This window comes from Tiliqua scincoides, chromosome 2 (assembly GCF_035046505.1).
Source record: "Tiliqua scincoides isolate rTilSci1 chromosome 2, rTilSci1.hap2, whole genome shotgun sequence".
NCBI classification, from domain to species: Eukaryota; Metazoa; Chordata; class Lepidosauria; order Squamata; family Scincidae; genus Tiliqua; species Tiliqua scincoides.
Window position 1 is genome coordinate 209,722,835 of NC_089822.1, and position 101,873 is coordinate 209,824,707.

At 43.9% G+C, this 101,873-nt stretch overlaps 3 protein-coding genes across 3 annotated transcripts; all 3 read right to left on the minus strand.

Moving 5' to 3' along the window:
- Positions 1 to 1,259: 1,259 nt before the first annotated feature.
- On the minus strand, positions 1,260 to 42,101 carry LOC136638931 (inter-alpha-trypsin inhibitor heavy chain H3-like). The gene is made up of 23 exons (XM_066612960.1): positions 41,965 to 42,101; positions 39,815 to 39,916; positions 35,800 to 35,820; positions 30,298 to 30,464; positions 28,898 to 29,002; positions 27,467 to 27,629; positions 25,934 to 26,044; positions 24,248 to 24,373; positions 22,489 to 22,605; positions 19,908 to 20,076; positions 19,076 to 19,201; positions 17,319 to 17,500; positions 16,412 to 16,597; positions 15,735 to 15,874; positions 13,752 to 13,935; positions 13,417 to 13,489; positions 10,335 to 10,358; positions 7,145 to 7,195; positions 6,819 to 6,932; positions 5,106 to 5,310; positions 3,666 to 3,838; positions 1,951 to 2,062; positions 1,260 to 1,856 (listed from the first exon to the last, which is right to left on the minus strand). Exons 2-23 carry the CDS (start codon positions 39,905 to 39,907, stop codon positions 1,727 to 1,729), a joined length of 2,772 nt encoding a protein of 923 aa, XP_066469057.1. The 5' UTR covers positions 39,908 to 39,916; positions 41,965 to 42,101; the 3' UTR covers positions 1,260 to 1,726.
- A 10,767-nt stretch (positions 42,102 to 52,868) lies between these two features.
- On the minus strand, positions 52,869 to 82,120 carry LOC136638933 (inter-alpha-trypsin inhibitor heavy chain H4-like). The gene is made up of 19 exons (XM_066612961.1): positions 82,073 to 82,120; positions 81,578 to 81,738; positions 81,013 to 81,117; positions 79,110 to 79,272; positions 78,904 to 79,014; positions 78,674 to 78,802; positions 77,860 to 77,976; positions 76,146 to 76,314; positions 73,622 to 73,747; positions 70,655 to 70,836; positions 70,326 to 70,508; positions 68,292 to 68,431; positions 65,758 to 65,903; positions 64,341 to 64,382; positions 57,670 to 57,783; positions 56,210 to 56,381; positions 54,522 to 54,673; positions 53,735 to 53,822; positions 52,869 to 53,034 (listed from the first exon to the last, which is right to left on the minus strand). The coding sequence occupies exons 1-19, from the start codon at positions 82,118 to 82,120 to the stop codon at positions 52,869 to 52,871; spliced, it is 2,514 nt and encodes an 837-aa protein (XP_066469058.1).
- Positions 82,121 to 91,711: 9,591 nt separating this feature from the next.
- Positions 91,712 to 96,958, minus strand: MUSTN1 (musculoskeletal, embryonic nuclear protein 1). The gene is made up of 3 exons (XM_066615153.1): positions 96,850 to 96,958; positions 93,727 to 93,847; positions 91,712 to 92,168 (listed from the first exon to the last, which is right to left on the minus strand). Exons 1-3 carry the CDS (start codon positions 96,856 to 96,858, stop codon positions 92,062 to 92,064), a joined length of 237 nt encoding a protein of 78 aa, XP_066471250.1. The 5' UTR covers positions 96,859 to 96,958; the 3' UTR covers positions 91,712 to 92,061.
- Between the last annotated feature and the right edge of the window lie 4,915 nt (positions 96,959 to 101,873).

Genomic DNA, 101,873 nt, shown 5'->3' on the forward strand with positions numbered 1-101,873 from the left:
AAGAGAGCCAGTTAAATTTTACTTTTGTTTATGAAGCAAACTTTTGTTACCTGAATACTCACATGACCTTTCAACATCTATAGCTGTAGTCCTTATTGACACAAACTCTATCTGCTCTGATTACACAGTCCTTGGGTTGCAAAGTTGCCTCACAACTGTCTTTTATGAACTGTATTCAGTTAGTGGCCTAAGTGGGTACATGAAGGGAGAGTGGAAGCTAACTACAGTATATATTTAGTGGTTATTTGAGATGCATGTATTGTATGCCCATTGATTGAATTAAAAGAATAAAAGTTGAGATAAATGTGAATATTACCTTCAGTCAGAATCAGAATTATGTTTTTGTTTTTGAAAACACAGTCATAATGAGAAGCTGTTTGCTGATAGCATAATGGCATCTGGAACTATCACATAACAAATCTCTTCAGACAATCCAACAGTATATGTAGTCTGTATGTGCAGTGAATTCAATTATCATTGTGCAATGCTGGAAAATTGCCCATTCTCTATTGTTCTCATTCAATGAAATCTGACAAATTTTTTAAAAACAGATTTGTGTTGAGATGCCCATAACATTAAGAGTTCCCTCTTCTGTCCACACTCTTTCTTTGCATGTTATATGTGAAAGACTCTGATACCAATCCACAAAATAAGCCGGGTTGGGGGGGGGGGAGATAGATAATGAAGTAGTCTAGAAGCTACATGGAATGGTATTTTGGGCTACTGCCCTGGGAAAGCTGAACCCACTGGGTGAAGGAAAAATAATAAAAGGGCATTAAAAGCAAATAAACTCAAAAGCTGTGTGGATTTCGCAAATCCAAGTTGCCATGTGCTACAAATGAACAACCAACTTCCTTGCTGAGAGCTACTGTTTACTTTTTCAATTCCCTTGCCAAGGATTTAGATCTCAAAACAATTAACTTGCCTAAGTTAACAGCTCATTGAGACACACACAGGTATATTTTTTAGTCTCATCAAGACTCAAACAGGTATATATACACACTCAAACAGTGTACATACACTTGCTGTGTTTAGTAGGTGTTCTGCTACATGTATAACAAACGAATTTGGAAACATTGCAAGTTCTTTTTGATATACAGTGATGCCTCGCAAGACGAATGCCTTGCGCAACGAAAAACTTCTCCTTTTATACCAAGCAAAATAAGAGCTCTCCATTGTATATATGGTATAAGAACAGAACGGTCTGTATGCCATAGTCTTAGTTCATTCTGCAAAACACAGACATATTCACTTGGAGCTTGTGAAATTGAAGTTTTAATGGCAACTGAGATGATCATACAAGATAGTCTGCTTTAAAACTTTTATAATAAAAGCTCTTCATGTTAATACACCTTTAAAATGGCATAGATCATGGTTTCCTTTATCCTACATTGAAAAAAAATATCAGATTTCACTTTTGAGAGAGATATTGGTCCCTAAATTATTGTTTGCTCATGTGATGAAATAGCCACCACAGTTTTGTTGCACGGGGGTTCTTCTATCTACTTCTGCTGTGATTTTGAATACATTTAGAAGCTTTTCACTCAAGGAGAAATGACAAAACCATGATCTGTCTTAAGTCAGAGAGAATCAGTGGTATGGTAAAGTAACCTCCTGCCATTCCAAATCATTCCTGTGATTTTAAAGTATCACAGCCAATGATAAGTGTTATCATTGAAGAATATGGTAGATGCTAAATATATCATCGGCTAAAGCAAGCTATGTGCTAAAACAAGCTAGCAACAATGTAGTCGGTGTGTGTTCCATCGATGAGACCTTCCCCATTGTTGTGAATAAACCAGCAAGGGACATTCTCACCTTTCTTTGCATTTTCTGTATAATCTTTTTGCCATCCCCTAGAAAGAAAAAAACAAATTGGTGAAGTTCACAGTAGCAGCTTGCTTCACACAGGAAAACAACACCTCCCAAAATATCTGAATTACTATTGACCTGGTTACGATCAGCTGGTTATTTTTTACAATCATGGTGGCATCTGGCTTCTCAGGATCCGATCCAGGATGGACTTCAAGTATGTCAAAGTCAATTGGGTGCAAAAACTGCCCTAAAAGTAGACAGGACAAAAGCAATGACAATACTGATCTTGGGTTTGCCCATCCCAGTATCTTTTTGTGAAAGAGCAATGCCTCAGCAGCGATTACCCTGCACATGCCTGATCTTGTCTGATCTCGGAAGCTAAGCAGGGTCAGGCCTGGTTAGTACTTGGATGGGAGACTGCTTGGGAATACTGGGTGCTGTGGGCTTATACCATAGTCTTTTGAGACTGAAGGTTGCCAACCAGCAGAATTAAAATGGTGGTTCCTTCCAGCACTTAACATAATGCTCTATCCACTGTTCCAGTGGCCCAGAGTGCTTCATGGAACCACCATCTTTTTCCCAACAGCACAGCACCCATGCTTTTCACAAAAGTGTTTCCCACTGTATATGGTATAAAAGCTGAGGGCTGGACGCATGCTGTAAGAATGCTGCAGGACACAGGCATATTCACTGGGAGACATGAAAGTAGCATTTTAATGGCAGTTGAAATGGTAATGCGCAATGGTCATGCTGCCCTGGGAAGCCCCTACTTGGCCTGTGTTGGGGGAACTAAAAGGAAAAAAGGGGGAGGGAACCTAAAGCTTGGGGCATACAATATTGTATGTCCTTGTTTCATTGGAGCAGTCTTAATGATAATACAATACTTCATTCAGCATATCTGGGTTTCCACCTTTTCCCCACTGGTTTTGCAAAGGTGTTGTTTCCTTCGCTACATCAGGGGCTCCTCCAGGGTGCTTACCCACAGGTCTTTTTGAACCTGGAGCTGGTGTATTTGTGATCAGGGATTGGACATGAGTAGTTATTTTTCAATGCGTATTGAGGTTTTTCAATGAAATAAGGCCACCTATATTGATGATCTCATGTTCAGTGGCAGACACCATTATACAGATGGGACATCCCTCATCCAAAGTGCTTGGGACCAGACATGTTTTGGATTTTAGATTTTTCCATATTTTGGAATACTTGCATACAGATAATGAGAGATCTTGGGGCTGGGGCCCATGTCTAAATACAAACTTCACTTATGTTTCATATACACATAGCTTGAAGGTAATTTTATATAATATTTTATGCATGAAACAAGATTTGTGCATGAAACACAGTTTGGAATTTTATTTCTTTAGGCAAAAAGTAAGGGGGAAAAAAAGAAGTCACGTTGATGCTCAAAAAATTTCCATATTTCAGAATATTCCATACTATGGAATTCTGGATAAGGGGTACTCAACCTGTACAGTTGTACAGCATACAAGCTGCTTTGCAAGGCATCATTTCTTATCTCTCTCTAAGATTTGCAAAAGAAAAAAGGAGCTTGCATTACAGTAGTTAAATTTAAAATGCCAGGAACACCATTATGTACATAGAAAAGAACCCATTTTATAAGCTTGTAACAGACAGACGGATCCTATTCATGACTTCTCCGAGTCAACTTTGCTCAATGGAACTTACTAAGAAGCAAATATCTGACTCTCCCACCCCTGCTATCTTACTGGCTACTCTCCTTCTGTGTTAGAAGCTTTGCAGACAAAGGGTGTTTTATGAAAAAGGCACTTGACAACTCAGGAAAACAATAATCCCTTTTATCTTCTATCTACCATTTCAGAAATCCATACCAAGTAAACCATGAGTATGCTCAGACAGCCCATGACTGTTCACTGTGTAGAATCCCAGAAAATTTGCGTGTTCTGAATTCTTCCTCCATGTTTGATGCAAAACCACCATAAATGTTGCTCCATCTTCCATTGAGACTTCCAAACTCTTTTTCCGGACAATTTTCATTGTGAAACTAGTTGGGGGGAAATAGACAGCACAAACAATTTAAAGTAATAGTTATCATTAGAAACACCATCACCATTGCTATAATTGATAAAAGTCAAGTGAAAAACTGTTTGGTGAAATGTTTTTTAAAATGTTCCTCTGTATTTTAGAAGTGTTGTGCATATTGTTGTCCTCCTCTAAACCTTTGACAGCAGGCGTCAGCCGCCCCCTCAATATCTTCCCCCTTATGAATTCAGCTGTGCAAGACTTCACTCATGAGCCTCTGACAGTATTAGTCATCCTCTGAGGACAGAGATTGAGGAAAGGAATGTTGGGGTCACCCAAATATACCCGTGTCCCTCTTTTATACAGGCCCTGGCCTACCAATTTGCAGCAGATTTTTCTCTTACGCAACCCAGAGACCTGGGTTCAACTCTGTCATGAAGCTCATAGGGTTAGTTTGAAACCGTCACTATCTCTCAGCTTAACGTACCTCACTGTGTTTTTGTGAACAAGAAATGAGGAGGGGAAATAAAACTAGAGAAGTTGAAAACATTCTGTTAGGGAGCTTGAAATATTGAATTCCCCTGTTTGAGTATTTGTGAGCAGAACCAAGGGGAGCACCAATGTGTCCCCAAAAGGCTGAATGAGTTGACCACTCACAAATGATCTTTTTCATTTGAATCTTGGAAAGCAATTGATGCTCATAAAAATTTGACCTGTACTGTTACCCTGCACATGCCAGATCTCGTCTGATCTCGGAAGCTAAGCAGGGTCAGGCCTGGTTAGTACTTGGATAGGCCTGGTTAGTACTTGGATGGGAGACCGCCTGGGAAATACTGGGTGCTGTAGGCTTATACCATAGTCTTTCGAGACTGAAGGTTGCCAACCAAGTGTGCACATTTGAGTGCTTGTTGGAGATTGAAAGAATGGTTCACAAAGGGTTTTTTGCAGACATTAGTTTGGAAAGTGTGCTGAAGCCCAACAGCTGCCTTGGGAATCATGTTATGAGAACATAAAAGGGTATCATCCTGTTATGTGAGAAAGACAGGATATAATTATTAATACAAATAATTAGTAGTATTCTAATTATGAATTTATTTCAGGAAGAACATCAGGATGCATATGCACCTTAGGGGGGGCAACCATTTATGTTGTCCTGAGTTTGTTGGAGGAAGCAAAGGATAACAATCTAATAAATGACATTTTGAATGAGTTGGATTTTTTTTTCTTTTGGTTCTTTGCTCAAGTGTAAATATTTTAAAATATGTGTTGATATTTATGATGGCTTTTACCCTGGATGTTGTAATGTGACTTTATCCAGCCAGGTGAATATCATCTGCTTTGTGCCATTGTGAAGAATGATCATTTCAGGAGTTATATCAAGTTTTAAATTCAGTTGTATATTTAAAATTCCAAGTCTTCCAATATAGGCATTATGTGGCCTTGCATCATTACTGCTCTTTGGATCTCCTATTAGCTTCCCGTTGACAGTAATACCTACAATAAAGAACATTGTCAAAACAAAACGTGTGCTGGTGTCATATTAAAGTTGAACTGTGCCTCTCCCCCCACCCCACCCCCACAAAAGAACACAATTGTCTTGTGAGAACGAAAAGGAGAAGAGGAAACCAGAAAGACATACCCCACCCCATTTTTACTTTTATGTTCTACTACAGGTGGGACCTTGGTACTTTGGAGGGATCCATTCTTGTTCTCCTCGTGGATACAGAAAACAACAGATAACAAAATCTGTGGTTTCAGCACTTTAAACCTTCTGAAGGTTACTGGAGCTGTGCTCGAGTTGCCTCTGGTGGACATTCTGAAGCCCGCAGTGGCCTCCACGAGCTTCAGAATGGTCCTCATTGGCAAAAAAAATGCCACTTCCGGTTTTGTTTGGGAAATGGGAAGTGACATTTTTATGCCTTTTAATGCATTCTGAGGCCCAGTGGGGCCAAGTCTGGCTCAACACAGGTCTAAGGGATTCATGGATATAAATCCATGAGCCAGATTCATGGATATAAAATCCATGGATACAGCCTCCACCTCTAATATGTAGGAAAATAATACTCTAAATCACCTTGAGCACCTCCCAACGGAGAAGAGAAAGGCAGAAGGAAGCAGTGAACAGGCCAATTGAGGCTAGTGGTGCCCATTAATGATGTCATTAATGATGATAGCAGAGTACTGGCCAGCCATGGAGATAGCCAGCATGATCAAGCAAGCTAGCAGATTGGAGTGATAAAATGGGGATGGATGAGGAAGGCACCAGTAGGAGGGATAAACAGAAGAGGGGATACCCAGAAAGAAAGAGAGAGAGAAAAACTGGACTTTGTTTTGTGGGATGAAATTCTGGAATTCTTATGATGCGAAGTTACCCCCATGGAAAGAGGTAGTGGTAAAGCTAATCTAAGAAGTTCAATATACGCCTGGCTACTTAAAAATGAAAAAGAAAAGTGGTGCAGCAGAAGACCAGTTGGTCAGAAGACCTGTGTGGCAATGTAGGGTTGAGAAGGAAGAGATCCTGCCCTTACCTGAGGGTATTTACATGGCAGCACTGAAGGCAGGGGAAGGGGCTGTGGTGCCACTGGGCAGCATATTGCAGGCTCTACTGCCAGAATGCTGCTAGCAGTGCTCAGCATGGGCCATAATATCAATGGCATACACCTTGCTAGGTTCTGCTAGCCAGTCACAATTGGGTGGTGCTTCAATTCGCCATCACTCTGCTCAAAAATGGCTTAAAGTTTTAAGATGAAAGATACAGCCAGATTTCATATGCCACAGTTAGCTCAAGAGTGCTTAAAGCAGGTGCCTTCATCTCTAGAAGAACAGGTTCCTTCATTACTTGCTTTTCCAGTTATAAATTGCTCTGCACTGGCTCCAAAGCGGCAAAAACAAGAGGAACGAAAATAGTCTGACAGCAACAATTGAACAAATCAAGCAAATAATTTTTTCCAGTCCACATTTACCTCTGATGTGTTCTGGGTTTTTCAGGAGAAAAATCTTACCTGTAGTTGGGTCTCTGATGAGATTTAACACTTTGCCTGGCTCTTCATAAATGTTAAAACAAAGAGCATCTTCTTTTTGGGGCACGGCTATAATGAAGTGAGGATCTCCATCAACTGCCAACAGAAGTTTACATTTAGATCATGTTAGAAAACATATATCGGAGGCTTGGGTTTGTGAGATCTGGATCAGACCCATGCCTCTGGCTTGTGATGGACGTTAGTCTGAAAACATAATGCTTACTATTGCATTTTAGAGCTAAATCTTTTGAACCATAGATTTCCTTCTCCTTTCCCCAATTATTCATAAACAAGTCAAAGCAACTCACCACTAGTATACATGTGGGATGTTGGTGTTACATGGTAAGAAGGTGGTGCTGCTGCAAATATATAGAAAGGATTTATTTTTTTTAAGTCAAGCTCAAGAAAAAATGAATGCCTACACATTTTATGAACACAATTAATGGTGAATTACCATCCTAAATTTAAATATGTGCTACATATTTTTGGTATTGGAACTAACATGGTTGGGTGGCTGGCTATGTAAACTCTTTTATGTAGGCCCTATGCAACTAGTAGCCTTTTTTATTTGTGGGATACTGCTGACTTCCTGAGGAAGCTACAGCCTAGATAGCTAGAGAATATTATCCAGGCAATCACTAACGTGGAGTCTACAGACCAATGCAAAAATGACCTACATTTACAAGTCATTATGAATATTGTTTCTGATGATATTACAGTACTTTTGGTCTTCAAGCTTTGCCACACTGTTCTCACCCTCAATTATGTCATATTCAACAACCAAGCACATCTTCAAGGGCTCATATACCATTTCAACCTCAAACATGATACAGAATGCCTTGTGAAGTCAGCCCCAGAAACTCCTAAGAGACTGAGGGCCAAATTCTATCCAATTTTGCAGTGCCGATGGTGCAGTGCCAATGGAGCGTGCACTGCATCCTATGGTGGGGAAACAGTCACAGAGCCCTCCTTGAAGTATGGGAACATTTGCCCCCTTACCTTTGGGCTGCATTGCTGTTGCATCGGTGCTGGAACATTGGATAGGATTGGGCCCTGAAATGTTATCCAATGAGTTTCTGAACTCTACCATTTTTATGTTATATTGGTACTCATTTATTCTCTTACCTATAGACTGATCTGGGACCATAAGAGCCCATTCCCTGACTGTAGTTCCTGACCATGAAGATGAGGATGGATACACATATTTCAACACTGCTTTTCAAGAGAAAAGTTTGCAATGCAATGTGCATAGCCAAAAGAATGAAAAGGTGATTGGATCCCTGTTGCAAAGGGGTTCACAACTGAAACTATTTTTTTTTTTTAAAAGACAAAAGTACACCAGCAAACACCAGGAAAAGACACTAGGATGGAATGAGTAGGGATATTGCTCTCCTCTTGCAAAAAATACCACTTTAAAAAGTGCAAATCTGTGGAGACAGGCAGCCCGATCTTATGCTGCTCTGGCGCCACACAGTACAGCTATGCTGAAATAGCCACTACTGTATCCTGCAGGACCAGGGCAGCTGCCGGAGAATTCCTCAAGGTAAGGCAGTGTTATTCACACTGTGCGGCGCGGCTCTTTAGGGAGGCGCCAGGAACTGAAAGGGGAGGCGCGGGATGACCTCTCGCAGCAATATAGCCACACCCCTGGGCAGAATACGAGCCCACCTTCTGCCCATGGTCTGTGCTTTTTTTTAAAGCAGAAGAAATGGGAGTTGCTCTGCTGCGAGAGTGGCTGCTGCCACCCCGCCCTCTTCTCCCTCCACGCTGAGGCTGCTGCCTTCTGTGTTCCCTGCATGTTGTTTGCAAAGCTCTTCGACTCCAACCCCCATCTGGCAAGTACCAAGCATGCTCAGCTTGCAGTCCTTAACCCTCGCTGATCCTTGTCTGGTTGGTTCCTACTTCCCAGCCTGGGATCACTTCTTATCAAAGTGAAGTCTCTCTTTTCAACCCCCTCCCTCTTCCACTCCCCCCTTTCGATCTCCAAACCTTCCCACTTTCCTCGCCCTCCCCAAATAAAATGCTTCCCATTTTACCAGTCCTCAGGACTCTTAAAGTTGCTTCCATGCAGTTGGCAAAAGGGGGGGGGGGGAAGCACACACTTTACTTGGCCAGGAGCAGAAAAAGGGTACTGTTTTTAAAGTGATTTAAAAATCTTGTTGTTTGACTGAAGAGGAAAGGCTGTATTTTTAAAGTGATGAATCTTGCTATGTGAAGGGAATACTTATCAGCCATTGATGAAGTGATTGCCAGCCCAATCCTATCCACACTTTCCTGGGAGTAAGCCCCATTGACTCTAATGGGACTTACTTCTGAGTAGACATGCATAGGCTTGAGCTGTGCATCTCCTGGTATAGGAGACAAATCAACTTCCTAACCAAACCCTTATCAGCTCTGATATATTTTCATGGTCTATTTTTGTTTTCCCCACCAGCTGCTGGAAAAAATTTAATTTCATTAAATTAATAAAGGGTTCAATTCTATCCAAGAAGAATGGGAGAAATGACTAGTTGGATTGGGGTCCACAGGGGTGTGTGTGTGTGTGTGTGTGTGTGTAATGTTGGTCAGACTGGTTGTTCACAAATTGATAAAACAATTCTATTGGTACGCTTACAAAGTTTTAAAAAATGAGTCCTCCTGGACCAGACAAAACCTGCCTACCACAGCATCTTGTCTCCAACAGTGATCAGCAGCTGATCATTTATAAAGTATGTATTTTGCTGTGTATTAGTAATATATTTTTAAGATCTGCATTTAATTAATGATATGATTAATATAATTAATATTAACATAGTTACTATATATTTAATATTATAATATTATATTTAATATATTTAATATAGTTAATATTTCTGGCCACTTCCTGTTTAATGATGTCACTTCCAGCCCTCAGGAACATGATGGGGAGTCATGGCCAACAGCCACCGGGGTCAAGGCAGCCACTGGCCGGAAAAGTTTGAGTACCACTGAGGTAAGGGAACATTGGATCCCTTACCCCATGCAGAATTCCTGTGACCCCAATGGCTCTACTTGGATCTGCACAAGCTCCTGAGGTCTGTGTTGGGAGATGCAGCTTGGAAGAGCGGATAGGATTTGACTGCAGACTCTGTCACCATCCCTGCACCCCTCCCAGACCCTATCTGCCCTCCAGCCCTCACTCCCTTCAGCCAGTTTTGCCTCCTTCCCCTCTTTTCCAGTGGCTGTTGTTGGTCTCTCTCTCTCTCTCTCTTTAGATTGTGAGCCCTGTGAGGCAGGAAACCATTTATTCATTAATTTTACTATGCAATCTACTTTGTGAACTATTCCTGTTGAAAAGTGGTGTACAAATATGCTTAATAATAATATTACAGTAAGTAATTATTTATATTTGATTTTTTACAATTATTATTGATTAGCATACATGAAAAGACACAGACAAATATTTTCACCTAGTCTGTTTTTAACAAACTAAATTAATATAGGTTCTCAAATGTTCAGAAATTCAGAATTGAAACTTACGTAGCCGAGAAGCAAAATGTGTTTCTGAAAATGGAGGAAATAAATCAAATTATTTCTGGTGAATATGAAAAACGGCTCTCTTAATGTTCCTGCTTTTGTCACTGTGTGCTCTTTGGGCTTCTCCCTCTGGTATCAAAATGTTTACAATCCTGCAACAGGGGATAAGCCCTCCGTATCCACTATTCAAAAGACTCTCCTAAGCTATGTAACATCTTTAAATAGCATCTCTTCTAGTTCTTCATCACAGGGCACTCCCACTGTGAATTGCTCAAGGAATACTTGTGTTAACAGAATGTGATTTTCTTTCCATCATCACAAAGCATCCAACACAAATGTCTGTCCAGCTCACATGGGCAGCTGCTGCATTTACATGTCTTGCTGCATGAAGTTTTTCGCCACTGGGAGTGATTTTCAGCAGCCTCCACTTGGAACCCGGTTGATATGCATGGGTTCACAGACACTTTGCCAACAGTCTGAGGCTAAGAGGCAAAGAAGGAAGGCCCATAGCCAGGGAGACAGACCAGGGACAGACTGCACTTGCTCCCGGTGTGGAAGGGATTGTCACTCCCGGATTGGCCTTTTCAGCCACACTAGACGCTGTGCCAGAACCACCTTTCAGAGCGCGATACCATAGTCTTTCGAGACTGAAGGTTGCCAATACAAACATACCAGCTAAAATGATCATTAAAATCCAGCTTACCTTCAGCTGTTTTCAATGATGGGTAAAAACATAGGAAAAGAAAACATAGAAATTTAGAAAAATCAATTCTGACATAAGGTCCTTTTTAAACAACAACAATGGAACATTCCCAACATGGTATCTTCTGATCGGCTCAACAGTTCAGGTACAAAACTTTAGGTAGTATTGTGAAATGATTATTTCTAAGGCTACATATGGGATAAAGAAAAGAAATGGTACCAGTTAAAATGACTTTCATTGTGAGACAAGATATCATACACATCAGATCTGCTACCTCAACTGGCATGGAACTATGCCAGGGTAATAAGATACAATGGAGTACAGAGCGCCTATACCTTTAACCACTGTTGAGAAGAGGACATTTTGGCAGGTGCAGCTCAACAAGGAAGGGTTTAAAAAGCCACACCTGCCAAAATCTTCTCTTCTATACAAATGGTTAAAGGTATAGGCACTTTGTCCTCCATTGTATCTGGTCACCCTGAACCACCCCCTGCTAGCACACCTCTCAGTATTTCCCCCCCTTTTTAAAAATTCATGCACATGCTAGCAAGCACACCTTGCCACTACTGCTACCTCCTCTCCCCACTGTCATTTTCAGGAAGCAGTCAGTCAGGAAGGAGAGAGGAGCACAGCAGAACAAACCCAGAGCCCTCGTTACTCCTCCTCACATGTATGTTTCCCCATCCATTTCCTCCTGCTGCTGTTTGATACCAGCTGGCCAGGTTCAATGAATCAGGCTGAGTGGAGCATGCTTGGCATGGAAGAGGACTCTGCTCCCAGTATGATCCAGGCAGTGGACAGACACAAAGTTAAGAAAGTGGAGGAGTGGGGAAGCTCCACTTCGTTGTCCTTATCTGCTTGGCCTTCATGCTGGGCAGGCAAGAAGGAACAGGAGCCACTGCTGGCCCTAACAAGAGGCAACTCAAGGTAGCTTTCATTAGTGGCATACAGCAGAGAAGGGCAAGCTGGTTGAAGATTCAGGTTACCCTTTGAGTCTTCTGCTGCCTCCCTCCAACCCACTGCAGGTGCAATATGCATTGATCTGCTTCCTGCTCACGGGCAGCCCAATCCAGAGCGCCCAGTCTTGGCGGCTCCGAGGAGGTCTCCCACCAAATCCTGCTACAGCAGGAGGCACCTCAGGAGAACGGGACGTTTGTCCCCTTCCCCTGAGTAAGGGAAGCAGCCCCGTAATGGGGCTACACTCTTTAGTGCCGACCAGAAGGTCGGCATGAAAGTAAAGACACTCGTGCAGGTGAGCAGCCCTGCACGAGCGCCCTGGATCCTGCGGAGCACAGCTCCGCGGATTCGCCTCTCTCCCTCCCCCAACACGCCTCCCACCCACTCCCTCCAACCTCCCCCCTCCCCAGAACGCCTCACCCACGCCCCTGTCCACGCCCCTGCCTCCCGTTCTGCAGTCCGGGAGACTGCCAAGAAGTGGAACCTGGGCCACCGCCTGGCTAGTGCTGGGCTAGCACTGGCGGGAGCCTGGCAGTGAGGCCCGCAAACGTGCCTTATGGCATGTTTGCACCCAACAACAGGATTGGGCACTAACAACCCAATCCTATCCACACTTTCCTGGAAGTAAGCCCCATTGACTCTAATGGGACTTACTTCTGAGTAGACCTGCATAGGATTGGGCTCTAGGTCTGCTTCCTTTTACTGTGCTCCTCATGTGGTTTTCCCAAACCTGGAAATCCTGGACTTCTGGGTCAGCGAAAACTATCTGAGGAGCACAATAATGAGCTTCCCCAGCACACCACAGTATAGGCAGCAGTGGCAGCGATTGGCAGCAACCCAAGCCACACCACCCTTGCTGGGAGCAATCAGGTTTCAACTGCTCAAGGAATCAAGGGATCAGAACAGGATTGCCCTGCTGCTGCTTCCTATAGCAACATGGCTCAATTGCTTGGGGGAGCAGCACTGGGGGAAACAGTGGGTTGCCACTGCCTCAGTTCTCCTCTTGCTTGCTTACAGCAAGCTTGCTTTCAGCAAGCAAGAAGTGGATTGGAGTGCCATTGAAACAGCTGGCTGAGAGGCAGGCTGGAAGGGGTGGCATGTAGATGCAGAGCGCAGAGCACCTCTCATTAGTTTGCCTCTTCCTCCAGTCCCTTTCTCAAAGCAGGCGCTTCAATCAGCCTCACTGTTGGGCCAGCCTTGGTGCAGATACAGTGCTTTCTTCATCCCACAATATCAGGTAGCTCTTAGTTACTCAACCAGAATGGATCTGTTTTATGTACATGTAGCTGTCCTGAGCAATAAAGGAAATCATGCCACACAATCACCAGCTGCTTAATAAAACTAAATCACCAAATGTCCTAAGTTCAGACATGTGTCACAGGGCCAACCTGTTCCAAGCAAGCTATGGAGACAGACCTTCCATACCTGCTGCCTGCATGATACTGCTAATTAGGTCTACACTCCATTCATGTGCCAGTGTCATTCTGACTTTTCTGTTCTGAATATTGGCAGAAATGGGATTATGGATCTTTTCCACTACCAGTTAACAGGCAGCAGACTAGGACAGAGGGAAGTTAAAACATATTTTCAAAGTGGTATACAGGTAACTGGAAAATAAAACTGGAAATAAAACTGGAAAAATCTTGCAATTTTATCTAAAACATATTTTAATAGTGAATGAAATATATACATGATGCACAGTATGTTTCAAACATTCACTTATGAATGCATCAGATAAACAGGGGATGAGATGAAATAACCATCCCCCTTGTAAAATATGTATCTTTACCTTCTAGAGGTTTGTCAGCAAGTGCCATCTTGTCTGCATTATCTTCTGGCTTTGTGACCACCATGGATGTCAAAGGAGTCACAAATTTATATTTAAGAGACATTTCCAGGGCTTGAGCAGTAAGGTTTGTTCTTTCATCTCCTTTGGCTACATTACTGAATGAAAGAATATCACCAAATAAATGACCAGCCACAAGATGTTTTTATAGGCGTTAGCACAGATGGTTAGGTTATAAAAAGATAAGACAAATGTAAAGGAGTATTATTTGCCATAATAGGTATTTGCTAGGAATGAAATTTCCACATTAAAAGTCAAATATAATCCTATCCACATCTCTACCCCATCACCAAATGCTGGAATCAAAAAGAAGGGAATGGTTCTGTCACCATTATGTCCTGATTGCAATTGCGGCACCAGAAAAGCAAAAGCAACGAGGGGCACAGAATGGGCACAGTATTCCACATGTTAGTGTATTTCATACTACCATTCACACCCTGAACATAAACCAAGGCACACCTGTGAGGAAATTCTCCCCTTTCCCCTACACACCCACCCACGCACGTGAAAAGTGTCTTTTCTTAAGGCGTCATAGGGACCTGAGAAATGGGGGGGGCACGACATCAGGAGCGTGTGTTTTTGTAAAGGCTGCTGGCCTCTCCTTTGGTGAGGACTATGCTGATTGTGAGCATTTAGGACTGAGGTATTCAATCTGTGCGTCCCGGCTCCCTAGGGAGGCGTGGCTAGCTGCCAGGACTGTAGCTGGGGGAGAGGTGGCCGTAGCTGCTCAGCTCAGTTCAGCTACATGTGCTGCCTCCTAACTTGCTGCTTTTCTGCGGCTGTGAACAAGGTGGGTGGGGCGTGTGAAACATGCTGGGGGAGGTGGGAGAGAAGGCTGGCTGGCTGGGCATTGGCAGAGGTGCTGCATCTCATCAGCACAAGGCGCCCTCCTGGCAGGCTTCAAACTGGGAGGGAAGAGTAAGCACAGGCAGTGCAGTGCTTTCCTCCGCTTGGGAAGGAGGGAGCCCAGTCTTCTCTTAGTGTCCAGATGCCCCAGCCTGCATCCCTCCATCTTGCCTGGGAGGAATAGGGGTGGCATCTGCATTTTGGGCTGTATGTGTGTGAGCAGCCCCCATCTACTTCAGGGGTGAGTTGTAATCTTGCTTGGTGTGGCTGCAATCCTATATACACTTTCCTGGGAGCAAGCCCCATTGACTAAAATGGGACTTACTTATGAGTAGACTTTCATAGGCTTGGGGTCTGTCAGCCCAATCTTGAGCTACCTGGCACTGCGGGACCCGGTGGCTCCACAAAGGGCTCCCGCTGGATCCAGAGCCTCCCGCGCTACCGCGGGAGGCTCCTCGGGAGAAGGGGATGTTTGTCCCCTTCCTCCGAGTAAGGGAAGCAGTCCTGCAATGGGACTACTCACTTTAGCGGCGACTATTTGGTCACAACTAAAGTGAAGGCGAATGTGTAGGGCAAGCAGCCCTGCCCAAGCACCCTGGAGCCTTAGAGAGTCTCCAGTACATTCGCCTACAACTGTACAATACTAAGGAAAATCAGTAATGGTGGGCAAACTGTCTTTCAGGAAATCTTTTAAAATCAGTTTTGATCTTCTTACTGAGGCACTTCTAATGAACTTCTGTGGTATGCCACAGTTCTACAGCATATAGATTGGAGACCACCGCTGTGGATTACTGAGGTCATTAGATATGAGATGGGTGTAGCGATTCGTCCTAATAAAATGTAAATTGTTAACTGATTAATTGGAGGAGCTAGATTAGGATTTCACATTAGTTGTATGGGGAAACACAAGGATCATTTCATGGTAATTTGCAAAATGTGAAAGCAGGAGTCCCATGGAAAAAATGGGACCCTTATTCAATTTAATATGGGATACTTCTCCACAGTTTTTCTAACCTTATTGTTCATTGCATTAGAATACATCATTTGTTACCGTTTTTCCAGTAGTTGTTGAATGGTAAGATAAACCCAGAGTCTCTCAATAAAATCACCAAATATGTAGTCCTCATCTATTAGAGCTGTAGCTGTTTCTTTCGCATCTCCTTGGTCAAAGAAAGTCAGGTCATCATCGGCCTGTTAGGAATTAGAAACTTCCCTTAATAAGTTTTGATTTAGACCTCGTACAATAGTTTATCAATACAGTGTTGCTGAAGTGAGAGAGTAGCAGGGCTTTAGGACTTGCAGCCCAATCCTGCTGCCTGTTCTCCTGGGTCTGCTGCAGAGCCAAAACGGCTGCCACAGCATCCTGTATGCTGGTGACTCCTTGGGGGAAGGGGACTTTCATCCCCTTCCCCTGGGTAAGGGAAGTAGTCCCGCAATGGGGCTACTCAATTCTGTGGCAACCCTTGGGCTGCCGTAGAATTAAGAGCCTCCATGTCAGGTTGCACAGCCTGACACGGAACTCAGGATCTGGTGGAGCTCAGCTCCACCAGTCTCACCTCCTTTATGCCCCACTCCCTCCCCCCCGGCACACCGCCTCCCCACCCTATGAAATGGGAACTTTGAAATGTCAAGTTGGTGAACATACCCAGTACAAGTCAATTACATTTGTTCTCAAACATTTCACTAAACAAAGTAAATGTACACAACAAGTAGAAGTTAGGTGCTTACCCCATGAGCTTTCACTTCTGCCATAATACTGTTGATGTCATTGTCTGTAAGACGTCCAGCCACAACAATTTCGGAACCATCATAATAGTGCTTAAAACTATTTTGAGTCAGTTCAGTGACAGCATTTTCAGGGTACTTTAACTCTATTTCTGTAAGTAAAGGATTGGCCACTTCATCATAAAAGCCCTAGAAAGGAAACCATCAGAACAAGTCTTCAATGCTTAAAACCAGTGACAACTCCAGGTTTCCATAGGCCCTGGAACATCATTGCGCCCTCTTTGCTCCCACCCCTTCCGCACTTCCCTTCTTCTAACCAGGGCCTCTGACAGGAATTTTATTAGGGGGTACAAAGTTTCTTTGGGGCCCCTTCCTAAAAAGGGGGGGGGCAATGGGAGCAGGCAGAACAGAGGGCAAAATAGGACAGGGGGAGGGTGCTGACAGCCAGAATAGTCTTTGGAGCCCAGGTCTATGAGGCTTCTTGATGCAGAGCCCAGGTCTATCTAACCATGTGGCTTTGGCAGCTAAATAAAGTAATATGGAAACCCAAACACACTCCCAAGTCCCTCTAAAATCTTGAAAATATAGAAAATCCACTGCAGAAAATTAGCATCATTGTGTTTTGGCTCACACTAGAATGGACCGAAATGAACTTCTGTAGCAGCTGCAGCCCAATTTTGGAAAACACCAAAATCCGTAGAAAAAAAATAAAACAGTTATCTCCCACCCCTACATATAATGCATCAGTCCTGCACCCAAGAGTGGGTCATAAAGTCAGTAAAATAGAGGAGTACTTATTCAGAAAAGAACACTACTTTGCATTTTACCACTACAAAATAAAAACAAATGCCATTAGAAGACTAAAATAAATGATACTTTGATCTCACTTAAATGTTAACATGTTTTTAACCTGCAGTTGTAGGGCTGCATCAGAATCTTCATAGATACGACGAGCCAATCCATTGTTCTCAGCTGCCATCTTTTCTAAAGAGCCATAGTCAAGATCATAGCCAAATCCAAGATTATATAAAGGGTATTTGCCTTGAATTGCATTTCTGACATTACTTAAAATTGTTTGAGTATCTCTTTCACCTACATGAAGAAACACAAGATAAGTTTTTAAAACTCTAAGTTTTTCTTGATGATCTCATTCAAAAACCCGACAAAAACAATAACTTTGAATTTTTTCCCAAAAATACCAGTAGTATTGGTTTGACCATCCATTCCCCAAGTGGTAGTGAATTCAGAACAGCCTGTACAGGATTCATTTCTATAAGCATTGGGGTAATGCAGATCTTAAACTAGATCTCCCAGCCAGAAGCATTCTGGGGCCTAATGGCACCCTGGGAGGTCCTAAGGGTGCCAAGGTTGGGGGGAGTGATGTGGAAACATCACACCCCTGTGTCACCATGTCACCTTGCGCCTGACACACACACATCCTGCTTCCAAAATGGCTCAATTTCAGAGCCGAGTGGGTGGGCCCAAGTTGCAGCACTTGCCACTTTAAGTGATGACCTCTGCCTCCTCCCCCCATGGCAAGCCTGGAAAACAGTTACCCACCCCAGTACACCATTAGCCCCCCCCGGACACCCCCTGCAGCCTGGCACCAGGGCCCACGGGTTCCCCCAGACATCTGCTTCATTCACCACTGATCCAGCAGCCAGTCTCTAGCACTCAACCTCTTGCACCATCCATATCCTGGCCCCATCATTAAGATGGAGAGATTAAATCTTCATGGACCAAAGGCTCCCACTGAGGTGCAATGCTGCGTTGAACACTGTCAGCTGACTCCAGCCGTACTGTGGTCAGTTGACCCCCTGGTCTCTATAAAACCCCTTACTCCGAGGCCAGTCTGGCAGTGTAAGCAATTTATCAGAGTAGCAAAAAAGACTTGCCTTGCTCTGCCTTACTTCATCCAGCATTACACAACCTTGTCTCACCCTGCCTCTGCTCCACTGAGTTGCTAGGCACAAAACTCCGCTCTGGCCCTGACTCTGCTTTCTTTCTCTGACTGCAAACAGGTGCCAACCTTGACAGCTCCAGCTGCCTCCATCCCAGTGTTTCTCAGTTGCCACATCTACCTAGCCAAGGTGTGAAAATTTCCTTGGGAAAGAGAGTGCAGAGTGGCCAATTAGGGAGGAGAGGAGTCAATCACACTCCATGTTTTTTTCAGATCAGAGTACCTAAGAGGTCAGCTAACCAGTTCGACAAACTGAGTGACTGACTACTGTTATAATACGTAATATCATTTTGAGTGTCTTACCATAAAAAGATGATTCATAAGTAATTTATTGTTATAAACTATAACAAGCGCTTAAATGAGTTTGTCCCAGACAAGCGTGTCAGAAGAACAAAAGGAGTATTGTTTGACTTACATTGATAACATTGCTGTGAAGCACACCAAATACCAGATGTCTTCTTAACAAGCGGTGATGTTTTAACAAATTATTCTTTGATTATTATTATTTAGCATATCTGGACTGCATCACAGACTACACCTTTGAACTTTGTTGGGATTCTTTTCCATTCTATTGAAGTCATCTTACTCCTCCCTCCACCAAAATATAAACTAGCATCTTCAAACCTTCCAGTAGCTTTGTGGAAAACTGTCATTTTCCTATAGCTTTCTTAAGACAGTGAAGGTTATTTTGCCTGCAGGAAACATACCTTTAGTGGGTCTGCCATCTGTTAACATGATAATTAAGGAAGCACTTCTATTGGGCAAAATTCCATTTTCTTGAGCTTCAGTCAGCATCTGAATTCCAGCCATTAAGCCACCATTAAGATTTGTCCCTAGAAGGTATAGAGGCAATAATTTCAAATAGAGTGTGAATTAGAAGGTTACAGTATTTTTAACCACGGACTTTGATTTCTGCTCCTAAAATTGGAATTGACATTTTATGTGAACAAAGAGATTCCATGCTAATATTTAAAATGCTAATATTAATATTTAATATTAAGAACATAAGAAGAGCCCTGCTGGATCAGGCCAAGGGCCTACCTAGTCCAACTTCCTGTAATTCACAGTGGTCCACCAGATGCCTCAGGGAGCACTCAAGACAACAAGATACAGGTATCCTGTTGCCACCCCCTTGCATCTGACATTCAGAGATAGGCCACCATTAAAACTCAGAGGCTGCATACAGTCATTATGGCAAGTAACTTGGGATGGACTTTTCCTCCACAAATCTGTCCAATCCTCTTTTAAAGATATCTAGGCTAGGTGCCATCACCACATCTTGTGGCAAGGAGTTCTATAGACTACTCAGCTGACTAAAAAAATATTTTATTTTGTCTGTTCTAACTCTTCTGCCAATCAATTTTAGTGGATATCCTCTGGGTTCTGGTGTAGTGCGAGAGGGTAAAGAACTTCCCTCTATCCACCCCATTCCTAATTTTATATGTCTCACAGCCCAATCCCATCCCCTTTCCCCACCAGTGCATCTAGTGTTGTGCTGCTGGAGAATTAAGCTGAATGCCATTTCCCTCTGAACCTTACATCCAGCTATAGCAATATTCCGAACATAACGTTTTGCTTCCTCCAGGTTCTCAGGAGTTGCTTTGATTAAGGTGTCCTTCCATTTGTGTACATCATTGCCAAACAGAACAAAATTCAAGTAGTCATCTTCCTTTATATCTTCTAATATTTTTAGCAGGGCATCCTTTGTCTAAAATAAAATAAATATAGGTTCAAATCATGGAAATCAGAGGACACCAATGAGGAAATGGATGCCTGAGGGCTGGTTTACACAGAGTATTCCCTACATGTAAGGAGCCTGGAGCTGGCCATGTGAATATCCCCAGTCACCTGTGGACAAAATCAGCATGAATCAGGCAACCCAGAGTTAACCAGGCAAATTTTTGTAACCATGGCAGCAGCACAATTCCCAGGTGCTATGATCATGGGATGAGAGGCTGTGCCTGCTTTAGTTAGGGTCAGACTGACTTTTCCTCATGTAAGCATATGTTTAGAGATGCTTTTAGAATTGTTTGAGCTTTTCCATACTCACATGTAGGGAAAAATTACTGTATGAACTTGCCTTAAAGTGGCTTATTCAGCCACGAAGCACTGCAGGTAACTTTGAAAAATGAATTTTAAAAAATTTGACAAGGGGAGGAAAGCTGGGTGTGACTAGCGATCCTGCACAACCCATGAGTAGATTTTTAGGTTATTACTTCTTACTATATAGATTTTATTGAGTTTTCCAGTTGTCATAATATTAATTCCACCTACAAATTGATGAAAAACAATATTTCCCACCTCCCACCTCCAAATTAACATGTCAAATGATCAATCCGCAAAATGATAGATATATACATACACTAATACACCCACACACCCCAAAAAACAAAATCAACCTTACATTGAGGAGTACCAGAATAGTTTCAGTTCTTAAGAATGGCTCTGCGTGGAAAGCTACTGGACTGAGGAGGGGAGCCCTGTGCTCATTTGGGCATGCAGTTCCCCATCAACCTATAAATGTACACATGGAAGCTTGCATCTGTGTGTGTTTACTGTTTAGCTATGAAAAAGAGCAACAAGGTACTTTCTCACAGGTCACTAAAGATCAAACCACACGTTACTTTAAACATGTAGTTTGAGCCTGTTGTGCATGTTTATTTAGACCCAAACAGCATATATAGGGTTGTGTAGGCAGGTGAACAGCAGCATAGGGGTGCCAGGCTGTAACTCTTCCCTCCCCTCCTCCACTTGTTCCAATCTGATTCATTTGCCGATCCTGATGGTTGTTCATTACTCTGGAAAACAGACTGACACCCTCTACTACCAATATAAGCAATCATGAGGGGCAGCAACATGGATTGCCCAATTTGTGTGCAATTCAGTTTTTTTTAAAAAGCGTGTTAGCCTTAAGTACATGCTTAATTTATGTTTTTATCTTGTTTTTTTTTTAATCATGCTTTTTAATTGTGTTTTTAATCAGTGTTGTAAGCTGCCTTGGGTCCCTTCGGGGAGAAAGGCGGGGCATAAATAAAGTAAATAATTAAATAAATAATTTATCATGTAGTTTGACATTTAAAATGCATTTAAGCCTCTCTTATACTACGTATTTATGTACATATTTATCAATGAAAGTATTACATTCAAATGATGGGAAATACAAAATCAGATTTAAATATAACATGTGAAAAACAGCCTCAGAAAAGAGAACAAACAGTATTAACCCAGTCTGACAAATTGTTGCCTGATAAATATTATCTGGAATGACCAGAGGAAAGAAAACAGATTGAACATATCTGTATTATTAACAGCCCAATCCTTTCCAAATTCCTGCCTGTGGGGCCAGTGCAGCCTCTTCTGTACCCAGGGTGGGAATATAGGCAGCCAGAGTTCTCCGTGAAGTAAGGGAACATTTGTTCCATTTGTTGAGCTCCAGGAGCCTCTATGGGTCTACTTGGAGCCCATACTGAAATTGCTGGCACAGAACCAACTGTTACCCTGCACATGCCCAATCTTGTCTGATCTTGGAAGCTAAGCAGGGCCAGGCCTGGTTAGTACTTGGATGGGAGACCGCCTAGGAATACCGGGTGCTGTAGGCTTATACCATAGTCTTTCGAGACTGAAGGTTGCCAACCAGAACCTAGTAGCCCCGTGTAGGGCTTTCAGCTAGAGTCAGGGGTTAGGATGCAGCGGAGGCCGCCCTGCTACCCCAGACCTGAACTGCCCTCCTCTCCACCCTCCCCTGCCCCAAAATACCCACCTCCTGCCCTGTTCTGCTCTCCCCCCCCCACCTGGTGTAGGATTACCCCGGTTGGTTAGCGCCACTCCAACCCCAGTAGAGGCCTGCCAGTGCAGGCCTCTCAGCTGGTGGCACTGGCCTTTGAGCTGTCAAACTGTGCCTTGTGGCTTGTTTGCAACATTGCCCATGCCTGTCCCACCAGCAGGCTTAGGGTTAGGCTGTAAAGTGTAGATCTAGGCTCTAAGCAACTACTTGATCCACAGAAGTATCCACCACTCTCTGCAGGCCATCCTGACTGAAAACCGCTCTGAGTGGAGAATTGTCCTCAATGCTGACTCAGCATTAACTGCACTTCAAGTTGACTTTAGAGTTTTTGGTTACCTGACTCAGTTTTCGTCCAGTCATCGAGATGCTGACATCTATTATAAAAACAATGTTCTTGGACAAATGTGTAATATTTTTTGGTGCAAAGAAGTGTACGAAGTATCCATTGACAATCTGAAAAATAAGCAGAAATATATGTCTGGAATTATATTATGATTGTATCCATGGTCAGATCAATTGGCATGACTCTGCTAATTGGGTACAGGGGCACTTTTTCAAGTGGTGCTCCCCTTATATTAGCAGGGGGAGGAGTAAGTGTCCCTCTTCACCCCAGCAGAGCATCTTTTCTAAGAGCAATTAGATGTTGTTCCTTCAGCAATTTTTTTTGGACTTGTAAACTCTTTTAGGACTGGGAACCATTTAGGGCACAATCCTAACCTCTTACGTCAGTGCTTTCCAGCACTGGCACAGCGGTGCCAATGGGACATGTGCTGCATCCTGCAGTTGGGTGTCACTCACAGAGGACTCCTCAAAGTAAGGGAATGTTTGTTCCCTTACTTCAGAGCTGCAGTGCCCTTATGTTTGTTAAGGTTATTTAGTGGGATGATTGGTGTAGGATCCCTGTTTTGTCCCAATGTGAGCAGATTGCAAGAAAAACAGCAAATACAGCAGAGTACTTTCAGCAGATGTATTGAGCAAGGGATAGCACAAGTAGAATAGTCAGTAAACAGTCCAAGAGTCAGCACGAAGAGCGGTCAGTCCAAGTATAACAAATCCAAATCGGTTTCCAACAATACACAGTCAAAGGTTCAGTCCATAAGTCAGTAATAACATATACATACAGTATCCAGCCTCCTCAGTCACTGGCAGCAGTTCCACAGTTATCTCCAACTCCCCTACTGCTGCACTGGAGGCTCCAGCAGACTAGCCTTATGTAGTCAGCTTAGCCAATCAGTGCTGGCTTGGTCACACCCAGGGCGTGTCAGTCCCAGGTGCCTGCTGATTCTGCCGACTCAGCAATCTACACCTGCTCCCTGAACCAACTTGTAAGCTGTGGTTCTGCTTCCCTCAGAACACAAAGCTAACAATGTTGGTGCTGTAAAGTGGGTTAGGATTGCACCCTAAGGTGATTACTGGGTGGGGGCACCTTCCTTATGAGGAAGTCAGTGACTAAGGGTACTGGAAAGCACTGACATAAGGGGTTAGATTGTGCCCTCAGTTAGTTGACCTTTTCTGTAAACCACTTTGTGAGCTTTTTGTTGAAAAGTGGTATATACATATTCTTCATCATGATCATCACAAATATTTTACTTTGCAAACACTAAGCTTTGTAAACATTAGAATTTACCTTACTGCCGAAATTCATCATAAATCTGATAAAATCACTGAGAACAACCAAGCAAAATTACATACAGATAAGCATCTAGAATTTGCCAGCTATAACTGTAGCTGACAAAAAGAAAAATTAAGTTTGGATCATTGATACTGCAGTCCCAGGAGATTGAAGATAAAGAACATGAGAAGATCACAAGATAGACCTGCCAGTAGAACTTGAGCATGTCTGGGAGAAGAAGGACAATAGTCACTGGAGCCCTTGGAGCAGTGCCTAGAAGTCTGAAGAAACACCTCAACATTCTTGGCCTTGAGCAAATTACACCAGCTTAGCTTCAGAAAACAACCTTGCTTGGAACAGCAAGAATCCTACAACCATATCTCTGATTCCCTGGATCTTTGCTAGATCCCAAATTGCAGAATATATTCAGCCCAGCAGAGACTGTGATGAACAAGAACAATAATTCAGGTCAGCAACATGTACCTGTATGTTTCCTGGGGATTCTCTGTTCACATCATACGTTATGACAAAATCTCCATTCATCGGAACTGCTGAACAATTTACACAGGCTTGTTGTTGCTCAATGGTGGGCTTGAAAGACACACTGCCCTGAAAGCACATAGCATCCATCACTCATCACTAGATTGTAACATAACAAATTGCAAGCAGGCCTCCATATCCATGGATCTGGTATTCACAGATCCAACTATCTGTGGATCCGGGGGACCCATTAGGTTTACCTTTTATTTTTGTAATCATGCTGCAAACGTGAGTGAATCTTGCTTTACTTTCTTGTTTAAACTGAAGAACAGAGCCTAAAGTTAACTAGCCTGAACACTAGAGGGCACTAACTGAATGTTAACAGGAAGTTCCTGCTTCCACAATGCTCAGTGTCCTTTCTGCAGTGTTCAGGCTCATTGCCAACAATTGCCTGTTCTTCAGTTTAAAAAAGAAAGTAAAGCAAGATTCATTCACATGACAGCAAAAATAAAAGGTAAACTTAATGGGCACATGGGGGGTACTATTTTTGTAGCATTCGTTGCCAGTATGGCGGGGAGTCCAGAACCACACTCCCATGGATATCAGGGCACGCCTGTGTTACCAAACACAGAACACTGAGGGTGCAGTCAGTTGAGATTATTGTGAAAACTGAGCAGGACACTGCAACATTTTCAGAAAGAACTGTTTCCCCTTTACATGCTGCGCAGCTCATCAGATTGGAATACACATTGGAAGTGCTATGTGGAAAACACATTAATGTGCAGTGTGGTTCCAGATTCTTGGGTGCAAAGAAAGCTGTGCTAGGCTGACACATCCTGTGGTTTTGTAAGTAGCAGAGGAAGAAGGCAATGAATCGTGGAAATAAGTTAAAAGAATGTGGCCCCAATCCTAACAAACCTTCCAGCACTGACATTAGCTGTGCCAATGGGGCATGTACTGCATCCTGCAGTTGGGTGGCAGTCATGCAGGATTCCTCAAGATAAGAAAATGCTTGTTCCCTTACCTTGGAGCTGCATTGCCCTTACCTCAGCGCTGGAAAGTTGGTTAGGATTGTGCCCTGTGTTGTATAATGTGTTCTGTTCCCATCAATGCCCAGTACATTTAGATCAATATGTGCTTTGGAACTGTCTCTGTGTATCATTATAAAAGAGAAATGGACAGCCCAACGCTATTCCAGACTGGCCTGTCAGCACAGCTATTTACAACAGCAGAAGAGACTTCTGCTGTTGTAAAATGGTTACCAAAGGAATGCACAGCACTCTGTTGGCAGCTGTTTTGGCAGTGCTGCTGCAAGAGGTGACAGCACTGCCAAGACATCGCTGGACCTGCCTGGATCTGCTGGAGCAGCTAAGGCAGCAGTGGGGGTGGGGAGGAGCAAAACGGGGCAGGGAGGCTGCAGTGATTGGCACCAGATCCTACTTTTTTGCAGCCTCACTGCCCCCTTCCTCTTCTCAGATTCATACAGGTTCAAGGATAACCATTCTGGACTGGGAGTCTTATTAAGAGGTAAGGGGATTTAAATTCCCATTTCCCTGTGAAGTCTCCCGATCCACCCCTGTCACAGGATACACTGTGTGCCTTTTCTGCGTGGCTGCACTAGCAGGGGGCAGGGATGATAGGTTTGGGTGGTAAGTCCCTCATTCTGTATAAAATTACTACCAGATATACCTTTTTTCCTGTGAACGACTTTTGTATGGCTGGCAACAAGTCATTGGTGATGAATGTTGCTTCTGCATCCAGAGAGCTGATACCCTGAGGCTCAAAGATGTTGGCCTGTATCTGAAATGTGAAATTGAAACATGGTGTCACTGACAAATGGCTGAACTAAAAGACAATCAGGCAAATGCATGTATATAAGTATGTATAAGATAGCAGCTCATAGAATGCAATAGATATAACTAGGGTGGGACGAGTGGGGCACGTGCTCTGGGCACAAAAATAACAAAGATGCCAAAATGTTAAAATATGAGGTGGGGTGGTTGTCTGCAACCCAGAGAATCAATTTCTGCTTCTTTTTACAATTGCTGCAATTTATATTGTATTTGATGATTTGCGATAGTTGCCCAAATTTGTATTCAAATGCGGCAGTTGGAGACCACACATGTAAAGCCCCACCCACCTCTTGAGACTGGGAGAAAGTGGTGGGTTTCAGCTTTTTCACTGAATTGAGAGTCTCTTGCAGGCATTGAACTGGCCAGATATATTGGAAATGCACTGCACACACACACTGGATATCACTGCAATAAATGCAATAATCTTTAAATGTCTTTAAGCTTTAAATGCAATAATTTTTAAATTTACATCTTTAAATAATCTTTAAAATAGTAAGCGACAACTATTGCTATAAAATCTGGAATACCAAATTTATTCTAAATACTGTAAGGTTTACAGTAAGCCTTACAATGTAAGCATTTCAATGACTAAATTCAAAAATGTGTGCCTCTTTAAATGAAAAGGAGATACAGTGTCATATTTTAAAGGTATTTTAATATTGCCAGTTACAGGAGTGGGAGGTGCCTTTGGTGCTAATTTCCCTTGTTATGGCACTGCAGAATGAACATTTCTAAAACTTTCTTAGAATCACAATGTTACTTTGCAGTTGGCCGCTTTACTTAGGGTTTAGCAATATGCAGCATCTCTCATTCATCTTCTTTCACACAGTTCTTTCAGCTTCTATCGGTTTTTAAACCTCCTCCAGGCAGGAGGTCTGGTCTAGAGGGTAGAGCCTCTGTTTGCCTGAAGATAACATCTGCAGGTCACCAGTTCGAGGCCACCGGCACCGTGAATGGCGAGACCTTGAAGCAGCTGACAAGCTGAGCCGAGTTATTCCAACTGCTCTTTGGTCTGAGCGAAAAGCATCTTGGCTGCCCTCCATGTGAGAGATGAAGGAGCTGCTTGTCAGCTTGCGTGGAAGGAAACTGGAGGCCAGAATGTGATACCAGATCAGAAAGATCCATCTGAAATGTTGTGGTTCTTGAAAGATAGAACCTTTCTTCAATTGTAAAAATCCCTACAGGGATTTAGAACAGCCTGCCCATGTAAACCGCCTTGAATAAAGTCTGAGGAGAAATTTGACGACCAAGAAAGGCGGTATATAAATACTTGTATTATTATTGTTATTATTATTATTATTCAAGTTATTTCTGAATTGCAGCAGATTTCTATTGTACTGAATGCAATTGAATATGCTTGGTACATTACCTCAAATTCTCTGACAAATTGCTTTGGGTTCACTTTTAAAAACAATTCATACTTTCCAAAATGTCGTTTCAGGAACTCCTCATAAATCAGTTCAAAAGTGACTTTGCTGGCTGCTGCAATGTTGACAGAAACGCTGAATTTTTCCGTTTTTCTCCCAGAGGCCCTTCAAATGTTGAACAAATGTTATTAAAAGATAGGAAAAGCACCACTGCAAATGTGCCATTGTTCCATACATGTCTTTATTGTTATTCTTAATGAATGTTTATTAACTGATAAATCATCCCTAATATCATAATTTTACCACAACTACGGCTGGTGAAATTTATCCTTCTGCAGAATGCTAGAATAGGCTTGCAGGCACTACCCAACATCCTCCTCCAGCTTCATCATACGTTTCAATATTTTGATCTGGCAGCCATATAATGTCAAGGGACCAAGACAGGGATGCTAAGGGAAGACATGTCAAGCTCAGGCTCAAGAAGAATTTAGAAGTTCAAAAAGGCTACCTTGGAAGAGATCTGAGGTAATCCAAGCCATGGTGTTTTTTGGAGAAGTTTGTAAGATTTCTCTCTGATCCCCATCAGCTCTCTGTTTCCCAGGAACCCTCCCTGACAACCATAACCTCAAACAGTGTCGGACCTGCCATTAAGTGAAAGGGGCAAATGCCATGGGCGTGGAGACTTACATGCCTCTAGAATCACATGGAAGCCTCACTGAGAACATAAGAACAGCCCCACTGGATCAGGCCATAGGCCCATCTAGTCCAGCTTCCTGTATCTCACAACAGCCCACCAAATGCCCCAGGGAGCACACCAGGTAATAAGAGACCTGCATTCTGGTGCCCTCCCTTGCATTGGCATTCTGACATAGCCCATTTTTAAAATCAGGAGGTTAATGATCAGGAGGTTAATGAGGCTCCTGAGGCGGTTGGAAACTGTGTTTCTGGTTTGCTAGAAGTACAATTTAAGAGTGTGGGGAAGCTTCCTGAGGTGTTGTGGAGCTGCACAAGGCTCCGTTTTGCTCCAGATGGGTGGGAGGGTGGATTTGCATATGGAGGGTGGCATCCCGCAGGGGGGCACCGTGAACCTTTGCCCTGGGGCAGTGGCGTAGCTTGGTCATTTGACACCCAGGGCCCATACATTTTTGTCACCCCATATGACACAATTATTTAATTATTAATTAATTGTTAATTAATTCATTATATTAATTATTAATTCATTCATTCACATTTTTATACCACCCTTCCTCTAAGCAGCTTAGGATGGTGTACAATTGCACAAAATCTCCCCAATTGCCTAAAAGCCAGCCCTGGATCCTTGTATTTATCTATAGATTTCGAACTCACCGTCAAAATAAAATAAGCTCTATACTTAGCCTCTATACTACTATGCATATTTCCTACATCAGAATAAGGAAGTGTTTCATGCTCACTTTACTAGACCTGCAGTTTGTCCTCTTGAAACTGCCTGCTGATATTGTTGTTGGGCGGCTTCTTTTTCTTTTATGACTCCAGGGTAGGCAACACCATCAATTATCCTGCAGAAGAAAAGATTAGTACTGTCCACTTAGCATAGCCAGTTGTCTTCATTAAGTAGTGTAGCCACATTGCTAGGCGGAGCCATAGCCAGTGCTAATGAGGCATGGTGAAGTGACAGCCTCAGGTTGCAGGCTGGCACCTCACCACTCTAGCACGTCCTCCCTGCCATTTGCCTTTTCAAAAGCCAGAATGCACAAGTAGGAGCAGCAACACTGCCACTAATGTCAAGTAAAAGAAGAAGGGAGAAAACACCAGTGGCAGCACTAGGGTTTGTGTCACCTGGTGAGGGAGGCCAGTGTGTTACCCCCATGATGGACCTCCTCCCATGCAGTAGGTGGGGGGTGGTGGGGGTGGTGATGCCCCATTGCCCTGCCCCTGTTGGTTTTTTGGCTATAACATTTGATCGAATAGAGACATTTCAATATGGTTTATTTCATTGCATTCTGCATGAAATTATGTATCAAATGATTTTAAACATTTTAACCAGTAGTGGTGATGATGTTCCAGTCCTGAATAGGAAGCAGAAGGAGAGACACTTTTGTTGCCATCCATATCTATTTTGGGCAAATCTATTTTTGTGGGAAGTTTGGGATATCAAGCATGATGTGAATGTGTGTTTGTGTGGAGAGGAGGGGCTTAGTTATGTGTCAAGGAATTTTCTTTTTGTTATATCTAGCACCCCCCCTCAAGTGTCCATTGTGCTATAAATTTGTGGTTAGTGGGTGCCCCCATGGGATTCCCTTTCATTAACAGAGGGTCCCACAACCAGGTTTGATGCTTACCCCCCAAATGGTCCAACTTTGGTTCCAGTTAGCCTTAATGACCAAAGCCACAACCCCAGCATACTAAGGACTCTACTAAGAGAAGGGCACTAAGATGTTACACCTCCTTTCAAGTCATTACTGGCCAGTCATCCTCTAATATAGTGGTTCCGAAACAGGTGGATTACAACCCACCAAGGGAGTTGGAAGAGGAAAAACAGAAAGAAACCAAAAAACTTCCAGTTTTCATCCCGAAACAGGAAGTGGGTTTTTTTTCTTTTGCTTTTACACCATTTTCAAATGTTTGGGAGGGCTGTCGGCCAGGGTGTCACAGGCTCCTCAGACCCTCTGGTGAGCCATAGCAACCTCCAGGTAATTGAAAAAAATTCTTTCCTGTTCAGTACAGTACAGTCATGGCAATTGCTTTGCTCCCCCACCCCCCACCCTGGTAGGTAGAACTTTGGGAACCACTGCTCTAATACTAGTACTCTGGCATCACTCACAACTCAGTTCAGAGACTAAACTCTACCCACATAGTAAAACTGGTGATGAAGGCAGTCTTGGGGAGCTCTATATCAAAGATGGCTTCCTTGGACACATTGGCACGATTGACAGCTCGACTGGTGATGACATTGCGGGAAAACCGAGAAGTAACTTTGCAGTCAATTTTCAGGCTGTAGATATCTATGCCATCAACATTCTGGAAAGAAAGTAACCAGAAACTAATCACTACTATTTGAGGGGATGGGGAAACCCTCCTTAATCTGTAAGGTTCGTATAAATTAAGCCTAATCACAGTATGAATAGGGTGACCAGATTTTCAAAACCAAAGAATCAGTGAGGTGGTACCTTCAGCCAGAAACAAGAGATTGGGTTTTGCCGAGCTGCCTTTCCAGCATGACTGACTGAGAATGTTGATTTGCAGTGCTCACATTACATGTCTTTCTGACCCTTTCCCAATGGGAAGACTCTTCTGTAAACTGCTTTGTGAACTTTTTGTTGAAAAGTGGTATATAAATACTGTTGTTAATAATAATAATAATAATAATAATAATAATAATAATAATAATAATAATAATAATAATAATAATAATATGTACACACACCTAAACATCTGTGTATGTGCGGGGGGGGGGGGTAAATGAGTAGCCAATAATTTCTGCCAAAGGAATGCTGGATGGATTAAAATAATCTAATCAATTCAAAATAGCAGCGCAAGAAAACAAAGTGGCTTCTCACATTCTCTTCCTTTCTCTCTCCCCTTCTTTGTTCATGCAGGGTTTCAAGGTGTACTGCCAGCCAAGTAAGGTGGAAAACCTTGCTAGACGAATGGACCAATAATCAAATTAAACATAAAGCAGCTTCCTTAGTTCAGTGGCTGAGCACCTGCTTTGCATACAGAATGTCCCAGGTTCAATCCTTGGTATCTCTGCAAATAGATCTGGGAAAGACACCCATCTGAAGCCCTGAAGAGCCACTGCCTGAGCTCAGGCAATTCCAAGCTAGATAGACCAAGCATCTGACTCAGTAGAAAGCCGCTTTCTCTGTTGCTATGCATCCACTCACTTCAATGGGGCCGTGTGCATAAGAACATAAGAAGAGCCCTGCTGGATCAGGCCAGAGGCCCATCTAGTCCAGCTTCCTGTATCTCACGGTGGCCCACCAAATGCCCCAGGTAGAACACAAGACAACAGACACAACCTGTGTCCTGGTGCCCTCCCCTGGATCTGGCAATCAGAGGCAGCCTGCCTCTAAAACCAAGAGCTTGCACATACCTACTATGACGTGTAACCCTTAACAGATTATCCTGTACATGTTTATTCAGAAGTAAGTCCCTATGTGTTCAGTGGAACTTACTCCCAGGAAAGCATGTATAGGACTGCAGCCTCAAAAGAGGAAGGTGCCCATCAGTTTTTCAAAAGAAATGGATTCTCAAAAGAGCATAAATCAGTGGTTCCCAAACTGTCAGTCGCAACCTGATTTTTGGTGGGTTGCCAATGGGTGATGGAAAGATCAGATAACTAAGGGCGCAGTCCTAACCCCTTATGTCAGAACTTTCCATTGCCATAGCAGTGCCAATGGGACATGTGCTGCATCCTGCAGTTGGGTGTCACTCACGGAGGCCTTCTCAAAATAAGGGAATGTTTGTTACCTCAGAGCTGCATTGCCCTTATGTCAGTGCTGGAAAGGGGTTAGGATTGTGCCCTAATTGTCTCAAGCCTTGAGGCTATTGAAAAATCAGATATTGTAGCTGCTGAAGTTCCTGCAAGAAGCTGAGCTCCTGCAGTTTGTAAGCATGTGTAAATATGCAGAGATAAAGTTTGAGGGTCTTTTTCTGGTTATTATTACAGTACTTAAATATAAATAAAATATTATTTCTTTCTAGATCTCCTTTTTTAGAAGTCTGGTAAACCTTGGTGAATCCCAATAGAGTGTCACTTTAAAAAGTGGGTCCTGGTGTTGGGAACCACTGGCATAGATGTTCTAATCAGTAGCAACTCCCATTTAGTTCACTGGGACTTACTCTCAGATAACAGCCTTTGGCCACAATCCTAGCCAAACTTTCCTGGGAGTAAGCCCTATTGACTATAATTGGGCTTACTTCTGAGTAGACATGCATAGGATTGGGCTCAATATAATCACAACTCCATTCAGGATGCAAAACAAATCCACAAATCCATCACAATATAATCACAAATCCATTCAGGATTTAAGATATTCAGTAAACAGCAGGGGGTATAGAGGAGAGGATGGTTTAAATGGGGATGACTCTTCACAGGACAGATTAGGACATTGCGAGAACACACACAGCTGAACCAAATGACCATTTTCCCTAATCTCCTCCAGCAGAGTTCAAGGTAGATTTTCCAATCACTAGTTATTGATTTAACACAATTTCTACATGTTCTTTGCCCTGTTCCTATTTTATTTGGCAAATGAAGAAAATATGCTGGGAAATATTTGTTTTCCCAACAATGGCTTGCGCTAGATCAACACTTGCATTCTCAATAACTTCTATATTTTGTTTTTACAATATTTAGGAAAGTACTTATGGATTCCCACTGATTGCAGATGAAAACAAATCCACTTTTTTTTTTCATGTGTGAAACATTCACCACATACAAAAACAACCTGAACTTTTCCTAGTTCTAGAATATTCCCTCTTTATCTTTCTTATCCTCAACAGACTTTTTTTTCTTATACTTTCTTTTCCTCTATCTTATCTTTCTTTACCCTCAACAGACTTTTTCAACTGTGAAATCTCAGATATGAAATGCCCTCCTCAGAGAAAGTAACCTTTGATGCCTTTTCAGTTCAAAGGAAATAATCCCCTTCCAACAGTTTTAACGAGCAGATATAAAGTTTTATTCCTGGTTTTAGTTGCTTTTACAGTCTTGACTGGTTGTTTTGCTTTTGTTTGGGGGGGGGGGGGGTTGGTGCTATGACTGTGGTTTCTACTTTTTTTTGCTGTTAACAGGGTTTTGTTGTATTTTTATTGTTTTGCACACCTCCAGTGGCAGACCTGCCATTAAGTGAAAGGGGCAAATGCCCTGGGCGTGGAGTCTCACATGCCGCTAGGACTGCGTGGAAACCTGACTGAGGCACCCGACGTGGTCGGAAACTGTGCTTCTGGTTTGCCAGAAACACAGTTTAAGAGTGCAGGAAAGCCTCAGGAGGCTTCCCCAATGTGTCCTGGAGTTGCACAAGGCTCCATTTCACTCTAGCTGAGTGTGGGGGGGGGTGGATTTGTATGTGGGGGGTGGCAGCATCCCATGGATGGCACCATTGCAGAACTTTGCCTTAGGGCGCATGGCTGGGGAGGTCCGCCACTGCACACTACCCTGTTGTCTTGTACCAGATGGTACCAGTGGCCTATAAAATAACTAAACAATATATCTATACAGGTCCAGCCTATTTATACATGGATTTTTTATATACAGATTTGACTCAACATGAATGGCCCCTGCAAATGAGAAGGAATGTGCTGATCCCTAGAGAACGGGGAAAATGCACCCCTTTAAAATCAGTTTAAAAATGAACAGTTCTTTAACAATAGCCTCCTTAATGAGAGAGAGAGGGCAGCTGGCTGACAGTCCATCAATCCTTCTCTCTCCAGCGGACCCCTCCCTTCCCCCTGAGCACATGAAAGAAAGGTGATAGCTTTGCATTGGTGAAAGGAGGGACTGAGTGAAGCACTTGGAGGATGACAGATTGATGGATTGTTTTCTTAATGACTCTTATCTTAGAGTCAAAAGGTCAGCAAAGCTGTTTTTAAATCACTGCAGCAAAGAAACTTTGTTTTTTAAATTGATTTGCTATAGTGCGTTTTTTGCCATCCATGTGAGTGCTTGGAACGGAACCTACGCAAATAATTAGTCTCAACCTGTATATATTTACTAAGACTGTCTGTTCCCAGAGGGTAGAGAGAAAGGATGCTACCTGGAAGAGGAATGATCTTGAGGCTTTTTAATCACAGATTCACACACTGACTTCCTATATTGTACAGAGGCACTGCTGTGGATATTCTTACATCGTATCATACACAGTTCTATTTGCATGCATATGAATTTCTCCATAGAATTAGTTAGGTAATGTGTTGGCTCACATGTAGGTGGTGGATATGTGACTCTTCAACCAACTGGAAGCCAGAGGTATTACATGTACCTCAGCTCAGTACCAAACAATAATTAATTGACAATTGTTAGTGGAACAGAATATAAATGCTGCTTCCTTATGTGAGCTGTGGATCTGTTGCAGGTGTGGGGAGCTCTGAATGCATCCTGGTACTCCCACAAGCTTGGAAAGGTCAGGATCTTAGCTGAAGTTCAGAACTGGGAAGTTCAGGTTCAGCTGAGGATGCAGAAATGGGTTTCCCAATAATATGGTTATAGGAAATCGGTTTCCATAATATGGCTATTCATATTAGATCACCTTGGATTTCTTAAATGCAGAATATTGACTTTCTGGCAGCCTCCAAGTAATGACTGGCCTGAGACTGAACAAGAGGGGATTAGCAAATGTGAATGACCCAAGAAGTTGTCTGAAGGGGCACTTTTGAAGTCAAAGTGACTTAGGGCCCAATCCTATCCAACACGCACCAGCTCACCATTGGTGCGCACTGTTGCAAATGTGCCGTAAAGCAGGTTTGGCGTGAGCCCACGCTGATCCGGTGCTGGATGCTGGCAACTGCCTGGTGCTCCTTGTGAGCCCCAGGTGGCAGAGTGGTGAGTGGGAGGGTGGGGGGAGATGTTCTGACGTGGGAGGAAGGTGTGGCAGGGAAGGGAGCAGGACGGGAGGGGGCGGGACTGGCAGAGTTGAGCTCTACCAGATCTGAAGTCTCGCATCAGGCCTCCCAGCCTGCCATGGGACTACTTTACTCTGCACTGGCTAAATAGCCGGCACAGAGTCAAATAGCCCCATTGCTGGGCTGCTTCCCTTACTCAGGGGAAGGGGACAAATGTCCCCTTCTCCCAAGGAGGTGGCAGGAGCTGCCCATGGCTGCCTGATGTCCATCGGATGCATCTGCAGTCATTTCGGTGCCACTGCAGCCTTGAGCACCAGGCAGCTCAGGATTGGGCTGTTATTCCCCTCTCTTGAGCAGTGAGAGAGATAATGTCAGCATATGCTGGTAGGTTCTGGACGAGGCAGAGAGAGTTGCGATTCCATCTTGGGGAAGCTGAAGAGTAGAAGCTGAGATAAAGAGCTGACAACAAGCAGCTGCAGACATTCCTAGAAAACAGGCGTAGCTTGATTGCTTGCAGATGTGTACTACTTACCTACCTCTATCCAAATGCTCAAACCTATGAATATGTGCAGAGAAACGTTGCAGGGGCACAGCACTGTCTGGGTTCTGGTTTCCTTTGGAGGAGAGAGTACTGGAGCCCTGCTGTGCCCCTTAAACTTTTCTCCCTTGGGGGGAATGAGGTGCAGGCAAATAACAATAATAAAGACAAATTTTGCTCTTGAGTTTACTGAACTGTGGGCTATACTTATGACTGAGGCAACAACTGAAGCTCATGAACGAGAATACTTACAACAGCTGCAACATCTCTTTTCTGTAATGAAAAGACAAAGAAAACACCTCATTATTGTAAGAATTTGGAAATTTGTTCATACTATTACATAAGAAGCATAAGAACAGCCCCACTGGATCAGGCCATAGGCCCATCTAGTCCAGCTTCCTGTATCTCACAGCAGCCCACCAAATGCCCCAGGGAGCACACCAGGTAACAAGAGACCTCATCCTGGTGCCCTCCCTTGCATCTGGCATTCTGACATAACCCATTTCTAAAATCAGGAGGTTGCACATACATATCATGGTTTGTAACCCATAATGGATATTTCTTCCAGAAACTTGTCCAATCCCCTTTTAAAGGCATCCAGGCCAGATGCCATCACCACATCCTGCGGCAAGGAGTTCCACAGACCGACCACACGCTGAGTAAAAGAAATATTTTCTTTTGTCTGTGCTATCCCTCCCAACACTCAATTTTAGTGGATGTCCCCTGGTTCTGGTGTTATGTGAGAGTGTAAAGAGCATCTCTCTATCCACTTTATCCTTCCCATGCATAATTTTGTATGTCTCAAACATGTCCCCGCTCAGGCGTCTCCTTTCTAGACTGAAGAGGCCCAAACGCCGTAGCCTTTCCTCATAAGGAACGTGCCCCAGCCCTGTAATCATCTTAGTTGCTCTCTTTTGCACCTTTTCCATTTCCACTATGTCCTTTTTGAGATATGGTGACCAGAACTGGACACAATACTCCAGGTGTGGCCTTACCATCGATTTGTACAACAGCATTATAATATTAGCTGTTTTGTTCTCAATACCTTTTCTAATGATCCCAAGCATAGAATTGGCCTTCTTTACTGCCGCCGCACATTGGGTCGACATTTTCATCGACCTGTCCACCACCACCCCAAGATCTCTCTCCTGATCTGTCACACACAGCTCAGAACCCATTAGCCTATATGTGAAGTTTCGATTTTTTGCCCCAAAGTGCATGACTTTACACTTACTTACATTATTGATTGATTATTGTACACTTGCTTACATTATTGATTATATACAAATTATATCTTGCTTAAAGTGTATACATTTAACTCAGTTATACCCAGCTTTTCCATCACAAGGAATTCCAAAATAAAACAATGTGTAATGTTGAATTGGCATCTAAAAATAGATTATTCCAGAATCAAGGTGCTACCACAGAGAAGTACCTATCCCTTGGTCTCTGAAGGGAGAGGCAACAAAATCAACATCCTCAGATGATGCCTTCAAAGAATAGGTAGTTTCATGCAGGGGTAGGTAGTCCTTCAGACGTTCTGGTCCCTGAGTGTATCTTGACTTCATTCCAGAAACCCAGTGAAACTACATGAGATGCTTAGCAAATGGCGGATAGAGTGAACAGAGGGATTTTTTTTCCCTCTCAGTTTGAGGCTAAGAGGCAAAGAAGGAAGGCCCATAGCCAGGGAGACAGACCAGAGACAGACTGCACTTGCTCCCAGTGTGGAAGGGATTGTCACTCCCGAATTGGCCTTTTCAGCCACACTAGACGCTTTTCCAGAACAATCTTTCAGAGCGCAATACCATAGTCTTTCGAGACTGAAGGTTGCCAACACATCAGAACCAGGGGACATTCACTAAAATTGAGTGTCAGGAGAGTTAGAACATACAAAAGAAAAATTTCTTTACCCTGTGTGTAATTTATCTGTGGAACACCTTGCCACAGGATGTAGTGATGGTATCTGGCCTAGATGTCTTTAAAAGGGGATTGGACATGTTGCAAGGTAATCCAAGATGTTGCAAGGTAATCCCAGATGTTGCAAGGTATTCCCAGGTTCCAAAGCAAACTCAGCAGGCAAAAGTGGTGATAATTCCCAGGCCTTTCCCACGTCTCCAAAGGAGACTGCAAGCATCAGAAGTGGGGAGAAGGGAAGCAAACCAACTCACTTTTATTACAATCTGAGTTCCCTCCTTGAAACACACACATTTCGCATTGGAGACAATTCATTGGTTGGTTACAAATCACTAGATGTCCAGATTAGGCGATGCCATACATACATTATATACAATTCACAGACCCCCAGCAGTCAGCAAATGGCACTGCACTTTCAATTTCGCTCAAAACCTGACCTCATCTCATAACCGTCTCCATGACTTACTTTGACCTTCTTTGTAGCCATTTGTAATGCAACTTACTTCGCCATTGACGTCACGGTGTGTGTGCTCATCTAAAAACTGCTGCGAAATTGTTTTCTCTGGGAACCTGACCTTTTGATGTTAACCCGGAAATGATCTTGGTGTGAACCGGAAAATAGCTTTGATATATTGTCTTAAACCCTTTATTGCTGTTAGATCACTAAAACCTACTTAGTCTAACGTTAGTTACATTTGTTTATGCACCAAACTGGTTCTGGTGTATAATACTGTTCCCAGCATGTGTGTGCAGCCTGCTGCTCTAAAAATATTGTATAGCTACCTGTATATGCCTATATATGCGATCTCTGAGCTTAAAGCCTTCAAACCGAAGTTTCAGCAGAGAACAAAGGGCTGCTGTCTTGCTTGCACAGTCTTATCAAGTGTTCTGTTATGGAAAGAACATTTGACTTTCCGCCAAGTCCAGCCAAACGTTTGAGTTTTAAAAAAACGAAACCATTTTAAAAACCGAAACCATTTTTTTACTCTAGTCTGACATACAAAGAGAGATGGACCAAAAGGATGCTGCCAAAGCATCAGGTAAGCATTCCTGTTAAACTATACATATAGCATACCTTCTAACAGACAGATTTCTGGAGGAAGTCCATCACGGGTTACAAACCATGACAGGTATGTGCAACCTGTTTTAGAAGTAGGCTGTCTCTGAATGCCAGATGCAAGGGAGTGGCATCAGGATGCAGGCCTCTTGTTGTCTTGTTTGCTCTCTGAGCCATCTGGTGGGCCACTGTGAGATACAGGAAGCTGGACTCGATAGGCCTTTGGTCTGATCCAGTGGGGCTCTTCTTATGAGGGGAAGCAGTCCTGAGAATTTTTGTTTATTCAAAGGAACTTCAGAAATCTACTGTATGGTATACAATGCTGAATGATTGATGGGAGGATTTTTTTAGTCAATTAAAAGTTCATGAGTCAATTAAATGCGGCAACTCTAAATACAAGCCATGCGGCATGGCTTACATCCCCATTGACCTGACACACTCATTGCTATGATCCTGTTCTGAATTATATAGGATGCTTATACCTCCAAAGGACACACTTGGCATCTAAGTGCGTCACTTAAGAGCAAGAGATAAAGCAGTCTCTGTAGAAGCATGCTTCAGTTTCAATTAAAATTTAAACCTAACTCTTTCATACTTTAATCCAAGTAAGTGCTTTGGAAAAAAATAAAAGACATGTTTAAAATAGCTCAGTGCTACTCAGAGGACTTAAAGTAGCATTTCAATGCCAGAATCTCTCTCTCTCTCTCTCTCTCTCTCTCTCTCTCTTTCTCTCTCTCTGTGTGTGTGTGTGTGTGTGTGTGTGTGTGTGTACCCAGGGTCAGTGGATCTGTGAGGTCTAATGAGAAAGTCACTTCAGGCATAGATTGGTGGGGGTTGCTCACTTCTCTCTGTTCTTTCACCTCCACTACTCCTCCCACTCCCTAAATTAGAAAAGGGCAAGACGGATAGAATGGAAGAGGGAGAGCGGTGGGCAAGAGCATTTTTTCCACCCATCTTCTGCTTCATTCCTTTCTCCCTTTTCCAATCCAGGGAACAGAGCCCGGTATGTCCAACTAAGGGAGCATTGGACACACACCACCTTAGGTACCAGGAGATCTTAGGTTGGTCCTACATGTACACACACTTTTACAAAAGTTGTATGGCAGCGGTTCCCAAACTTGTTCAATTGGTGGCTCCCTTGACCTACTGGGCCATTAGCCATGGCTTACCATAAGGACTGCAATCCTGTACATTTTATAGTGTGGTGGGTTTTTTGCAAGAATTCGGTGGCTCCCCAGGGACCCACAGCACAGTTTGGGAACCGCTGGTTGTATGGAGATTGCTTTAGCCACTTACCTTGAAGTTTCTGATATGATTTATTACAAAATCTGATGATCCAAGAGCAGGAATCAGTGTCAGTACAGCGTAAAGCAGCAGCTGGCTCCCCATGGTCAAAGCCTGAATAAGAGAACAGGGAGGTTTCCCCAGTCTTAAACCTATTTCTGCAAAATATTAACAAGTAACTGGACAACAAATATTTATGCAAGCCCTTTGTCAATAACTATTGCTTCTCCATCTGCTGACTTGGTTGTTAGATTAGAGATATTTCTGGAGTCTCTTTCAAATCCACAAGCACTGATCGTATCTTAACAGAAAACTGAAAAATTGTGGAAGAAAAGGTAGTATTTTGAAAGTTTCAGAGTCATGCGTGGAATGGAGTACAAGTTGAGTATCTGTTACTTGGACTGCTTCAGATGGGAAGGTGTCTGGATTATAGATTTGTCAGGATTTTGGAGTACAGGGGGCGGATCCCATAACCGTGGATTCAGTTATCCGTGGATTGGGTCAGGGGACCCCCATTGCATGCCCCTCCTGCATGCACCCCTCTGGCGGCAAGGGGAGCTTAACTGAGAAACCGGAAGTGACATTTTTAATGCCTTATAAGGCATTGGGAGGCCTGGAAAAATGCCTTATAGGACATTAAAAAGTCACTTCTGGTTTCTCCCTGAAACCTGAAGTTGCGCTATTTTGCCTGCTGAGCTCAGTCTGAGCTTGGCAGAGGCCAGGGACAGACATCCTTTGCCTCTCCTGAACTCAGAAGCCCCTTCAGAGGCAAGGGGAGCAGAGCTCTCTTGCCTCTGGAGAGGCAGCGGCCCCCAGGTCTGGGGAGACAGGCATTTGTTTGTATGCATATTTCAGCTATTCACAGGGGGTTCTGGAACGGAACCTTCACAGATAAGGGGTCACGCCTGTAATTGCATAAATATAGCTCTATATTTACAGCCCAATCCTAACAGTGGCACAGCAGCCGGGTGCAGCGGTGCCAAAACAGCTACTGCTGCTTCCAGCTGCACCACCATGGCCACTTGGGGTCTCCTTGGAGGAAGGGGACTCCCCCCCTTCCTGTCCTGTTCCCCTGGGGAAAGCCCCGAGCACCGCAGTGCTCCACTATTTTGCCAATGCAGACTTGAGAGCCTCTGTGTTGGGCTTTGCAGCCCAACACAGAGGATAGGATACAGCGGAGCAGGGTTCCACCGGCCCCCCCTCCTGTCCCAGTTCCTCCCCCCACCCCAGAATGCATCCACCCACACACCTTACCACTGCCTGGACTTCCTCCCTTGCTCTGGGCAGCTTCCATCTGGCGCTGGGCCAGCGTTGGTGCCCCAACCTTAAAGAATGCCTTAAAAGTTTACAACACCCAGTGCCAGTGGTACGCTCATACTTCTGGTGCTGAACAGTTCAGGATTGGGCTCTTATATAACACATACAAAAGGAATGGCCCCTTGAAATGATGCTGTGAAAACTCATGTGTTAGACCATGCTACTGACATGAAATATAAATGTTCAGCAAACATGCTAAAGTAGTTGTTCCAGTGGCGTCAGTGGCATCACTAGGAGGGTGCAGGGGGTGTAGGCCGCACTGGGTGATGTGCGGGGGGTGACGCGCACTGGGGGGATGACGCGCTAAAATCGTGGTGTTTAGGAGCAACCCATCATGCCACATACCATATACCATTGCAAGTAAATGCACGCTATAGCTCGGTTTAACTTTCCATAGGTCTCCATGTATTTTTTCTTTCCAGTTTTTGGGCCATAACACTTGACGGAAAGGAGATAGTTCATTCTGGTTTTTTGCATTGCATTCCGCTCAAAATTCCACATCCAATGGTATATGGATAGTTTTGATAGATTACAGCTATTCCAATGGGGTTTGTTGCACTGCATTCCTCATTAAATTACCTTTCCAATGATATATAACATAATGGCATTATTCATACATACCACTTTTTCACAATTTTGATCACTAGTACCAAGCTCAGCTTGTTGCCCCCCTAAAATTTGTTGCCTGGTGCAACCGCTCCCTCCTGCACCCTGTCAGCTATGCCACAGCCTGCTCCCCTCTCAGATCAGACCTGCCCTTCTCTCTACCTTGTCACCACCCCATTTCACCCACCCTCCCCCATTCTGCCCTCTCCCGCCCAGTTCTACAGCCTGCATGGCTTCACCTGCTCCGAATTTGGTTGTCTGCTGTAGCAGTGATTCTTTGGGAGCAACCAAAACCCAGGGGTCAGGTTGCTGGATTTAGGTACAAGAGCAGAAGCAAATGAATGGTCAGACAGAAAATCAAGAGACAACAGACAGATTGAGGGTTGAGAATGCAGAGAGAGACAAGCAAGCAAGCAAGCAAGCAAGCTAGCTAGCTGCTTGTACGAGCTATCTCACTGCCTTTTATTGAACATTGCAACATCAGTTACATTCCGTTCCTAGATAGTGTGCCAAATTAGAATCTCATACAGGGGCTTAGAACAATGGGTGCTTCTTCACAGAGAGCTGTATCAGCTATTGTCACACTTCGGCCTGAGAACTAGCACCCCTTCTGGTTTGCCGTAACAAGGGGGAGATTTGCCTGCAATTGCCATATCATCAAGGCTTTCTGTGTGCTTCTGCTTAAACAGCACTAAAACACCACAATTCCCCTTTTTTATTTATTTAAATTTGAGATAGCATTTGGCATTGTGGGGTTATAACACACAAATTTTGACACCATGCAAAAAGGACATTGGATAAGACAAAAAGACCTTCATGAATACATGCTAAAATTACAGTTGGGAGAAAAGGCAACACCTTTTTCTCTAAAAATGATTTGCTGTTAGCAGAATTATTAAAACAGGTGGTGGTTAGGTAACAACACATTTGCATAATTAAAAGAAACATTTTTATCATGGAGCCCATTCCCACGGGCATACAAGCTTTGTTAAATATTTTTGCACATGTTAAATTGCTGCCACTGACCACATAAAGAGTGTGCAGTGAAAGACATTGGGATTTCACCATGAATTACATTTACATTATAAGACATTGCATCATGAGCTATGCAAACATTGGGAAAGTTTAAAAACTTGTTTACATATTTTGCACTCCCTTAAGGGGGGTGCTAAATGACTATCTTTTAACACAATTATAAAAAGCAAAAACAAACATAAAAACAACAACATTGAACTTTTTATTAGGGGTTCTTGGTTCACTGGATGTCTTTAGGAAACTTTAGTGCCACGCATCTTCGTTTCTGTGAAAATAAACAGAATAGCAGAACTTTGCTGCTAAGTTATTAATGAAGCTGGTCTTTTCACTCTGGGTTCGGCAATTATCTGTAAAAGCACATGGGGGGTAAAAGCACATTATATTTGCATTTAGTGTTTTACTTAATAAGACAGGGGGGGCTTCTGAGCCTTGTAAAGTGTTGCTTAAATATGATCTCATATCCCTCGTTTTTTTAATTATTTAAATAGAAAAATTGTAAGATGCACTGTGTGTGTGTGTTGCAAGGTCTAAGATGTTATAAGAGATACGTTTAGGTTTGAAAACAAACTGAGCAGGCAGAAGTGGTGATCATTCTTAGGCCTTTAGTTGTCTAAACATCTCAAGGGATTATTTCTAAGCATTGAGAATGAATGTGAAAGTCAGAATTCAGTAAAAGGTTGTAACACAGCGTTTGAAGGGAACATTTCTAAACATTGAGAGAGTGTTAGAAGTGAGAGTGAGTGAAGTTACATCAACATTTTAAGGGATTCATGTCTAAGCATTGAGAATGTGTGTGAGATTCAGAAGTGAGAAGAAGAGAAAAGCTTGTATGTGTGTTATTACAATGTGGGGTTTTCTCTTTGAAACACATACATTTTTTACTGGAAACAATTCTGTTGTTCTATTTTACACATTACAATTCACATACAATTCACATACCCCCTGCAGTCAGCAAATGGCATTGCACTTTCAATTACAATGACCTCATGTTCTATAACCATTGTATGACTTACTTTGGCTTTTGAAATGCAACATAACTGTTGCTAAACTGCTATCTTTTGCACTCTCTGTAAGAACTTGATCTTTGAACTAGAAATAACTTTGTGTGAACTTTTCTGACATAATTAAACTACTACAGCTAATTTAAAATATTACTATCTGCTAGTCACTTGTATATGCACCAAAACTGGTTTGAAATGAAGAATAAGAATATAAAAAGAGCTGGTGTGAATACTGTTATGCATGCTTGTTGCTCTGAAGAATATTGGATAGCTATCTACTTGTATATGAAGTCTGAGCTTAAAACCATGCTGCTGAGCCTGTGTGTTAAAAGGAAAGACTAATTTTTAAAAGCACACAGGACAGGGAAGATTTTTTTTTTCCCTGTGGTCTGAAGACGCTTTCAAACCGAAGAGTTTCCTGTGGTTTGAGAACAAAGAAACATTCATTGTGTTTGCATCTTATTTATTGTGTTGAGAACACTGGGCACACAGCCAAGTTCAGCAATCCGTGTGACTTTTAGTTTTGTGTTTGCTTGGACATTTAACTTAACATACCTTCTAACATGTGGAAACCAAAAGAAGGCTTAAAGACAATGAAAACAGGCATATATATACAGGTAACAAAAGAGAGATCAATATGGAATTTTTGGCTAATTTTACAAAACAATTGTTTAACTAACATTTTATAAACTGATAAATAAAAAAACATGGTATTAGTATGGAATTAAGAAACATCTTATAAGAATAAAACAGAAAGGCCTTAAGGGCTTGATTAAAACTATGGGACTAGAGAAATTTTTTTTTGATGGAACAGAATGAGACCAGAAAATCATTTTCTGATGAAACAGAATGGGATCAAAAAATCTTTTTCCTGATGAATTTAAACTATGGGATCAGGAGAAATTTTTTGATGAAGCAGAATGGGATCAGAAAATCATTTTCTTGGTGAATTCAGGGAGGTCTTTTAAGGGCCTGATGAAAGCCTTGGGATCAGAAAAGGTTTCTGATGGAACAGGATAGAATCAGTCAAAGCTATGGGAACAGGGAGACTTTTTAAAAGCCTGAATAGCTTTGTTATTACCTTTACATAAACATCTTAGAAAAAAGAGGTGTAACTCTGACTATAAATAACAAAATAAGGTTTAGTTTGACTTTAAAGCTGTGATAACTGCTGCTGATGGACAAAATGGCTGGTGGTTGCTGTTCTGAAAGGTGTGTGGAATGAGAGACACTGAAAAGTTAGGGAACTACTACAAACTAAACTGAAAGGGAGGGGTGAGTTTAGCTTGTTGGTAGCAATTTGAGGATTAGAACTGGAGCTAAGGCATTTAATGCTCTATTGTACAATTTGCTCTTGTTATAAAGTGTGGTGTTGTTTTTTTGCTGACCTTCCCTTTGGTATGTAACTACTTTAGCGATGGGGATTGAGCATCTGACTGGTTTTAAAGAGATTTTTGCCTGTGTTACTTGGGCAAGTTTAAAATCTTAACTGTTTTTTATAATGGGTAGAGTGATTGTTAAGACTTGGCTTTGAAGTTTATTGCTTGCTCCCTACTTTTTCTAACAAGGGAAATGATGGCTTCTTAATAGAAGAACACATTCTTTGAGGGGTTAGATAAAAAATAAAGCTATTTAAGCATTTGGGGAAAAAATAGCTTGTGTTGCAGGATTTTGACCTTTCTTAAGGTGGTCAAACAGTGGCTTTAACAATTGTTACAAAAGTTGCTTTTAAATGTTGCAATTACACCTGGAGTTACAAAATTAACTGTTGGGGGACTTTTAATTCAGGTGTTGCAGGTACAACATGAAATAATAGCACTTTATATTCAATATTACAAATAAAGTGCTTGTGTTTGCACTTTTTTTGGTACTATATAAAAACTAAACTGTTATGAAATTTAAGGCAGGTCCTGTAGGAAAAAAGGATTTACTTGGGGACCTGCTATTAAAATCCATATGATAAATGGCTATAAGGCTTAATTTACACTTAGCTGACACGAAGTTGGGCTGTTTAACATGCTTTGGGCTGTTTAGCATGCTTTTGGAAAAAAACTTAGCTAATGATACTTCTGGCTTTCTTTTTAAGTGGTTGGAACATTACTGAGCTATACTGCATTCTGTGCAGGGGTTCTTAGGGACTTCCAACCATAGGAAACTAAATGATATGTATTTATACCTTTTTGTAATTCTCCAGCATCTATGCTAGTGATAAAGTTTTTAAGTGTAATCTGTACCTCTTTTGGCACAGAATGGGGGAGAGTTTTCTGTTTTTTGACTGTTTGCCTTCGTGCATTGTGGCCTTGTTTTACAGGGAGAACTATGGACAGCTTTAAAGACTCTTCTGCTATTAAGTTTTCTGATGCTATTGCATTTTGAGCCATGGTTTCTATATGGGATGGCTGCTTGTTTTAGCTGGGTTGGTGCAGAGGAGGAAAAAGAGAAATATAAGCTGATGTATAGTCTGGCGGAAGAGGGCTTGTAGCACTGTTTATTTCCTCTGACTGCGTTTGCAGCTCTACTTGTAGAGCGTAAGTTTGGATGGTAAATTAAGTCTATGACCTCTTGGGAGGAAACATGGTGCTGAACTTTGCTAAAGAGAAACAGTAAATTATTGCTTCGGTATTGATAAGCTTGTACCCATACTTATCAATGCTATACTCACCTGGATCCTGAATGAATGAGCTCTGTAACCTGTGCAAGGTGGGTAAGCTAGCTGCTATCGTGGCCCCTCTTTCAGGGTCAGATGAAACATGGCCCCTGTTTCAGGGTCATGTGAAGCAATGAATGGGAAGCAACCCGAAACAGGCTACTTGATATAGGAAAGAGTAAAGCAGCTTGTTTGCTATACTTGGTTGGCCCCACGTCTGGGTGCCTGGTATAGCTACAATAGCGTTGAGAAGCAACTTGATTTCAGAGTCAGGATGCTTGAAAGAACAGATGCAGTGAGAAGTTGGAGAGGCAGAATAAACCCAAATGTAGCAACGCAAGGCTGCCTGGGAGACACACAAGACTGTATCTTGTTGCCTGAGGAAGAGTGCTAAAGCAGAAGCACTCTGAGGGTTTGAAAGTTAAAACTGGAGCAACAGAAAGTCAAAGCAATGAATGGGAGGTAGCCAGAGGACAAGCAGCCTGCCTACTGTACCTAATTGTTGCAGAGGGTCCCTGTTCTGGGATTAGAAGTCCCTGTTCGAGGCGCCAGATGTAGCAGTGATTCTTTGGGAGCAACCAAAACCCAGGGGTCAGGTTGCTGGATTTAGGTACAAGAGCAGAAGCAAATGAATGGTCAGACAGAAAATCAAGAGACAGCAGACAGATTGAGGGTTGAGAATGCAGAGAGAGACAAGCAAGCAAGCTAGCTGCTTGTACGAGCTATCTCACTGCCTTTTATTGAACATTGCAACATCAGTTACATTCCGTTCCTAGATAGTGTGCCAAATTAGAATCTCATACAGGGGCTTAGAACAATGGGTGCTTCTTCACAGAGTGCTGTATCAGCTATTGTCACACTTCGGCCTGAGAACTAGCACCCCTTCTGGTTTGCCGTAACAAGGGGGAGATTTGCCTGCAATTGCCATATCATCAAGGCTTTCTGTGTGCTTCTGCTTAAACAGCACTAAAACACCACAGTCTGCCAGTGTGCAAGAGGCCACTCTGACCTCCCCACCAGTTGCCCAGCAGACCACACCAGCAGCAGTGGCTTTGTAACTGCCACAATGCAGCCTTCATCTGCACAACACATATTATGCCGGCATCTTATCCCTCTCCCACCACTGCTTCCCCCAATACTGGCATTCAAAACTGGCATATTGCTTCTAAACTTGGAGGTTGCGTATGGCTTTCATGAGTAGAGATGAGAGACTTGATGCCACTGAGAGACTTCTTCTCCATGATCTTGCCTAACTCCCTTTTAAAGCCATCTAAGCAAGTGGCTATCATCATACTTTGTAGTTGCACATTTCATACATTACTGGCACAATCCTATCCTGCACTGGAACAGGCAAACCAAGAGGCTTGTGCTGTATCCAGCATGGGATAGGGGCCCAAAGTGGCTCAGCCAGAGGTAAGGGGAAACTTTTCCCCTTACTCCTGGGTAAGGTACCCTAGCCCCTTTGGGTCGCCTCGGACTTGCACCACCTCTGGAGGTGGCACAAGTCTGAGGAGAGTGGAGTGGCTTGAAGCTGCTCCAAACTCTCCGGAAATGGGGGTTGGAATCCAGCATAACTGCCAGGTCCCAGCCCCATCTCCTGCTCCCCACATCCCTGCCCTCCACCTGCCCTCTTCCTGCCCCGGAACACCTCCCTCCTGCCTCCTCCCTGCCCACCCGAGTCTTATGTTGGCCGAGTTTGGCCAATGCAACACTCAGAGCATGTGTCGGCGCAGTGGTTAATTCCAGCCTCCACAGGTTGGTGCAGGGCCTCTGAGAGAATTTTATCAGGGGATACAAAGTTTTTCTTTGGCTGCTTTGCAAAGGGGGAGGGGTGAAACAGAGCAGAGGAGGGTGGTGATGGGTGAGCAGAATAGGGGCAGGGAGGGGAAAAACAGGGTGAGGGGAGGGTAGAGACAGCTGGAATAGTCTTTGGAGCCCAGATCTACCCACCTATGTGGCATCAGTGGCGTCCCCAGTATCCCCAGTCATGGTAGTGTCCCCAACATGTCTGAGTAGACAGGAAAATGTCAGATCACAGGAAATTTCTGGGCCCCCTCCTTTGGCTCCTGGGCCCCGTTTGGATCCTGGGCTCGGGTACAAATTACCCCCTTTACCCCCCTCTCCTACGCCCTGGGTTGGCGCACCTCCACAGACCAGTGTAAGGGATTGCGCCAGCCCAAGTGCCTTCTAGGATTACACTCTGTGAAGTACGTCTTTTGTCAGTTCTAAGTCTCTTTCCATTCAGTTTCATTGTCTGACCCAGGTTCTAGAGAGGGAAAGTGAAGAAAACCTCCACTAATGTTCTTTGTTTCTATCATGCATGATTTAATATAAGGCTCAACTCTGCCACCCTCTTTAGTCACCTTGTTTCTAAGCTCTAATTTTTGTAACTTTTCCTATAAGTGTGGTGCTCCAGGACCCTGAACATTTTGGATGCCCCCTTCTGCACTTTTTCCAGCTTCACAATATCCCGTTTTAGATGTGGTGACCTTTTCTGAGGTCATTATTAGGTGATTGTACTTTGATTTTAATTGCATCTATAGTGAATGGTACTTTCTGCTACTAAGCACATTAAAGGTTCAACTTTTTGTGAAATGGTGAGTGACAACAAGCACAACAGTAGATTTTAGACATTTATTAGTCATATCTCAAACTGTGACCTTAGGTATAATTGCACAATCCTATGCATGATTACTTAAAAGTAAATCCCACTGATTTTGGTGGAATTTAGGATCAAACTATGTATTACTTTAAGCACAGGTGCTTAACAAGTGAGCTCCATTTTTAATCTTAATAAAGTAGGCAAATCAGTAAGCTTGCATAGGACTGAAATCTAATTTTTGTTTCTCAATGTAGTCAAAATAATCCATCTAATTAAGCATTGAGAGAGAGAGAATGCACCCTAAATTTTTTTATGAAATTCAATTTAAGTACCAAGCACTACAATACAAAATTAAAGTATTAAAGTGAATGAAAAAATTTGACAGCTGGTAAGGAAATATACATTTTTACTGCTGGACAACTTTTCTCAGGGAGTGATAGCCACAGACCAACAGGAGATATTTCCAGGTGACTCTACCCTGTAGTCTCTCTTTCTGTCCCTAGAAAGAAAACAAAACAATCTCAGAAGCAAAATTTCTCATATTCCAGTCCATCCATTTATGCGTAAATCCATCAACAAGAGCTTCAGCTGCAATTCCCCAAGAACCAAATGAACATGGCTAGTCCATTCTTGATGTATGGAATAGTTTATGGAATGCACCTAGTGGACAGGCAGAGCTTTTGCTGAGAATGAAGTGACTGGGAATGTCCTTCCTGGCTCAGGGCTCCATGTACACACTGGAGTTGCACACTGGGGTACCAGAGAAATGTACGTGGCAGTTCTATTCCTATACTGAGCTTGAATTAATAATAGTACTGGTGATCAAGAAGCAAAAAGTTTTGAATCTTCTGAGCTTGTATGACAAGCATCCAGAAAAAAGAAACCATTAAGCCCTATTCCAGTGGTTCTCAAACTTTTAGCATTGGGGCCCATTTTTTAGAATAATCTGTTGGGACCCACCGGAAGTGATGTCTGACCAGAAGTGACATCATCAAGCAGGAACATTTTTAACAATCCTAGGCTGCAATCCTACCCGCATTTACCCAGAAGTAAGTCCCATTTTACTTTCATTGTTAAAACACAGTAGCCTGTTAAAATACAGGTCTGTAACATTTCCCCAAATGCAGACACATACCATAGTAGCATCAAGTCCAACATATTAAAAATAAAATATTGAAATGAATTGGACCCACTTGAAATTGACTCGTGACCCACCTAGTGCGGCCTGACTCATAGTTTGAGAAATACTGCCCTATTCATATGTGAGACCTCCACAGAAGACCAATGCCTGGAGAAAGCAAAGCAGGGTGCACTGGCTAGCCATGACCTGCTCTGTGCTATAGCCTCCGCTTCATGGTATGGGCCAGCTGGGGACAAGGCACTGACAGAGAGGCAAGTAAAACTTTTTGACTTACCTACACTGCTGGTGCCTTATCCCCAGTGGGTCTACTTAGATCTGTGCCAGCTCTTTGGCTGTTATAAATCCAAATGAACCAAGGAAGTGTGTCGAGCCCAGGCTGAGGGCATAAGGTATCAGTAGTGCCGCCACTGCCATTGATATCTGCCCCAGCTTGCCCTCAATATGTCCTCAGCTGGTCCTGATCCTCCCATGGTACACATGTTCTGAATCACCTGCTGCATGCGGGGGCTCTGGGAACCATGTGGCTAGGGCCACCAGCCCTTTGCGCTGACAGTCCCAGCCTGTGCATTCTTGTAGCAGTTGCCACACCAGCAGTCCAGACCTTGCAGTGACAGAGTGCAAGGTCCAGACACAACTGGGCTGTTACTTACCTTACAGATGGACATTGTAAGGACAATGCCTAGATAATACATGCAGAGCACTTTGTATGCTCAGAAAGTGCTATATCATTGTGAATTATTAGTATTTATATAATATTTTATTTGTTTAGTCATGGATAACCTCCAGTTCATGCTCAGAGATTGTAATGCAGGGAGGTGAGTCCACATCCTGAACCATGACCTGTGTTTTCTTCAGGCTGATTGTCAGTCCAAAATCTTGGCAGGCCTTGCTAAAACGATCCATGAGCTGCTGGAGATCTTTGGCAGAGTGGGTAGTGACAGCTGCATCGTCGGCAAAGAGGAAGTCACGCAGACATTTCAGCTGGACTTTGGATTTTGCTCTCAGTCTGGAGAGGTTGAAGAGCTTTCCGTCTGATCTGGTCCGGAGATAGATGCCTTCTGTTGCAGTTCCAAAGGCCTGCTTCAGCAGGACAGCGAAGAAAATCCCAAACAAGGTTGGTGCAAGAACACAGCCCTGCTTCACTCCGCTTCGGATGTCAAAAGGGTCTGATGTGGAGCCATCGAAGACAACAGTGCCCTTCATGTCCTTGTGGAAAGATCTGATGATGCTGAGGAGCCTGGGTGGACATCCAATCTTGGGGAGAATCTTGAAGAGGCCGTCTCTGCTGACCAGGTCGAAAGCCTTCGTGAGATCTATGAAGGCTATAAAGAGTGGCTGTCGTTGTTCCCTGCATTTCTCCTGCAGTTGTCTAAGGGAGAATACCATATCAGTGGTGGACCTGTTGGCTCGGAATCCACACTGCGATTCTGGATAGACGCTCTCTGCAAGTACCTGGAGCCTCTTTAGTACAACTCGGGCAAACAGCTTTCCTACAACGCTAAGGAGAGAGATGCCGCGGTAGTTGTTGCAGTCACCCCTGTCACCTTTGTTCTTGTACAGCGTGATGATGTTTGCATCCCTCATGTCTTGAGGTACTCCACCTTCTCTCCAGCAGAGACAGAGGATTTCATGCAGCTCAGTGACGATGATCTCTTTGCAGCATTTTAGGACTTCAGCAGGGATGCTGTCTTTTCCAGGTGCCTTGCCAAAGGCAAGGGAGTCCAGGGCCACGTGAAGTACCTTGTGTACCTTGTGTACCTTGTGTACCTTGGTTCAACGATCTCCGACACTCATTCTCTCGATACTGAGCTAAACAAGCGCATCGGTAAAGCAGCTACCACGTTTTCCAGACTCACAAAGAGAGTCTGGTCCAACAAGAAGCTGACGGAACATACCAAGATCCAGGTCTACAGAGCTTGCGTCCTGAGTACACTTCTGTACTGCAGCGAGTCATGGACTCTTCGCTCACAACAGGAGAGGAAACTGAGCGCTTTCCACATGCGCTGCCTCCGACGCATCCTCGGCATCACCTGGCAGGACAAAGTTCCAAACAACACAGTCCTGGAACATGCTGGAATCCCTAGCATGTATTCACTGCTGAAACAGAGACGCCTGCGTTGGCTTGGTCATGTCGTGAGAATGGATGATGGCCGGATCCCAAAGGATCTCCTCTATGGAGAACTCGTGCAAGGAAAGCGCCCTACAGGTAGACCACAGCTGCGATACAAGGACATCTGCAAGAGGGATCTGAAGGCCTTAGGGATGGACCTCAACAAGTGGGAAACCCTGGCCTCTGAGCGGCCCGCTTGGAGGCAGGCTGTGCAGCATGGCCTTTCCCAGTTTGAAGAGACACTTTGCCAACAGTCTGAGGCTAAGAGGCAAAAAAGGAAGGCCCATAGCCAGGGAGACAGACCAGGGACAGACTGCACTTGCTCCCAGTGTGGAAGGGATTGTCACTCCCGGATTGGCCTTTTCAGCCACACTAGACGCTGTGCCAGAACCACCTTTCAGAGCGCGATACCATAGTCTTTCGAGACTGAAGGTTGCCAATACAAATATTTGTTTATTATAAACAATACTTGGATTGTGAAATCTGAAAAAGTATGGGGGGAAAAAAGAGAAGGCAAACAGTTTCTTATATGAGGAGCCTTAACATGACATGGCCCTCTACTGATGAGGGGAATACTTTCCCCAGTCAGGATATCACCATCCATGAATTACAGATGACCATCGAGCCACTTGGAAAGTGTGAGGGAAGCCTTTACAACCTTGGAAAAGACTCCAACCTTCACAACAGGACACCCTTCACCACAATGTAGATCAATTTTGTAGTAATACAGATTACCAGTCATCGCACAGTAGAAGACTCTACCACATGATAAGCTGGTGAAGAGAGAAGGGAGTGAGTGAGCCAGTGGGTTCTGAAAGGCTCATTCACATAGCACCAAATCATGCTTGGTGTGTTCAACCAGCCCTGTGTGTGTGTGTTCAAGACCAACCTCACTGCACCCTAATTTCCACATCTTGCATTGATATACAGTCAATGGCAGACCTTCCCAGCCCCGTGTCCCAGGGCAAAGGTCTGAGATGGCACCCCCCATGCATGCAAATCCATCCCCCTCACTTACCTGGAGTGCATGGTGCCTCACAAAACTCCAGGATGGCTTTTAAACTGTGCTTCCATTAAATCGGAAGCACAGTTTCCGACCCCATTGGGAGCCTCGGAGAGGCTTCTGTGGGATCCTAAAGCTCGCACCAGGGGCATTTGCCCCATCAATCCTATGGGTGGTCAGCCACTGTACACAGTATTATAAAAATGGATTTACCATTGGTATATAATCAACACACTTGTGTTCAGATTTATTTAGCACATTTAAAGAAATAAGCATGCAAATTGTAGAAAAGAGGGGGCTTGGTCATGCACGTTCTCAATTCCTACGTAAACAATTTTTAAAGCATATGGTACGGAGTACATAGTATTAAGGAAAGGAAGACTTGATCTTTTTTAGCCTCTGAGAAAGAACACTAGGATTTTCAAGGCTAGACAATTTGCTTAAACAAAGTTCTCTCTGGTGCCTTTTACCTGATGGCGACATAGGTTTGTCCTTGGACGTTGATTAGTTTCTTACCACCACTCTTTCTTCCAAAATGTGTATCAAAAAAAAACTTGCCTGAGAGAGAGAGAAAATAATTACAAAGATAAATAATTACAAAGATATACTAAGAGTAGCCAAAGACAATTTCCTACCAGATATTCTTGGATACCCTTGATTGCAGTCTAATATTTATTTTGACATTAGTTTTATGTGCATTTTAAGGGGAATATTTATTGTTTAAGTGTGCACTTTGGCTCTAGTAGTTTGTCAGGTCATAAAAAATGAAATCTATCATCTGAATTACAGCTAAATCTGTTATGAATAATGAGAGTACAAAAAAGGGAATAAAGAAGGAGAGCTGTTGTAGTGCAGTGCTAAGGGGTTGAGTTGCAAATCAGGACTTCCCTGGTCCGAATTTAAGGTCCACTAGGAACTCACTAGGTGGCCTTAAGACAAGCTGCTCGCTCTCAACCTCAGCTGCAATATGCGGATAATAATACTTATCTACCCTATGGGGTTGTTTCAAAGAAAGCTTAGAGGACCTCAAGGTGAAAAAGCTTTATGAAACTACTGGAGAAGGCATTGTTGTTATCAGAGCAACCCAGAGTGCCCAAACATAGGGCAAGTACCAGGATGGCATGATGCTCAGGTCAGACTCAAGTCCTCTTGATCAAGTTTGAGGCTCTCAAGCTGGATTCAGATTCTCATTCTGGATTCTGAACACCATTTTTATAAGCTATTATGAAAAGCAGACACAGCTTAGACAATACATACCAAGAAGTCCAGTGACTTGGTCTGAAAAATGTTCACCGCCTATGAAATATAACCCAAGGAAGTGTTCATGAAGCTTGTCATAGGATATTTTCAGAGTGTTGCTTGCTCCTGACAGCAAAAGACTCTTGTCTTCTTCAATTTTAATCTCCAAGCTATAAAAATCACCATTGCAATATATTTATTTAGCACCTAAAATATCTAGGGCCTGTTATGAAAACATTAAGCAGGCCCTGCATGTATATATTAAAAGATGTGAAGGAAAGCAAGGTGATCAGAGAGGGGAGGAAATTGAAGGACCTGAGGAAAGAAGGTTTCTGCTTTTTCTAAATATATACAAGTACAGTATAGTGGTATTCTGCTGTAATTATTTCACACTACAGGCTGAGCCTCATTATTCACGTGGGTTCCGTTCCAAGCACTCACATGGATAGCAAAAAACACACTATAGCAAATCAATGTTAAAAACAAAGTTTCTTTGCTCCAGTGATTTAAAAACAGCCTTGCTGACCTTTGTGATGTAACATAAGAGTCATTAAGAAGAAAATCCATCAATCAGTCCTCCTCCAAGCACTTACAAAGGTGCTTCGCTCAGTCCCTCCCTTCACCAATGCAAAGTGATCACCTTTCTTTCACGTGCTCAGGGTGAAGGGAGGGGTCGCCTGGAGAGAGAAGGATTGATGGATTGTCAGCCAGCTGCCCCCCCCTCATTAAGGAGGCTATTGTTAAAGGACTGTTCAGCTTTTCAAACTGATTTTAAAAGGATGCATTTTTCCCCTTCTCTAGGGATCAGCACATTCCTTCTTATTTGCAGTGGCCATTCGTGTTGAGTCAATCAATCCGTGTATAACAAGGCTGGACCTGTATTACTTGAATTACAATTTGTTCTGCAGGTACAGTTTCAACAAAGCATTGAAATGCAACCCAGTTGTACCCATTTCCTTTGGTGTTCACATTTTTACATGTGGGCATATAGCTCAAATTACAGAAAGCTATCACTTGTGTATGCTAGCAAAATCCAAAGAGGATTAGAAAGAGAAAATTTATATTATTCAAAGTCCTAAATGAGGTGTTCAAAATATATTTGACAAGAGGGAGGAAACCGCAAGGAAGGGGGAGTAAGAACAAGGGGAAGGAGGACATCAGTTTCACTAGCTACCACTGCCCTGTCCTCAGTGTTGCCTCATCTCTGTCAGAGAGAGAGAGAGAGAGAGAGAGAGAGACTCACACTAGCAGGGAACACACACACATTTAGTGGCATAGCTAGAGGAGGCGCAAAGCACAAAGGGTCCAATCCTATACAGTGCCCCAGCTCACTGCCAGCAAGCACTGTTGTAAACGTGCCTTGAGGCACATTTGCGGGCCCTAATGCTAATGGAGCACTGGTGCTAGTCCAGAGCTGTGCTAGTGTTGGGCAAGCACCAGAGCTCCACTGCTTGGCGGTCACACAGACCACCAGGCATGGGGGGAGGCATGGGGGGAGGAATCATTCCAGGGTGGGTGGAGGGGGGGAGAGGAAAGGAGGAGGTGTGCTGTGGGGAGGGAGTGGGGCAGGAGGGAGGTGAGACCGGATCCTGAGCCTCCATTTTGGGCCTCTGGCCCAACACCTACCTACCTCTACAGAAGGAGTACACCTATTTTTGTACACCTACCACTATTTGTTAAAGAAAATACCAAAGAAAATTTTTTACCCCTGGATTGTGACAGCTGTAGTTGTTGTCCATGGGAACATGGTTGCGTTGCCCGTGTGATTCAGCACAATACCTTCCTTTGCAATCGTGATTTTCACATCAGGCTGCTGATAAGCTATTTCAAAATGCACGAACTGTCCGTTTTCTCCACGTTTGCCAGTTATTTGAATCCCTGAAAATGCATGAGGAATAGATATGACAGCAACACAAAGTTTACAGCAGAGTGACTGCCTTCTGAAAATTTTGAAAGACAAGATGCAAGAGTGTAAAAGATCTGTGAGAAAAGCATCTAAAATCAGATGTTGTGTGGCAAACCAGCCAAATGCATTCACACTGGCAAATTTTACCAAACGGAGACATGATGACAAAGAAAAAGACTACTGAAGAAACTCAAACTTCAAATTAAAAACAAAAACAAACAAAACACCAATATTTGATTCAGTCCATAGAAAGTTTCACAAAAATTTGTGGAGCAATAGTGCTGCACAGAAAGCATGTCCAGGGGATTACATTCACTTAATTTTCTACAGAAACAAGTTGAAAAGTGACGTGACATGGAGGTCGGGACGCCTGACCACCATTTATATTACAAGGCAGTGTTTCTCAAACTGTGGGTTGGAACCCACTTGATGGGTCATGGCCTGATTTCTGGTGGGTAGCCTCCAATGAAAACAAGGGTGATGTTAATTCATCAGTTAATGAATCAAGCCCTGAGGCTATTCAAAAACCCGATAGCTGCTAACTGCCCTGCAAACAGCTGAGCTCCTGCAGTTTGCAAGTTTGTGTAAATATAGGGAGATAAATGTTTGGGTGTCTTTTTTGCTGCTGTGTAATTTTTCCAGGTTCATCAATGACAGGTAGTGGGGGCAGGTGAAGGCTGGGTCACTTAACTAAGCCCCTCATGGCTTGAAGCTATTCATTAGGGTGCCTCATTATAAGAAATAGATCAAGCTTTTTTTGGAAATAAATACACAAAATATCACTTGTAAATAAATAAAAATGTTGTTTCTTTCCAGACCACCCTTTTTAAAAAAGTCTTGTAAAGCTAGGTGGGTTCTGATAGAGCAGGGGTGCTCACACTTTTTTGGCTCGAGAGCTACTTTGAAACCCAGCAAGGCCCGGAGATCTACCAGGGGGGAAGGAAGTGTCTGACAGACACCCCCTTTAATGTATGGAGCCCCTGCTGGAGTCTAGTCAGTTTCGTCAGTTTTGTTGCTGCATGCCTGAAGAGCAGCTAAAGTGTCAGTTTCAGTGTCGGTTTAGTGTCAGCTAAATATGTCAGTTTCGTCTAGTGACTAGACATATTAACAGTTTGGAGAGACAGGGCTCCGCGATCTACTCATTTTGCCTCGCGATCTACCGGTAGATCGCGATCCACCTATTGAGCACCCCTGTGATAGTGTCATTTTAAAAAGTGGGTCCCAGTGCTAAATGTTTTGAGAACCACTGTTAAGGCATACCTTTTGCTGGATCAGACAGCAGGTTTATGGGTGTTTGTGACTGTCCACTGACATGTAAGCAAATAAGATCATTTTCCCCAGGCAATGTGATGATGAAATGTGGGTAGTTAAGTGCTGTAGAAGTAACAAGAAGAAAATATGATTTTAAGTATATCCCCATAAACCTTTTCCCCATAATCACACCAGAACACCAAGTGAGGCTGTTCTATTAACAGTCTTATTTAAGTGGTATAATTCTAACATACTATAAATAAATAGATAAACAAATTCTATATATAATATATAAATATAAAGTATATACAAGTATATAAACAATATAAACAAATTCTGCTGAATTTGTAGAAAACTAGCCTGGTGCCAAATGATGTCAGATATTATTTCTGTTTTAGGTATTATTATTTGATAATAATATATAAATAATATATAAATAATTTGATATTATTTCTGTTCAGATATTTTCTTCCTTGTTCACCTATCAAATAATAATAATTGAAAGCCTACTAGACCTAAAGCCCCATCTTCAAAATAATATAAAGCAAAATCTTCACTGAAGTGACCTTCTTGCAATTTACAGATAGTCCCTAACTTAAGCCATTTCTGCCCACTGTTGCATATACACAACAGGGACCATATGTGTATACCTGTGGGCCAGGCAGAAATGGGTTAAGCATGTGTTCAGTGCTGACATGCCCTTTTTTGTAACCTAAGTAGCCAAATCACAGCCCAATCCTGAGCTGCCCGGGGCGCCAAGGCTCGGCAGCACTGAGAACGGCTGCTGCCAGATCCTGCGCACCCCGGGCTACCGTGGGAGGCACCTTGGGAGAAGGGGATTTTCATCCTCTTCTCCTGGGTAAGGTAAGCAGCCCCGCAATGGGGCTATTCACTTTACCATCGACCAAAAGGTAAAGGCGCTCATGTAGGGTGCTGAGCCCTCCACGAGCGCCTTGGATCCCACAGAGCAGAGCTCCATGGGACCCGCCTCCTGCCTTCCTGCTCCCTCCCCCAGCATGTCTCCCTCCCTGCCCCCCGGCACGCCTCCCTTCTGCCCTCTCTCCGCCCCCCGCCAGCCTCCCCCCTCCGTGGAACGTCTCCTCCCCACACCCCCTCCCTGCCCCACCTACCGTGCCGTGGTTCGGCGGTCCGGGAGACCGCCAAGCTGCGGAGGCTGGGTGCCTGCCGCGCACTAGCCCTGTGCTAGCCCAGCACCAGCCGGCGTTGGGCTAGCACGTGTGGGAGCCCGGCAGTGAGACTGGCAGACGTGCCTTACGGCATGTTTGCGACAGGATTGGGCTCTCAGATACTTCATGGATAAGAACTGCAGGGTGGGGTGTTTTAACCCTTGCCTTCCACAAGGTTCCTTGGCATAGAATAAATCAGACTTAGACAGCACCATATGTTAAGAGTTTTGTCATAAGCTTACAAGCAATCATGAAGTAGTCATGCCTTGGCCATTGATAAAAGAAAGCATAAATAACTTCTCCAAGCTTCATTTCCTTGATATATAAAGCAATATCTCAAATAGTGCACGAGATATTTTTCCCCAAAAGTAAAGCACTGGGTGAAACAGTGCTATTGGAGACACTGTTGCTCTAATAGGCAGGAAATTGGTGTTGATTGACCCAGAATGCATTGCTCCCATTGAATGACAATCAGAGGGAATGCTGTTACGGTGCTAAAGCAGGGGCGTCCAAACTTTTTGGCAGGAGGGCCACGTCATCTCACTAACACTGCGTCGGCGGCCAGGAAAAAAGAATTAATTTATGTTTAAAATTTGAATAAATTTACATAAATGAATATATTAGAGATGGAACTTATATGAATAAATGAAGCTATTGCAAACTATCTCGCGATAGCTCGAGGCCTATAAAAGACCTTGTGCAAAGCAAGGCTGGCCTTTCCTTTGCTGCCGCTGCTGCTTCACAGGTGTGAAAGAGCAAGCAGTGGAGGGAGCCCTCAGCTCGCAACTCATGGAGAGGTCAAACAGTTGGCCCTCACACTGAGAGCAGTCGCATTGGGTCAGCATGGGCTCCAGCCCACGTGGGCTCCCAGGAGGGCCAGAGGTTCATTGGAGACTGGGGGCTCCTGCGGGCCAGACTGGGGGACCCTGAGGACTGCAAATGGGCCCCAGGCCAGGGTTTGGGCACCCCTGTGCTGAAGGAAGGAGCATTATAGAAGCTATATGTGTGTTAGAAATGAAGCCTGGAGAATGCATACACACAGATAGCCTGAAAATGTGTTGTCATTTATCTCAACTTTCAGTGTCTAAAAGGAAATCTTTGTAGTTGAACAGCCCTTAACAATATGCCTCCTATGATTAGTCATGCTTTATTATTAATTTATGCACAGTTGTACAATTAAGGGCACAGTCCTAATCAACCACAATCCTAACCCACCAACCAGCATTGAGGTAAGGGAAGTGCAGCTATGAGGTAAGGCAACAAACATTCCCTTACCTTAAGGGAGAGTCTGTGACTGCCCCCCAATTGCAAGATGCGGCATATGCCCCATAGTACATGCTGTGTCAGAGCTGGAAAGTTGGTTAAGATTTGGGCCTTAGACATGTACATTTTAAAATGTGTTCCAATGGCATAGTGTACTTTACGGCAAAACGCAACCCACCTCTCTGCACAACCATGTACTCCCTGGTGATTGTTGATCTCCTACCTGAAATAAAGCATTATTGATTTTTACTCCAGGCAAAACATCAGCCACCTCATGGGGGTTCTCGGATCCACACCAGCTATATAGCTGGCACAAATCCAAGAAGTCCAGTATAATGTCAGGCAAGTTGAGAGAGGGGCTAGGATTTGGCAAAGGCCTGCTTTGCCAATCCTGTCCCCTCCCAAGCCCGATCCACCCCATTCCACCCTCACCCATCTAAAAACACTCCTCCCAGCCTCCCCATGCCCCCGTCCCCATGCCCCCGCACAACTCGGCGCAACCTTACCTATGATGGCTGGCGCAGGGTTTGGATGAGGCATTGCTGGGCTAGCATAGGCCTTCACGCCAGCCCAGATGGCTCCTGAGTAGCCACAAATGTGCCTTACAGCACATTGCAACATTCTGAGCTGATGTAAGGATGGCTGCACCAGCTCAACACAACGTTAGAATTGTGCTGTAAATGATTCCCCCCCCCCCCACGTAGATGAATATATTTACAATATTGGGTATATTGGATTAACTTAGAATAAGCTATATTTATTTGTAACATGTACATTAGAATAAGTCTAGTCTCCCTTTAAGTTAGAATTAGAATAAGTCTAGTCTACCTTTAAGTCTACCAGAATTAAGATTGTCCAGAGAAATATCAATAACCTCAGACAGGCAGATGCCAACTACCGCGGCATCTCTCTCCTTAGCGTTGTAGGAAAGCTGTTTGCCCGAGTTGTACTAAAGAGGCTCCAGGTACTTGCAGAGAGCGTCTATCCAGAATCGCAGTGTGGATTCCGAGCCAACAGGTCCACCACTGATATGGTATTCTCCCTTAGACAACTGCAGGAGAAATGCAGGGAACAACGACAGCCACTCTTTATAGCCTTCATAGATCTCACAAAGGCTTTCGACCTGGTCAGCAGAGACGGCCTCTTCAAGATTCTCCCCAAGATTGGATGTCCACCCAGGCTCCTCAGCATCATCAGATCTTTCCACAAGGACATGAAGGGCACTGTTGTCTTCGATGGCTCCACATCAGACCCTTTTGACATCCGAAGCGGAGTGAAGCAGGGCTGTGTTCTTGCACCAACCTTGTTTGGAATTTTCTTCGCTGTCCTGCTGAAGCAGGCCTTTGGAACTGCAACAGAAGGCATCTATCTCCGGACCAGATCAGACGGAAAGCTCTTCAACCTCTCCAGACTGAGAGCAAAATCCAAAGTCCAGCTGAAATGTCTGCGTGACTTCCTCTTTGCCGACGATGCAGCTGTCACTACCCACTCTGCCAAAGATCTCCAGCAGCTCATGGATCGTTTTAGCAAGGCCTGCCAAGATTTTGGACTGACAATCAGCCTGAAGAAAACACAGGTCATGGTTCAGGATGTGGACTCACCTCCCTGCATTACAATCTCTGAGCATGAACTGGAGGTTGTCCATGACTTTGTGTACCTTGGCTCAACGATCTCCGACACTCTTTCTCTCGATACCGAGCTAAACAAGCGCATCGGTAAAGCAGCTACCACGTTTTCCAGACTCACAAAGAGAGTCTGGTCCAACAAGAAGCTGACGGAACATACCAAGATCCAGGTCTACAGAGCTTGCGTCCTGAGTACACTTCTGTACTGCAGCGAGTCATGGACTCTTCGCTCACAACAGGAGAGGAAACTGAGCGCTTTCCACATGCGCTGCCTCCGACGCATCCTCGGCATCACCTGGCAGGACAAAGTTCCAAACAACACAGTCCTGGAACGTGCTGGAATCCCTAGCATGTATTCACTGCTGAAACAGAGACGCCTGCGTTGGCTTGGTCATGTCGTGAGAATGGATGATGGCCGGATCCCAAAGGATCTCCTCTATGGAGAACTCGTGCAAGGAAAGCGCCCTACAGGTAGACCACAGCTGCGATACAAGGACATCTGCAAGAGGGATCTGAAGGCCTTAGGGATGGACCTCAACAAGTGGGAAACCCTGGCCTCTGAGCGGCCCGCTTGGAGGCAGGCTGTGCAGCATGGCCTTTCCCAGTTTGAAGAGACACTTTGCCAACAGTCTGAGGCTAAGAGGCAAAGAAGGAAGGCCCATAGCCAGGGAGACAGACCAGGGACAGACTGCACTTGCTCCCGGTGTGGAAGGGATTGTCACTCCCGGATTGGCCTTTTCAGCCACACTAGACGCTGTGCCAGAACCACCTTTCAGAGCGCGATACCATAGTCTTTCGAGACTGAAGGTTGCCAATACAGATAGGCAGATGATACTACTCTAATGGGAGAAAATAAGGAGGATCTAGAGAACCTCTTGATGAGGGTAAAGGAGGAAAGTACAAAATGTGACTTGAAACTTAACATAAAAAAACTAAGATCATGGCATCCAGTCCCATCAATCCATGGCAAATGGAAAGGGAAGAAATGGAAGCCATGACAGAGTTTATCTGGCTCCAAGATCACTGCAGATGGAGATTGCAGCCAGGAAATTAAAAGACGCTTGCTTCTTGGGGGGAAAGTTATGGTAAGCCTAGACAACTTAATTAAAAGCTGAGACATCACCTTGTCAACAAAGGTCCGTATAGTCAAAGCTGTGGTTTTCCCAGTAATAATGTACATCTGTGGGAGCTGGACCATAAGGAGGGCCAAGCACCGAAAAATAGATGCTTTAGAATTATGGTGTTGGAGAAGACTTTTGAGAGTCCCCTGGACTGCAAGGAGATCAAATGAGTCAGTTCTACAAGAAATCAACCCTTACTGTTCATTGAAAGGACAGATACTGAAGCTGAAACATTTTGGTCACCTGATGAGAAGGAAGAACTCTTTAATAATAATAATAATAATAATAATAATAATAATAATAATAAACTTTATTTATATCCCGCCCTTCTCCTGCCCTAAAGGGACCCAGGGCGGCTTTAGAAAAGACCCTTATGCTGGGAAAAATTGAAGGCAAGGGGACGGCTGAGGATGAGATGGTTAGATAGTGTCATGGAGGCAATGAATATGATTTTGACCAACTCCGGAAGTTAGTGGTAGACAGGGGGGGTCTGGCGTGCTGTGGTCCATGGGGTCATGAAGAGTTGGACACGACTTAATGACCAAACAACAAAGTCTACTTTTATGTTACCACTGCCCCTAATTTTTACTACATTAAAAAAATCTAAACACACTGAACATGTGTATCATGCTTTCCGCGCTCGGAGAGCACTTCACATGTATTGTCTTGATATTGCCATGACAACCATTCTGCAGGGGAAGTAGTATTATTCCCACTGGAGGGGAACTGAGGCTGGGAATGGCTTCTCTAAGACTGTGTAGTGAAAATTCATGGCAAAGGTGAGATCTGAAACAGGGAAGTCCTGATCTGTGCCATTACGCTACCCCCTCCCCCGAATCTTCAAATAGTTGCGTTTTATAAGAAAACTACAATAAATTAAACCATTTTTCTTTTGGCTGTTATTCACACCTGCTATATAAATAAATGTTTCAAAACCAACCTTGCCAAGAACACATATGACTTCACCATCTCCTCCCTTTGCTGAAAATGCATCCTAATTTCAGATGGAGATTAGTTCAATGAAATACCACCTGCTTTCACTAGCCAATGCATAGTCTTACAATATAAGCTGTTAAAGGTGGTATCATAATACACTTGGAAATGCAGCAGATTGTCATGACACCATTCCACTTATGCAACAAAAATAAACTTCAAATAACTTCATTAAAGGGTTTCTTCTCATGTCACTTATTCCTACTTTCATAAGTATCATACTTCACCTGAAGGGGTGAGAGTGATATCTGATAAGCTAGTATCAGTTTTTCGCAAAAACATCATGTCAGGGTGGCTTGATTGTGGTGTGTATGCATGTCCTGGCAGTCCTGGCGGTCCTGGCGGTCCTGGCTGTACTACGAACCCTGTCCCAACTGGCAGATATGCTGATGTCCTACCTATGAGAAAATCTCACCGTTAGATCATTTTCCTTCCAGTATGATGTGTTAAGAAACAAGTGGCTCAAATATGAAATAGTTGAAGTAGCTTACTGTGCATAAGTAGATATGCTCGTCTCCTGACATTCTCATTATCTGGACAAGGAAAAAAAAACAGAATTAAGATCACACAGAATGAGCTGACCAATTTATCTCAGCACAATTGCATTTGGGGGAAATGAGAACTTTCTCTTTGCTGAGAATTTTGGGGAAATGTCTGTTGAAATCTGTGGCCAATTGTGTGAGAAATGAGGTCAAGGCTTGAGGCCCCAGCTTGATTGCACTATGGGATGTTCTCATATATCTTTTGCCTGATATTGGTTCAGAAGATTTTCAAAGGCCCTTGGTGTGTTAACATTGCAGCTACAAGCCATTCCCAGATTTTTTCACAAAAGATGATACAGCTTATGTTCATCAAAGGTGTTTCAAAGCGGCAAGACCTGTAGTGAATAGGACAGAAAGGATCTCAAACTGATCATTAATCTCGTTTCCATGATATTTATCAGTTCTGTTTTAAGGGGGTACAAGGAATGGTTTAGTTTATGCATTGCCCAAGCATGAGTGGGTGGGGGAAACAGGACACTTCACCAGGACCTGAAGAGTGGGGGGGGCCCCCCTCAGGGCCTAGGAGAGGGGGGTAAAGGGGGTAATTTGTACCTGGGCCCAGGGTCTAAAGGGGGCCCCAGGAACCAAAGGAAGGGGCCCAGAAATTTCCTGGGATCTGACATTTTCCTATCTACTCAGACTTGTTGTCCTTAAGGGATGCTGGGGACACTACTGATGCCACGTGGGTGGGTAGACCTGGGCTCCAAAGACTTTTCCAGCTGTCTCTACCTTCCCCTCACCCTGCTTTGCCCCTCCCTGCCCCTATTCTGCTCACCCATCACCATCTTCCCCTGCTCTGTTTCACACACACACCCCTTTGTAAAGGGACCCAAAAGAAACTTTGTACCCCCAGATAAAATTCCTCGGAGGCCCTGGGGGGCCTAGTTCAGGGGGCCTATTACCAAGTAGAAAAAAAATTAAGGTTAAATTGTAGATCATGTTTAAAGATACTTATAGAAAACTACTTCCCTGTATTAGGTACCTGTTGTCCAGATCTTGTGGGATTTGATGGAGCCAATCAGAAACAGGGTTAGAGAGCAGAAAAAGCAACATTGTGAACAGGAAGTTGCTAGTTCAGGCTCTTCTCTAGACTTTAGAGTAGACTTTCCTTGCCTAAAGTCCTCTAGTAATGATGGGTTTATTGTCACATTTAGTTTGGCCCTTGGTAACATTGTTTCCCTTCACCCAGTTATACAATGCATTTAACATGATCCTTCTTTCCTCGCTCGAGGAGGACTTACCTCTTTAACCCTGCACACCCACACTGTCCTCAGCCAGTTCTTCTAGTGAATGAGATTCAGAAGACAAGGGGAAAAGGCAACAATTTGTTACACATTTGACTCTGACACGTTTTGTGCTGACTTACCTGCCTCAGTAGGTTTGTTTGCCACATCCTGAGCATCAGGCTTGGTGACCACCATGGAAGTCAGTGGTGTAACAAAGTTGAACTTTAAGGAGAGAGCCAGAGCTTCGGCTTCCAGGTTTTTCTTCTGTTCCCCTTTAGCTAAAACACTAAAATAGAAAGGGAAAATCAGCCCTGTCTGCTTTCACACATGATCCAGAGAACCTAAATGTAGAGGACAGGTTCAGAACAGGAGGACAGGTCTTTGTGTATTTCATGGATATGGATAGTAAAACCTAATGAAAGCCAAAGAAAGACAGCAACAGCCAGAGTTGTTGGTAACCTTCAGTCTCTTCAGCGCTATGGTATCGCGCTCTGAAAGGTGGTTCTGGAACAGCGTCTAGTGTGGCTGAAAAGGCCGATTCGGGAGTGACAATCCCTTCCACACTGGGAGCAAGTGCAGTCTGTCCCTGGTCTGTCTCCCTGGCTATGGGCCTTCCTTCTTTGCCTCTTTGCCTCAGACTGTTGGCCAAGTGTCTCTTCAAACTGGGAAAGGCCATGCTGCACAGCCTGCCTCCAAGCGGGCCGCTCAGAAGCCAAGGTTTCCCATCTGTTGAGGTTCATCCCTAAGGCTTTCAGAACCCTCTTGCAGATATCCTTGGAGCGCAGCTGAGGTCTACCTGTGGGCGCTTTCCCTGCACAAGTTCTCCACAGAGGAGATCCTTTGGGATCCAACCATCGCCCATTCTCACGACATGACCAAGCCAATGCAGGCGTCTCTGTTTCAGCAGTGTATACACACTGGGGATTCCAGCTCGTTCCAGGACTGTGTTGTTTGGAACTTTGTCCTGCCAGGTGATACCAGCCAGAGTACATTAAGCCAGATAATAGCCAGAGTATCATTAAGAAAATGAATCTGATATGGATCCATTGTTGAGGAAGAGTGGAGGAAGGTCCTGCTCCCCCCCCCAGCCCAATGCCTGCCTTGCCACTTCAATTCGTTCTCTGATCCTCTTCTCATTTGCTAAGAACAAGCAGAAAGAGAGTCAAGGCAGCCGTGGACCATCACTTCCTCCAGTGCGCTCCTTTGAGCTTCTGGAAGTTTCCCTGATGCAGGCTCAGGTCACGTGAAGCTCTGTGAGCCTCAGGTGAGTGGGGGGGGCAGATTTCCATGTGGAGGGATGGCGGCAGCCTGAAGGAGGCGCCATCGCGGACCTCAGCTCCGGGACTAGGGAGGTCCACCACTGCCGGTGTGCACTTTTTATGTGCTCAAAAAAACCTTCCTGTCTGCCCTAAGCCTCTTACTGATGTTTGTTGTGTTGCATTTGGCCTCCCAATCTGGAAGTAACTGGAGATGGTGCCATCACCAGTTACTTCCGGTGGTACTCCCAATAGGTGGACCATGAAAAGTGATATGACAGGGAACAAACAGTGAGAAATGCTTTTCTAATCTTTACATCCTTTTCAAGGATGTCCAGAAAGGAAATGTGGTTAGCTCAATTCAGCTGTAACAGTGTAGATGCCAACTGCACAAGAACAATGCAAGAGCTTAAAAAAAGTGTACAACCGAAGCAGATGATCCTGGCTGAAAACTATACATCAGATATGCAGCATATTATCAAAGAATCAATTATCTAGAAGACATTCTTGAAAACATCTACCCATTTCACAGAAGGGAAGAAATAAGCACAAGAGTCTCTAAGTTCCAAATACAATCAGTGGATTTATGTCAGAGAACTCAAAATAAATGAGGGGAGGTCACTAAAGGAAGACATCAGACAGATGGTTGCTGGGAGAGGGGTGCAGAAGGTCTGAGGGCTCAGGCAACACAGTGAGCAGTCAACATGTGCAGCAGAGCTAGTCTGGGCAGCTAGGCTGGCAGCAGTTAGCATGTCTCCCTTTAGACTACACCCAAGGCAAGTAAGCACAAAATTTAAAAAATAATTGGAAAACCAGATGGGGTGCAGGAACATTAGATATTACCTCCAGCAGCCAGAAACAAAGAGGCCTGAAGCCCTGAAACTGGTCCATTGGCTGTACTAGCCTCTTTTCAGATGGCATGATAGAACACAAAGGAGAAGGCTACATTTTCCACCTGCAAAAATCTGCAAACCGGTGTTTTATTTTTGTAAGCTGCCTTGAGTGCAGAAGAAAGGTGGTTATAAATTCTGTGAATGAATGAGGGCGCCGTCCTGACCAACTTTCCAGCACTGGCCTAGTTGCAATGCAGCCTCAAGGTAAGGTAACAAACATTGCCTTACCTTGAGGAGGCCCCCTTGACTGCCTCCCCATTGCAGGATGCAGTGCACGCCCCATTAGCACAGCTATGTCAGTGCTGGAAAGTTGGTTAGGATTGAGCCCTGAATGAATGAATGAATGAATGAATGAATGAATGAATGAATAAGCAAGTTGATCATATGAGGATGTTTCAAACAAGAATGTCCCCCCATGTGCATTATGAGATAGTACTGGCCCCTAAAAGGCACACACCATGTGCCTTCTCTGCGAGAGCAAAAGGGAATGCTTCTTAAATTAACAACATCTTAACATTAGCTTACTCTTTTTCTAATAGTTGTTGAATGGTTAAGTAGGCCCACAATCTCTCAGTGAAATTTCCAAAAATGTACTGTTGATTCTGAAATATTTGTTCCTTTTCTGTTACATTTGCATATTCTTTAAGGACCAGAGCTTTCGAATGCTGAGGGCAGAAAAAATATGATTTATTCATTGTAATACAGTACTCAGTTTGATTAAAACTAACACATTTCAAAAAATAATTGATGGCAGCAATAGGAGTCTATTTCATGCCTTCAAGATAGGAGCAAATTGTTAAAGCATATACTCAAATGAAATTTTGATTAGATATAAACCATCAAGATAGATCCTTCTTAGTTGGTTGAATGGCATTTTCAATTAGTACATTCTGTTTCTGTTTGTAGCATGTTATTTTGTCTATGTATGTATCTATAAATTTGAAGCTGCAATCCTAAAACCACTTATCTAGGAGTTAGCGCCATTTAATACATGGAATATCCATTTAAGACATGGATATGATTGTGCTGTAAAAGTACTTTATTAAGGGCCCAATCCTAGCCGACATACTGCTGGCACTCCAGCCCCACCATTGGCAGTTGGTGTTGTAAAAGTGCCATAAAGCACTTCCCTGCCAACGGGATATACCCAGTGCTAGTGGAGAGGCCAGCGCCAGTTGGTACTGGGCCTCAGCGCTAGAGAAAAGTCAGTGGAACGCAAGGCTGTACACATCCCTGCTGGGCAGTGGGGAGGCTTTTCAGGGCAGGGGGAATGTGGGGAGGGGGTGTAACTGTGTGGAGGGAGGGCAGAATGGGGAAGGATTGGGCCCAGGAGGGGGTGGGAATGGCAGCAGAACCACTGCCAAATAGCCGCAGAGTCATGCATTGGCCACCTCAGTTCTGCGCCAGCTCAAGCGCTAGTGCAAATCAGAGTAGCCCTTTGGGGTTGCCTGGCCTTGACATGAGGTAAGGGAACCAAAGTTCCCTTACCCAAGGAGACCTCTGACGGCTTTCCTGGCCCCACAGAATACAGTGGCAGCCATTTCGGTGCTGCTGTACTGCTAGGTGCTGGGGAAAGATAGGATTGGGCTGTAAGTTGCTCCCGAGACTAGGGGAATCTGTGTTGCATCAGACTGAAAATCGTCCTCGATCAGCCTCAGCCTCAGCAGCCTCAGCAGCACATAATCCTGGAGACCGTGCTGCAGCCTTTCCGTTCCCCCGCCACTTAACGGGACAGAGGCAGAACTTCTTAGGCCGGGGCATCATGACTCCCCAGTTTGAGAACCTTTGCACAAAGTATTAAAACCAGTAATATAAGAATGTATCCAGATTAGAACCTTGTTTATTGGGTTTCATCTTTACTTTTTTTTATCTTTGAACCTGGAACCAAAAATTTTTGTATTTGGGGTAGATGAAGAGAGACATTGCAAAACAATTTGGCACTCACAGCCATTGTACACCACAACAGTTACTTGCTAATGATTTTTTTCCTTCCAAACTCTCATACTAAAAAACATTCTTTTAAGTCTGAAGCACAATAGAACATTTTTACAACTTATTCCAAAGCAGAGCGGTCCATTTAGATTAACAGCTCAATCCTAAATTTCCTGAGCAGCAGTGCCAAAGCAGCTACTGCCATATCCAGCAGGCACCGGGAAGCTGCTGAGAGTCTCCTTGGGGGAAGGGGACTTTAATCCCCTTCCCCTGGGGAAAGCCCAAAGCTTTTCAGCCTGACACAGAGTTCAGGATCCAGCAGAGTAGAGCTCCACCAGTCCCATCCCCCTCCCGGGAGTTCTTCCCCTGCCCCTCCCCCTGCCCCCAGAGGTGGCTACACCGCCTCCCAGCAGTCTCACTTACCCTCAGCAGCAGTACATCCTCCTCTGCCAGCGCTGGGCATGAGCCCAGCACCAACACTCCTTACTCCCTGGGTGCCATAAACATGCTTTACAGCAAGTTTATGTCACCCAGTGCTAGTGCTAGTGCTCAGTGCAGGTGCCAGGGAGCTGAGGATTCGGCCCTAAATCACTCTGTGGCTACAGTTTTCTTGTTTTCAGTACTTACTGTTTGAGCACTAATTTCTACAGGAAAAACATCAATTTCATTGCCAATCTTTCCAGCTACTACAATTTCAGATCCATCAAAGAGCAACTTGAAAGTATTCTGAGTGATCTCCAGAGCTGCACTATCTGGATACTTCATTTCAATCTCCTTCAGAATGGGAGTAGCTACCTCCTGATAAAAGTCCTTGAGGGAAACAGACAGAAAAGCATAAACATAGGAAGAAATATTCTGCCAATTGTATCTGAAGCTGGTAGGTATATCTACACACAGCTACAGATTGTCTAATGATATATATTTTTTGTTATTTTATATTACTATTGGACCCCTACCTGGAGCTGCAGGGCTGCATCTGAGTCCTCGTATATACGACGAGCAACTCCCCCATTGTCTAAGGCCATCTTCTCCAGGAATTTGTAGCTGACGTCAAATCCAAAGCCAAGACAATACAGGAAATATTTTCCTTGATTTGCCCCTTTTATGTTGCTTTGAATAGTACCAACTTCTGTAACACCTATCATAGAAAAATGCAAACATGTCCCAACTCTTGATTACAGTGGCTCAAGTTATTGGAACTTGGAGCTGATGACAATGTAAAATATGAACGTGATTACAAATGGCTAGGCCTGGCTAAGATAATTCATGTTACACAGATTTTAGAAACAAAGTCCTAATTGGGCAATTTATATTAGGGTGGCAGATTTTTAATTCAGAAGCTTTTCAGCACTGGAAATTTGGACAGGATTGGGCCCTCGCTCTCCTTAACTTCAAGCGGGTATGAAAAAAGTAAATAATTTCTACATCTCCAGTACAATTTGTGGTTCACAGAACCCTGGAAGTCAGCATTCCATCGCCCACAGATTAAGGGCCCAATCCTAAACTGGGGCAGTGCTGGCAGCTGCTGTGCTGCCCCAGCAATGGCTGTCGCAAATGTGCCGTCAGGCATGTCACTCCCCGTGGTAAGGCTGCTGCGCTGGAGGAGAGGCCCAGCACTGTCAGCTCTGGGCTTCAGTGGTGGGAATTTGTGTCACTGGAGTGGCCAGCAGTAAGTTTCTCCGTCGGCCAGTGGAGAAGCTTTTCTGGGTTGGGGGAAGGGGAAGGTTGGGGGGGGCAGAAATGGGTGGAGGGAGGGTGGGCTGAGGGGAGGATTGGTGCAGGAGGGGTTGGGGATGAGGACTGTGGCAGTGTCTGCCCTCAAATCCTATGTCCTCTCCCGCGTCTGAAAGGCAGACATGGGCCTCCTCAGTTCTGCGCTCACTAAATAACAGATGCAGATCCAAGGAAACCTAAGGGCTTGCACTGGGCTAGCTCCACCACTGGGCCCATGGTAAGGGCTTGCAAATGTGCCTTATAGCACACTTGCAATAGTGTGCGCTGGTGGTGAGCCGACACTGTTCAGGATCAGGCCGTAAATCATTATAGCTGTTTCTACATAGTTGTCTTTAGAAGCCGACATGACAGCAATTCAAAATACATATAACTGATGCCAGTATGTTTTGCAATGTATCCATGTTGTTCCTTTAATGCTGAGGTATTCAATCTGTGCATCCCGCTTCCCTAGTGAGGCGTGGCTAGCCTCCAGGGGCATCGCCAGGCATCTTGGGGAAAGAGGAGGCCGCAGCTGCTCTGCTCAGTTCAGCTGCACTGGCTTCCTCTTGACTTGCTGCTTTTCCGAGGCTGAGAACGAGGTGGGTGGGGCAGTGTGAAACATGGTGGGGGGAGGTGGGAGAGAAGGCTGGCGGGGGAGGCAGAGGTGCCGCATCTCATCATGGTGCTCTCTCCATGTGCAACCTCTCCCCAAGGACTACATTTCCCAGTGTGCCCCTCACCCTAGGCATCCTGGCATCGGTCAAGGCTGGAGGAGAGAAGAGTGCAGAGGGGCGTTCCTGGCAGGCTTCAAACTGGGAGAGAAGAGTAAGTACAGGCAGTGCAGCGCTTTCCTCTGCTCCTAGTGAGGGGGAGCCAAATGACCCAGCCTGCATCCCTCTGTCTTGCCTGGGGGTACAGGGGTGGCATCTGCATGCTGGGTGTATGTGTGTGAGCAGCCCCCATCTGCTTTGGGGTGAGTTATAATCTTGCTCTGTGTTGCTGCAATCCTTTCCACACTTTCCTGGGAGTAAGCCCCACTGACTCAAACAAGTCAATGTTGAATCAAGCTTGAATCAAAAGCCCTGATTGCTTAAAAAAAAGGATCTGTATAAATGGAAGAATAAAACCAAACCCAAATTCAAAGATGTGTTTGAACACAAAATTGTCTCCCGTGTGTTTTCTTCCTTTCAAATGCTACCTATTGGTGAGGAGGATCTGGACTTGAACCAACATGCTAGTAAAACAGGGGGATAACTCTCTGCACACCTGCCAGTCTTCCTCTGAAAATCCCTGCCCCTGAAGGGTCTATTTGCTTTGAATCAGCTTCGGATGATTTGCCAGCTGCAACCATGCCTGGGTGGCTCAGACCTGGCCACGGTGACCCATACCCTAGTGACATTCAGATTAGATTACTGCAACGCACTCTACGTGGGGCTGCCTCTGAAGATGGTCCGGAAACTGCAACTAGTGCAAGACGTGGCGGCCCTTGTGGTTGCTGGGGCTCATCGTTTCGACTCAGTCGGGCCGCTGCTTCGGCAGCTACACTGGCTGCCAGTTCGTTTCTGGACTGAATCCAAAGTGCTAGTTTTGACTTTTAAAGCCCTATATGGCTCGGGTCCAGGGTATTTGAGGGATCGCCTCCTTCCATATAAGCTGTCCTCTCAGGTCATCAGAGGGGGCCTTTCTGACTGTGCCGCCACTAGTGGAGGTGAGGGGGATGGCAGCAAGAAAGAGGGCCTTCTCGGTGGTGGCTCCCCATTTGTGGAACTCCCTCCCCCTGGAATTGAAAACAGCTCCCTCTTGAGAGTCCTTTCGGTGGGGGCTTAAGACCTTCTTATTTAGGGAGGTCTCTTATGCTGACACTAGGGGGCATGGCACTTTTTGAATGGATTTTAATTTGGGATCCAGGCTTTTATTGTCTTTTATTGTTTTTAATGTTTTTATATATGTATATTATGTTTTTAATATGTTTTTAATTGTGAGCCACCTTGAGTGTCCTCGTTGGATAGAAAGGCGGGATATAAATCTCTTAAATAAACGAACAAACAAATTTGCTTCCAAAGCGACCATTTGCTGCAGCACCATATTTGGGGCAAAGAGCTACTTCAGAACATTGAATTTTATAGGTTGATAAGTATGCATCAGGATGAAGACAGCATGCATTTAAAAAGAAAAGAGAATCCCAAGTTGCCTTGTTGTTGCTCACTTACCAACTGTGGGCTGACCATCAGTTAGCAAAATTATCATGGAAATGCTTTCCTCAGGCAACAGTTCAGCAGCAGTGGCCTCATCCAGTGTACCGATTGCCCTCAGAAGAGCACCATTGATATCTGTTCCTGTAATAAGGACATACTCATGAATTTGATGCTACATACCACAGCATTGGATTGTTCTACCAAAGATCTGCAGAGGAGATGATGACTTATGGATATTAAAAACAGTAAGAACTGTACAGTAATAATCTCTACCTCAGCATGGAATACACTCCACACCAATAAAGTGGTGAAAGAAAAGGCTTATAAATTAGCTAGAAGAGTAGAAATGTATGGAGAAAAGAACATGAGGAAAGTAAAGTGTGAGGAAAGGATGAAAGATATTAAGGAGAAACTCGCTTCAGTTCCCAGCCAATCCAGCAGGAGTGGGGAGACAGCCAAAAGCCTGGCTCTGTGGTGCATGGCAGTGATGACATTGCTGAGCACTGGCCAGCTAGAAGAGGGTGGTGAGCTGACGAAGCTTCCACTACCAGCACTTGGAGGGATGAGGGGCTGGACTCCTGGCACTAGACCATAAAAGGGGCTGGACAGAAGAGAAGAAGTGGGAGACAGAGAGGAAGGAGGCAAAGGAAAAATCTGGAGAAACGTGAAAGCCGGGAAAGCAACGAGGGAAAAGATGGGACAAATAGGGGGAAGGTGGAAAGGAAAGTGGAGCAGACAAGGAGCAGGAGACAGCAGTGCTAATGGAAAAGGAGGACATGCTAGCTGCCTAGGAGGGCTTATCCTGAGCCCTAGTAGGACAGCCCCTGAAGAGCAAGGAGCCACCTAGGCTGGAGGAAGCAAGCCAGGAGAAGGTTACAGGGAACTTGAGATGGATAATGCAGGCAAGAAGGAAGAGGAACTCATGCCCAAAGATCCTTCCCTGGAAGGAACCCTACTTGGTGACACAGCTGTGAGACAGCAACCAAGACTAGGGCAAGCAAGGGGCTGGGTTATTAGACCACTGCCCACATTGGGGGATTAAACTCTCCTCCTTGAATAGCAACAGGCCTGGGCTTTCCCCTATCCCCACAGACTCCAACCTGGAGTCTCCAACACTCCAGGTGGAGTGTCAAGCCTCTATTGAATTCAGGCATTTGGGAGGAGAAGAAAGCAATTAGTGGATTGAAGGGTAAAGGAACATGTCAGGGCACAACTGATCGCTGTTTTCTATTGTATTTATACCATCCTGCTGGGAGGTCAAAATTAAGAAAGAAGTCAAGCATTACTTCTTGTCTCCCCGCTTTCTCATCTCTGTGTCATTCAACAACCCCCTTGAGACCAAACCCCACCCCCAGGCAAAAAGGAAGAAACTTGCCATAATCCCAGAGCTAAAGAATCAGTTAACTTAATAGCAAAAATCTAACAAACAGGTATAAAGTAACCAATGAAAAGAATCTGACTGTACGTCTTCTCAAGAGGGAAAGTAAGTCGAGCAGTTGGAGGAAAAACTGGAATAAAGGTCTACAAATTAGACATCAGGTAACCAAACTAACAACCTTTTAAAATGACTCTGCAATGAGCATCCGAAACCCTACTAAAGCGCTCCAAAGCCTACATAGGGCACATTTATAACAAAAGTGTGAGATTGACTGCTTTACATTTTGTTTTCTTTTTAACAACACATGGGGGGAGTTTTGAAAATGCACTAAAACTACAGTGCGATGGTATAAAAAGACTTTGGGCACAATCCTATCCTGCGCTGGAACAGGCAGCGCAGGGGCCATAAGTGGCTCAGCCAGAGGCAAGGGGAAACATTTCCCCTTACCTCTGGGTAACGGCTGCTGGCCCCTAGGGAGCTCCTTGAACTTGCACCACCTCTTGAGGTGGCGCACGTCCGAGGAAAGCGGAGAGGCTTGAAGCTGCCCTGTTCTCCTTGGAAACGGGAGTTGGGATCCTGCCGGATAACTGCCAGATCCCAGCCCCACCTCCTGCTCCCCGCCTGCCCCAGAGCCACCCACTGCCTGCCTCACCCCGCCCAGGAACACCTCCCTCCTGCCTCCTCCCCGCCTACGTTTCCTCCTTGCATCGTCCCAGCCGGGCTGACGCGGCCCGCGCGGAGGCTTGCATCAGCCTCCACAGGCTAGCGCTTCTCTGAGCGCCAGCTCAGCTTCCTCCTGAGGAGGCACAATGTTTGCGACCCTCCTGGGCTGGCGCAAGGCACTTTGGCTCTTAGCCCCTGCCAGAGTATCTCTCCCAATCATGCCTCCTGTGCACTGTAGTAGTATAGCATTTTTAAAACTTTTTCCATTGAAAGCCAGTGATGCTTTTTTTCTAATTAAGATAGCAGGCAGGGACATGTGACTGGGACAGGAAATATATCCAGGACTAATTGCTAAAGTCTAACTACCCCCCACTAGGGTTTTATGGCATTTTATGAGCCACCTTCTCTACACACTGTTGAAAAGAAACAAAATTAAAAACAAGGGTCAGACTCACTTGTTTGTCATAATGCAGTTTGGCTGTTACCCAACACACATACCTCCTTGAGCACGAATGGTCCTAACATATTGTTTAGCCATTTCCACATTCTCCTCTGTGGCTTGTAACAGGGATGGCTTCCATGCAGCAACATCTGCACTGAAGACAACCAAGTTAAAATGGTCCTCAGGATTAAGGTCTTCCAAAATCTTTTGCAGAGCCTCTCGTGTCTGCAAAATGAGCAGAAGGAGCACATATTCAGGTTCAGAAGCTGAAGCCTAAAATTAGATTACACTTTTGCATTTGAGGAAAGCTTTACGAACATACATACATGAGTGATCCCAACTCCCATCCTTGCACTGTGTGTTCTGTCCTTAATTTCCCTGCCAGGCAAGAGCAGCATACTATTTCAAGAATTGAAATTTACATCAGAAATGATGTGGCTGTGTGCAGTTTCAGGGAAGAAGATAGTGTCTTATGTAGGATTTGAATGATGTATTGCTGTTCTACCATTCAACTAAATTTTCAGCCCAATCCTAACTAAGAGCCCAATCCTGAGCTCTGCACCCCAGCTTAGCGCCACCGCGCACCATCGCAAACATCCCATAAGGCATGTTTGAGGGGCTTAGCGCTGGCACAGCACTGGAGCTAGCCCAGCATAAGCATGCGCTGGACCAGAGCTGGTGGGAGGTTGGCGGTCGCCCAGACCACTGGGTGGCGGAGAGGTGAATGGGGGCATGGGTGGAGATGGGGAGGGGGTATTCCAGGGTGGGGGAGGCAGGGAGAGGGCAGGTGGAGGGCAGAGAGGAGGTCTGGTGGGGTGGAGGGGGCGGCACCAGCAGAGCTCTGCTCCACCTGATCCTGAGTCCCATGTCTGGCCACACAGCCCAACACGGAGCTCTCCGATTCTGCAGGAGCTCCAGAGCTGCCATAGAATCTAGTAGCCCCATTGCGGAACTACTTCCTTTACTTGGGGGAAGGGGACTAATGCCCCCATCTCCCAAGGAGGCGGCAACGGCTGCCTGGGGCATGCTGGATGCCACAGCAACTGTTTTCACTGCTGCAGGAGCCATGTGCTCTGGGCAGCTCAGGATTAGGCTGTAAGCCCTGTTGCAGATGCAGTCACACCAAGAGAACACATGCCATATCCTGTGGGGTGGGGGAATCCTGGAAGCCTCCTTGAACATAGGGAACTTCCTAGCACAGGTAGCAGTGACCACTATTACGCAACCACCACGCCTCGTCTTTTCTGGCAGCAACCCAGTTATATGCAATAGTGTGTTGAGACTTGCAGTGCCAAAAGGGCTGCTACACTACTGGCACATGAGTTCTGGCAGCACAGTGGCCTGAGAGAACTGGGCCCTTAATTAAGAGAAAGTACAGGAATGGGCAGTTTTATAAGACTGTCTCCAAATTGCTCCAAAGCTGTCATGTGTACATATCCTAGGAGGAAGTGGATTTCAATCAAAGAAGAGCAGAGAAAAGGCTACGCTACTTGAACGGAAAGAAATTCGAAGGAAATTAGAGTTCTAGAATAGAACTAGAATAGGGAACTAGAGTTCCTTATTCTCATGTCTTAAAGATGCAGAAGGCTGGTCTTAGCTGAGAGGCAGCATTTGTATTAGAAACCAAAATCACTGCAAGAGACACAGCAGTTCTCATGAGAACTTACTGCACAACTTTTAAATGAACAATGACGAGAGTGCATGCAGGAGTGTGTGCACACTACACAGAATGAATAAACTCCTGGAATTATCTATTTTGAAACAAATTACCTGGTCAATTTTCTTGCCACTCATAGATCCACTCTTATCTATCACAAAGATGATATTTTTGGGTAAGACTGCCATTTCACTGGGTGCAAAATAATGCACAAAATATCCATTAACAATCTGAAACAGCCACAAAAAAATTGGTAATTATGGGTTACAAATATGTACATATTGAATTACAACAGTATATAAAAACAAGTAACATGAACGGGATATATAAAGAAGGTAGTCTTCTCAATATCCAGAAAAATGGAATGTGTGTGCAGATTCCCACATGTCGATCAGCTGTAGTAAGTAGGAATCCTTTGATAAAAGCTTGCGTAATTGCTGGTTCTTTACCGACAGTGTATCTAAGGACCCCTACTTATTAGGCATCACAACTGGTTAATGTGTCTACAGATGATGATATAATTTACTTTAAAACGTACAACATGAATAAACACTCTCTTCTTCCAAACAGGGAATGCAATCCCTTTGCAGTCATCAATGGGGAAAATAAGCGTGATGATTTTATCAGTTCCCATAAATAGTGGGTAAGAGACTAACTGGCAATTATTTAACATTAGTTTTAGAGCAGCTTCTATCATTTGTAAGGAAGCTAGAAATTGAACTGGCATTTTGGAACACAGTTCCAGTATTTTTCAAATACACACCAATTTTCTTTCACTAGATGGTTTCTTTCTTCAGCATGTTGAGTTTATGGAGTGTTTCAAAATTAGTCTGAAATTCCATTAGAACCATTTGCAAGCGGTTCCTTCCCCAAGTTTTTCTTGAAATTACCAACATGATACCCAGCGCACTGAGCATCACCTTTTACCTGTATATCACCAGCTGAGGCACTCCTTTTAACATCATAACGTATGAGAAAGTCTCCATCTAGCAGAGTTTCTTCCAGTTCAGGATCTTTTCTTTGTTGACTTATGGTTGGTTTAAATGAAATGTGAGCCTGAAAATTAGGTGCAAAAACAGCAGTCAGTAGAGCTCACAAATGGAGGAAGGTGAAGGTGAAATGTCAAAGGCATCCGATTTTTGGTCCATGTTGCATACCTTGGTCTCATCCTGCTCCTTTATGAGGGCATTGTTCAGGTCATTGGTCATGAAGGTGCTGTCAGTTTCCAAGAGACTGATTCCTTGAGGCTCAAAGATGTGGGCATCAATCTGAAGAAAACAGATCCATTAAGATCAGCTTTCGGTTGTGGCACAATGCCAGTAGGTGGCTGCACTTATGGCAAAACCCGTGGAAGAGAAGTTACCTGGAAGTCATTCACAAGCTGCTTGGGCTTGACCTTAATCAGCACTTCATACTTTCCCAGCTTCCGCTTTAGTAACTCCTCATAGGTCAGCTCAAAGGTCACCTTTCCAGCTGCTGCAACGTTGACTGAAACCTGGAACTGTTCTAGTTTTCTGCCAGCCGATCTGGAAATTGGCAAAGTATCAGATGGGGCTTATTTATGCAACGTCTTAGAAACTCATCTTCAAGGCTGTATTGTATTGTATTGTATTGGCAACCTTCAGTCCTGAAAGACTATGGTATCGCGCTCTGAAAGGTGGTTCTGGCACAGCATCTAGTGTGGCTGAAAAGGCCAATCCGGGAGTGACAATCCCTTCCACACTGGGAGCAAGTGCAGTCTGTCCCTGGTCTGTCCCTGGCTATGGGCCTTCCTTCTTTGCCTCTTTGCCTCAGACTGTTGGCCAAATGTCTCTTCAAACTGGGAAAGGCCATGCTGCACAGCCTGCCTCCAAGCGGACCGCTCAAGTCTGTACAGTGGCAAATGCTACTAAAACAAATACATGGAAATCCAACTTTGTGCCTTTAACCAGGCACTGGCTTCCCCTGGGGGCTGGGGATAAGAATAGGCCCTCAGTTTGGCTGTACTTGTTGTAAGAGGCGATGGGACTCGTTAGCCTGGGAAGGCAGCTCATCTGAGAGAAGAAAAACTCTGATCCCAAACCTCCACTGCCTTGTGGCTACATCCAGTTATGGAAAAGGCTTCAGGAGTCAACCTCGAGGCAAAATCCGGAGCCGGAGTCCCTGAGGCAGTTCATGGCTGAACACAGTCACGTTCTGGCAACTCCTGCAACGCCGCTGGAACCAACCGTATTGGCCTCTGCCTTTCCATTGGACCATTTCAGCGACGTGTACCTACTTTACCCAGGCTTCGCGCACTGGAGAGAACACTCTGTTCCAGAACCACCATTCAGAGTGTGACACCATAGTCTTCCGAGACTGAAGGATGCCAACACAGGCTTATCTGATATCAAAAGATTGCCCAAAAGCTTTGGGGATATCTCCTCAGTCATCTACACATGCCTGATTAGTTTTTCAATTCATGTCACAGATTGTCTTTTCTAAGTTTGTTCATTAAATATCAAGACGTCAAAGAGTGGTGCAATTGTATCATTTTACACAATCATTCTTCAGGTTAGTAGTCATCTGCAGAAGATCTTTCAAACAGAGGATAAGAACCAGTTCAGAGAGACACTACTTTTAAGTACAAGTTTCCTTTAAGCAGGATTCCCAAGTACTTGAGAGAGAACTCTCAGAGTACTCACAGAACTCTATGCAGACCTTCAACTGAATGTTCTGAAGCTTTCTGACCTATGGTCACCATCAGGCCTATCCAGTCTCCTTGTAGTGGTGGGTCTGGGGTGGAGGAAAGGGGAGCAACAGCCCCGGGCATGGTTCTTGCTGCCATTGCTGCTTCTGCCTGGCACCCCAGCCTGCCCTGCCTGCCCATCGGAGTCGTTCCACAGGCAGGCAAAGGCTTTTTAGCAGCGTGTGAAAAGCCTTCTGAGACTACTCATGCAATCTTAAGCAATACTTCTGGTTTTGTCAGGAAACCAGAAGTATTGTTTAAAAGCGTATTGATTAAAACAGTGCAAGAAGCCTCAGAAAGCTTTGTGAGTCTTGCTGAGTGTCATGCAAGGCTCTGTGAACTCCTGGGAAGGGGGGGGCGGTGTGATGGACAGGGGTGTGGAATGTCATGGACCTGACCCCCAAAGTGCAATGGGGGCAGGTCTATTACTGTCTTCATGCTTAAGATGCTAAGAACCAGAGGATCTATAAGGACCAGAGGACCATGCCGAATAAAAGGGCTGGATGATGGCTCTTTCCATTTCCTTCTAGAATGTTCCAGAAAAGCTTATGTTGCTTACTTGACCAACCCAGCGCTTTGCCCACGTGAAACAGCAGCATCATACTGGTCTTGTGCAGCTTCCTTTTCCTTTATTATTCCAGGGTACGTCACTCCATCTATATTCCTTCAAAATAGATATACCTAACAGTTAAAGCAGATCTGGGAGGCAGATCTGTGAAATATAGAGAAAGGCAGAAGAAAACACAGTAAAATCTGGCTTGAAGGACAATTGTACAAATGGAAAGAAATCTGTCTTCTCCATTGTCCTAGCACCGCTTCATGGCCACACTTTACAAGTCACAACTGTGCCTTGGAAGACACTACAGTGAAAAAAAATTCAATATTATTAAACATAGTAAAATTTCTGCAAAATAGTTTTTTAATGCTTTATGGCAGACAGTGATATCTACTGTCATTCTCCGAGTTGAACTCTGCAACATGGTTACTTGAAGGACAGTTTCTGCAGTCATCTCCTCTCACAGGCTAGTAAATTCCCCTAGATGGCTCATTAGAAGGATATTTTGACCATCCTGCCCAGACCTGGAAACACACTGATGTGGGAAAGGGTGAGAAGACAGCCTTACATGAGGAACTGTGTGATGAACGCTGTCTTGGGCAACTCCACTTCAAAGAGGGCCTCCTTGGATTCATTGGCTCTGTTGGTAACTCTGCTGGTGATGACAGTGTGGGCAAAGCGTGATGTAACTTTGCAGTCCACATGCAGGCTGTAGATCTCAATGGCATTCTTGAAAGGAGGTGGGAAAAAGGACTTATGAATTTAGGTCCTCAGTTTTCTTAGTAGGCACTCAGAGAGTAGCTACAGCAAATCAGTCACAATCTACACCAAATATGAGACCTTAAAAAGTTATGACAATGCAACTTATTCTTTTAAGAGCATAAACAAATAAGCTCTTTAGATATTTGCTTGGAGATCAATAGGGTATTTTTGGAGACTATAACACTTGTCACTATAACAGCATTTTCGGTGTTGTACATGTTGCAAGACAGTTTCTGGCTGCAAGTCGCATTCAGGAAGTGACTATTCTGTGGGGGTGGTGTGATGGCCTCTGGCCTGTTACCAGTGACCCTGGACTATCTAGTTCTTGAATTTCTGCAGAAAAATTCATGCTTCGGGGGCAGGCTCCCACTATCTTAATGGATGTTTGTATAAGCTGCCCTGGTGGCCTCTGTGGGGGTGGAATAGATTTTTAAAAAACCTATGGTATTAAAACAGTACACAAGAGTAGGGACAGAGTCCTTTCAAAAAGTGTAAAATCTCACCATTCAGTTATTTGGTGGGGCACAGGAGCTTGCATGGGGCTGAATTCACTCTTCCAAAACATCTGACTGCCAGAATATTTGCTTTTTAGAAAAAGGTTCTATGCAGATTCTATGTATAAGCTACATATGCACACTACTGGATGAGAGCTTGACAAAGAATCTTTCTGCAATTGTGCCCATCCAACTGGGGGGGGGGGCTATATATGGAATCCTGCTTCACTGAGCATTTTGCCCCTACATGGATCAGGGCAAAGAATTTCTTAGATGTTACCCTCTATAAAAGGTAAATTTCCATTAGCCCCACCATTGTGGCATTTGTTGAGTGAAAAATAGTTACGGTCTTGAGGCATCTTTGGGGTTGAATCAGGGCTGGCTTTAAGCCAATTGGACCAATTGCACCCAATTGGGCTCCGTGGCTAAGGCCCCACCATGTTAGGGTAATTTATATTAAAATGTGCTTAGATCCATTTGGTCCATTAACTCATAAGAACATAAGAACAGCCCCACTGGATCAGGCCATAGGCCCATCTAGTCCAGCTTCCTGTATCTCACAGCAGCCCACCAAATGCCCCAGGGAGCACACCAGAAAACAAGAGACCTGCATCCTGGTGCCCTCCCTTGCATCTGGCATTCTGACATAACCCATTTCTAAAATCGGGAGGTTGTGCATACACATCATGGCTTGTAACCCATGATGGATTTTTCCTCCAGAAACTTGTCCAATCCCCTTTTAAAGACGTCCAAGCCAGTCGCCATCACCATATCCTGTGGCAAAGAGTTCCACAGACCAACCACACGCTGAGTAAAGAAATATTTTCTTTTGTCTGTTCTAACTCTCCCAACACTCAATTTTAGTGGATGTCCCCTGGTTCTGGTGTTGTACTAAAGTGTACATTTTGATTGCTTTCCATTCTACCATAGAGATATAATGTCTATAAAAATTTTTATTTATATCTCTAAGATTCTACAGACCTTGACTGTGAACCTGGGGCCCTGTAAAAAAAAAAGTTTCCAATTGGACCCCGCAGCTCCTAAGGCTGGCCCTGGGCGGACTACAGAATGAAAATGAAAATAGATAAAATGTCAGCAATGCACATGCAACCGGGCAAATCATGTTTTGCTCATGAATACATTATTTAAAATTTAGCATCAGTGCCCTTTGGCCAGTTTCTGCTGTGTCCTAATGGTACTTTTTGCTGACAAAACCCACTGGAGTTCCCATGGCTTAGCTTGGGAGTGGAGGTTGTCCTCATTCTCAGAAGGTCGTAGACTGACCGGAATGTCAACACAATAAAAACATTATATATAAATTATCTTTCTAAAATTATAACAAAGAATTTGATTTGGCATTCCTAATCAGAGAGTTCAGTCAAACAGCAACACATCTCCCTAAATGTCTCATTTCTTTAAGAATGGTCTCCTGTGATTATTGTAGCTCTGCACTGTGTCACTAACAATGTAATCCTATGCATGTTTCCCTAGACCTAAGGCCCACTGTTCTCAGTGGGGTTACTCTCAGGAAAGTGTGTATAGGAGTGAAGCTTCAGGCTGCAGCCTCAGGCAATCTGATACACACATACCTGGGAGTAAGTCCTACTGAACTCAATGGAGCTTAATTCTGAGTACATGTGCACTGTAAGTGTCCTGTTCATTTATAGCCTAACCTTAAGCCAGCTACTGCTGGCAGGATGGGCACGCGCACTGTTGCAAGTGTCTCATAAGGCATGTTGTGGCAGTGCAAAGGATTGTCATGCTGGTGGTAAGACCGGTGTCAGCCTGCTGCCCCCAGTTGGAGGCCTGTGCCCACTGGAAGAGGTAGGTGTGCCACTGACTGGACACTGGAGAGAGCAGAGGGAGGCATTATGGGGAAGGGGATGGCTGGGAGGGTGTGGATCAGGCCCAGGAGGGGTGGGAACAGTGGCCATGGTTACTACCGTATCCTATCCCCCTTTCCCAGGCATGGAAGCCTGACATGGAGTGGCTCAGCTTTGCACTAGTGATATTGCTGGTGCACATCCAAGTAGGATTTGTCCAAGTGGACAAATGTCCCCTTACCCTGAGAGACCTCCAGCAGCTGCAGTTCCCATACTGGATGTGGAGGCGGCTGCACTGGCACCACCGCGTCACAGAATGGAACCTTTGTTAGGATTCGGCTGTAAATGTCTAGATACTACAAAGACAAAAGTATTTCTACCATAACCTCATGAAGATGTAGCTATTAGAGAAAGAAAATACCTGAGGTACAGCAGCATGTGCGAATAATATCTGTGAAGAAAGAACCAGCCACACCGTGAAAAGTTGCCTTTCCATTTTGGAAATGGCAGAGCTACAGAGGAAGGATTAGTTTTATTGGAAAGAGATAATGAATAACTAGGATCTGGCTGAATTGTCCAATATTTACACACTGATGTGAGTCACAGTTATTCTCTTTTTGTCCTTCAGTCTCATTGGGCAAGCAAAGTTTCATGATGACTTCAAATCTTAACAAATATATACTTTTATTCAAACTCTTGCTAAATACCAACAAAAGGCCAGATTGATATCTTATAAACTTCCTGTGTTTCAAGAAAAAGTGAAATGTAACAAGTGAAAGTGTGTTCTTGTCATGTGAACATCTTTCAGTACTAAACCATGTGGAAAAAAAATTTGAGCATATTTGTTACTTGTTCAGAAAAATCTATATGATGTGTCAAATGTTTTGTTTTATTAATGAGAATGGGAACAGCAAATGTTCCACACAGAGACTTGCTTTTCGTACACGCTGTTCCCAAGGTCATAGCAAGGGCTACCGGCTGACACATACAGCTAATCAAATGTGTTCACACAGTACAAAGCCAAAGGGAAGATGTTCACACAGTGTGCTTCCCATTTCAGTTTAGCTATATACACTTCTCCAATCATGCTTTCTTTAAACATTCCTTTTTCTGAATTCTTATCACAACACAAATTGGAATGTAACAGTAGTAGAGCAAGGCATGGTTCAGTACCTGGTGGTCATGACAAGACACCAGATAGGATCACTTGAAGCCTTAAAATGAGCAGCATTGCTAAACAGAAGAATGAGCCAGAGGCCTACCTCTGCTAAATGGTTCAGAATTTCTCTCAGCTAGGAATACAGGCTGAAGTCTATGAGCCCAATCCTATCCAATTTTCCAGCACAATTTTCCGCAGCCCCAAGGCATGGAAACAAATGTTCCCCTTACCTTGCGGAAGCCTCTGTAACTACCCACCCACCACAGGATGCAGTGCACACCCCATTGGCATGGCTACACCAGGGATGGAAAGTTGGATAGGATTTGGTCCTACATCAGTACAGTCATCAAGACCTTTCTACAGTGCTGTTTCACTTTTCCAGGAGCATATCCACAGCACTACTGTTGTACTGAATTTATGTGACTGGTTGACCAGAAAGTGCCTCTCCAGCATATGTAAGCATTTTTCCAGAACACTCTTCTTTACAGTGATAGATATCAGATACAGCTCAGATATCTTGTGCAACAGCCTCACCTACTGTAACATCTGAAGAAATGATCACAAAGCACATTCATGCTATTATTTCACTCTGATACACTTTATTGGGCTTCCTAGATAAGATAACCCTTGCCCACAGATTAGAAAAAGTACAAAAGAGGGCAACCAAAATTATCAGAGGGCTGGAATACCTTCTAAATGAGGTAAGGCTACAGCGTTCAGGGTTTTTTAGCATGGAAAAAAATTATAGAATGTTAGAATTTGAAGGGACATTTTAATATGCTTCCTAATGAAAGCTCTTTTCAATTTTTTTTTGTTAATAGTGGCTGACTCTGGTTGGCACTAGGACACACACGGAAAATGAGGTTCACTATTCTCCCCCATGGCATTTTAAAGGTGCAAATTACCTACCTGATATGTCAATTTGCCTTTGAAGAGTCAACCTGAGAAAATTGCCTCTTCAAAGGCCAATCATCACTTCAGGAAATGGCAAAAAGGGGGAAACAGTGAACATCTCCCTCCCCAAGGACATAGGGAACAAGCACCCACTCGTAAGGCAGCCAGGGAAAGGGGTTGGAGATCCCATCTGCTGGTAAAGACAGGGAAAGGTTTATGTAGAAGCCAATAGCTCAGCGCTTCTCAAACTGTGGGTCAGGACCCACTAGGTGGGTCATGAACCAATTTCAAGTAGTTCCCTATTCATTTCAATGTGTATTTGATTGGGTAAGAGGCACTTTTTCAAGTGGGTGCTCCTTTTTTTAGCAGGGGGAGAGTAACTGGCCCACCTCACCCCAGCAGTGTCTGTTCTAGTGGCTGTCTGCTGGTATTCATTTGCATCTTTTTAGATTGTGAGGCCTTTTGGGACAGGGAGCCATTTAGTTATTTGATTTTTCTCTGTAAACCACTTTGTGAACTTTTAGTTGAAAAGCGGTATATAAATACTGTTGATTGATTGTGTTTTGTTTTTAATATATTAACCTTGATGCTACCATGGTATGTGACTGCATTTATGCAAATGTTATAGATCTGTACTTTTAACAGGCTACTGCTTTTAACAATAATAGTTCAAGGGGTTTACTCCCAGGTAAGCGTGGTTAGGATTGCAGCCTTTGGACTGTTTGGAGATTTTTTTTAAACAGATCAGCAACTGCTTGGGAGGTTTAGGAGGGTTCTTTATTTTAAACAAATTTCTAAACTTTTTGTACACTTAATTTACTTAGGGCACAATCCTAACTAGGTCTACTCAGAAGTAAGTCCTATTTTGTTCAACGGGGCTTACTCTCAGGAAAGTGCGGTTAGGATTGCAGCCTTTTATTCATATAGGGTGTTAAAAATTTTCCTGCATGATGATGTCACTTCCAGCCATGACATCACTTCCACGTCGATGACATCACTTTTGGTGGGTCCAGCAGATTGTCATTCTAAAAAGTGGGTCCTAGTGCTAAAAAGTTTGGAAATCATTGCAATAGCTTATTGCTTAATTTCAGCCTGTTTTGTCAAGTTGGCTGGCTAACATAATGCTTCTAGGCAGGGCACCTGAGAGCTAGCATTGGGCCAGGGGCAATATACCTGATTGTCCCCTCCCCATTTCTAAACTTACCTATAAACCAGAGGTTACTACATTTTTTACACAAGTTTTTAATTGACAGTTTTAGGATAGGCAGGGAGTGAGGTACCCAAATTTATTTTGTAATAAATTTAATTTGTACTGTATAGTTTGTTCTGTCATGGCCTGGGTCCTCGGGGATTTTGCGGCCTGCTTCCAGGATCCAGGTAGCAGATTTGTTGCTAGAGCTCCCTCTGCTGGCTATTTGTGGTAATTTCACAACATAGCAACCTCTCCATTAAACAGGCCAACACACATTTTGCCATCTTAAAAGTTAGACCTATTCCTGGGTATATTTGTGGCGCCGATTCAAAAAATGACATCAGTTTTGCCCGATCATATCTAGATTCAGAGATACAGCATAACCTTGTTAGTGAATGATTAACGTAGCTTCCTCATGAGGAAGCTGCTTGAACCATTCACTAATGAGGCTATGCTGTGCTTTATCTCCAAAACAAGACGTGATAGCGCAATACTGATGCCATTTTTGGTATCAGTACCCCAAATTCATATAAAACCACCATAAATTAAAAAGTTTTTCTGAGCCTCAAATTCACAGGCCTGTGTTATTAGTAGTTATTGATATGGGGTGAAATTACAGCTGATGGCCAGCGGATGGAGCTTCACTACCAATCCACCACCATTGGGAAGAGTTTGGAAGGGCAGAAGAATTTGAAATCTGCACATAAACATTCCTGATGCATAACTGTCCAGACTTTAGTCCTGCCTTCATTACCTGCAAAGCATCATCTTCAGCTCTTTTCACTCATGACCTGCAAATGGGTGCGAGTGCTTCTTATTGAGGTCCAGGGCGTGGGCCCTCCAGTGGCTGAAACTAACAACTCAATCCAAACTCCTTGTACCAAGTGGTGACAGCCTTGTGGGTCTACTTGGACATGTCCCAGCAATATTGCATAGACCTGTGAAGGTAGACCATTGGATTTGGCAGGTGCCCCTGCTGCTGAACTTGCTCCCTTCCTGTTCTCCATCTGCCCTCCTCATAAGAACGTAAGAACAGCCCCACTGGATCAGGCCATAGGCCCATCTAGTCCAGCTTCCTGTATCTCACAGTGGCCCACCAAACGCCCCAGGGAGCACACCAGATAACAAGAGACCTGCATCCTGGTGCCCTCCCTTGCATCTGGCATTCTGACATAACCCATTTCTAAAATCAGGAGGTTGCGCATACACATCATGGCTTGTACCCCGTAATGGATTTTTCCTCCAGAAACTTGTCCAATCCCCTTTTAAAGGCATCCAGGCCAGATGCCGTCACCACATCCTGCAGCAAAGAGTTCCACAGACCAACCACACGCTGAGTAAAGAAATATTTTCTTTTGTCTGTTCTAACTCTCCCAACACTCAATTTTAGTGGATGTCCCCTGGTTCTGGTGTTATGTGAGAGTGTAAAGAGCATCTCTCTATCCACTTTATCCTTCCCATGCATAATCTTGTATGTCTCAATCATGTCCCCCCTCAGGCATCTCCTTTCTAGACTGAAGAGGCCCAAATGCCGTAGCCTTTCCTGATAAGGAAGGTGCCCCAGCCCAGTAATCATCTTAGTTGCTCTCTTTTGCACCTTTCCCATTTCCACTATGTCTTTTTTGAGATGCTGCGACCAGAACTGGACGCAATACTCCAGGTGTGGCCTTACCATCGATTTGTACAACAGCATTATAATATTAGCCGTTTTGTTCTCAATACCTTTTCTAATAATCCCAAGCATAGAATTGGCCTTCTTTACTGCCGCTGCACATTGGGTCGACACTTTTATCGACCTGTCCACCACCACCCCAAGATCTCCTCCCTGCCCCGTCACCTGCAGTCCACATGCAGGCTGTAGATTTCAATAGCATTCTGGGAAAGAATAGACTGTATGAATTCACTGCCTCCCATTTAGGGAAAAAGACTTGTGCAGCGGTCAGTTGAAGGGTTTCTTCTATTAAAAATAGGCAGCAATCTCTTTCTGCCAGGCAACTGAAGCTCTAATTATTCTTTTAGAAACTCAAAAAGAATAAATTAAACATTTGGCTGGGGATCAAAAGAGATGTGCATGCTAATCCATCACTTCTGTAGTATTTCTCACTGAGTGAGACAGCTGTGATGTGTCTTTTGCAGTGCAAGAGTTTCTGACCATGCATGACATTCAGCAGGGTTAACATGTCATTACCCCCAATTTAACAGTAACCCTCAATCAGCCACTTTTCAATGCATGGGAAAAAATGGGTACTTTTGAACTAGACCTGCCAAATCTCTGAAAATGCTGATTGATCACCTAAGCAATAAATGTCCTGCCACTTGGCCAAATGTTAAAATGGTCAGTATGCAATAGAGAGAGCCATGTCTCCAAAGTGATACTGCAGGCAAACAGGATCACATGGGGCACCCTGAAGAGGCGATATGTCTGCAGATGCATTTAAATTAATATGCTGGCTGCTCTTCTGAAGCCCACAAGTGGATACACACGGCCTCTGTGTGCTTCAGAAGAGCCTCCAGAGGCAAGAGCAGCATGGCTCCCCTCACCTCCAGAGGCTCCAGGTTGGCCCGCACCATAGGTTTGGGGACCAGCAGATGAACAAATCCACAGGTACCAAACTTGCAGATAACATGGGTGGCCTGTAATTCCAAAAAACTTATTATTTATAAAGAAGATTTGTGGTTTGCTGCCAGCTGCAGGCGGTCCATTCTCCCCCCTCTCTGGTGGTCCATTGGAGACTGCTCACTCAGAGAGATGCTGGAAGTGATAAAAAGCAATTGCTTTTCCTGAGACCTCGTGGACCACCTCTCAAGGTCTCGCGGACCACCTGTGGTCTCCGGACCACACGTTGGGAACCAGTGGACTAGAAGATACTAAAACGGAGCCCACATAGCATTAGTAGACTCTATAGGTCCTTGCATCAACTGGTATGCCTATTGCTACGGCCACTGCTCCCATAGGGAAAGGGCGGTTTTGTAGAAGAGTACTATTTGACCATGGAAATCTATTAAAGAAAAAGAAAGAGTATAACTAAAGCTTTCCCTCCCCCCCCCCCAATGGGAAAAGAAACTGACATTAGGGACATTCAGAGACACTATTCAAGGGGCACATCAGAGGCTATTCAGCACCAATGCCCCACCCAGGCTGAATATGAAGACCATCAAATGGGCTGAACTTGCAGACGTGACTCTCAAACAGCATTGGAAAGGATCTTTACTGACTGAAACTTACTTCTGAGTAAGCAGTGGCTGAGTGCTTTAAAGACTCTGGACTGTCAGCTGAAAGGTTGGCAACCTAGGAGTTTGAGATCCTGGTGCTGTGGAACAAGGTGAGATCCCGTTACTTGCCTCAGCTCCTGCCAACCTAGCAGTTCGAAAGCATATAAATGCAAGTAGATAAATAGGTACCACTTTGGTATGAAGGTAACAGCATTCCGTGTGCTTTGGTGTTTAGTCATGCTGGTCACATGACCATGTAAGAAGTCTTCAGACAACACTGGCTTAAGAGACGGAGATGAGCACCGCCCCCTAGAGTCGGACACGACTGTGCAGGGGAAACCTTTACCTTTATAAACATTATAGGAGGATCTCAGCCAAGGGGAAGGGCTTCATGCTGGATAATACTATACTAAATGCCTTGTGAAATCATGGTTTTAATTCTGCATCTTTAATTTAATTTCATCTGTCCGCTCCGCAGGACAGATGAAAGCGCCTCAGGATGGAATGGAAGAGAGACTGAAATGGGGATGAAAGTTGGTAGCTTTCAAAATAGCCTTTAAATCAATCTTCAAGTTCAAAAGCCCATGTTGTCAGCTCTTCCAGTGACAGGTAGACAGAGAGCACTGCACAATGTGGTTACATATGTCTCCCACCTCCTCCATTTCCGGGGAGGCTTCCCTTTCACTTCCTGACAACTCCCAATTCCAGAAGAGAGCAAGGACTACAACTACCAAGGATTAGTGTGTTTCAGCCTGCTGTTTCCTACAGTGAAGATTCAGGCCACCCTTCATTTTGTGACAACCCCAGAATAACTATTCCTATGGAAATCCAAGCACAGTCAACCAAAGTCAGAAGGGGCTTTGGACACACTGCTGCCTGGGAATTTGCACTGGAATTGCCTCCTCTGCCTCAATGTTGTTTTTTCTTCTGGACAGAACACTGGAAATCTTGGCTTCTGGGGATTCAAGCTGTACAAAGGATGGCTCTGCTAACCAGAGTATGCTACTGAGAACACTATTTGGTGCCTGCCCTCCCTGAATAAATAGACTAATCTTCCTCCTGGGAGTCTCTTTGGGAAACGCACAAAAATTCCTTCAGTTATGCTTGTGACGACATCGTTCTATGAACAGCTGTTTTTTCTATGAGAAAACAAACACAACCAGAATCAAAACCACCATGTGCTTTATTGGTTTTACACATCAAAATCATAATCACTGGGGCGCAGACCTGGAACATAAATTTAAAAGCAAGAAGAATGTCAGCGTGTAACAAAATTGGTCATTACTGTACCAGCCTGCACTCGAATCCCCCACAGCACACAGCTAAGAAAAAAAACAAAAAACAGAACAAGCCACCACGTATAAAAAGAATTTGTATCTTCCCATGTAAGTTCTCTTGTTAATTAGTAGTTGAAATAATTAAGTTAACGGCACAGTAATAAGACTGGTGTATGTGAAAGCAAAATAAGGGGTGAAGTGCTCCATGAATATTCATCGCAGATCTTGAGCTTGGCAGTTAGCCAAAGACGCTCTTTGGAGTCTCTTCTTTAGGCTTATCGAAGACCGTTTCCCCTCCTGTGCGGTCTCGGCTGAATATGGAGGGTGCCGCAGTGCCAGATTGCTCTGGAAAAAGAACAGGAATCAATTAATACTTCAGCTAGAATGAGTCACTTGCAACAGCAGCTGTGGAAAAGGGAGACCCAACATAATCAAGACACCATCCCATTGAAATGCACACAACTCTCTTTTAAAGAGACTGTCTGGCACATGTCCAGGGGCTCTGTGTCCCCACAACTGTTGGAGATCATTTGCAAATGCATTTTTAAGAATACAGTATATGGATCTAAAGCAAGACACTTCCTCTCCATTTTGGAAAGCTCTAGCCCTGAGAAGATAGTTCTATTACTTTTACCAGATAGAACTTACGTAGATGATCTTTTTTTTTTGGGGGGGGGGGGGAGGAGGGTGGATGCATACTGAAAAGAGAGGGGTCACTGTTAGTTCTACTGCAGCTCTAGCCCAATCCTGCGACAGCAGAAACACAATACTAACCGGGGGAGTGGGAAATCTATTGTTAAGAATGGTGGGGGAGGGAGAATCAAAAGCATCCATGCTCATGTGAAACATACCATTAGAGAAAACTGCCCCTGAGACAGCAACGCAACATTACATGGGGGGAAACTTCGTAGGTTTCTGTTTTGTTACTATGTGCTGAATAGGGAAGGTTCTTAACCCTTTACCAAAATGGAATCAAACCTTGTAAAAGCTGCTTTTGCTTGAACAACAGAAGGGGAACGTGGGGAGAAGCAGCTGCTGTCGGAAGGAAAATGTTCCAAAAAAGCCTATGCTGGGATCTCTTTGTTGTCTCTGAAAAGGAGTTCGTGCATCTGTTTTGAGGGCGAGGGTGGCTAGTGCCGCTCTCCAACTGTTTGCAATGCAAGGCAAACCGTTACTGGAAAAGGGTCCTTTCCAACCATAGGCACTTGCACTGACAGTAGGAATTGAAGAGCAGTACAGGTCATAGACACCTTTCTGTACAAGGGATGCCACATTGAACAGGTTCTAAAATAGCCCTTTGTTTTTTTTAATGCCACTGTGTCTCTCCCATACATCTCATGGTACTATAGGGACCAATGAAAACATTTAAATGACTTTATTACCCAGTTTGTACATTCTCTGGGATATAAGGCTATACTGTGCACTTAAGGTGAGTTCAAACTCCTCCTAGTATAAGGCTTACATTTCTATCCTCCTTGCCATCTTATTGAGCAAAACTACTAATGGAATTCAACCAAACCTTGCTTGGAATAAGAATTTTTTTAAAAAAGATCCTGTGTGCTATAAGAATAGCTTTGGATAGTACTGCAGGTATCCAGAAAGCCTCAGAGCGTTAATAAGTAGCTGTTTTATTCTGTTATGTCTACCCCCTCAGCCCCCAACCCCACAGCCAGGTCAGGTGAGGCAACCAGCTAGCCAGCAAAGTTCAAGATAATGCTTGACTTTGCATTAGTATGAAAGAGATTTGCCTTTTATCACACAGCGTGGGTAACATGTGTTCTTCATACCTGCTTAATACGAGATGCCACAAACTGTTACTTAAATCACGCAGGCGCCAATTCTCATAGCGCTCTGGTAACATTCTTCTAAACCAGCGGATGTGTCCCCAAGCATATGTACATACCACACTGCTTCATGACTTGGTAGGTTTTGGATTTAATTTCTTGGTTGCCAGAGAGTTTTCCGCGAGCCCCTTTGAGGTCTTCCACTTTTACTGGAGGGCGCTTCTTTTTCACTGGAGCTGGCTAGAAAGAGAAATATTTGCACATACCCCTCTCTTAGATACAAACCATCTAACAGAAGAAATGCGGTTGGTATTCAGTCACAGTACAATAAGAACTTTCTGGTTATGACCAAAAATGTATTATCTATAGATCATGAACAAAAACTGCATAACCCAGTATTCCCAAACTTGGACTGGTGGCTCCCTTGATCTACTGTGCCATTGCTCCCTATTAGGGCTACAATCCTATACATTGTATAGGGCGACGAGTCTTTTGGGATGATTCCACTGCTCCCCTGGCTGGTTTCCGTGGCTCCCCGGGGAGCCACGGCTCACAGTTTGGGAATCACTGGACCCAACCAATCTTCTCCTTGCTTCTGGTAATGTTGTGATAACTATCCTCAGTGATCAAGAGTGCTTTAGTATAGCAGAAGCAAAAACACAAATCCTAGCACTGAGGACATATATCTACATTTCAGAAGAAGGGGAAAGTACTAAGAATATGAGCAGGCAGTTGCACATAATTTCCTACCGTGATATCATGCTTGAAGATCACCCAATGGGTATAGGTGCATATGGACTCAAGGGGCAAACAGGGGGAATGTAGTGGGCCTCTTCCCTTAAAGTTGAGCAGCCAAAATTGCTAAAAGAGTACTAGCCAAGACAGGTTTCTTTCAATGTTTCCAGAGCCTGAACAACTCCCAAGAGTTAATCATCTGTACAACAGGAAGTCTTGCTGGAAAAGTAATAGCAAGAAGAGGGCTTCTGACCACTTGCACCCCATTCTAATTTCTATCAACGTGTCAGCAATTCTATCCAATACTGAAATTGAGCCCAGCAATGTGCAACTGAATTCTTTATGCATATTCTTCATTTCTTTCTTCCTCTTGCTCCTTTCTTCCACTTGAAATTCAACCTCAGTTCAATTTCAATTTGAAATTTAATTTAAAAGGGTCTGTCTTTTTGCTTAAGTTATGTTCAGTGCTCTAAAGCACTATGCAGTTGTTATGGCCCATCCGAAACAGTTTGTCAATGCAAAACAATAAGTGCTCTTTGTCCAGTATAAGCTGGACAATTTGCTTTTGCCAAGACAAGAATAAAGCTGAAGTACTAAACAATGAGACTGCATTATACAGAATTAGACCTTTAGTCCAGATAGCCCGATGCTGTCTCTTCTTTTCAATCAGCAACACGCTACGGTCTCTCTCAGCCTTTGCTACTCAAGATCCATTAAATAGAGATGCTAGGGACTGAACAGGGCCCTTCTGCATGCACAGCACATGTTCTATCAGTGAGCTATGCACCCCATCATACCTACTTGGCTATATCAAGACCCCAAATCCCATATATACACTAAATGGCTCTCTCAAACTGTGGGTTGGGACCCACTATGTGGGTTGTGAGCCAATTTCAGGTGGGTCCCCATTCATTTCAATATTTTAGTTTTAATATATTAGATTTGATGCTACCCTAGTATGTGACTGCATTTGGGGAAATGTTACACATCTGTACCTTTAACAGGCTACTGTGTATATGCTTTTAACAATGATAGTAAATGGGAGTTACTCCTGGGTAAGTGTGAGTAGGATTGCAGCCCAGGATTGTTAAAAATTTTCTTGCTGGATGATGTCACTTCCAGTCATGACATCACTTCTGGTGGGTCCTAACAGATTCTCATTCTTAAAAATGGGCCCCAGCGCTAAAAGTTTGAGAATCACTGGCTTACATGATCATTTGAAAGCATACTGGGTTAAACACAGAAATGATTGCTTGTTTTGCAAGTTCAAGGGCAATCAGGGATAAATTAGTAGTGATGGCTGTTCTGCAAATTGAAAAAAGCATGGGAATAGCTTACTACCAGTTTACTGTGGGAACAAAAACATTTCAGAACTCTAGGGAACAAAACAACATAGCCAGCCAGAGACTATGGCAAATTAAAAGCTTGTTTTTTTCCAGAAACTGGCTCACATCAGCAGATTGATGTTCTGTTGATATACTTTGTAGCCAAAGAACTAGAAGTCACATCAGAGCTTGAATGCTGGCCTGGAAACAGCAGGTTTCATGCAACGGTGGAACCATCTATGCATTCATAATGCCATATTCAAGGACTCCCACATGGAAACTGTTCTCATGAGGCAAACTGCTGATGTTGAGCAAATCACTACGTAGACGAGGCAATTTTCTGCATATCAACCACCCCTGGACATTTGTGCGGGGACAGAGAATCTTCCTGATTGCATAGCAAGCTGCGACAGAGAAGTGGCTCACCACCTTTCAAGTCAAGTGATTTAAAGCTGACTCCAGAAAGTAGGGTCACTAGCAGATCCATGCCTAACTCCTCTCCCCCTGCTGCAGTGGAATTAGCTTGTAAAGCAGGCAAAATTCCCTGTAGAGAAAAGTTAGTTCAGCAGGTCTGCTGGCATCAGGACCAGGATACGATTCCTGCCAGGGCACAGCATTTCTTCCAATGTTGGTGGAGTGTCAAATTTAGTCCTAGGCAAGGTGTGAGCCAGAATTCACCCCCCTGCTTGCAGGCAAACACAATCCATCCCAAAATTCATCTGAAACTGTCATGGGAAAACAGAAACCAGACCCTGATGAGCTCCAATATTGCCTTCAGCTGAGATTTACTGTGAACAGAAATCAGAACAGAGCCGAATGCCTCTATTAGGGCCCTACAAGAAGCTTCTGCATTGCCTCTGTGTATAGCTTGCTCCAAACTTTACTTCTGTCCCAACTTCGGCACAATCCTTTCCAGTAGAAACTCATACTTTTTATATGCACCCCATATGGCAGCCACCCTGAAAAAAAGCAAGGGGGGGGAGGCAGAAGAAAGCTTTGCTACTTTTTTGCTGTCCCAAAAGCCTGTGTTTAGAATAATTGGCAGACAAGTCTTTTATAAAACCAATACAAGATAAATTTATCCAGTTAGCAACCACAGGCTATAAGACTACCAGAGCTGCATACTAAAAGAGGAGCAACACCATAAAGCAATATCCTTGTAAGTGGTAAAAAGGCTCATACCTGGGACATGTTACAGTACTCACACAAACGGAGCTAGTCACCTCCTTGGTCAATATCCAAACTCTGAGGTAGCCTGCTCACTCCACGCTTATATAGGCTCTTGTGGGAGGTCATTATACAGGGTCATCTTCCCAATGCAGTTCCTGGAGTGTTTTGGATTGACACAGCCTTGTTGTTGAGAGGTTTATTCTTAGCGGTGACCGAGGCGTGCAGCATTCACTGCCCTGTATGACAGGAGCTGGAAGAACCGCACGAGTGACAAGAGAAGACAGCTGGGCCAGCAGAACTATGTGGAAGTCTTGTCCCGTGGACTTGAACAAGTACTTGTTCCAAGGGAACCCTCTGAGGCTCTATTTATAGCTGTAAAAGGGCAATGCTTTGTTGCAGATGCTCCACTTTGGCTGTGACGCCTAGCAGACATATGTAGGAGTAGATCTCATTAAAATCAAACAACTTCGCAGCAGGTCCGGACATCATGAGGGAAATGTTGAATTGGGGAGCATTTGCAAAGGAGAATTCCTCACGGGGAGATGCTTAAGCCTTCTCCTACCTGGAAATTCTTCCCTGAAAGTGTCCCTCCCCCAAGACCATTTCAAATCAATTTTTTTCAAAGCAAATTCAAAACCAGAAGTATTGTATTCCCTGCTAAGGGAAATATGACTTCGGGAGCAGCATTTGTGCAAAGAATTGGTAGGAACAGGAGGAGGTTAAGCATGCCTGCCTACCAATCTCTCTCCATGTGCCCCCCCAACATTCCTCAGTTGTAGACTGTTTGCTGAGAAATTCGAGCCAAGCTCTCACTTCCAAGTAAGCCTAGTTAAGATCATCCTGTAAATATGCTTTAGGAAGGCTCCTGATGAAACATAAGACACCTTCTTGTTGGAGGAAATTAAAAATAGTTTCTTCTTTGGGGGAAAGCAGAGTAGCTTAAGCAGCAGAACCCCCCTTTGGGTATCACCCCAGGGAACCTCCCTCACCCGCTTGACTGCTAATCAATGAAAAAAAGACAAAGAGGCAATGGCTTGTTAAAGTTGCAAAAAAAGTTATTTACTTACAGTTCTATTGAGGGTATATTTACAGCATCTGATTAGGATCAGAGGTTCAGCTATTACTTAGAGATAGCAAGGCCCTAGAGCTGCCTTGTGCTCAAGATGGCCTGGGCATCAGAGCCCTGGTGTGCACATCTTAACAGGTTGGTGGTCAGAGGACAAGAGGAAGTGCTCAGAGTTGAAGGGAAGGATAAACAGTCAGGGCCACACCCCACAAGGATCACAGAGAGAACAGGTAAAAAGGTCAGAGTCACTGGGCCCTAGCTTGACCCTTTCTGGACATCATCCTGCCCCCTCTGAACAGCAGACGGAGTTACATCAACTCCAACACTTCCAAAAGACACCTCCCAACATGTTATTTACACCATGCAAATGAGATGAATTTTGCCATTGTTGGGAAGTTCTCCAAAGGACGGGAGTTGAGGTTGTTCTAACTTTGCAGAAGGCTGGATCAATGCAACTTTCAACAGTTTTGCTTTTGGATTTCTGTTAATCCTGCACTGGGAAAACCTGTTGTAATGCAAACATATTTCCATAGGCTCCCTCAACTCAAATGAATGGCTATGTACCAACATCTGCTTTCCAAAGAGCTAGAACCTCTACCTTTCAGCAATACTGGCTCACAAGAACCTCCCTCCCCTACATCAGCAGTTCCCAAACTCTCAGAACCCAGAAGTGAGCAATAATGATGTAAAACGAGTCACATGTTTATGTAATTGCCACTCACTTTCGGGTTTGGAGGCTTAACACAAGCCTCAAAACAGCAGTAAGAGGGTCAGGGCAGGTAGGAAAACTTTCTCCAGCCTGTAGTTTTTATGCACTACAGCTCTGCGCACTACACTGAGCTCCTGTGGCTGCTTGGAGGCTTGTACTGGGGTCTCACTGCTGGGCGGCAGGGATCCCAGGATGCTCCACTGAGTGTTTTGTGACACCCCTGGGCATTGTGATGCACATTTTGGGAAAAGCTACACTTGATCCCCAAGAGAAGCTTTGACTACCATATATACTTGCCAGTAAATAGAGAAATTTCTGCCAATAAATCAAGCCTTATCAGCAGGTCACTCAGAGGTCAGGGCTGTTCAGGTGGCCAGGAGAAGCCCAGAGGACAGCAAGAAGACAATAGAGATAATTAAGGGCTATTAGTCTCCAAGGCAACCAGGTCATGAGACTATAACTGCAGCCAAAGTTAACCCTTTCATTCCCTCCTCCTGAGAAAAAAGTAAGCCAGGCACAATTTAAATCAAGCAAGCAATTTAAATCAATCATTCTCTTTGGCAGGATCACACCCAACCCTTCTGCATCATTTTGTATCATTTCGCAAATGTTTGGCAGAGGTCTGGTTTTTAAAACACCAGGATGTCATCCTCATTTCCATCTGAAACAAAGTCCAGTGCACCATGTCTTAAGAATAACACCCATGGAAAGCAATGGGTCTGCTTCTGAAGAAATCAGATTGCAGTTATGTGTAGCTGTGCTTGTTCACACTCAGTCCTTGTTGCTTGTCTCTCTGCTGTGAATTGAACTGCACGCTCCCAGTTAGTGTTATAAGTTGTATGTTATATGTAGAGCCTCTGGCTTAACATACCAGACAACTTAAAGAAGGATTTAATTAATGGTTCTACTGGTATGTTGTTTAGAGTGCATTTACTCTGATAGTGTTTACAAAAAGGTTGTGAAGAGCAGAATTTAAATGGTTAAAGAATAAAAATGTATCTTATGATCTTTTACTGTACTTTTAATAAATTAGAGACTGTACAGTTCTCTGGTAACAGTTACTGGTAAGTTACTTTCAAGGATCTGGCCTTGGGTAAAATCAGACAAAATTATAATCAGATATCCCCCAAATGTAAAATTCCCCATGTTGCAAGGTTGAAGGAAGCAACTCAATAATGCTCGGAACCAGGAGTGAAAGTTTGCAGGCTTCTTTATTTCATCGCATGTGATGGGCACCCACGGGACTCAAGGCCAAAGCAAACAGGCACACCCAACTATAGTGGGGTGCACTTTTATAGAGTCTCTTTGTCTAAAGCCCTGTATATTTGATTGGTTACATTTTGCAGCAGAGGTGGGCAAGCAACTGATAGGTTTCAATTCGTATCAAAAGGTGGGGTTTTGCTCACAAAGCCTGGAAAATTACAAACTTTCTAAAGACAGGTAGAGAGCAGCATAACTCATAATAAGTGATAAGGCACATCTTGGCATGTCCAGCATAACACATCATCTCAGGCACATCTCTTGTTAGTGCAGCCTGGTACCATTATCTCTACTGCATTCCACTAGCATAAACACATTGAGGCCCCTTTTTGCAAAGGCAAAGCTTTATGTCTTTTACTAAGCTTAAGCAGCCTTGATTTCAATGGTTCTCTTTTAGGCTATGATTCTTGCTTCTGTGATTATGGTAGCCTTTATCTGAAATCACAGTCTGGGGTCAAAGGCCACCCTGTCTCACCCACACCAACTTATTTGGGGGTCATAGAAAATTCCATGTTTTTTTCTTTTTTGCTCAAACCTGCTCCCAAGTTATCTGAGAGATCAACTTTTTCTTGAGCGTCTGGAGTTAATTTTGTCAGGTGCCACGGTCCATTTCACTACATTCAGATTTCCCCTTTCCTTCATTGCTTTACACATTTATCAAGCTCCTAGCTGAATTAAAGATAATGTAACAGTGATATTAAGCTTGTTCCCCTTGTGTTTCAGAAATCAATGTTTGTACTCAATTGGAAGATGAAGATGACATTAGGAAAAGTTAATACACATTTTGCAGTTGAAATAATTCCAAATGCAAAGTAACTTGAATCCAGGTAGTTGAGCAGCCACGGAGCAGAAACAGCAATATTAAAAATTATGCCTTTGAGTGGAAATATTTGTGTAGGTCAGATTCTAAAGAACTGTGTAACCCATATGTGTGCTTGCAGCACAGCTTTGGGCTTTTGTTTGCCAAAAAGCAGCTCCCACCCCACATGGCCAACTATTTTTGCAAGTGAGGGGACTTTGAACAGCAGACAAGCTGTCAAAAGCAAACTACTTTTGAAAGAAAAAAACAAAAATTCTATAGGACCTGCTCAAGCCAAACACTTGAGTACCTCCCTGGATCTCAGCTATGGCTTTTTAAATGAAGAGCATGCTTATTTAACATCACATATACAAGCCCTTAAATAAATCATTGCAATATAGACAACGCTCTTCTTGACTCTGGCTTCTACAGTAAATATTCTCTCTTTCACAGCATTTAACAGCCAAGGAAGTGGTGTGTCAACTTCAAGTTTACCAATCCAGGACTAGACAACCAAAGCAGTTCTGTTCAGCTTGATTAGTCTGAGATTCGTCTTGCAAAGGAAAACATGGCCTATTGGTCTTGTTTGTTCTCAAGAAACTACAGAACTGAGATTCTGTTATAAACAAGCCTGAGCTTTTTTTTCCCCCCACTTGAACAATGATCTAATCCTGTGCTACTTGCTAAATGAAACCCAAATAAAGCTTACTGAGCCAAACCTCTACCACTTCAAATGTTGCAGCACAAATATTCTTACACAGCATAAAATACTGTGTCTTTTCCTGGATTGCCACAGAATTGACTTTTTGTGATGTCCAACAACAGTTACACTCAGTCCAAATAAAGCTAAAGTGCAGGTGCTTAAACACAAGTAGCAAATAACATTTATATTAAGTCAAAATTTTATTGTAAACCATTATTTAGGTACATCACTCAATTTCCATGAAACATCTGCTCGACAACATGATCCACAGGGCATCATGGTTCATGTTTTTAAGCTCATATGGTTAACTTCCATCTTCTATTTTAATTCCACACTCCAAGTCAGTTTGAAACACACAAAGAGCATCCCTTTAAATAATTAAAAAAAACCTGCAGTTTTACTTTGTAAAACCATAGTAATTTTCTGTCATTTAACCAGAAAGTTTCAAAGGTTTGATGTATTGCAAATCTCCTATGATCTGATGTGGCTGGATTTGTGT

Bases quoted from the DNA above. Each gene is read 5' to 3' on its own strand.
- MUSTN1 (XM_066615153.1), bottom strand. The intron at 92,169-93,726 runs GTATGTACATAT...TTCTTTTTCCAG, and splicing joins CCAAGTCATGAAGCAGTGTG to AGCAATCTGGCACTGCGGCA.
- LOC136638931 (XM_066612960.1), bottom strand. From the start codon at position 39,907: ATGGGGAGCCAGCTGCTGCTTTACGCTGTACTGACACTGATTCCTGCT. The intron at 17,501-19,075 runs GTATGTTTCCTG...TTCTTCATGTAG, and splicing joins AGATGGCAGACCCACTAAAG to GTGAAAGAGATACTCAAACA. The intron at 16,598-17,318 runs GTTAAAAACATG...TTTCCTTTCTAG, and splicing joins ATGCAGCCCTACAACTGCAG to GGCTTTTATGATGAAGTGGC.
- LOC136638933 (XM_066612961.1), bottom strand. From the start codon at position 82,120: ATGAATTTTTCTGCAGAAATTCAAGAACTAGATAGTCCAGGGTCACTG. The intron at 81,739-82,072 runs GTAACAGGCCAG...CCTCCTTTCAAG, and splicing joins TAGATAGTCCAGGGTCACTG to AATGCCATTGAGATCTACAG. The intron at 79,273-81,012 runs GTAAGCAACATA...GCCAATTTCCAG, and splicing joins CAAAGCGCTGGGTTGGTCAA to ATCGGCTGGCAGAAAACTAG.